We start from the raw sequence: 144,179 nt of genomic DNA on the forward strand, positions 1-144,179 counted from the left end.
TTTATGTCTGTAGGTTTCCTGTCCCTGAAGGGCGGATCCCCTCTCTCGTGGCGACTGAATAAAATCTAACAAATTTCTTAAATATTTAGCGTTTCAGTTTATTAACCTTTTCGATTGAACCGACAGAAGTAGAGTTGTTCAATCATACAACTAATCAACAAACACACAAAATTGCCTAATATTTGTGTACAGTTTGTGTGCGGCAGTTTGTCCTTTCAAATATTCCTCCAGCCCTGACCTAGTTGGTGCTATCATAACTCTATCCTGCAGTCAGTAACGTTACAGACATTACACCACAGATTTCTTGGATTTGGAAGATACCCAAGAAAACTGACTTACAACCCAAACATGAATGAGAATCAAATCCAGCACACAAAATAATTGAGTATTTTACAATTTGAGTTTTATGGATGGTTGTTTCCAAGAGTACCCTAACATTAGTCATTAAAAAATTAACAGCACATGGATGCAACTCTTATGGACACCATGTGCTGTCCCATTTATTTTCCCAGTGGCATTTACACTCGAATAGAACAAAATTGATCTCTCTCCTTTTTCTGTGTGGATCTTTGACATGTGAAAAGACCCATGGGACCAATATTGGTGCTTGTTCAATCCAATAAGAAAAAAAAAAAAAAAATACACAAATAGTACATATATGTAAAATTTGAACTTGTGAATGGAGCTTTGAATATGGAGAAACTAACCAGAAGGGATTTAAAAAATAAAATAACTAAATAAATGCACCACCAACTAAATGGGACCAATCAGTCCTTGCTACACACCATTTTAAATAAACTCACCCCTTTGATACACCACTCCGGTCTGTAATTATTTTTACTTCTTTCACAGCTCCAAATCTAGAAAAGTATTCTTTAATTTCAATTTCATCCATCTACAAATAAAAACAAGTAATAAACCTATAAAGCAAAGGTGTGGAATGTGTTGACAAGCAGCAGCATTATTTTTTATGCATTGTTTATATAGCGCCATCATATCCCCTTTGTGACAGAGCCAATTTGGTACTTAATGACCAAGCCAATTTCTACATTTCTGGCCACTGTCAATTCATGAGGTTATAACTCTGGAAAGCTTTAACAGAGCCCACTGATACGGAGAATGTTTTTTCATGACATATTGTACTTCATGTTTGTGGTAACATTTCTTCAATATAACTTGCGTTCATTTATCAAAAGACAGAAATTTGGCAAAAATTTGGAAAATTTAGCAATTTTCAAACTTAGTTTTTGCACCCGTAAATCAGAGTAGTGTCACAGAAAATGGTTAATAAATAAAATTTCCCACATGTCAACTTTACATAAGCACAATTTTGGTAAACAATTTTTGTTAAGACGTTATAAGGGTTAAAAGTTTACCAGCAATTTCTCACTTGTTCCAACAAAATTTAACAGAAAATACCCAAAAGTGACACCATTCTTTAAAAAACGAACCAAAACAAATTATACCCCTTAATGACCGGAGGTTTTTTCGATTTTTAATTTTCGTTTTTTGCTCCCCTCCTTCCCAGAACCGTAGCTTTTTTATTTTTCCGTCAATATGGCCGTGTGGGGCTTACTTTTTGCGGGATGGGTTGTACTTTTGAACAACACCATTGTTTTTACCATGTAGTGTACTCGAAAACGGGAAAAAAATTACAAATGCGGTAAAATTGCAAAAAAAGTGCAATCCCACACTAGTTTTTTGTTTGGCTAGAATCACTAAATGCTAAAATGACCGGCCATTATGATTCTCCAGGTCATTACGAGTTCATAGACACCAAAACATATCTACCGCATATACTCGTGTATAAGCCGACCCGCGTATAAACTAACCCCCTAATTTTGCCATAAAAAAACTGGGAAAACTTATTGACTCATGTATAAGCAGAGGGTGGTGCTGCACAAGGGTTAATGGTGGTCAAAAAAGATGCTCCATAAATAAATACCCCCCATAAAATGCTGCACATGGGTTAATGATTGCATAGGCAGCCTCAATAGTAAAAAGTTGGTCACACTCGTCAAACACTGTTTGACAAATGTGACCAACCGGTCAATCAGTTCTCCAAGCGATGCTACAGATCACTTGGAAAACGCTAGCATTCTGCAAGCTAATTACGCTTGCAAATCACTGGTTTTTCCGCGGGAAAATCACAAGAATTTAAAATGCAATTTTCCCACGGAATGGAAGTCCGGAATTCTCGCGGTAACTTCCGCTACGTATGAACCCAGCCTAAATGGTGGCCCAAGAAGATGCTCCAAGGATAAATACCCCCCATACATTGCAGCACAAGGGTTAATGATGGCCCAAGAAGATGCTCAAAAGATAAATACCCCCCATATGCTGCTGCACAAGGGTTAATGGAGGCCCAAGAAGATGCTCCATAGATAAATACCCCCCAAAGACACTCACCTCTCCATCGCTGGGAGCCAGGTGCCGGTGTCGCCATTAGCTCAGGACCCTGACACTGGCTATATTTACCGGTCCCCGCTCCATCGCTGTCTCCTGGGTCCTCTGCAGTGACGTTCAGCAGAGGGCGCGCACTGACTAAGTCATCGCGCCCTCTGCTGAACGTCACAGCCAGAGGACCCGGGAGACAGCGATGGAGCGGGGACCGGTAAATATTGCTCTGCTCCCCGTCATACTCACCCCCTCCTGGCACACGCTCTATTCAGCCCCTGCTTCCCCCATGGTCTTGGCGCCCCAGCTGTTCCTGCATTCAGCGGTCACTTGGTACCGCTCATTAAATATGCACATTCATAACTTTAATGAGCGGTACCACATGACCGCTGAATGCAGGAACAGCTTGGGCGCCGAGACCATGGGGGAAGCAGGGGGTGAGTATGGTCTCTGACACCCCCCCCCCCACAGTATATGACTTGCATATAAGCAGAGAGGGGGACTTTCAGCCCCAAAAAATGGTCTGAAAATCACGGCATATACGCGAGTATATACGGTAGGTTCTCTTATCTAAGTGGTGAAAAAAAATTCCAAAATTCGCTTTAAAAAAAAAAAAAAAACTTGTGCCATTTTCTGAGACCCGTATCGTCTCCATTTTTCGTGATCTTGGGTCAGATGAGGGCTTATTTTTTGCGTGTCGAGCTGGCGCTTTTAATGATACCACCTTTGTGCAGATACGTTCTTTTGATCGCCCGTTAATGCATTTTAATGCAATGTCGCAGTGACTAATAAAACTTAATTCTGGCATTTTGATTTTTTTCTCGCTACACCGTTTAGCGATCAGGTTCATTTTTTTTTTTATAGATCGGGCGATTCTGCACGCAGCGATACCTAATGTGGGTGCATGTGTGATTTTTATTTTGAATGAGGCGAAAGGGGGGTGATTTTAACTTTTAGTTTTATTATTTTTTCATGTTTTAAAACTTTTTTTTTTTTTTTTTAAATTTTGGCATGCTTCCAAGCATCCACAACTTGATTGGCTCTGCTACATATAGGCGATGAGCAGATTGCCTATATGTAGCCGAATTACAGCATTGCTAGGAGCGCCAACCACCGTGTGGCGCTCATAGCAATCAGGCATCAACAACCAGAAAAGGTCTCCAGGAGACCTCTGGTTGTTATGCCAACGCATCACTGACCCCCGATCACGTGACGAGGTCGGCGATGCGCTCATTTACTGCCGTGCCAGAAGCTCTAGTTAAATGCCCGCTGTCAGCGTGATTTATCTAGTTAAAGGGAATCTGTCACCCTTTTCCCCCCCCCCCCCCCGAGTATGAGCTGCCACCACTGACATCAGGGGCTTATCTACAGCATTCTGTAATGCTGTAGATAAGCCCCCGATGTAACCTGAAAGATGAGAAAAAGTTCGATTATACTCACCCTGGTGTTCGGTCCGGTCCGATGGGTGTCGCCGTCCGGCACCTCCCATCTTCATACGATGCCATCCTCTTTCCTTCCCGTCGCAGCTACTGCGCACTGCTCTGCTCTGTTGAGGGCAGAGCAGAGTCCTGCAGTGCGCAGGCGCCGGGAGAGGTCCAGAGCCTGCGCACCGCAGTATTCTGCTCTGCCCTCAATAGGGCAGAGCAGTGCGCCTGAGCAACGACAGGAAGGAAAGAAAAGGACGTCACCGTTAGAAGATGGGAGGCACCGGACTGCAACACCCATCGGACCAAGACCGGACCGACCCCGGTGAGTATAATCTAATTTTTTTCTTATCTTTCAGGTTACATCGGGGGCTTATCTACAGCATTACAAAATGCTGTAGATAAGCCCCTGATGTCAGTGGTGGCAGCTCATACTCTGGAAAAAAAGGGTGACAGATTCCCTTTAATAGGCGTGGTTGGACCGCGATTCCGCTTGTGCCTATTGCAGGCACATGTCAGCTGTTTAAAACAGCTGACATGTCGTGGCTTTGAGGTGAGCTCACCGTCGGAGCCCACCTCAAAGCGGGGGCTACTGGCTGCTGAAGTACTATCCCATCAGCGGTCAGAAGGGGTTAAGGTGTGTAAAACCACATTCATGAAGTTTATTTAACCTTCAGGTGCTTCATGAGAACTAAAGCATTGTGGAAGGAAAAAATGAACATTTACTTTTTTCACAAAAAAATTTACTTTGAAACCAAACTATTTTTGCAAAGATATCAGGAGAAAATGGACCACAAAATTTGTTGTGCAATTTCTCCAGAGTACGCCAATACCCCGTGTATGTGGGGGAAAACCACTGTTTGGGCGCATGGCAGGGCTCAGAAGCGAGAGTGCACCGTTTGGCTAACTGAAATATGAATTTAATTACTATTATAGTGCCATTTAATCCATGTCACTTTACATGTGAGGGCTATACATAAAAACAAGTACAGTAATGTTAAACAATACAAGTCACGACCGGTACAGGAGGAGAGAGGACCCTGCCCGAGAGGGGCTTCACAATATACAAGGGATGAGTGAGGATACAGTAGGCGAGGGTAGAGCTGGACATGCAGTGGTTTGGTCGATCGGTGGTTAGTGCAGGTTTGTCGGAAGAGGTAGGTCTTCAGGCTGGTTTTGAAGATTTCCACGGTAGGCGAGAGTCGGATATGTTGTGGTAGAGTTTCAGAGTAGGGGTGATGTGTGGGAGAAATCTTGTATGCGATTGTGGGAAGAGGAGATAAGAGGGGTGTAGAGGAGATCTTGTGAGATCGGAGGTTGCGTGCAGGTAAGTACCGGGAGACGAGGTCACAGAAGTATGGAGGACACCGGTTGTGGATGGCTTTGTTTGCCATGGTTACGGTTTTGAACTGGAGTCTTTGGTTAATGGGGGGGCCAAGTGCAGGGATTGACAGAGGGGAGGCCAGGGAATTGCGGGGGAACAGTTGGATCAGTCCAGCAGCAGAGTTTAGAACAGATTGGAGGGGCGCGAGAGTGTTAGGGTCCCGCTTCACTTAGCGACGCACCAGCGATCCCGACGATACGACTTGGAAAGGATCGCTGGTGAGTTGCTAAATGGTCACAGGCAGATCTCTTCAGCGACGCAGCAACGATCCAGCGATAAATGTAACGACCTCGCCAGTCATTGGTACATTGTCACACAGCAGCTTTTCAAACGATTCCCGCCTGCGTCCCCAAGTTCTGCGTCGCCAACTAGGTCGCTCGTCGGCGTCAAACAGCGATGTGCGCTGGCCAGCGGGATGACAAAAAAATGGCCCAGGACATTTGAGCACGATCAGCGATGTCCAGGGGGGGGGGCGGTCGCCGCTGCGTGTCACATGTAGCAAGATCGCTGTTGTGTCACAAAATCGGTGACGCTTCAGCGATCCCGATATGTGAGAAGGGGGCTTTAGAGAGAAGGCCACAGAGCAGGAGGTTACAGTAGTCAAGGCGAGAGATGAGGGCCTGGACTAGGGTTTCTGCAGATTCTTGGTTGAGGAACGTACGGCAGGAAGTGGAAAGCACTTGGATATGTGGTTTGAAGGAGAGATCAGAGTCAAGGATTACCCTGAGGCAGCGAGCTTGTTGGACTGGGGAGTGTGTGCAGCCATCTACTTTAATGGATAGGTCCGTTGGGGGGGGGGGGGGGGGGTCGAGTGAGATGGAGGAAAGATGATGAATTCTGTTTTGTCCATATTGAGTTTTAGAAATCTAGTGGAGAAGGATGAAATAGCGGACAGACATTGTGGGATTCTGGTAAGTAGGTAGGTGATATCTGGTCCAGAGATGTAGATCTGTGTCTCATCAGCATAGACTTGATACTGAAAGCCGTGAGATTCTGTAAGCTGTTCAAAGCCGAAGGTGTAAATGGAGAAGAGCAGGGGTCCTAGGACTGAACCTTGCGTGACTCCGAGAGATAGGGGGTGAGGTGAGAAGGTGGTCTGCGAGTGGGAGTCGCTGAATGTCCGGTCTGTTAAGTATGACGAAATCCAAGATAGGGCCAAGTCAGTGATGCCAAGAGATGAGAGTCTGTAGTAATAAGGAATGGTCCACTGTGTCAAAGGCAGAGGACAGGCCCAGGAGGAGGAGGACAGAGTAGTGTAGCTTGGTTTTGGCAGTTAATAGGTCTTTGGTGACTTTAGTTAGGGCAATTTCAGTGGAGTGATGCGGCCGGAAGCCAGATTGTAAGCAGTCGAAGAGAGCAAGAAGAGAGGTGGGATGACCGTTCAAGATGGACGTGTTGTTCCAGGAGTTTTGATTCATAAGGGAGAAGTGATATGAGCGATCGCTAGATACAGAGGATGGGTCAAGACAGGGCTTTTTGAAGAATGTGTGATTGAGGCATGTTTAAAGCTTGAGGGGAAGATGCCAGTTGATAGCAGTAGGTTGAAGAGATGGGTTAGGGTTGGAATAAAGACTGTGGCGAGGTTTGAGATGAAGTGGGATGGAATCGGGTCAAGTGCACAGGTGGGCGAGATGTGATCTTGAGAGTTGTGTGGAGAGTCGATCTTCTGTAATGGTGGAGAAGTTGGTTTTAGAAGAGGAGGGCTGAGCAGTTAGGAGGAAGGGCTCTGGGTGTTGTCGACCAAAACTGTCTCTGAGGTTATCAATCTTCTGCTTGAAAAATGAGGCAAAGCCTTCGGCCGAGATGAGTGGAGAGGGAGGAGGTGCTGGGGGACGGAGGAGAGAATTGAAAGTGTTGAATAACTGTTTAGGGTTGTGAGACATGGAGGATATGAGAGATGAGAAATAGGTTTGTTTTGCTGCAGCGAGTGTGGCTTTCAAAGTAGTGAGGGACTGTTTGAATGCGATGAAGTGATTGTTAGAGTGGGATCTTTTCAATCTCCGCTCAGCAACCCTGGTAGCCAGTCTCAGTTCTTTGGTCAAGCTGGTGTGCCAGGGCTGTCTGCTGATTTTGCGAGCTTTGGTATATGTGAGAGGGGCAACAGATTCCAGAGCTACAGTTATTGGGGTTGGTATTTAATAGAGCGGCATCCGCATTAGGAAACTTATGTCTGTACTAGATTTAGGATGATGTAGGTTTAGGATAGTGATGTAGCGTTGACCATGTGTTGTGCAGCACTGTGAGCAGCACACCTTGAGAAGGAGATGTGGTGAACAGCTATCCCGCCTATCTCTTTAGCTGTTCACAAAAACCCAGCCCTGTTAAAAGAGGAAATAACATATCTCAGCAGCAAATATGATGCTGGACCTTGACATCCGGGTTCATATCACCAAATGAAAGAATTTTGATGATACACATCTCCCCTCATACTTAATGTGTGTTACAGTAATATTGAGAATTATGTGTAAATGTATCACACCTATGTTTTTATGTGGATAGGATATTTACATAGTGAGCCTCAAGAGGGACAGTATTACTGATGTATGTAAAGTGCTATTGAAATATTAGTACTCTATAAATAAATAAAAAATTAATTATTACCCAAGTTATGTAGGTATGAGTTAGCTACGTACTTGAATTCTACGTTATGTGTGCCTAAATTTTTTTTGTTTTTGTATTATTTATTTTAATCTATATATACCTATACGTATGTATGTTTCTATGGATTTAAATGTGTTTATGACATATATGTAAAACGAAAAAAGTGGTTTGGTACCGTGTTAGCCAGTAGAAAAAAAATATATAAAGTGCTCTCAGTGAGAAACAAGCTTGATGACGGCACATAAACAGTCCCGAAAGCTTGCTTTGTAACAACATTCACTATTATTTGTTAGCCATTAAAAGGTATCATAGCCACAAGATTCCCATTTTGTTTCTCTCAGAGAGCACTTTATATATTTTTGACATATATGTGAAAGATATAATTAGTGTATGATATATCTATCTGCTTAGAATATATATCTATCTAACATACTAGCTGAAGAGCCCGGCGCTGCCCGGGCATAGTAACTGTGGTTAGTTATAACAAATTATCTTCCATCCCATAGTCCTGTGCCCATATACCCATCATACATATCCACCATCTCATAGGCCCGTGTCCATATACACATCATACATATCCTCCATCCCATAGTCGAGTGCCCATATACCCATCACACATCCTCCATCCCATAGTCCCATGCCCATATACCCATCACACATCCTCCATCCCATAGTCCCATGCCCATATACCCATCATACATATTCACCATCACATAGTCGAGTGCCCATATACCCATCATACATATCCACCATCTCATAGGCCCGTGTCCATATACACATCATACATATCCTCCATCCCATAGTCGAGTGCCCATATACCCATCACACATCCTCCATCCTATAGTCCCATGCCCATATACCCATCACACATCCTCCATCCCATAGTCCCATGCCCATATACCCATCATACATATTCGCCATCCCATAGTCGAGTGCCCATATACCCACACATCCTTCATCTCATAGTCCCATGCCCATATACCCATCATACATATCCTCCATCCCATAGTCCCGTGCCCATATACCCATCATACATATCCACCATCCCATAGTCCAGTGCCCATATACCCATCACACAACCTCCATCCCATAGTCCCGTGCCCATATATCCGTCATACATATCATCCATCCCATAGTTCAGTGCCCATATACCCATCACACATCCTCCATCCCATAGTCAACCATTATGACATCATAATGAGCGGCGGGGCTGGCAACCTATGATGACATCAGCGTCACCATGGCAACCATTATGACATCATAATGAGGGCCGGGGCTTGATACGCACACACTGTTTCCCCATTATGTAGATAGCGGCAAAATTGTTTGGTGAATTGGAACGCGCTGGGTTAAAATTTCGCCTCACAACATAGCCTAGGACGCTCTCGGGGTCCAGACGTGTGACTGTGACAAATTTTGTGGCTGTAGCTGCGACGGTGCGGATGCCAATCCCGGACATACACACTGAGCTTTATATATTAGACTAGCTGAAGAGCCCGGCGCTGCCCGGGCATAGTAACTAACTGTGGTTAGTTATAGCAAATTATAATTATCCTCCATCCCATAGTCCCGTGCCCATATACCCATCATACATATCCATGATCCCATAGTCGAGTGCCCATATACCCATCACACATCCTCCATCCCATAGTCCCGTGCCCATATACCCATCATACATATCCTCCATCCCATAGTCGAGTGCCCATATACCCATCCTCCATCCCATAGTCCCGTGCCCATATACCCATCATACATATCCTCCATCCCATAGTCGAGTGCCCATATACCCATCACACATCCTCCATCCCATATACTCATCATACATATTCTCCATCCCATAGTCCCATGCCCATATGCCCATCATACATATCCACCATCTCATAGTCCAGTGCCCATATACCCATCACACATCCTCCATCCCATAGTCCCGTGCCCATATACATATCCGCCATCCCATAGTCCCGTGCCCATATACCGTCATACATATCCTCCATCCCATAGTCCCATGCCCATATACCCATCATACATATTCGCCATCCCATAGATATCTATCCATTCCAGGACCAAACTTAAATAGTTTAAAGTAAGACATTTTTGTAAACGACATTTCTAGTGAAGATTTTTGGGCTATTAGGTAGCAATTGTCCTTGAAGTGGTGTATCCACCACTTTGACCATAACGTTGCTGCGTTGCTTTACTCGGGAGAATGCAACATACAATTGTCCATGGGCAAATACAGGTTTGGGCAAAAAGAAATGCCAAATCGATCGAGGGTCTGTCCTTGGGATTTGTTAATGGTCATAGCAAAAGCAGGTTTTAGAGGAAACTGTCGACGTTTTTATTTAAAAGGTAACCCAGTTTCTGAAGGACACAAATCGATGCGTGAAATAAATACAATGTCTTCTTCAGCTGAGCCAGTAATCACTTTAGCCTGTATGATGTTGCGGAGTAAGGCAGTGACAATGAGGCTAGTGCCATTGCAAAGACCTTTCTTGGTGTTCAGGTATCTTAATAGCATCACAATGGTGCCAATTTTAAGTTTTAAGAGATGTGATGGCATTCCTAGGAGATGGTGTCAGAGTTTAAAAATTCAACTGGGTAGTTTTCACATTCCTCTGCCTCATCAGCATCGACAGAATCATCGCTTGTATATACAGTATAATCACCACTGATGCGATCCATTACTTTAGAGTTCAGAAAATCTACGTCATTTTTTGGACATAGTATAGCATGTGATGCAGCAGTGTTGAGGCTTTGTCTGTCATTAACATCAATGCAAATATGGTCTCCAAAGATCTCGGTTACTATAGAGCCAGTGGAAAGCATGTCTGGAGGAATTTCAATGACATCCTCTCCAAGGTTATGTTCACTAGACAGCTCACCATTTCGAAGCTTAAGCAACCAAGTGCTGTATTCAGGATCAGTGGAGCGCATGTTGTTGATTAGCGGTAGTCTGGTAAAATGTTGCCAATGTTGGGAATATTTAATGCAGGAATCTACAATGTCTGTTCTTGTTCCATGAGCGATGACGGGAAGACATTGTCTGAAGTCTCCTCCAAGAACAATAACTTTACCTCCAAGCGGTGTTTTACTTTTTTCAGCAACATTTGTTGTCGTGATGTCACGTAGAAGTCTATCTATCGCATTCAATGCATGTTTTTGGACCATAGTGCACTCATCAATAATAAAAAGTTTTGTACTCTGTAAATGTTTTCCTGCATTTGTATCGTTTTTAAACCTGGAAACGGATGTTTCGTTGATCGGAATAGGTATGCCATATAGAGAGTGGATTGTTCGGCCTCCTCGTATCAAGTTAGCTGCTATTCCTGTAGTCGCTGCAGGTGAGACAATTTCTCCTTGTCCTCTTAAATGATGTGTAAGTAGATGGTATAGGTAGGTCATCGAGAAAAAAGCTCTTTGGTGTTAAACTGCTATTTTGAAAAGCTTCAGTAATGACATCGTAGGCAAAAAGTTGCTCCTGATTAAGCGTTTCTTTCATCTCTGCAGCTTTAACATATGGTTTAAGGAGGTGTTTAATATTTTTTGCTGGGCGTGGTAAATTGAAATCAGCTTAAGTTTTTCCATGGACTATGAGGACATCTTGGACATCCTTCACAATCGATACACTCTTCAGTGTCGCCAATGGCGGATCTTAATAGGGGCGGATGGGGCGGTCGCCCCGGGCCCAAGGTTTTTTGGGGGCCCAGGGCAGTGGCGTATCCAGGGGGGGCAGGCAGCAGGGGGGCGCAGTCGAGCCGCCCGGCCGCCTAACGCAGCGGTCCGCAGTATTTCCCCCCCTTCCCTCCCCCCCCCCGGCGGCTGTGTTCTGCTGCTACCAGTCCTGGGAGTCGGCGGTTCTCTGTGTCGGCTGTCAAGCTGACAGCCAACGCAGAGAAGGAGGCCGCGCCGACTCCCAGGCAGCAATTGTACTTGGCGTCTATAGACGCCAGTACAATTGAAGCTCTGACCGCCGGGTCAGAGCGACGTCAGCAGCGTGATCAGGTCATGTGATCACGCTGCTGACGTCACTCCCGGCGCCCAGAGCGAACGCTGGTGGTAAGTGTGCTCCTCTGTGGAGCTGAAGAACCACCGAAGATGGGGGTTAATGAGTGGAGAGGGGGGGTTAATGAGTGGAGAGGGGGGGTTAATGTGGGGGTTAATGAGTGGAGATGGGGGTTAATGAGTGGAGAGGGGGGTTAATGAGTGGAGAGGGGGGTTAATGAGTGGAGAGGGGGATTAATGTGCGGGGGTTAATGAGTGGAGATGGGATTAATGTGGGGATGGGGGTTAATGAGTGGAGATGGGGGTTAATGTGTGGGGGTTAATGAGTGGAGATGGGGGTTAATGAGTGGAGATGGGATTAATGTGGGGATGGGGGTTAATGAGTGGGGGGGGTTAATGAGCGGAGAGGGGGGTTAATGAGTGGAGAGGGGGGTTAATGTGGGGGTGGGGGTTAATGAGTGGAGATGGGGTTAATGAGTGGAGATGGGGGTTAATGTGCGGGGGTTAATGAGTGGAGATTGGGATTAATGTGCGGGGGTTAATGAGTGGAGATGGGATTAATGTGGGGATGGGGGTTAATGAGTGGAGATGGGGGTTAATGTGTGGAGATGGGGGTTAATGTGTGGAGATGGGATTAATGTGGGGGCTTAATGTGGGGATTGGGGTTAATGAGTGGAGATGGGGGTTAATGTGTGGGGGGGATGTGGAGATGGGGGTTAATGTGTGTGGGGGATTTGGAGTGGGGGTACATAATGTGTGGGGGGATTTGGGAGTCGGGACGAGGGGTTATTGAGTGGGGATGGGGGGTACTTAATGTGTGTGGGGGATTGGGGATGGGGGGGATTTGGAGTGGGGATGGTATTTAATGTATGTGGGGAGATTTGAGGACACAAAATGAAGAGTATGTATGAGGGCATGTATGAGGAAACAGTATGGGGGATGGGTGCAGACAGTAAGGGGTGCGAACGGGTGAATGCATGTGGACACAGTATGGGGAGTCGGGGATATGTGTGAGCAGACAGTATAGAGAGTGAGGGGGTAAATATATGAGGAGACAGTATGAGGAGGGAGGGGAATAGTGTGAGGAGACAGTATATTGCAGATATTTGTATTTAGGGGCATTATAATGACACTTCTATCTTTAAGGGGATCGGGTGGAGATTTGCTGCAGAAGACCAGAGAAGATGGAAGTCTGCAGAGACGAGACGTGGATGAGCAAACTCATCATGGGGTCTGGACAAGAAGAAAAGGAGAACGACTCCAGAGATGACGTCATCTATAAGGTACCTGGATGTAAATATTATTTGTGATATTGACTAATTCTCATGTTTTTTATTTATGTCAGGAGCATTACAGGGGTTGTCCAGGTCTGTGCTGAGTCTGCAGACATTCTATGTGACTGCAGACTTCTGAATTCTCACAGTGCTCACTGAACGCTGTCAGGATTCTCTCATGCTGGTAATTTACATACATGCGGTCACATGCTGACTAGACATGTGTGGCCTCACTCAATGAAAATGAACGGAGCGAGGCCGGGCACGTCTAGTTGGAATGTGGCCAGAAGTATACAAATCACATGCTTGTGCTGACATGACTGTACATCGGCAAGGGAGAATCCTAAATGTGTGCAGTGCATTCGTTGTGAGAATTCAGAAGCTGCAATGTCAGGATTCAGCTCTGCAGGTTCCAGTACTCATCACATGGACACCTCACTCATATACGATTTTCATAGTTATGGTCCTGTGACAACGAGCTTCTCTTCCTGCTTTCAGTTTTTTACATTGAGAGCATTAGGGAGAGCAGCTCGTGGGTACATGACTAGCTGTGCAAGTCGCATATGTACTTTTGGGGGGGGGGGGGGGCGAACCAAATTCTTGCCCCGGGTGCCAGAAAGCCTAGATACGCCTCTGGCCCAGGGGCAGGCTGGGCCGGGTGGCAGAGCGGCAAATGCCCCCCGGACCGCTCCCCAAGCACCTGTACAGGGCCGGCCGTGCCCTGTGCTGTGACGCCGCCGGCAGCAGACAGCCGCCCGCGTCACATTCTATGAGGGGCCGGGAGCTGTGCACGGCCGTCACCTTGACGGCTGCTCAGCTCCGGCTGTACTTCCGGGTCAGATGTCGGGCGTGCGCGATGACGTCATCGTGCACGCGCCGACATGTCCCGGAGGATGCTGAAAGCAGAGGCGCTGCTGGGGAGCGAGCCGGCTGTGAGGTATGGGGAACTTTTTTTATTTATAAAATGAATTAAATGGTGGAGGGGGTGACTGGGGCCTGTATATGATGAAGGGGGGGTGACTGGGGCCTGTATATGATGAAGGGGGGTGACTGGGGCCTGTATATGATGAAGGGGGGGTGACTGGGGCCTGTATATGATGAAGGGGGGGTGACTGGGGCCTGTATATGATGAAGGGGGTGAGTGGGGGCTTCACAGGATGAAGGGGGTGAGTGGGGGCTTCACAGGATGAAGGGGGTGAGTGGGGGCTTCACATGATGAAGGGGGGTGAGTGGGGCTGCACATGATGAAGGGGGGGTGAGTGGTGCTGCATATGATGAAGGGGGGGTGAGTGGGGCTGCACATGATGAATTGGGGGTAAGGGAGACTGCACATGATGTGGGGGTAAAATTAACTGCACATGATGATGGGGTAGTGGGGCTGCACATGAAGTTGGGGGGGAAGGGGACTGCACATGATAAAATGGAAGGGGGGATAAGGGGCTGCAAATGATGAAGCGGCACTGCAGATGAAGTGAGTGGGTGATAGGGGACTGCAATGGATGAAGTAAGGGGACTTCAAATTAAAGTGGGGACATTAAAGTGGATCCCCTATGGCCAGGATCACGTTGGGCGATTTTGTGCGTATTGGCCGTAGGCCTACAGCTTATGTGCAACGTCTTTTTAGGCCATGTCCACACGTGGTGGAATGGTGGCGGGTTTTCCGTATGGACCCGCAGCAAACCAAGTGCTGCGGTCCGTACGGCTGTCAATTCCCGCACGGGGACCGCAGCGCTCAGGTGGGAAGGGGGGTACAGGGGCCCAGGTTTTATGAACAGCCCCGGGCCCATAGTCCACTTAATCCGCCACTGAGTGTCGCTGTGGTATGTATGACAGTAGACTTGTAAAAAATGGTCCTTAAATTCATTCCACAATTCAAGTGGATTACTGGGGGGCCAAAAATACAGATATAAGCAAACATGTCTCTAAGTTCGGAAGGTGTTGTGAGTTCATTTTTCCCTTCACCATTGAGGTCTGATGAACTCCCTCCTCTAGTGAAGGAAGGTAGTGAGACTGATTACCAAACACCTGGGCAGCTAGATGATAACTGGGTGGCTGGAATTGAGGACTGGATATAAGGCTGCCAACGCCCTTCTTCCTGGCTGGTGATTTTCCTGCTGGATTCTTGGAGACCAGTCTGATTCCTGCATCTCAAAGCTAAGTTTTTCTGCTCTGCTTTGTACTCTTCAGTTTTGTTTTTGTTTTGCCTTGTTTTTTGGGAGTTCTGCCATCCCCGGCCGGGGGTGAGCTAAATTCCATTTTTGTCTCTGATCTGTTGATATTTTGCTCTGTCTTCAGAAAATACCTGAGTGCTGATATAGTCTTTTGAAGCCTAGCGACTTCAGGGCCTGTTTTTCCTATCAGTCGGTTGGCTCATTTTGATAGGGTTTTTGCGGATGGCAGACAGCAGCTTTCCTATCCTGTCCTATGTAGTTAGCTTGGGCCCCATCATTTGCTCAACCTATCTTTCTATCAGTGTTAGTGTTTTCATCTTGCTTCACCGTCATTATATGTTGGGGGCTGCCTATTGCTTTGGGGTCTGGTCTGGGGCAGTTTAGTTTTTCCCCTTTCTGTCTTTAGGCTATATAGTTCTCCGGCTGTGATCGAGGGGTCTAGGGCACCGTAGGAACCCCCCACGGCTACTGCTAGTTGTTGTGGATAGGTTCAGGGGTCTGCAATCCGATAGCTGCCAACCTCTCTGGTTTTTCTGGACTTAGCTGGTGTTTTGTTTTTTCCTCCTTCTGTGACTCATCATAACAGGAAGGCATGTTAAGAATGCAAGCATCTCTTAACCCTCCGTCAGGAACAATGGATCTGACAGGCGCAGCTCTTCTACTTTCATTTCTCCCTTCTCACCAGATTTTCAGGAAACCCCCTCCCTCTAGATAGTCTCCTGGCTCTAGCTGCTGTGTGAAACCTGATTCCACAGTTGGTCTCCAGAGCTTCAGGAAGGAAGATATAGCTGTGCTGGCTTCTCAGGCTCATTGGTCCCAAACACATCACATTTTATAAGGTTGGTATGTAATGTTTTTAGTCATTACTATTGTTTATTTAGCTTGTTTTATGATTGGATAGAGAAAGGTTTGTGGATATTTCATATAAATAAGGCAGATTTTCTTACAAATGAAAGTGTACTTCTCAGGAGTTTTGAAATTTGTGTATATCCAAGTTATTACTTTTATGTTGAGTAAATGGGATTGTTTTGCACCTGATAATGTGTAGTCTCATTACATCCCTATGAAGGTCTCTGATCACTTTTAGATCACTGAAATTGAGAAAATTAGATAATCTAGGCATTTTTCTAGCCTGCGCTCGACAGGCACATTGTTCCATTAGGAGTTAGTGCGAATATTGTTCCTGACGGAGGGTTAAAGTATGTCTCCAGATGCCATCATCGAATAATAATCCGAGTGCTAACGCAGCATCCTTAAAGGTTTCGTGCATAACTCCATTGTCGGTTTTAATGCTGTCAAAACTGGTAGCAGCTTTTACATGCAGTAACAACAAACGTAAATAGCGTTCTTGGTCTTTCACACTAACAGTATACATTCTTCCAATAACTGAGACCCCCTCGTTTTCTTTGTTCACATGTGCCTTGTTTCCAAACGTAGTGTTCTGGAATTTCGCGGTAGAAATAGTTATGTGCATTGTGGTCGATCCTATTAAGGTTGAAATACGCCATAAGTGTAGAATTGGAAATGAGCTTTTGATGGATGCTGTCTGCAGAGTCATTCTCATGAAAATAGAGTGGTTGAGAGTTAGGTAGATGTACGGCTAGGCGAATGATGGCATGAGATTGTTTATGCATAGGAAAAGCAAAATATCCGCCACACAGCCTCAGGTGCACTAACATATCTGGAATCCCTAAATTGGTGTGTTTCATCATGTTGGATGTTATTTTGGGAAATTTCAAGGTTGGCTTTGTCATGTCCTTTGTAAACGTATTTAAATAAATATTTTACACTTTGAAGGGAAGCACATATTTCTACATTAATATGGCACTTGTATTTGGTGAGTAAAAATGGGTTATATGGAACTACCCATGAATTGTCAATAGTCTTGGAATGGTGTTCATATGTTTTGCCAATGGGTCTGCGGTAAGTGGGATAGCCATCCTTTTCTTTGATGGTATATGGTTGGTATTGTTTAGGGAAACCTTTGCTACACTTTCCAAGATCCATACAGGGAGAATTAGGATTGTGTTCTCCACAGGGACAATGAATCATGTGTTGAAGAACAATGTTATGGAGCTGAGGGTAGATTGTTTCATCAGGTATTTCAGCCCAGACTACATTGTCTATGTCCGCCTCAGTCCGTAATTTAGACAGGCTGTCAAGAATAATTAAAATATGAGCGTGTGGGAGACCACGCTTCTGAAATTCAATGACATGGACCATTGCGGTGACGTTTCCAAATAATCCACTGCTAATGTCTTTTAAGAGGGATTCCAGTTTAATTTTAAAGAGGCGTGCAACCAAGTTTGGTCTGTGTTCAACACGCTGCCACAGTTCTAAATGTGCAGTAATCTCACTCCACTTAGGATTACATTTCATGGTGATAAATAGATCTGGTCGACCATACTTCGTAACAATAGCCATAGCATCCTTGTAGCGCTGCTGCATGTTTCTTGGACTGCCTTCAAAAGAAGATGGTAAAATGACAGTTTTTCCAATAGGGATGCCCTTTTGAATCGATTTTTTGAGTAGATGTTCTTGAAGGAGGCAGTAATCCTCCACTTTTAAATCTTTTTGGTGGTTGCGGATGTAATGTAGGCGATTAGCTTCGATTTTGACATAAGCATCTATTAAATATTGCTGTTAGCTTACCACCAAGGAGTGGATTAAAGTAATTTCTGACAGATAACATATAGCAATAGCATTGGAGTTGTGTGATCCTCCGCTGACTTTTGCCTGGAGTCCATCATGCCATCCTTGGTCTCCACAAGGGAAAAATATTGGATAGGAGGGCATCCAAATTGCTATGGAAAATGCTAATTTGTTTTGTTTTTGGAGCTAAAGGGTTGTGGGGATCAGGTTTTAAATGAATATATATGTCTCTATTGAAAGGTGGCTCACCATTGTCATTTTGAAACACGACTGCTACTTCACTGGGATTACTGCAGCGTCGAGGGTCTTGAGTACGATCTTGTTTAATAGCCATAGTGATGTTTGGCATGACAGTTCCATTTTGTAGAGATTTAATTTTTTCTTTTGCTTCCACATCACGTAACATTTGATAAGCTGCCACAAAAGGATTAATAGTTTGGATTTGAAGGGCAATAATGTTCATCAATGTAGGATGACATTTTTGATTTTCTTTACATCGTAAGCGTTGTTCGTTTGCGGTCGCGGTATCGAGAATGTAAAGTTGGTCATCTGAGGGATGTAGTGTTCCAGTTCTATGATAGATCTGGCAATGTATGCGGAAACAGTATGGGCCATATCCAAGAGGTGGTGAAATATTTGCACCCATGGAGGCAAAAGCAAAGGAACTGTTAATACTTCGAATATTATCCATGAAATTTTTGCTAAATTCACTTTGCCCTTTCAGCAAACGTGTAAAGACATCAGGATACTGTAGTATGGGTACATGGACTTTACCCTTCTGACAGCAGAGCGTAAAGTAAAGCTGTTATCAGAAGGTATCTCTGCTACAAAATGCAAAGCTTGGCAATGCTCACATACATGGGTCATGTCACCACAGCTGTGTTCAGTAATACTATTTTCATCATTAGTGAAAATGTGAGGTTGTAGTAGAAGTGCATGTCCAAACGGGGGGTTGCGCCTGGTTTTGAGACCAACGTATATTTGTCTTGGTTGCACTTTCTGCGGGCTAACTGTTGCAGCTTGTATGTGAAGAAACTGTGCGTCGGTATTGACTAATGGTGGTATTGATAGGGCAGAAACAGATTGCTGATTAGTTATGTCAGTGAACGGCATACAGGATGAAGTGTGGTAGTAACTTGTTCCACATGCTGATGTGGAAGCATCCTGTTGTGAGTCTAATAATAATGATGAGGAAGAAGCAGTCTGTTGTCGGCGGTGACAGCGTGCAGATGCTTCTTCAGCCAATCTAATGGATGTAGAGTTAGGGGATTCGTGTGTGAGACGACGGCATTTATTAGCCTTAATCTGGTCAAGGCGATAGTGTTTTTCCCTCAGGAGTCTCATTAGCACGGCGTTTTTGACATAGTGCTAAAGCTGCTTTCCTTTCACTGGCATTGGCATACTTTTTGGTATGACTCATGTTGGCACAGGGTAAAGGAGTCTATTTGGCAGTTATCTGGCAGTGAAGAAGGCGTCCTGGAGTGTTGTAGTGTAAACGGATACTTATAGTACTTATAGTCTTCTTATAGAAGTGGGGTACAGCAAAACAGGGCATATAAATGGCGTGAGATAAAGGACTAATTAACTGGTGTAATTATGCAGAAGACTTAAACTGGGGTCCTCCTGTAGTTATGCTTAACGTTTGAAGAAACTGGTGTCCTCCTAGTCGAGGCAAAATTGGCCCTGTAATTGCCCAGCAGTAGTTATGAAGTGGTAGAGGCAAATTGGCCCTGTAATTAGACACCGGCAGTGAACAGGCAGAGGAGCAAGGCAACACGTCCGCACAACAAGTCGGCTTGAGGTAAATGACGAAATTCCGCGGGATCCAAGGTGGCGTTGGCGAAATCTCGCGAGATTTCGCCGACGCCATGTTGAGTATCGCGGGATTTCGCCGATTCAAGATGGCGTCGCAGCAACAACATGTGGACTACGTCTGGATCCAGGATGGCGCCGGCGGAAGAAGTCGGGGATCGTGCCGATGCCGACCCTGGAGCAGCGGCGATGATGGCGTGAGTATGAGAGACGAAGTGAGAGAAAGGGTCGTATGTGGAGTGAAAGAGGGGGGGGGACGTGAGTGGAGATGGTGAAAGGTGAGAGGAGTGTGTATTGAGGAGGTGTGTGTGTTGAGGGTTAACATGGCAAGAGGTGTGTGGTGACGGCTGGCATGGTGAGGAAGGTGTGTGTTAGGAAGGTATATGGTGTCGGGGAGTGTGCGGGGGGCAAAGAGGCACAGTGCTACCGCCAAAGGCAGACGTCACCAAGTTACAACCGGACAGAAGCTGCTTAGCGCATTTATTATTAGAGAAGAGGGAGAAGGGATTCAGACAGTGAATGTAGATCGAGGTGAAGATTTCTGTGAGGGCGTGCAAATTTGTGGAGTGGGGATTGTGGACAAGGAGTGGAGAGGGATGAGAATGTAAGTAGTTTGTGGTGAGAAAGAGGTGACAGAGGGAGCGGAGGCAGATGAATATGAGGTCCAGTGTGTGGCCATCTTTGTGAGTGGCTGCAGAAGACCACTGATTGAGGCAGAAGGAGGAAGTGAGATAGAAATTTAGGGGTAGCTGAGAGGGAAGTGTTGGGGATGGGGATGTTGAAGTCGCCCAAGATGACGAGAGGGCGGGACCGGATTCCTTCCTGGTGATTTAAAGTATGCTACAACTACCCGGTTGTCAGAGAATACTTCTGTGGTGTCCCTAAAGATTTTTCAAGAATTCTAAAAGGGCGAACTTTACGGCCAAAATTTGTTTCATGTTTGAGGATACTGATCTTAGGTCCTCTGTCCAGACCCCTTGAGTTATTCTGGTTGTTCAAGTGAGCCCCCCCCCCCCCTCCTGGGGCTTGCGTCTGTGGTTGGAACCTCAGAGATTGAAATCGCCCACAAGGAATGCCCCGGGTTAAGTTGTCTATCCTCATCCACCATTCTATAGAAAGTACTGTTTTTTGATGACAAGGTTAGCAGACCTTCTAAATGCCCTTTTAGAGACTTTTCGGCTGATAAGATTTCCCACTGAAAATTCCTGGTGTGTGTCTGAGCCCACTGAATGGCCGGGACACAGGCAGGCAGTCTTGGAACATAGGAGGAACATTACTTTCCACAAAGTCGTAGAGGGGAGGTCCCTTATCCAAGATATAATCTGCTGAACTCTCTCTGCCGGGAGGCGACACTCCTGTTCTTTTTTAATCCAATGATACCCAAATATATTCGATTTCCCTAGATTCAAAAGCCAGCCTAAGTTCATCAAGGAATACATGACTTTCTCTAGTTGGTTCTAGCAATGCTGGATTGAGATGTCGATCAAAAATCATCCAGGTATGGGACAATTAGGATATCTTGTTCCCTCAAGCATGCCATTACTTCGCCACCATCTTGGTGAAAACCTGTGGAGCCATGACTAGACTGAAAGGGAGGGCCATGAACCGATAGTGCTTTACTACCCTACTAGACCTTTTATCAGGACTGCTACCCTGAGGAATTTCTGATAGTCTCTGTGGATGGGGACAAGATAGTAGGCATCCTTTAGGTCCAGAATATTCATGAAACAGTCCAGAAACAGTATTTTACCAATGTTTTTATTGTCTCCATCTTGAAGGTTTGAACCTTCAATAACTTGTTCAGTTTCTTTAGATTTAGGATTGTCCTGAAAGTTCCATATGGCTTTTTCCTCAGGAACAGAGGGAAGTAGAATCCTTAGTCTTTTTCCCAGTAAGGGACCTCTTGAAGGACTGCTTTCCCTATCAGGCCAAGAACCTCCTGCTCTAAGGCTAGTTGCTCTTCGTTTGAAGATCTCTAGGGTGTCACTACAAAATTTGGTTGGGGAGATGAGTGGAACTGAAATTTTAGATCTGATTTTATTAGATCTAAGATCCAAGAGCTGTTAGATATTTTTTTCCCAGGCCGGGAGAAATAGAGATAACCTTCCCCCCACCTGGGGAAAACCCTCATTGGAATGTCTTCTTGGGGGGGGGTAGTTTGTTGAACAAGAACCCTTTGGTTTTCCCCTTTCTAGCCTCCAACGGATACATTTCCTATAAGTATTGGAGAGGCCAGGGAAGCGTTTATTATTCCCCGCTTTATCCAAAATATCATCAAGCATAGGCCCAAATAAGAATTTGCCCTCACAGGGAATGGAGCATAGTCTTGACTTTGTTTGGAGATCTCCTGGCCAACATTTAAGCCGGAGGGCTTAAATGCATTAGAAAAAAACTGCAGTTCTGGCTACCAGCCAGAGTCTGCTGATGTATCAGTCAAGAAAGCAGCTGCCCCCATCAGCACTGGGATGGAGTCTAGTATAGCGTCCCTAGATGTTTTCTTTCTCAGCTGTGATTCCAGCTGGCCTAGCCAAACCATCAGTGATCTGGCCATACAAGTGGCAGTTATTGCAGGTTTTAGTCCCCCTCCCCGGCGGCCTCCCATGAACCCTTCAGGAAGGTAACCGCTCTTTTGTCCATGGAATCCTTCAGTACTCCATATCCTAAAAGGGAAGGGAAAACTTTTTGGAAGCCTTAGCAATTGCCACGTCTAATTTTGGCGCCTTCTCCAAAAATGAACATGTCGGGTCATCAAACAGATACTTTCTCTTTGGGGATAAAAGGCCCCTTTCTCTGTTTTCTTTTCTCTCTGGGGTGGTGACTCAGAATGCAGAGTCTGCACCACATAGTGCTCCTGCTTTTTCATGACTGGGGGATGGTAAGACTGCCAGAGCTCTATCAGAAGCACTCCTAGTGCTTTCTGGCAGTAAATAAGCCATAGCACTTCCCCCTCCCCCCATCTCCGGGACACCTGCGGCTGATTCAGAATCTTATCACACCTAGACAGCCGCACGCCGTCCATAGGGACGCCCCCGGGGAGGGGTGTACGGAGAGCGGTATCCGGGACACTCACCGCGCCGGCGAGGACGTACGCAAGCGCAGACTGAACTTCCCAGGCATGCCTTGCAGCGCCGCGTGCGCACTGGAACCCCAAAATTTCATTGCACACGTTTTTTCCAGCGATGGTCCAGGCGGTGAGGATCTAATGAGGGAGCATACCAGAGCGCTGATCCATCATCTCTGCTGCCTGTCCTTGCATACCCTAGAGGCCCACTGACCCCAGCGGTGACACATCAGGACACCGCGCCAGCCACCGCTGCCTGAATAGGCCTGGCATTCCACGACGATTCTCTTTTGCCACTCAGGTATGCCTTCCTTTAGAGGTACGCCGACTAAGTCCCCTGTCAAGGACAGGAAACCAACTGATGCAGGAGATAGGTTTCGCCTTTTTATCTGTAGGTTTCCCGTCCTTGAGCGGCAGATCTCCTTTCTCCGTGGTGCAGTCATGGGGCAAGGAGAAAGCGAGTCTCAGCTAGAACAAAAGCTACTGGCACCTTGGAAACAGGGCTTTGGGGTCGGTTAGTCAAACCACCGACTCCTTAATTTCCCAGAGTTCTGACTCCACGACTCTGACTTCACAGCATTGGTCACTACTGAGCAAATACATAAAGTGCAGCACAGATTCATTTCAACTTAAAGCAGAGATCCTTAGATCAGGATTAGAACATACATTTATAGGACATTTCTTTACTTTCTTAAATTCTTCTGAAAAAATATTCAGCACGTGCTGCATCGAATTACTGTACCCAATGTATTATATATTTTACGAGTCGGTCAATTTTACACCAACTCCATCAAAATGGACCAACTCCAAAGCACTGCTTGGGAATGTTAGCAGCATATGGATTATAAAAAATGGTAATCAATGATCTAGCCCTACCGGTGGTGGTGCAGTACCACCCCAACATGCATTATTATTGCAATGCAGGGTGTGTCATGATCAGCACTCTGGCCGAGCATTCAGTCATCAATGGATCAACCTGGTGCGTCGGCTTCTTTGCCAGATCTCCGACGTGTCACATTGTCCAGCTTCTCATCCAAATGATCATATACAGATTAACCCCATTCTGACATTGGGAGTAACAGTACGCCCACGTCGGAATCCCTCCCCTTGATGTGGGCTCTAGTGCGGACTCGTAAAATCTAATATATAATTGCCAATCGGCTCTGTCACAGCTTCCGGCGATTGTGTCGCTATCCCACAATCCACCGCGGCTGGAAGCTGTGACAAAAACGGCACCACCATATTGGAACACCCAAGTTATTGGTATTCAGATATGGCGGCCGGGAATCAAATCCCCGCCGGCTGAGCCAATGAGCGTTGCCACGTGGGATTTAAATACCCCCCACCAAGCCGCACGGCTCCGCTCATCGACTGAGACTTGGCGGGGGATTCAAATCCTGCACGGCACCGCTCATTGGCTCAGCCGGCGAAGGATTACATACTTACCTGACTGGGAGGAACGTTGCCGCGGCGCTTCTCTTCTCACTGGAGACCGGGGCAGGAGTGCAGTGTCGGAATCGTGCATGCGCATGCATAGTGCTATCCGGCGCCATTTTACTGAAGACACATTTGCAGTGTGCCTTCAGCAATATGGCGCCGGACAGAGCGGTATGGGCATGTGCGTACTCCGGCGTCGCACTCCTCCCCCGGGAGAACGTGACAGCGCTGGAGCACAGGAAACAAAGGTGAGTATAAATTTTTTTTTTTCTTCTGAATGTGTGCAATTTAATAGGGGTGAGATGACCATACATAACAGGATAGTGGGGTGAGAGGTAGCATGCATACCAAGATAGGGGGTGAGGGGACAATGCACTGTTTTTTTCTGTATGTGTGCAGTTTAATAGGGGTGAGCGGACCATACATATCAGGATGGGGGGGGGGGGGGAAGGGGTGTGAGGGGTCCATGTATATCAAGATAGGGGGGTGAGAGGGCCATGCATACCAAGATAGGGGGGTGGGAGGACCATGCATACATTCAAATCCCGCGCGGCACCGCTCATTGGCTCAGTCGGCGGGGGATTTAAATCCTGCGACGCTCAGCCATTGAGCAATGCCGCGCGGTTTTGGCGGGGGATTCAAATTCCACATGGCACAGCTCATTGGCTCAGCCGGCAGGGCGGGGGATTCAAATCCCCTGCCAAAGCCGCGCAGTACTGCTCATTGGCTGAGCCGCCCGCCGGCAGATGTTCATTTCACCGACCTCCCGATGCAATAGCGTCGGGCCTATTTCTAGTATATAATAAATTTGGATCAGTAGTACAATGCAGGATGTCCCATAAATGTCTGTTCTTATCCTGATCTAAGGATATAGGATTTTAGCTGAAATGAATCTGTGCTGCACTTTATGAACATCCTCAGTAGTGACCAGTGCTGTGGAGCCCGAGTCATAGAAATTGAGGAGTCTGAGGTTTGGCTTACAAACTCCACAGCCCTGAGAACAGCAAGAGACATGAAAAAAACACAACTGCTCAGGATCAGGACAGGGAATAAGAAATAAACATCAGAAATAAAGTGACCAATCCATTTAATACAGTTTGATAAATAGATCAAAGGTAGAAACTCATCAGCAAAATAGAAACTACAGCACATACCCGAACGTCGATTCCTCCAACAAAAACTGTGTTTGGCATTATTTTACCCTCAGGCAACACATAACCCTGGTTTGCTGCCTGATCCTCTTCAGGGGAACTTTGGCATGCGGATGAAGACTAAAAATAGAAAAAATAAATAAATAAATGTATGCACAAACTATTACTGCAATGATAAATATACCAATGATCACTATCCTATCTAATACATGGGAATTAGATGAGGGTTATTCTCATTCTCATTTAGTGACAGCCCAACTGCGTTTCTTCACCGATTAATTACTCCCTGCACAGAGGTGCCCCCAGCAACCTGTCTGTGCAAGGAACCGCAGAATAGCCCTGTTCCTGCAGGAGAATAGGGCTATGCTGCAGTTTTCTGCACAATCATGTGCATTTACACTAGCCAATCACTGAACAATTTCATAAGAACACTTGGTTTCCAGATATTTGGTCAGTGTAAACAAGCTGCTAATCACCCAATAAAAGAGCAAAATGATTGTTTGCCGGGTGAAAGGATTAAAAAAAGTATTTAGAAAAAAATCATTAAAACAGGATATGTGATGCTGAGAATAATGGCAGTATATGTGCTCAATTTATTACTGATCGTTCAGTGCATATTGAAAACGTGATTGGACTGTATGCAGCAGGGCTGTGGAGTCGGAGTCGTGGAGTCGGAGTTAGTTTTGGTTGGAGTTGGAGTCGGTAGAAATGTACCGACTCCAGCTTTAAAAAAATGTATTAATATTTCATAATTGAACTTTCATATGAATTTTATAAATGTTACTCAAATATATATGTTCTATCAAACTATGAACAACAGTGATAAGCAGTTCTGCTGGAGATAGAGACATTTCTTACTTCTTGTGTGTCACTGTTCTCCACTGCCCTTATCTAATCTTATACTTGGTTAACCTCATGCTGTCCCAGCCCCCCTACTTACAATGTATGAAACTGAAAGTGAAAATGTGTTGCAAATTCTTAGTAGTAAAGCTCCTCCTCTAGACTAGATCATACTAGATGTCTTCCAAGCATCTCACAGCTGCCTGCTACTCAGAAGAGGAAGACTGTAAGAAGTATTATCCTTTCAACAAACTTTACATCAGTTAACTGTGTACATGAGGAATAATAACAGTATTACTGACCACTATATCAGTTGTACGACCTGGCAATAATTTTGTACAATTGTTTTTAGGAAAAACAATTGTCATTTGGATTGTGAATGTAGAATTAAAAACCTGAGAATGTCAAAGAAGCATCACATTAAATCAGCTGTATTTGAACATTTCACCATCACTCAAGATAGAAAACATTATGTCTGTCAGTGTATGACAAATGATCCAGACGAAAACAAATGCTATGAAGCCAAGATGAGTGCATATTCAGGCAAAGATAAAAATGCTCCTACCAGAGCTTCTAATCTAAAGAGACATTTACAGCGCTTTCATCCAGAAGTACTGAAAGCAGTGGATGAGAAAGACTGCATCCAAACCAATGAACCAGTGCCCAGCTCTTCCAGCCAAACAAAGGAGCAGAGAACTTTGCAGCCATCAGTTGCAAGATATTTTGTCAGTGACAAAGTTACTGTGACAATGACAGTAGATACATTTAAAAAACAGATCATAGAGCTTTTGTTGTAAAGGATAGTGTGCCTATTTAATTATTTTCACGACCAGCTTTTGTGTGTCTGAATGGGGAAATGGCCCGCAAGCTTGGTGTTTCTCTGGAGAGAGAGAGTATTAGAAAATTAGTAATCGAAGAAGCTTTTAAACAAAAGGAAGAACTTAAAAAAACTCTCAAGGGACGCTTTCTGTTTCTTAAAATGGATGCCTGCACACGTCACAGAGTGAACTATTTTGCCATCAATGTCCGATTTGTTTGTGACAAAAATGAAATAGTTACCAAGACATTGGCAGTAAAAGACACCAAAGCTCATCACACCAGTGAGTTTCTCCAGGTCTTGGTGGAAAAGGTTCTGCAAGACTATGAACTTAAAGAGCAAGTTCTTTCTGTCGTAACTGACAATGCTTCAAATATGATAAGTACTATTAAGCTAATGAATGAGAGTAATGATGGTGACCAGCAGCTAGAAGAACATTCTGGGTCCACAGACACAGAAATGTTTGAAATAGAGGAACACAGTATTGTAACTGAGGAGCAAACTGAAGTTGCTTCAGATGAACAGCAACATGATAGTTTAGATGATCTTGTTGAAACTGTGTCAATATGTTCTTTCATTCATCACATGCGCTGTGTTGTGCATACGCTAGAGCTGGCTATGAGACAGTTTGCAAGAAGGACATGCTGCTGCACTGATTGGCAAGGTGAGAAAATTGGCTACTGTTGCCAGAACCCCTAAAGTTGACTCAATTTTGAAGAGACGTGCTGGGAAAGGGGCAATTATTGATCAAGCCACACGATGGGGCAGTACTTACTTAATGATTCAGCGCTTGGTTGAACTGAAAACCTTTCTTGTAGACATGGCTAACCCTCAACTGACGCTAAATGAAAGTCAGTGGAATCATGTGACTGAGCTGGAAAAATTGCTAGAGCACCCATTTACAGTGACTAAAAAATTACAAGCAGTGGACTTAACTCCAGGTATTTTCTTAAAGGAGTGGAAGAACCTGATGTTTCACCTGTCCCAAAGAGGAGGGTTAATTGCAAGTGGCATTGCTACATCAATGAAACGGAGAGAGGAGCTACTATTACAAAATAACATTCTTTTGGCAGCTGTTTATGTAGACCCAATGCATCGGATTCTTCTAGATGATCAACAGCTAAGTAAAGGAAAAGAAGCTCTGTTTGAAATAGCAGTAAGGATGAAAGGGTTGCAGAACAGTCAGGAGGAACAAGAAGAATTTGGTCGTCCTGCCATATCTTCACCCTCATCATCAACTGATGAAGAATTTAATTTCGAAAAATATTTGGATCACAAGGACCGTGCAAAGCGTTCCCGCATAGAAGAAGAGTCATCCCCATCAAGGAACACAGCCAGTACATTTCAGCAGAATTTTTCATGTGCACTAAAAGAAATTGAGAAATTTGACCGTTCATCAAAAATAACAGTGCAACAAGCGATTCCTCTGTATCCTGACATTGTCAGAGATGTTGCCCGAGTGGTTACTGCTTTGCCACCAACACAAGTTAGTGTAGAGAGGTTGTTCTCTGCTCTCAAAATAATTAGATCAGATTTGAGGGCATCCATGAAGGAGGATCTGACAGAGGCAATACTTTTTCTGAGGACAAATTTATAGATTTCTTCTTATTAACTGCATAAAAGTGTTTATTGCATATTTACTTACAGTTTAGAAAAGTTTCTAAAAGTTATTTGCTATATTCTAATTGTATTCTAATAAATGTAGTTTTTGCTCTAAGTGGTCTGATTACTTATATGATGGTGAGAAACTGAATAAACACGATGTTTAATATTTTACAACAGTAAATTTGTTGTTATGAATTGGCCATTTATGAAGGAGTCGCAGTCTGATAAAATCCAGGAGTCGGAGTCGCAACTGTGGCTTACCGACACCACAGCCCTGGTATGCAGGCCATTAAATTACACGGAAATGGCAAACATAGTCAATCAGAAATCATTTAATAGCTGCCATCGTACACTGTAAACGAGTGCTCAGAAGGGCACAAAATCACTGAATCAGAGGGATAGCCACAGGACAAAGGATCAGGTCACTACTTATAAATTCCACATTATAGTGATAAGTGGCATGCCATTCCCCTTTCAGCATTGTATAATACAGTGGGGCATGTAAGTTTGGGCACCCCTGGTCAAAATTATCATTATTGTGAACAGCTAGGCAAGTTGAAGATGAAATGATCTTTAAAAGGCATAAAGTTAGAGGACACATTTGCTTTGTATTTTAGGCAAAAGAGAATAAAAATTATATACCGTATATACTCGAGTATAAGCCGACCCGAGTATAAGCCGACCCCCCTAATTTTGCCACAAAAAACTGGGAAAACGTATTGACTCGAGTATAAGCCTAGGGCAGGGGCGTATCCGGGGGGGGGCAGCCGGGGCAGTTGCCCCGGGCGCAGCCAGCAGGGGGGCGCAGTCGGGCCGCCTAATGCAGCGGTCTGCAGTGTCTCCCCCCGGCGGCTGCGTTCTGCCGCCCCCCGTCCTGTGTGTCGGCTGTTCTCTGTGTCGGCTGTCAAGCTGACAGCCGACGCAGAGAAGGAGGCCGCGCCGGCACCCAGGCAGCAATTGTTGTACTTGAAAGCTCTGACCAGAGCGCCGGGTCAGAGCGACGTCAGCAGCGTGATCAGGTCATGTGATCACGCTGCTGACGTCACTCCCCGGCGCCCAGAGCGAACGCTGGTGGTAAGTGTGCTCCTCTGTGGAGCTGAAGAACCACCGAAGATGGGAGTTGTTCATGATTGGAGATGGGGGCTTAATGTGGGGATGAGGGTTAATGAGTGGGGGGATTAATGAGTAGAGGGTTAATGAGTGGGGATGGGGGTTAATGTGGAGATGGGGGTTAATGTGTGAGGGGTTAATAAGGGGAGATAGGGGTTAATGAGTGGAGGTGGGGGTTAATAGATGGGGGTTAATGAGTGGAGATGGGGGTTAATGAGTGGAGATGGGGGTTAATGAGTGGAGATGGGGGTTAATGAGTGGAGATGGGGGTTAATGAGTGGAGATGGGGGTTAATGAGTGGGGGGATTTGGGAGAAGGGACGGGGGTTATTGAGTGGGGATGGTGGATACTTAATGTGTGGGGGTATTTGGAGTGGGGATGGGGGGGTTATTGTGTGTGAGGGATTTGGAGTGGGGATGAGGGATTTAATGTGTGGGGGGATTTGGAGTGGGGATGGGGTACGTAATGTGTGTGGCGGATTGGGGATGGGGGATTTAATGTATGGGGAGATTTGAGGACACAATGAAGAATATGTATGTATGAGGGCATGTATGAGGAAACAGTATGGGGGATGGGTGCAGACAGTAAGGGGTGTGAACGGGTAAATGTATGTGGACACAGTATGAGTAGCGATGGGAAAAATGTATGTGGACACAATATGGGGAGTGAGGGTGATGGGATGTGTGCAGACAAAGTATGGGGAGTCAGGGGAATGTGTGAGCAGGCAGTATAGAGAGTGAGGGGGTAAATATATGAGGAGACAGTATGGTGAACAGGTGGGATGTTAGAGGAGAAAGTATGAGAAGGGAGGGGAACAGTGTGAGGAGACAGTATATCGCAGATATTTTTATTTAGGAGCATTATAATGACACTTCTATCTTTAAGGGGATCGTGTGAAGATTTGCTGCAGAAGACCGGAGAAGATGGAAGTCTGCAGAGACGAGATGGAGGAGAAAACTCATCATGGGGTCTGGACAAGAAGAAAAGAAGGAGGACGACTCCAGAGACGACGTCATCTATAAGGTACCTGGATGTAAATAATATTTGTGACACTGACTTATTCTCTTATTTTTATTTAAGTTAGGAGCATTAAAGGGGTTGTTCAGGTCGGTGATGAGTCTGCTGTCATTCTATGTGACTGCAGACTTCTGAATTCTCACAGTGCTCACTGAACGCTGTTAGGATTCTCTTGTGCCGGTAATATACATACGGTCACATGCTGACTAGACATGCGTGGCGTCACTCAATGAAAATGAACGGAGCGAGGCCGGACACGTCTAGTCAGAATGTGGCCAGAAGTATATAAATCACATACTTGTGCTGTGCTGACTGTACATCGGCAAAGGAGAATCCTAAAAGTGTGCAGTGCATTCGTTGTGAGAATTCAGAAGCTGCAATGTCAGGATTCAGCTCTGCAGGTTCCAGTGTAATCACATGGACACTTCACTCATATGCGATTTTCATACTTATGGTCCTGTGACAACGAGCTTCTCTTCCTGCTTCTCTCAGTTTTTTACTGAACATTGAGAGCATTAGGGAGAGCAGCCCGTGGGTACATGGCCAAGTGTGCAAGTCGCATATGTACTTGGGGGGGGGGGGGGGGGCCGAATCAAATTCTTGCCCCGGGTGCCAGAAAGCCTAGATACACCTCTGGTCTAGGGTGGAAAATGCAGCAGCTACTGGTAAATTTGAAAAATAAAAATAGATACAAGTAAAAGTAAAATTAATTGAGACATCAGGTTAAGGCTAAAGTGCACACGTAGATTTTCCTCCTGCGGATTTTTCTGCGCAGATTTGAAGAAATCCACAGGTCAAATAACCTACATTTTTCCTGCGGATTTCTTCCTTTTTATTGCGGTTTTCCAGTGGCTTTTGTGCGGTTTTCCCACTGCGGATTTGGAGAATGGAGCAGGTGGAAAACCGCACAAAAGTGACATGTTGCATTTTTTGTACAGCACAAAAACTGCGCAGAAAAAACCACAGCGTCTGCACAGCGGTTTTTTTTTCATTGATTTACATTGTACTGTAAATCACTTTGCGGATCTGCAACGTTTCTGCGCGGTAAAATCTGCTACGGATCCGCAGGAAAAATGCATCGTGTGCACATGGCCTAAATGTTTTTGAATATCCATATTGAATCTGGAGCCCCATATAATGCTCCATACAGTTCATGATGGGCCCCATAAGATGCTCCATACAAAATACAGCCCATATAATGCTGCACAAAGGTTAATAAAAACCCCATAAGATGCTCCATAGAATAATATGCCCCATATGCTGCTCCATAAAGGTTATGGCCACATAAGATCTTCCATAGAGTATGCCCCATATAATGTTCCATAGAATAGGCCCCATATGCTGCCCCCATAAGATGCTCCATAGATTATGACCCCATATGCTGCCCCCATAAGATGCTCCTTAGATTACTGCCCCATAAGATGCTCCATAGATTATGCAACAATATGCTGCATTTAAAAATATAAAAATGACACTCACCTCTCCGTCGCTGGGGGCCAGGTGCCGATGTCACTGCTGGCACCTGAGATATTCACCTGTCCCCCGATCCATCGCTGGCCCTCCGCTGTCTGAACATCACTGACAGATGCGGTGCCAGACAGCAGCAAGCAGCGATGGACCCTGGACTGGTGAGTGTCATTATACTTACCAGTCCTGGCGCGGTCTCTGCAGCCCCCAGCTTCTCCGCAATCTCCCTTCCTGCCTTCAGCGGTCACATGGCACCGATAATTAAACTCATGAATATGCGGATATTAATAAGTGTAATGAGCAGTACCATTTGACTGCTGAAGGGAGATCGCGGAGAAGCTGGGGGCTGCAGAGACCGTGCCAGGGCGGGTAAGTATGACCTGACACCCCCGCCCCCCCTTCCGACCCCCTGGTGTATATGACTCGAATATAAGCCGAGGGGGACTTTCAGCCCAAAAAAATGGGCTAAAAATCTCGGCTTATATTCGCGTATATACTGTATTATAAGACACTATACATAATATAAATATCTCATCAAAATTCACAATAGATTACCTCAAAAGGTGCAAGCTGAAGAGATTACAATGGTCCTCACTCTCCCCTAATCTGACCATTGAAAATATGGCTAGACCTCAAAATGGTAGTGCATGCAAGATGACCCAGGAATCTCACAAAATTGGAAGAATTTTTCAAGGAAGAATGGATGAAAAGCCCTCAAACAAGAATTGAAAGACTCTTTGCTGGCTGTGATACTTTCAAAAGGGGGTGCTATCTCTATATATAAAAGTGAATGTATGTATGTATCACCAACCAATCACGAAGCATCTTTCATTTTACCAGAGCTGTTCAAAAGAAGCTGAGCTGTGACTGGTTGCTGTGAGCAAGTTTTCCTTGCAACCAATCACTAAGCATTTCTCATTTCACCAGAGATGGTTAAAAGTAGCTGAGCTGTGATTGAGCAGGTTTTCCCACTTAACACCTCAGCAGACACTGACATGGTGGGAGAAATCTAGCATCTTCAGGAACATAAGCTCTCAGACATTGTCTGCCCCCTTGAAAGGAGCAGAGAGCACATGACAAAAATGAATCCCCCCCTCCCTGCCAATATCCCCATCACACATCCTCTACCCCGTAGGCACATCTTCCCTCTTAAAAGGATCATTGGTATGGAAGTCAGAGCAAATCCATCCAGGGCTTTGGTTTTGACCCCAGGCCTTTCTTAAAGGGATCCCTGGTATGGAAGTTAGGACTGTTCCACTCAGTGGTTGTACTCCCAGTCTCTCTTAAAGGGATCTCCTGTATGGAAGTTAGGGCAAATCCCTCAACGCTCTGATTCTGACCCCAGGGTTCTATTAAAGGGATCATTGGCATGCAAGTCACAGCAATTCCACTCAGTGCTCTAGTTCTGATCCCAGTCTCTCTTAAAGAGATCCCCGGTACGGAAGTGAGGGCAAATCCACTCTGCACTTTGGTACTGACCCCAGGCCTCTCAAAGGGATCTCCGGTATGGAAGTTAGGGTAAATCCTTCAGCGCTCTGATTCTCACCCCAGGCTTCTATTAAAGGGATCATTGGTATGGAAGTCAGGACAAATCCACTCAGCGCTCTGGTTCTGACCCCAGTCTGACGGGATGATGTGGGATATTAGGGGTAGTAGTCCGGTGGCTCTGGCTGATGGGATGATGTGGGATATTAGGGGTAGTAGTTATATATACTAGCTGAAGAGCCCGGCGCTGTCCGGGCATAGTAATCGACTGTGGTTATAGCAAATTATAATTATCCTCCATCCCATAGTCCCGTGCCCATATACCCATCATACATATCCACGATCCCATAGGCCCGTGCCCATATACCCATCATACATATCCTCCATCCCATAGTCCCATGCCCATATACCCATCATACATATTCTCCATCCCACAGTCCCATGCCCATATACCCATCATACATATTCTCCATCCCACAGTCCCATGCCCATATACCCATCATACATATTCGTCATCCCACAGTCCCATGCCCATATACCCATCATACATATTCGTCATCCCATAGTCCCGTGCCCATATACCCATCACACATCCTCCATCCCATAGGCCCGTGCCCATATACCCATCATACATATCCTCCATCCCATAGGCCCGTGCCCATACACCCATCATACATATCCTCCATTGCATAGGCCCGTGCCCATATACCCATCATACATCCCATAGGCCCGTGCCCATATACCCATCATACATATCCTCCATCCCATAGTAGAGTGCCCATATACCCATCACACATCCTCCATCCCATAGTCCCGTGCCCATATACCCATCATACACATCCTCCATCCCATAGTCATGTGCCCATATACCCGTCATACATATCCTCCATCCCATTGTCCAGTGCCCATATACCCATCACACATCCTCCATCCCATAGTCCCGTGCCCATATACCCGTCATACATATCCTCCATTCCATAGTCCAGTGCCCATATACCCATCACACATCCTCCATTCCATAGTTAACCATTATGACATCATGAGGGGCAGGGCTTGATACGCACACACTGTTTCCCCATTATGTAGATAGGGGCATTATGACATCATGAGGGGCGGGGCTTGACGCACACACACTTTTCCCCATTATGCAGATAGGGGCAAAATTGTTTGGTGAATTGGAACGCGCGGGGTTGAAATTTCGCCTCACAACATAGCTTAGGACGCTCTCGGGGTCCAGACGTGTGACTGTGCCAAAATTCTGTGGCTGTAGCTGCGACGGTGCGGATGCCTATCCCGGACATACACACACACACGTACATACACACATTGAGCTTTATATATTAGATATATATACTAGCTGAAGAGCCCGGCGCTGCCCAGGCATTGTAACCAGCTGTGGTTAGTTATAACAAATTATAATTATCCTCCATCCCATAGTCCCGTGCCCATATACCCATCCTCCATCCCATAGGCCCGTGCTCATATACCCATCATAGATATCCTCCATCCCATAGTCGAGTGCCCATATACCCATCATACTTATCCGCCATCCCATAGTCCCGTGCCCATATACCAGTCATACATATCCTCCATGCCATAGTCCCGTGCCCATATACCCGTCATACATATCCTCCATCCCATAGTCCAGTGCCCATATACCCGTCATACATATCCTCCATTCAATAGTCCAGTGCCCATATACCCGTCACACATCCTCCATCCCATAGTCCCGTGCCCATATACCCATCATAGATATCCTCCATCCCATAGTCGAGTGCCCATATACCCATCACACATCCTCCATCCCAGTCCCATATACCCATCATACATATTCACCATCCCATAGTCGAGTGCCCATATACCCATCATACTTATCTGCCACCCCATAGTCCCGTGCCCATATACCGGTCATACATATCCTCCATGCCATAGTCCCGTGCCCATATACCCGTCATACATATCCTCCATCCCATAGTCCAGTGCCCATATACCCGTCATACATATCCTCCATCCCATAGTCCAGTGCCCATATACCCGTCACACATCCTCCATCCCATAGTCCCGTGCCCATATACCCATCATAGATATCCTCCATCCCATAGTCGAATGCCCATATACCCATCACACATCCTCCATCCCAGTCCCATATACCCATCATACATATTCGCCATCCCATAGTCGAGTGCCCATATACCAATCATACTTATCCGCCATCCCATAGTCCCGTGCCCATATACCGGTCATACATATCATCCATCCCATAGTCCCGTGCCCATATACCCGTCATACATATCCTCCCATAGTCAACCATTATGACATCATAATGAGCGGCGGGGCTTGCAACCTATGACGACATCAGCGACGCCATGGCAACCATTGTGACATCATGAGGGGCGGGGTTTGATACGCAGTTTCCCCAGTATGTAGATAGGGGCATTATGACATCATAATGAGGGGCGGGGCTTGACGTGCACACACTTTTTCCCCATTATGTAGATAGGGGCAAAATTGTTTGGTGAACTGGAACGCGTGGGGTTAAAATTTCGCCTCACAACATAGCTTAGGATGCTCTCGGGGTCCAGACGTGTGACTGTGCCAAATTTTGTGGCTGTAGCTGCGATGGTGCGGATGCCTATCCCGGACATACACACACTATAAGCTTTATACACTCACTGGCCACTTTATTAGGTACACCTGTCCAACTGTGTGTTAAGACTTAATTTCTAATCAGCCAATCACATGGCGGCAACTCAGTGCATTTAGGCATGTAGACATGGTCAAGACAATCTCCTGCAGTTCAAACCGAGCATCAGTATGGGGAAGAAAGGTGATTTGAGTGCCTTTGAACGTGGCATGATTGTTGGTGCCAGAAGGGCTGGTCTGAGAATTTCAGAAACTGCTGATCTACTGGGATTTTCACGCACAACCATCTCTAGGGTTTACAGAGAATGGTCCGAAAAAGAAAAAAAATCCAGTGAGCGGCAGTTCTGTGGCCGGAAATGCCATGTTGATGCCACAGGTCAGAGGAGAATGGGCAGACTGGTTCGAGCTGATAGAAAGGCAACAGTGACTCAAATTGCCACCCGTTACAACCAAGGTAGGCAGAAGAGCATCTCTGAATGCACAGTGCGTCGAACTTTGAGGCAGATGGGCTACAGCAGCAGAAGACCACACTGGGTACCACTCCTCTCAGCTAAGAACAGGAAACTGAGGCTACAATTTGCACAAGCTCATCGAAATTGGACAGTAGAAGATTGGAAAAACGTTGCCTGGTCTGATGAGTCTCGATTTCTGCTGCGACATTCGGATGGTAGGGTCAGAATTTGGCGTAAACAACATGAAAGCATGGATCCATCCTGCCTTGTATCAACGGTTCAGGCTGGTGGTGGTGGTGTCATGGTGTGGGGAATTTTTTCTGGGCACTCTTTGGGCCCCTTGGTACCAATTGAGCATCGTTGCAACGCCACAGCCTACCTGAGTATTGTTGCTGACCATGTCCATCCCTTTATGACCACAATGTACCCAACATCTGATGGCTACTTTCAGCAGGATAATGCGCCATGTCATAAAGCTCGAATCATCTCAGATTGGTTTCTTGAACATGACAATGAGTTTACTGTACTCAAATGGCCTCCTCAGTCACCAGATCTCAATCCAATAGAGCATCTTTGGGATGTGGTGGAACGGGAGATTCGCATCAGGGATGTGCAGCCGACAAATCTGCGCCAACTGTGTGATGCCATCATGTCAATATGGTCCAAAATCTCTGAGGAATGCTTCCAGCACCTTGTTGAATCTCTGCCACGAAGAATTGAGGCAGTTCTGAAGGCAAAAGGGGGTCCAACCCCTTACTAGCATGGTGTACCTAATAAAGTGGCCAGTGAGTGTATATTAGATATATACATATTTTTTTTTTTAAAGGGAACCTGTCCCCCCCACCCCCAGGGCGTTTTTAAGTAAAAAAAAGCCACCTTCAGCAGCACTAAGGCTGCACTCTGTGAAGGTGGCTCTTCTGCTTCTGACCCCTAGTAACACCGAAATATTGATTTTTATAACTAGGTCTCCATACCTGTATTGCGTCCCGTAGGTATGGTGTATCCCCCTGTATCAGCCGCCTCCCAGCCGTCCATAATGCCCGTCTTGCGTCTGGGCGCCGCCTCCAAGCCATCCATCATGCCCATCTTGTGTCTGGGCGCCGCCACCCATCCGTCCATCATGCCTGTCTTGCGTATGGGCGCCGCCTCCCATCTGTCCATCATACCCATGCGCCGCCGCCTCCTCCTGTGTTGTATGCCGGCACCTGCGCTGTGACAACAGTTCTCAGGCATGCACAGTGCGCGCTGCCCGGGAACTGACATCAGGCCATCAAGCCTGCGTGTTTTGGAGTCCCCCAATACCCAGCCCCACAGTGTGAATACTTCATAACATACTGTGGGGCTGGATAAGGGGACTCCAAAACACGCAGGCTTGATGGCCTTATGTCAGTTCCCAGGCAGCGCGCACTGCGCATGCCCGAGAACTGCTATCACAGTGCAGGTGCCGGCGGCACACAGGGGCATGATGGATGGATGGGAGGCGGCGCACAGACGCAAGACAAGGGCATGGTGGACGGATTGGAGGCGACGCCCAGACGCAAGACAGGCGCATGATCGACGGCTTGGGAGGCGGCTGATACAGGGGGACACACCATACCTATGGGTCGCAATGCAGGTATGGGGACCTAGTTATAGAAGTCATTACTTCGGCGTTACTAGGGGTCAGAAACAGAAGAGCCACCTTCACAGAGTGCAGCCATAGTGCTCCTAAGGTGGCTTTTACTTAAAAATGCCCGGGGGGGTGACAGGTTCCCTATAAGAGGTGAAAAAAAAAGTGTGGCAATTAGTGAAGAGCGAGTATAGATCAGGCGAGCTCTGAGATTTAGATTTCATCGCCTCAGCTGCATGATTTCTGGCTGCTAGACAGCCTGAATACACATGGGCATTCCCTCACAAACAGGCAACATGTATTCAGCCTGTCCAGCAGCCACAAATCATGCAGCTGCATTGACAGAAACTAAATCTCCGTGCACGCCAAAATGCTCAGAGGTCACCTGAGCAACGAGTATACTCACTCATCACTTAGTGGCAATTTGTAAGACACTTTTTTTTGCCAGTCACCATTTTCCAAGACACGTCACATTTTCATGTTTCAGAAATGGGGCTAGGTGAAAGCTTATTTTTTTTGCATGCTGTGCTAATGCATTTACTGATAACTTTTTGGGTAGATACAATGTTTTGATCGCTTCGTATTGTATTTTCTTGCAATGTTGTGGTAGGCAAAAAATGTAATTGTCAATCGCTTTTGTTTTCTCGTTTACTGATAAAATTAGTTTATTTTATATTTTGATCAGATTTTTCTGAACATAGCAATACCAAATATGTCCCCTTTGAAGCTTCGATCAGACGAGCGCTTATACAGTGAGCTGCTCTGCTATATATACCAAGAATCACAATCTCTTAAGAACGCCAGCCATGGGTCAGCATTCACAAGATCATCATAACGACAGGCACAAGGGTCATCAGCAGATTCCTGTGTGGAACGACGCACACCACTGCCGGCCGTGTGTTAAATGCCGCTTTATGAGATTGACAGTGGCATCTAACAGCTGCAGTCGAAGCTCCAATTCACCGGTGACTGTTAAGGGCATGTCACACTGAGATATCGCTAGCAATATCGCTATAACTTGTGACGTTATAGCGATATTGCTAGTGATATCGCTGTGTGTGATACTTACCTACAACCCGTTCCCCCGCTGCTTATCGCTGATTGCGCGAGAACGTCCTGGACTGTTTCTCGTCGTCAGTTTCCTGCTGTGACGACGAGCGACGTGTGGAGCCGGGAGGGAGGACGCAGGATCGCCTGGTGTGACAGGTAAGTAGCGACCCCTGCGATGTCGCTAGTGAGATCTGCCTGTGTGGCAGCTCACTAGCGATGCACCAGCGATCCTGACTGCGTCATATCGCTGGTGCATCGCTAAGTGTGACAGTACCTTTAGAGGCAAGTGACATCTGATTAAATAAACAGTGTGCAGGCCTGTGTCAAAGGCAGGGACACGACAATGTACAAGTACATCAAAGGTCATGAAGAGGTTAAAGAACTGAACCGCTGCACAGAATAAAATATGGAGTCCTGCCTAATAAATTGTGGGGCATTTTACAACTCACAGATTACTTCCTAATAAATCGTGCGGCATTGCACAACTCCTAGATTACATAATTCACTATGGGTCTGTTTACACAGACTGACAGGCAGCACAGAATGGCTGCGGAATCCAAGTACAGGAGCTCGGTGCATCATGGTGGGGCCAAACATTTATATATGCACCCTCCCACCTGCTTGTTTTCCATCTATCTCCATCCTTCTCTGCCTCCATGAAGCCAGAGCTGTCAAATATAGAGGGTGGACATGGAGGGAAAACAAGCAGGTGGGAAGGCGTATACCAGCGTTTCCCAAACTCCAGTCCTCGCGGACCCCAACAGGTCATCTTTTCAGGATTTCCTTAGTATTTCACAGGTGATGGAAGTATCATCAAGGCATCAGGAATTCTCTCACATGTGTAACACTATGGAAATCCTGAAAACATGAACTGTTGGGGTCTGCGAGGACTGGAGTTTGGAAACCACTGGTGTATACAAATAAGGCCTGTTTCACACTTCCGTTTTTGACCATCAGTCAAAATCCGCCGTTTTTGCAAAAAAACGGATCCACCATTTTTTTTGCGGATCCGTTTTTTTCCCCATTGATTTGCATTACCGGCAGATCTTGACGGATGGCCATCCGTTGGATCCGTTTTTTTGCGATTCCGTCAATTTTTTTGCATCCGCCGAGACGCCTGGACGGACCATGTAACTTTTTTTGTGCTGCATGATCCGCATTTTTCTAGTGCGCATGCCCGGAGGATTGAAGTCAGGCAGAAATTTAACCCTGAAATCATTTCTGGCTAACAGAAAAAAATCTCTCTCCCCCCCCGGGCAGCGGTTCCTTTAAAATTCTTCATTTGACGGATCCGTCAAAAAAACCGGTCCGGTGGCATCCGTTCACATCAGTTAACAGCAGATCCGCTTTCCGCCATTTTGGCGGATTTTAACTGACACAAAAAAACTGATGTGTGAAACACGCCTAAGGCCCCCGCTGTGAAGCACCAAACACCTGTTCTTAGTTTGAGCAGTCATCCTGTGCGGACCCTAAACCTTTACAGATTCAGGCTGAAGGAAACACATTGCTCTGTGGTAAAGCGCTCAGCCTGCAGAGGCTGCCATTGTTCTCAGCAGCACAATGTTTACACAGGGCGAGGTGCTGCCGAGAAGACGCATCTGTTGGCTACATACAGGTTCGTTTTGCTCGTTCATATAACGCCTGTTCCCTTATCAGCCATTCCCCCGGGTATAGCCCCTGTAGCCGAGTTACCACCTGCCTGTGCGAGCAGTGTGCAGACACCGGACCTGACACATCCCCGGCTCACACACAAGGCCGGGGCCTGGCTGCCGCCCATGTAACCGCTCCTGCCACAGCATGGCGCGGCCAGTGTGTGTGTGACGCCCAGCAGAAGTGACAGGAATACGGCAGACATAAGCGTATGGCGGCATTGTACGGGACCCCGAGCGGCCATACTCACCATCCTGTCAACTCACAACACGAACACGTAAAAACAATAAAATCAGGAACTCGCCGCCAACTAGTGAGCGCGGCGTTGGGCGTGTCCTATTTATAGCCTTCCCCGGAGCAGCGCATTCGAGCCATGGGGGGAGGAGGAGGAGGGGCACATAACTACGTGGCAGTTACGCTTGGAAAGCAGGGAGCCGAGGCCTGCGAACGGTTTACTTCATTTGAAACGAAATACAAGGTGAGCAGCGCTGCCATTACTGGTGCGTGAAACCCTTCTCCCCCCCCTATGGGATGCGCCATGTGATAAGATCGCGCAGTTATTTCTGTGTCCCTGCGCCAGAGGTGATTGTTGTAAAATAGTCCATCTGTGAGAAATAGGTATCAAGGCGCGCAGGAAAGTGGCGCGTAGTTAGTTGCAGGGCAGTGTAGGCCGCAGCGTGTCACTGTGTGGGCTCACCTGCACGGTGCAGGCCTCTGTGCACAGCGCGGCTCACCGTGTCACAGGCGGGGAGATACACGTCTGTAGTGAGCACCAGGGAAATAACAGGCCTTATAACCAGGGTCAAAAAGAATGCTGGGAGTCATTTATTGGGGTTCTGGAATAAAAAAAAAAAAAAAAAAAATCTAAAGGAGGAAGTGATTAAAAACATTGGTAAATCCTCTCCCGCTGGGCTGTGTTGCAGCAGAGATGTGACCGCTGCAGCCGATCACTATTTGGTTCTGGTGATGAGTACACCACATGAGCTCAGAGGACAGCGATTGGCTGCAGGGCTGATCTGCACCAACCACTTCTCTCCTGATTTTACCAGCGGGAGTTTGAGCTGCAGCAGATTGCTTCCTATGACCTGGCTAAGGAGCGCTGTGATTTTCAGGGGTCTAGTGTGTGATCTAGAGCTCCCCAGCAGTCTGTAGGCATCTGGAAGGTTCACTCTTTAAAGTTACATTTTTCTGTCTTAGGCTACTTTCACATTTCCGTTTTGAAGCATCAGGCGCGATGCGCCGAAAAATGGAAAAAACGGATCCAGCGCCTGCTGCCACCGGATCCGGCTTTTTTCCCATAGCCTTACATTATCGCCGCATTGCGCCTGATGGCCATGCGGTGTGTCCGGCTTTAGCCGGAAACGGCAAAAAATGCCTGTCCGGCGTCTGCAAAAAAACCTTCCATGGAACGTTTTTTGACAGCGCCGGACCGCTTTTTTGCAGAGCGCATGCGCGAAGACTCTCTTTCCCTCTCCCTCTCCTGCACCGTATCCGGCAAAAACAGATGATCCGGCGGGCTGCAGCTCCTACCGGATCAGGTTTGACAACTTTTCGCCGCAGCCCGCCGGATTTAAAATCCGGAAATGTGAAAGTAGCCTTAGGCTGCAGTGACACATTTGGTTTGCAGCTGACAGTAACTTCAAGTGTAACCAGTGTTTTATTTTATAAAACACGTGACAGGAACTTAGTAATATATCTGAATTGATCAGTCATTATCAAAATTCTCAGTTCTGTGGTAAAATCTGTGTTATTTGATGTGGATTTTGTATGCAGGGCTCTGAGGCTGGAGGGGAGCTCTACAGCCCACTTTTGGTCCCAATCACAGCCAGCTTTGGGCTATGTGCACACGTTGCGGATTTAGATGCGGATTCACAGCGTTTTTGGCCGCACAGATTCGCATCAGATCCGCAGTGTAGTGCACAGCCAATGTTAGTGAATGGGAAATATGTTCTGCACATGCTGTAGAAAAATCCGTGCAGATTTGCAGCGTTTTTTTTCCGCAGGATGTTAATTCTTTTTGCGAATGTGCAGCATTTCTGCACCCATTGACTTCCATTGAGTCAGGCACATCACCAGCAAAATCGCAGATGTAAAAAAGATCTGTAGATAGATAATACCAAGCCTGATGTTTAGTAATGGTACATAAAGAGTTAAGACACACAATCTGTGTTAGGCCGGGGTAACACTTGCGAGAAACTTGCATGAGTATCGCACCTCAGTACCCGGCACTGTTTCCGGCCCTCGGACTGGAGCGTTCAGCTGCATAGAAATACATGCAGCCACACACTCCGGTCCCGAGTGCCGGCGGCAGTGCCAGGTATTGAGACTCGTGCGAGTTTCTCGCAAGTGTGACCTCGGCCTTAAACGCAATGTCTATTTAATTTAAAAAATAATTGAAGAAAAATGGCGTGGTCTCCCGCGCAATTTTCTGCGCCAGAGAAAGTATGCCAGTGACTGGGGGCCGATGTTTATAGCCTAGGAAGGGGTTAATACCCATGGATCTTCCCAGGCTATGAATATCAGCCCACAGCTGTATATTTAGCCTTTACTGGCTATTAAAATAGGAGAACCAAAAAAAAAAAACGACGTGGGGTCCCCCTATAGTTAATAGCTAGAAAAGGCTATGCAGACAGGTGTGGGCTGATATTAATAGCCTAGGAAGGGTCCATGGATATTGGCCCCTCTGGCTACAAACACCAGCTTATAGCCGCCCCAGAAATGGCGCATCTCTAAGATGCGCCAATTCCGGCACTTAGCCTCTCTCTTCCAACTGCCGTGTAGCGGTGGCATATGGGGTAATATTTCTGGGGTTAATGTCACCTTTGTATTGTAAGGTGACATCAAGCCCAGCTTAGTAATGGAGAGGCATCAATAAGATACCTATCCATTACTAATCCTATAGTTGGTAAAGGGTTAAATAAACAGCCAGAATAAAGTATTTAATGAAATAAAACACTGTGTTACGGGCTGGCGGAACGCACCAAATAATAAAGATGGAAAGATGGTATTTAGGTGCGTTCACAGCCCGTGGTCCACCGTGCAGAGGTGTTAACTGCTGCTCGGTAATGGCGGACGTGATATGGCGGTATAATAACAGAACACACGGGGTCAACCTCACCCAATGTGTACAGAGCCGCACAACCGCCAAATAGTAAATGCCGCAGCCTGTTATTGCTCACAGAGCTCGGCAGTGTGAGCGCTAGCGTACAGTTACAGAGCTCAGCCCTTAGACCGCAGGACTGAAGTCCCTCTAGACCGCTAGCGCTCGGCACCGCGACTGCAATTCCAGCAAGTGTTAAATAAATTGAGAGTGCAAGTGTGCACAGTGCCACTCAGGTAGACGCCAGTAATTGCCCTGGGTTGGGCCAGATAAGCGCACAGGTTGTGCAAGGCGTTGCACCGGCGTGGCTGTCACTTGCCCCGGTTCGATAGTGCACTGTAGTGGGCGACACCATCGGACGCTAGTGTGCAGATGGCTGGTATGCACTGTGGCCTACAGACTAGCCACTGACAGGCGCTGACTCGGACTCTAAACCCTACCAACATACGTATCAAAAGGGAAGGGGTTTCAAATGTCAGTCATCAGATACATGCATCCATCATCATACACTCCAAACTATTTGAGTCTATACTAGCGCATGGCCGAGTGGCCATGCGACCCTTTTATAGCAGCGTCCTTCCAGGACTTTCCTGATGGTTCAATCCGAGCTGGAGAAGGACCTGAGCATGTGACCTCCAATCTCCAATGAGAGATCGTCCCACGGGCATGCTCAGTGGACCCAAAGGAGGACTTAGTCCCTGGAGTAGCTCGCTGCTGACCAGCCTGCGTTGCTAATAGTTGGACCAGAGGTGGCGGCAGCAGTAACTAAACCTACAGAACTGGTCTGAGCAGAGCGCCTGGATCGACGAGTCTGCTGAGCAGCCTCCTGTGCGGCCGGAGATGAATGGGAGACTGCCGAATGCAAGGCTCGGGATTCCTGCTGTGCAGCGATCAGAACCCGACACCTAACATTCCGTTTCCCATCTTTATTCTGCTAATCCATGCAACGCCCTCTGTTACAGAACCACTCAGCACCCAGAATATGTTGTGCAGTTATATTTATATATAATAGGTTCCATGTGAGATGCATATCCCTAATGTATCAGCAGTGTCCGCCCCCCCCCCCCACCTTTGTAATTCCCACAGTAAACATCCGCAGGCTCCGGCCACCTGCGGCCTTTGTAATGCATGTCTGGCCTGATGCATGTCTGGCCTGATGCTTGTCTATTGGCCGGCCCTCTGTATCTGTGTGATATATTCTGTGTCCTGTGAGTAAAGTGCTGTCAGACTGGAAATACATGGAGAAGCAGTGATCTTTTATATGCGCCCATGCACTCAGAGGAATTCCAGCCAGCATCATTCATTCAGACTCCAGCCAACGCAGAGCGGACCTCCGAAAACACTGGGTGGTACTGAAAGAGGTACCCCAGCTTGGTAGACCCCGTTACACTGGTGGCAGCGGCGGGATATGATACCCCTTCTACAGGAGGAAAGGAATGAATGGAAAACAACTACCAGAAGTTAGAGGACTACATTAAAAGATCTGGTGGAAGCCCGAGGGTTGATCGCCAGCAACAAAACAAAAGCGGATTTGATAGCAGCCATCATGGAACACGACAGTGCAGCGCCCCCCCCAATGTGAACGTGGAGGAGACCGAATTCCAGAGGGAGGTAAAGAACAGACTGGCGTTCTATGGCCCAAACCCTGCAGTAGAGATCATACGAGAGGTGATGGCTGATGTGCGTACTGATCTGAAGGAAAAGATGGCCGAGCGGACCAGGATAGAACTAGTCAAGATGGAGATGGCAGAGCGGACCAAAGTGGAGCTGGCCAAGATGGAGATGGCAGAGCGGAGAGAGGAGAGTCAGCGAGCAGGGGGAGCTCTGGCCTTCGACCAGGTACCTTCAACAGTAAGCCACAAAAAGATCCAGTACAATGGCCTTCCGACAGTTGGGGGAGGCAGAGGAAGACATTAATGGCTTTCTGCAGGACTTTGAGCAGCAGTGTGCCCTTCATCAAGTAAAGCCGGAGGAACGGGTTCAGATTCTGGCCAGCAAGTTGACAGGCCGGGCAGCGGACGCCTATCGCACGGTACCTGATGAGGACTGTATGGACTATGAGCGGATCAAAGAAGTGATCTTGGCCCGGTATGCGCTGACACCAGAGGCCTACCGCCAAAAGTTCCGCGGACTTATAAAACGCGTAACCGATACCCACGCTGAATGGGCCTGTAAATTACGGCGATCACTTCTACAGTGGGTACAAGGGAGCCAAGTAACCACTAAGGAGGACGTCCTCCAGCTCTTCCTGTTAGAACGATTCTTTAATGGACTAAACCCCGAGACACAGGAATGGCTTCGGGACAGGCGGCCAACAACTGTTGAGGAAGCCGCTCGTCTGGCCGATGAACATCATGATGCTAGGAGGCCGCAGTTCTCCGGATCAAAGGTGGTCACTAGGGGCCCTCCCACACTAGGGGCGCGATGCCACACCTGCCGTCAGCTGGGCCACCTGCAAAGACGATACCCCAACCGGACTCAGCATACCCAGTGGCCAAAGGCGGGAACAGCTACCTTCAGCCGGGCTGCTGTACACTGCTACCAAGGCGAAGCTAACCCGGCATTGGGGGCTACGACTAACCAAGGGGTGGAAGAGATGGAGGAAGTGCTGCATGAAGTAGACCCCGTGCAGGCAGCCCGGGCAGATAATCGACAACGGCATCGACAGGTCGTGTGGGTTAATGGGAAACGTATGCAGGGACTAAGATTCCGGAGCAACTTTGACCCTTGTGAAGCCTCATCTCGTCCGGGACCAAGAGAAGACGGACCGGACAGTGGCAGTCCGTGTAGCAGGGGGAGTCATACATCGACTACCCACTGCCAGGATTCACCTGAACTGGGGAGTCGGGGATGGCCTTGTTGAGGTCGGCTTGATGGAGGATTTGCCTGCAGACGTCTTGCTGGGAAATGACTTGGGGCCAATGTTGTCTGCATTCTCGGTGGCCCCTCTGGCTGAGACCTATCCTGTGACCACCCGGAGACAATCTCGAGCTGTGGAGGCGGAATCACACTCAGAGGAGGCCCAGGTAAGACATCCCAGCCCTGCACATATTCCCATAGCCACACACATTTCTTGGGCCACACCAGATGAATTTAAGAGGGAGTTACTTGAGGATACTTCATTGGTGGGATATCGTGGGAAGGCACAGGAGGGGAGAGGAGTACTAGAAGGGGAACAGTTTGTATGGAAGCAGGGACTCCTCTACCGGATCACAGAGCAGCACCACACAGGGACGAGCCCCACTATAAAACAACAGCTGGTAGTTCCCAAGAAGGATAGGCAGGAGCTACTGCGAATCTCTCATGATAAACCCTTGGCCGGGCACTTCGGCGTCAGTTGCACCAGGCATCGTCTGACACAAAACTTCTTTTGGCCGGGGGTAACCTATGATGTTCGTCAGTACTGCCAGACCTGTGACAGTTGTCAGCGCATTGGCAAGAGGGGGGATCGATGCAAGGCCAAATTACTCCCCCTCCCCATTGTGGAGGAACCATTTAGCCGAGTAGCGGTCGATTTGATAGGGCCGTTAGCCAAACCCAGTCCGTCCGGGAAAAAGTATATATTGACAGTGGTAGATTATGCCACACGGTATCCAGAGGCGGTTGCGTTACCTAACATACTGGCAGAGACGGTGGCGGCCGCCCTGCTCCAGGTTTTCTCACGGGTTGGATTTCCCCAGGAGATTATCTCGGACCAGGGTACCCAGTTTACAGCAGAGGTGACCAACCAACTGTGGAAGCTGTGCGGCGTAAAGTCCATTAGAAGTGCCCCGTACCACCCGCAAACCAATGGGATGTGTGAACGCTTTAACGGGACATTAAAACAGCTCATTGGGACTTTTACCAGGACCTACAGGGACTGGGAGAAATTCTTGCCACACCTCCTGTTTGCCTATCGGGAGGTGCCCCAAGAATCCACGGGGTTCTCCCCGTTCGAGCTGGTATACGGGAGACGGGTAAGGGGACCCCTAGACTTAGTGCTGGAACACTGGGAAGGGGAGGGCCTCATAGAAGGGGTACCTATTGTACCCTATGTGCTGGAATTCCGGGACCGCCTACAGGAGCTGACTCAGGCTGTACGTAAGAACATGCAGGCGACCCAGCGGCGCCAGCACATATGGTACGATCGGAGGGCCAGAGAGCGCACCTTGGAAATAGGACAGAAGGTCCTGGTGTTAGAGCCCACTAAGCAGAATAAGTTTCAAGCTGCATGGCAGGGGCCCTACCAGGTAGTGGGGAAAATAGCCGACACAACCTATAATGTCGCCGATTGTGACGACCCCAGGGTTATCCGCATGTTCCACGTGAATATGCTGAAGCCCTACCGGGAGCGCCCTGAAGAGGTAGTGGCCATCTGTGCACCTGAAGCAGAGGATTTAGCCGGACTTCCCTTGCCGGATGTCTTAGGGGAAAGGACTCGGTCTAAAACATGGGACCAGGTACACTTGGGTGAAGACCTAGGCCCCCGGGAGAGACAGCAGGCGGAGGCGTTGTTGAGGCTGCGACAGAGGATGTTTTCAGAGAGACCGGGGTACACTCGCCTGGCACAACACAAGGTTGAGACCCAGGATCAGACCCCCCCCCCCCCTGCGACAAAACCCCTTCTGCGTCCCTGAGTCTGTACGAGAGGGGATGCGACAAGAGATACAAGAGATGTTGCGTTTAGGGGTCATTGAAGAGTCAGTCCCTGGGCATCCCCCGTAGTGTTAGTGCCCAAGAAAGATGAGTCTACACAAAACCGTGTAGTCCCATCGTAAGCTCAATGAGGAAACAGTGACGGATGCATACCCCATGCCGTGTGTGGATAAGTTGTTAGACCGGCTGGCAGGGCAAAGTATTTGACCACCATCGATCTATGCAAAGGCTACTGGCAGATTCCCCTTAGTCCTGACGCTATTCCCAAGTCGGCATTTGTCACCCCGTTCGGCTTATTCCAGTTTCGAGTTATGCCATTCGGGATGAAGAATGCCTCGGCGACCTTCCAAAGGCTGGCTGACCGGCTTCTGGATGGTCTCCAGGACTATGCTTGTGCCTACCTGGACGACATCGCCATCTACAGTGCGACATGGGAAGAGCATCTAAATCACCTAGAAACAGTATTGGACAGTATCCACCAGGCCGGAATCACCCTGAACCCAAACAAGTGTCACGTGGGCAAAGCAGAGGTTCAGTACTTAGGGCATTGGGTGGGATGTGGGAAACAGCGACCAGAACAAGCCAAGATTGAGGCCATAGCCAAATGGCCCATGCCACGCACTAAAACCCAGGTCATGGCGTTTCTAGGGACAGCAGGTATTACAGGAAATTCGTTCCCAGTTACAGCAGCGTAGCCAAGCCCCTCACTGATTTGACCCGTAAGAACCAACCCCGCCAGGTAACCTGGACCTCAGAGTGTGAGGAAGCCTTCCGCCAACTAAAGGACGCCCTCACCAATACCCCTGTATTGGTCGCACCCGATCCAACTACACGTTTCCTTGTTCATACAAACGCTTCTATGTTTGGATTGGGGGCAGTACTGAGCCAAGTCGGGCCGGACAGCCAATAACACCCGGTAGCTTACCTGAGTCGGAAACTACTGCCCCGTGAAGTAAGCTATGCGGCCATCGAGAAGGAGTGCCTGGCGGTAGTATGGGCACTCAAGAAGTTGCAACCATATTTGTATGGACGACAGTTTTCCCTCCTAATGGACCATAATCCCCTAGTCTGGCTTAATCGGGTCTCTGGAGACAACGCCAGATTGCTGCGGTGGAGTTTAGCCCTACAACCTCTGGACTTCACCATCCACTATAGACCCGGCAAACAAAATGGTAACGCCGATGGACTAAGTCGACAAACGGAACTTGTACCAACCCCATAAACTTCGGTCATCCCCAAACCGATCCGTTGAGGATCAGACTGTGTATGCCGATCGCGTCGTTGAAAAGGGGAGCCGTGTTACAGAACCACTCAGCACCCAGAATATGTTGTGCAGTTATATGTATATATAATAGGTTCCATGTGAGTTGCATGTCCCTAATGTATCAGCAGTGTCCGCCCTCCCCCCCCCCCCCACCTTTGTAATTCCCACAGTAAACATCCGCAGGCTCCGGCCACCTGCGGCTTTTGTAATGCATGTCTGGCCTGACGCTTGTCTATTGGCCGGCCCTCTGTATCTGTGTGATATATTCTGTGTCCTGTGAGTAAAGTGTTGTCAGACTGGAAATACATGGAGAAGCAGTGATCTTTTATATGCGCCCATGCACTCAGAGGAATTCCAGCCAGCATCATTCATTCAGACTCCAGCCAACGCAGAGCGGACCTCCGAAAACACGGGGTGGTACTGAAAGAGGTACCCCAGCTTGGTAGACCCCGTTACACCCTCGATCACCTGTTAAAAAAAATAAAAATAAATAATAATAATAATAATAAACAAACAGTATACTCCCTGTTCCGACGTAATCCATTTAATAACGAGTGTCCCACGATGATCTCCCCTATAGAGCAGTCACATCAGGAGATGTGACCTCTCTACAGGGCCTCCAGTGACACACTGACAGGAGATAATGGCTCTGCAGTGTTATCACTGAGGGTTCACTGGAGTTCATGCTCTCACTTTACGGCACTGCTGCGTGAGAATTTTCTCACACAGCGGTGCCGCAAGTGACAGCCTGAACTCCATTGACCTCTGACGGCAGAGTGATGCACTGCATAAGGATACCTGCCGTCGTATCAACGGAGCCCCTGGAGAGCGGTCACATCTGCCGATGTGACAGCTCTCCACGGGAGATCGTCGTGGGACTCTCGTTATTACATGAATTACGTCGGAACAGGGAGTATACTATTGGTTTATTATTGTATTCTTTTTTTACAGGTGATCAAGGGCGTCGGGGATTAGCTGTATGGGGAGTATGTGACCTGTGTATGTGTTTTTTGTTGGTTGTTTTTTACTCTTGAACACAGTAACCAGATGATGGGACTACTACTGTCCCATCATCGGCTAGCTGTCACTGTAGCAGGCATAGCTGGATGGGACTAGTAGTCCCATCGGATAATGCCTGCCTACATACAGACAGACACCTACACATACACACTGACACCCGCACACAGACATGGACATCTCCGCCCACACATTCTTCCTCCTCCTGATCTGCAGCGTTTCTCGCACGCAACTCTGCAGCAAAACCGCAGATCTTTTTAAATCTGCGGTTTTGCTGTGGATTTGCCTGATTCAGTGGAAGTCAATGGGTGCAGAAACACTGCAGATCCACAAAAATAAATTACATGCTGCGGAAAATAAAACGCTGCAAATCCGCGCATATTTTTCCACAGCATGTGCACAACAAATCTCAATTTCACATTGACTTACATTGGTAGTGCACTACACTGCGGATGTGATGCAATTCCGCACTTCCAAAAACGCTGTGGAAACACATCAAAATCCGCAATGTGTGCACACAGCCTTTGGGTCAGAAATGTCAGCATCTCTTGGCAGGAATGAATCAGCATAAAGTTTTTGTTGCAGATTTCTTTCCCACTCATTAGTATGAAATAATTGACATGATGTAGATTTAAATCCCCACCAAATCTGTAAGTCAAAAATAAGTAACATTGAGCATAAGACTTCATGATTCTCTTTCACTTTCCTGGCATCAGGAAACCCTTCAGGTTTTGTGACAAATTTTCGATGTGTGCACAGGCCCTAAATGCTACTGCACTTCCAATACAAAGCTGCTTCTTACAGCAGCACTGGAGATCGTTTATTTTGGAACCATTGGCACACCAAGACCTCTGTTCCCAAACTGTCAGTCAAGCAGGATGCCAGGAGGCTGAGGAGCAGTACACTACTGAAAAGAGAAGACCACCATGGCTAAGTGGTAAAACAGCTATTCATTACAGGGCCCTTAAATAGGTTTTTCAACTCTAAAGCAGTGTTTAGACAGACGTATTTTACAGTCTGTATATACTTCACAATGTCCATTGTTTTTCTATAAGGCTGCTGAGCTTGGATGAGGAGATCCCCAAGCTTCTTTTTTTCCGTCTGCAGAGTTTACATTCTGGAGAACAGTTTCCCATCTGCTTCTGCCACCAAATCCATACTGCACTTACTCCACCCGGCCATTGTCCTCAGTGATCTCAGAGCCCACCCACTACTCCCAGTCCCTCTATGACCATCTTTAGACTACTGTGCAGCCCTCCTGTTTTTGAACAGCAGGTGTACATGTTTGGAAGAAGTTGTGATTTGCTTCTTGTGCATTGTTCAGTTAGGCTGGTTTCACATTTGCGTTTTTTAGCGCTGGAAAAAAAACGCATATGTGCGCATGCGTTTTTTCCCCTATATTTAACATGGGTGCGCATACCTGCGCGCTTGTAAGCGCATGTATGCGATTTTCATGCGCTGCGTTTTTTTGGGGTGTGCGTTTGTATTTTCCAGACGCAGCATGTTGCATTTTTTGGCCCTGCAAAAAAGCGCATGCGCACATATGCGCACGTTTTGCGCTAAAAATGGCCATTATAGCCTATGGATGCGCATATGTGCGCACTGGCATGCTCATGTATGCGTTTTTTTGCATATGCGTTTTTTTTTTTTTAACCATGGAATTTAGGGGTTTGGGTTAGAGTTAGGGTTAGTTAAGGGGGTTTAGGGTTAGGGTCAGGGTTAGGGTTGGGGTTTGGGTCAGGGTTAGGGTTAAGTATGGTTTGGTTAAGGGTTAGGGTCAGGGTTAGGGTCAGGATTAGGGTTAAGTATGGTTTGGTTAAGGGTTAGGGTCAGGGTTAGGGTCAGGGTTAGGGTTAAGTATGGTTTTGTTAAGGGTTAGGGTCAGGGTTAGGGTCAGGATTAGGGTTAAGTATGGTTTGGTTAAGGGTTAGGGTCAGGGTTAGGGTCAGGGTTAGGGTTAGGGTCAGGGTTAGGGTTAAGTATGGTTTTGTTAAGGGTCAGGGTCAGGATTAGGGTTAGGGTCAGGGTTAGGGTTATGGTCAGGGTTAGGGTTAGGGTCAGGGTTAGGGTTAAGTATGGTTTTGTTAAGGGTTAGGGTCAGGGTTAGGGTCAGGGTTAGGGTTAGTTAGGGTTTGGGTTAGGGTTAAGTATGATTTGGTTAAGGGTTAGGGTCAGGGTCAGGGTTAGGGTTAGGGTTAGTAAAGTCATGGTTTGGGTTAGTGTGAGGGGCCACCTAATGTTGGAAAAAAACGCAAACGCGGTAAAAACGCATACAAACGCATAAAAACGCTGCGTTTTTTTCATGCATGCTCATAAAAATGCTTGAAAAAAACGCAGCAGTTGTATGCTTTTGTATGCGTTTTTTCAATGCGTTTTTTTGCGGGAAAAACGCGCTGCAAAAAAAAGCAAGTGTGAAACTAGCCTTACTTGTGCCCAAAACTCAGCTGATGTGCAGGACCTGGAAATGGACAGTTGCATAGCTCAGGAAGAGCCAGGGAATGAAATTTATTTATTGTGCTTACTTATATTGCACCATCATCAGATCACTGTTGCCCTTACTGGTGTATGGGGGCCCCCCTCTTTTTGCTTCTGCTCACCGGCCCCAGAGGCAAGATTCGGCTGATTCAGAAACTGAACGTTCAATTAAAATCTATTGCCGTACAGAAAACCACCAGTTTCCTGCATCACAATATTTAGCAGCTGCCAGGCAATCAGAGGCTAGCAGCTGATGTCAGCGCGTATGACGGCACAGTTAATCGCCGTTGCGTCTGCGCCTCAACTGGATGAGGGAGAGGATGCCATTCCGTGGCAAGTAAGAGGAAGCTTCTTTTTTGTACCGAAAGCCGCAATATGATGGCAGTAGGGGAGACACATGGAGCAACATGTGGGGCAGGATGGGAGACACATGGGTCAACATATGGCAGGGTGGGAGTGGGAGACACGTGGAGCAACATATGGGACAGGATGAGAGAAACATGAGGAAACATATGACTTTAGACATGTGGGGCAACATGATGACTGAATGGGAGACACGTGGGGCAACATGATGACAGGATGGTAGACCCATGGTTAAACATGTGATGACCGGATGGGAGACACATGGGGCAACATATGATGGCAGGATGGGAGACACATGGGTCAGCGTATGATGGGAGAAACATGGGGCAAAGTATGATAACAGGATGGGAGACACATGGGGCAATATACGATGGCAAGATGGGAGACACATGAGACAACATATGACAGGATGGGAGACGCAAGGGGAAATATATGATAGGATGGGAAGCAAATGGGGCAACATATGATAGCAGGATGGAAGACACATGGGGCAACATATGACTGGATGGGAGACACATGGGACAACATGTGATGAGCGGGTGGGAGGCAACATTTTAGGCAGGATGGGAGACACATGGAGCAACATATGATTTCAAGATGGGAGACACATGGAGCAACATGATGGCAAGATGGGAGACACATGAGGCAACATATGCTGACAGGATGGGAGACACATGGAAACGGGGCATGATGGGAGACACATAGGGCAACATGATGGCAGGATGAGAGACATATGGAGCAACATATTGGGCAAGATAGGAGACACATGGGGAAACTTATGGGGTCAGGATGGCAGGACACATGGAGATCATATGGGGCCAGTAATGAGACATGAGGGGGTCAGAATGGAGAACATTTGGGAAGAGGATGGGGGACGTTATTACAGTGAGAGGCCATGATGTGGGACATTATTACTGTAGGGGCTAATTAAGGGATATTATTACTGCTGTGATTTATTTTTAAGGAAACTGTTTTCAGTGTTGAGGGTCCTGTTAATGTGCAGGGCGGCACTTCGTCACTTTTTTCTTCATCTGGCACAGTGTAAAAGTTGGGGAAAGTGCTTTGGAATCGGTGCCCTAGATACCTGTGTATTGTTTTCTGCAAAGACGAGGCATGGCAATCTGTACTGGATGAAGAATAAAAGCAAAGATGAAGGATTTCAACTAGAGATGTCACTGTTGACTCAGTGTGTTACCTGTACTCTGACACTTAACACTGTATACTATACGCAGAGCACCTGTGTGTAATGTCACTGGTGATCACTGTGTTACCTGTACACTGACACTATATACAGAGCTCCTGTGTATAATGTCACTGGTGATCCCTGTATTACCTGTACACTGACATTATATTCAGAACTTCTGTCTATAATGTCACCGGTGTATTACCTGTACACTTACACTATACACTGTATACTATATACTGAGCTCCTGCGTATAATGTCACTGGTGAGTCCCTGCATTACCTGTACACTGACACTACACAATGTATACTACGTACAAAGTTCCTATGTATAATGATACTTTTGGTAATATTAGTATCATGGTTTTTTTTTTATTAATGATTAGTATTGTATTATTCGGTCACTATGTGGTGATATGTGGTCCGCCCATGGTGTCGTTGAATTTGTCCCCTGAATGTGGTAGTATTCAGTCACTATGTGGTGGTATTATGTGATATGGACATGGTATGACTGTATTTGTCCCTTGTATGTGGTAGTATTCAGTCACTATATCGTGGTAATATATAGTCTGGTCATGGTGTGGCGGTATTTGTTCCCTATGTGTGGTATTATTGATCATTTAGAAAAATGTAAGTGACATTTCCTTAAAGAAAAATATATTAAAATATACCTGAAAAGAGTATTGGGTATTTTAAGAAATGTTTAATAGCTTAGAGTAGAATAGGACCCTGCCAAAAGAGTCTACCTTGTTGTGGTGGCGGCTTAGAACATCTCTTGGCCAAAGCAAAAGCTGCTGGCTATGTGTGTGATATGGTGTTCTATGGGAACTGTTAATGTGTGATTGGTGAGGAATCAGTTTTCCAAGAGTGGGCAGGAGGACTGTAGAGGGTTTGAGGGGTGGAGGCGGAGCTTGTGCGGAGTCTCAAAGGGGCCTGAAAATATTGTCAGTGTGGGACCCTGAAATTCCTTGTGGCAGCCTTGGCCATCATATTCCACAGCGCTTTAGACATCAACATCATCACTGTTTCCATTGGGGCTCACAGTCCAAATTCCCTATCAGTATGTCTTTGTAGTATGGTCGAAAACTGAAGAACCCAGAGGAAATCCATACAAACACGGGGAGAACATACAAACTGCTTGCAGATGTTGTTCTTTGTGGTTTTGAACCCAGGACCCCAGCACTTCAGCACTAGCCACTAAGCTACCATACTGCCCATGCTTTGCAAACGCAACGCATCCACGAGACAGGGCATGCAGAGGTAAGGAATATTTTCAATTAGACCCACTTAGCACTTAGTTTCAGACATCAGCCATCTTGGAAAATAAAATGTTATTTTGGTTCTCACAAAAAAAAGTGCAACATTCTAATGGGACACAGTGCACCCTCCAAATAAGACTGTTTTTCAGCTTAGCACGATAGTTCAGACTCAGAACTTGGACGTGAGAACATTTTTTATGATTCTTTTTATTGCATGTGTACAAAATTAAACATAAAAAACTTGTGATTCCTCGGTATGAAATTGGCTCTGTGCACTTTCTTGGATGTCCTTCCATGACTCTGCACAGACAGCTGGGGAATACAGGGGGCCTACATCTCCATATTGGAAAGTCATAGGTGCTACATTTGCTGTTTTATGTGTTCTCTCTTTATTTTGTGATTATTCTAAATGTCTCAAGGTGATACATGTCATGTAACATTAATACTCAGTATTTAACCCTAAATTAATACTATTAATATAAATGCTACTATGGCACAATCAACGCCTGTGGATATTAGTTGTAAAATGCAGGCCATTAGTGAGGTTAGTAAAAAGTATGGTATTATAATGTCTGTTACTGTCCATGGGGACCTGCTGAATACGGCCATAATAATCCATCAGTTCACCGCGATCGTCCTTTATATACTGCTGCCAGAGATTGACAGTGGCATTTAAATGGTTAAACTGCAGCATGCAGAGCAAGCTTCGGTCACTGCAGTTGCAGGCAGGTTAGGCCAGGTTCATATTGCGTTAAAGCAGCCCGTTCAACGCATAGCGTTGACGGACTGCTTTAACGCTCTAGCATAACGAGATCGCGTTATGCTATACCCGCTAGCGCAGATGATTCACCTGTGCTAGCGGTGACGGAGACTCAGACGCTGCAGCCCGCGTCCAAGGATCCGTCACTGAATGACGGCACATCTCTAGCGCATGCCGATTATGCGCCCGATAATGGGGGTTAATAGCAGCATTAAAGGAGTTGGCCACTATTTATTAACCCCCCATTGTATCCCCCCGGGGCCCCTAATGAATATTGTCATTACCTTGTGCTGCCAATACTGCCTGTGAACGGCGCTATGCAGGCAGCTGAGTCCGGGTCACGTGACCCCCAGTGTCATGCCGTTCTGTTTGTATTTGGTTGTCGGCGTGACAATGCATGTTTTTTGCTTTAACCCCTTACTCCTTTCCCCCTAATTGAGCTGGGATACTGCTGGATTTTACCTGTGTGGAGCCTGCTCAGTTCCCTGCTCTGCTGCGTAGCTGCACATGTGGTGTTAGGTCTTTGCTCTGCTGCATGACCATTCACATGTGCGGACCCTGGTCGCCGCTGTGGAAGCTGTCCGCGGGTTGTGAGGTTATTTGCAGCTGGTGCATGACATTCCACGTGGGTCTAGGCTTGCAGACGATGCCAGGTGCTCTAAGCTGCAGTTCCTGCACTGATTGTGCTGCGATGGTTTCTGTGTGTGCTTAGGGCGTGCGCAGCCACACCTCCCCTGCTTTTATCAGGGATAGTGTGTGTACTTGAAATGCTGTCCTCGGCCAATTGCTGAGGGGCAGCTCCTTTATAAACTGACTCTGCCCTATGGGCGGGGTCAGAGCTACTCACAAAGCTCCTGGACTTTGCCATGTGTGTCTCGTGTCTGTGGACCTAGTCTGTCTCGGTTATGGTACCAAATTCCCTGCCTTGTCCTGTTCCCTCGCCCTGCCCCGGAGGCGGTATAGCCAGGCCTGAATCCCTGATCCTGTACCTGTCCCGTACCTGACCCCGTCTAAATTCGCCCTGGCCTAGAGGCGGTGTATCCAGGCTTGAATCCTTGATCCTGTACCTATCCTGTACCTGACCATGTCTGAACTGTCTGCTATGTTGTGTTTCTGGAATCCCTCTGTGTTTTGAGCCCTGCACCCAGTGACTCTGAGACTCTTGTAACCAGTGTTCCTGCAGAGCATCTAATATGCTGTGCTCTGACTACCATGTGGTGCTAGCTCCATGCAGGCCCAGCAATCCTGCGGTGTTAGCACCATCACGCTTGAGTTCCTTCCTAGGTCCGATGCCCGGAGCCTGACGACCGCAGTCTGGAACCTGATGACCGCTGCCTAGAGCTTGGTGACTGCAATGGTGCCTGTAGGTCGTGTTGGATGCTTGGAACTAAATGACTCTTGTCTGATGTCCTGTGGGTGACTCTGATGTCCTGTGGGTGACCCTGATATCCTGATGACCTCGTGTACCCTGATATCCTGATGACCTCGTGTGTCCTGATGACCTCGTGTGTCCTGATGACCTCGTTTGTCCTGATGACCTCATGTCCAGATCCTATGCTTACCTGCCCACGGTCCGGAACCTGATGACTGTGACTGTGGCCAAAAGTATTGACACCCCTGCAATTTTGTCAGATAACACTCAGTTTCTTCCTGAAAATTATTGCAAACACAAATTCTTTGTTATTATTATCTTCATTTAATTTGTCTTAAATGAAAAAACACAAAAAGAATTGTCCTAAAGCCAAATTGGATATAATTCCATACCAAACATAAAAAAGAGGGTGGACAAAAGTATTGGCACTGTTCGAAAAATCATGTGATGCGTCTCTAATTTGTGTAATTAACAGCACCTGTAACTTACCTGTGGCACCTAACAGGTGTTGGCAATAACTAAATCACACTTGCAGCCAGTTGACATGGATTAAAGTTGACTCAACCTCTGTCCTGTGTACTTATGTGTACCACATTGAGCATGGAGAAAAGAAAGAAGACCAAAGAACTGTCTGAGGACTTGAGAAACCAAATTGTGAGGAAGCATGAGCAATCTCAAGGCTGCAAGTCCATCTCCAAAGACCTGAATGTTCCTGTGTCTACCGTGCGCAGTGTCATCAAGAAGTTTAAAGCCCATGGCACTGTGGCTAACCTCCCTAGATGTGGACGGAAAAGAAAAATTGACAAGAGATTTCAACGCAAGATTGTGCGGATTGTTGTGAGTTCATTTTGACCTTCACCGTCGATGTCTGATGAACTCCCTCTTCTGGTGAAGGTAGGTAGTGAGGCTGATTACCAAACACTTCTGATCTGGTAGATGATGACTGGGTAACAGGAAATTCTGACTGGATATAAGGCAGCCGACGCCCTTCTGAGTCGCTGGTGATTTCTCTGCTGGATTCTTGGAGACCAGTCTGATTCATGCTTCCCAAAGATAAGTTTTTGCTCTGCTATTGAACTTATTAGTTTTGTTTACCTTGTTTTTGGGAGTTCAGCCATCCCCGGTCGGGGGTGTGCTGAGTTCCAGTTTTGTCTCTGATCAGTTTGTCTCTTTGCTCTGTCTTCAGAATTTACCTGAGTGCTGATATAGTCTTAGCGACTTCAGGGCCTGTTTTTCCTATCAGACGGTTGGGTCATTTTTTGGTAGGGTTTTTTTACGGATTGCAGACAGCAGCTTTTCTATCCTGTCCTATTTAGTTAGCTTGGGCCCCATCATTTGCTCAACCTATCTTTCTATCTGTGTTAGTGTTTTCATCTTGCTTCACCGTCATTATATGTTGGGGGCTGCCTATTGCTTTGGGGTCTGCTCTGGGGCAGTTTAGATTTCCCCTTTCTTTCTTTAGGCCTATTTAGTTCTCCGGCTGTGATCGAGGGGTCTAGGGCATCTTAGGAACCCCCCACGGCTACTGTTAGTTGTTGTGGATAGGATCAGGGGTCTGCAATCCGATAGTTACCAACCTCTCCGGTTTTCTGGACTTAGCTTATATTTTTGTTTTTTCCTCCTTTGGTGACTCATTCATAACAGCGGATGTTGGATAAAGAACCTTGACTAACATCCAAACAAGTTCAAGCTGCCCTGCAGTCCTAGGGTACAACAGTGTCAACCCGTACTATCCGTCGGCATCTGAATGAAAAGGGACTGTATGGTAGGAGACCCAGGAAGACCCCACTTCTTACCCCGAGACATAAAAAAGCCAGGCTGGAATTTGCCAAAACATACCTGAAAAAGCCTAAAACATTTTGGAAGAATGTTCTCTGGTCAGATGAGACAAAAGTAGAGCTTTTTGGGCAAAGGCATCAACATAGAGTTTACAGGAGAAAAAAAGAGGCATTCAAAGAAAAAAACACGGTCCCTACAGTCAAACATGGCGGAGGTTCTCTGATGTTTTGGGGTTGCTTTGCTGCCTCTGGCACTGGACTGCTTGACCGTGTGCATGGCATTATGAAGTCTGAAGACTACCAGCAAATTTTGCAGCATAATGTAGGGCCCAGTGTGAGAAAGCTGGGTCTCCCTCAGAGGTCATGGGTCTTCCAGCAGGACAATGACCCAAAACACACTTCAAAAAGCACTAGAAAATGGTTTGAGAGAAAGCACTGGAGACTTCTAAGGTGGCCAGCAATGAGTCCAGACCTGAATCCCATAGAACACCTGTGGAGAGATCTAAAAATGGCAGTGTGAAGAAGGCACCCTTCTAATATCAGGGACCTGGAGCAGTTTGCCAAAGAAGAATGGTCTAAAATTCCAGCAGAGCATTGTAAGAAACTCATTGATGGTAACCGGAAGCGGTTGGTCGCAGTTATTTTGGCTAAAGGTTGTGCAACCAAGTATTAGGCTGAGGGTGCCAATACTTTTGTCTGGCCCATTTTTGGAGTTTTGTGTGAAATGATCAATGTTTTGCTTTTTGCTTCATTCTCTTTTGTGTTTTTTCATTTAAGACAAATTAATTGAAGATAATAATACCAAAGAATTTATGATTGCAATCATTTTCAGGAAGAAACTGAGTATTATCTGACAAAATTGCAGGGGTGTCAATACTTTTTGCCTCAACTGTATATAACTTACAGAACATACAACATAAGCATACAGAACATACAACACATAACATAGAGTACGTACTCACCGCACACACCTAATTCCCCGAAGCCATCAATCACCTGTAATAAAAAAAAAATAATAAAGCAACCTATACTTACCTTTCCGCCATAGTCCAATTAATAACGAGGGTCCCACGATGATCTCCCCTGGAGAACAGCCGCATCAGCTGATGTGACCGCTCTCCAGGGGCTCCAACGATGAAATGACAGGCAAAGGATTAGCTGTGTATCCCTCTGCCGCTGTGAAAGAGGTCCCGTAACCCTAACACTAGCCCTAACCGTAATTCTCATGCAGTATTGCTGTAAAGTGAGACTTTGAACTGAGGTAACCTCAGTGATGGACTGCAGGAGGCATTGTCTCCTGTCAGTTCATCACTGGGAGGCCCTATCGAGCAGTGACATCACCTGATGTCACTGTTCGATAGGGGAGATCGTCGTGGGACACTCGTTATTAATTGGACTGTGTCAGACAGGGAGTATACAGTTGGTTTATTATTTTTCGTTTTTTTTCTAGGAGATCGAGGGCGTCGCTTGGATCTGAGAGTTAAATAAAAAGATGAAAACCTTGTTGTGTTTTATTTCATTAAAAGACTTTATTCTTATGTGTGTGTTTTTTTTTTTTTTTAACCGTTTATTATTATAAGATTAATAATGGATAGGCGTCTTATTGACGCCTCTCCATATTAACTGCGTTTAATGGCACCTTCCAATAGCAAGGTGACATTAACCCCTTATATTACCCCACATCCCACCGCTACACGGGAGTGGGAAGAGAGAGGCTCAGCGCTGGAATTGGCGCATCTTATAGATGCGCCATTTCTGGGGCGGCTGTGGGCTGGTATTTGTAGCCGGGGGGGGAATATCCATAGTCCCTTCCTAGGCTATGAATATCAGCCCGCAGCTGTCTGTGTAGCCTTTCTAGCTATAAAATATAGGGGGACCCCACGTCATCATTTTTTTTTTTTTTTTTGGGGGGGGGGGGGGGGGGGTCCCCCTATTTTAATAGCCAGTAAAGGCTATGCAGACCGCTGCGGGCTGGTATTCATAGGCGTATAGGTAGGCGTATCAATAGGTAAATCTACAATAAAGAGAAGACTGCATGAAAGTAAATACAGAGGGTTCACTGCACGGTGCAAGCCACTCATAAGCATCAAGAATCAAAAGGCTAGACTGGACTTTGCTAAAAAAAAAAATCTAAAAAAGCCAGCACAGTTCTGAAAGAACATTCTTTGGACAGATGAAACCAATATCAACCTCTACCAGAATGATGGAAAGAGAAAAGTATGGCGAAGGCATGGTACAGCTCATGATCCAAAGCATACCACATCATCTATAAAACACGGCGGAGGCAGTGTGATGTCTTGGGCATGCATGGCTGCCAGTGGCACTGGGTCACTAGTGTTTATTGATGATGTGACACAGGACATAAGCAGCCGAATGAATTCTGAGGTATTCAGAGCCATACTGTGTGCTCAGATCCAGCCAAATGCAGCCAAACTGATTGGTCGACGTTTCATACTACAGATGGACAATGACCCAAAACATAAAGCCAAAGCAACCCAGGAGTTTATTAAAGTAAAGAAGTGGAATATTCTTGAATGGCCAATTCAGTCACCTGATCTCAACCCAACTGAGCATGCATGTCACTTGTTAAAGACTAAACTTCAGACAGAAAGGCCCACAAACAAACAGCAACTGAAAACCACCGCAGTGAAGGCCTGGCAGAGCATCAAAAAGGAGGAAACACAGCGTCTGGTGATGTCCATGAGTTCAAGACTTCAGGCAGTCATTGCCAACAAAGGGTTTTCAACCAAGTACTAGAAATTAACATTTTATTTACAATTATTTAATCTGTCCAATTACTTTTGGTCCCTTTAAAAACAGGGTGGCACATGTGAAGTAGCTGAAACTCCTAAACCCTTCATCCAATTTTAATGTGGATACCCTCAAATGAAAGCTGAAAGTCTGAACTTCAACTGCATTTGAATTGTTTTGTTTAAAAATCATTGTGGTAATGTCTAGAACCAAAATTAGAAAAATGTCTGTCCAAATATATATGGACCTAACTGTATATCCATAGATATTTCCATGGTAGATATATCCATAGATATTTCCAAAGGTATTTATATCCATAGCTATTTCCATAGATAAATCCATTGATATATTCATAGATATATCCATAGATATATCTATCGATATATCCATAGATATTTATGGAAATATCGATAGATAGATGGATAGATAGATATATCTATCCCATATTTATCTATCTATTGTAGGGATTTGCTCTGGTAGGCAATGGCAGGGATGCAGTAATGAGGCAACGCACGGACTTATAGTCCAACTTCAGTGGTTTAATGTCACTTTGAAACAGCAGGTTAACAGAAAGCAACAGAAAAACACAAATAGACTCCAGCTTGGAGAACCACTGATCCCAGACCCACCCTTGCAAGGGACGGGCTTAATAAGCATCTGCCAGGTCAGCAGCATCCGCCAGGTGCCATTCCCAGGGTTGTTTGGAGTCTTGCTGCTTTTGCTCTGCAGTACGGGTAATCCTGCTAACAAATTCACCATGTGCTAAATACCAACCTCCATTACATAGCCCATAAACCCTCCTACAGGTGAGGTAGACATCACATGGGCTGATCACGTGACCATGACATCATCGCAGGTCCTGTCTTTAGGGAAAAACCCGGCCAAACATTAACCTGCTGGGAGAAATGTATCTCCCATCCAGTAAAACACCCTTTGTTGTACCACTTTATCTATCCCATATCTATCTATCTACCGTATTTTTCGGACTAAAAGACGCACCGGACCATAAGACGCACCCCAAATTTTCAGAAGGAAAATAGGGAAAAAAAATAATGTGTCAAATGGGGGTCCGTCTTACAGTCCAAATTCAGCTTACCAGGGAAGGGATCCGGCACAGGTGGAGTGGTCACAGGGGTCATTCAGTGGTCCAGGCTGGTGCGGTGGTGGCGGCTCTGTGCTGGGCCACTGTGCTGGGGCAGGTGGGCTGTGCTGGGGCAGCTGGGCCACTGTGCTGGGGCAGGTGGGTTCTGTGGTGTGGTGGTGGTGGCGGCGGCGGGCTGTGCTCCGGTGCAGGAGCATCGGCATTTCCTCAAAGCCCCCCGCACATCCGTTGCTGGCTGCTGCCATGTTGCGGTGGCCTCTCGGGAACATGGACGCCGGGAAGATGGCCGCCGGTCTGGGGCGGCGCATACTCAGGTTCAGATCTCGTCCCGAGATCTCGGGAGACAAGATTTAAATCTCGGCAACGAGATCTGAACCTGAGCATGCACCGTCCCCGGACCGGCGTCCATCTTCCCAGCGTCCATGTTCCCGGAGGCCACCGCAACATGGTAGCAGCCAGCAACGGATCTCCGGGCTTTGACGAAATGCCGGGGAAGCCCCCCCATGGAGAAGAGTTACAGCTGCTCTCTTTCTTTGGATGTCGGTTAAGTCCCAAGAAGGGGGAGAATGAAGCAGCTGATGATTGGCTGCAGGGCACACGCCGGAGTAACAACATAATGGGAGACTTGGCGCCAACATCATTAAAACAAATGTATGCTTTTATGATTTTATACAGGGGAAAATAGCCATTGAGAAGGTGTTGTACGAGTACTGGACAGCCCCTTTAAGGATACAAACAATTTTCGTTTTTGCGCTTTTAATGTTTGTTTGTTTTTTTAAAAGACAAAACTTTTATTATTTTTGCACTGATGTAGACTTATGAGGACTTTTTTTGTGGGAATGTTGTAGTTTTGAATAGATGTCAGCACATTTTATACCTTTTAATGTGGTCTTTTATCATTCACTCATGAAATAAACTGGATCTGGAGAGAATGTTGAGAGTTATAGTAAAGTCAGAACGATGACAGCAGGTGGGGGCTTTTGGGACTATTACTCCCATCAACCTACACCTGCTGCTGCTAAGAACAGTGACAGCAGGAGCGGATGATCAGGGTTTTCCTCACCCGCCGCCTGCACTATAACTAAATAAATGAATGAAAAAGCTGGCATGGATTGCCCCCTATTTTCTATAACCAGCCTGGCAAAACTCACAACTGGGGGTCATCTTCAGCAAGGTTGGTTATCAAGAATAGAGGGGTCCCCACGCTGTTTTTTTAAATTTTAAATAATCATTAAAAAAAACGGCATGGGGTGCCCCCACGTTTTTGACAACCAGCCTTACTAAAACAGACAGCTGGGGGCTGGTATTCTCAGGCTGCTAAGGGGCCATTGATATAGGCCCCCCCAGCCTAAAAATAGCAGCCCACAGCTGCCTAGAAGAGGCACAAGTATTAGATGCACCAATTCTGGTGCTTTGCCCGGCTCTTCCCACTTGCTCTGTAGAGGTGGCAAGTGGGGTTCATATTTGTGGGGTTGTTGTCACCTTTGTATTGTCAGGTGACATCAAGCCCATGGATTAGTAATGGAGAGGTGTCTATAAGACACCTCTCCATTACTAATCCTATAGTTACATTGTAAATAAAGACACAGCCAGAAGAGTCTTTTATTAGAAATAAAACAAAACACAGTTTTCCTTTTATTTAAAAATAACAGACACAGTTATATTATTATAAATCTTGCCAAATCAGACAAGGTGATTTTCTGGATTTGTTCTTCTCAGTCGCATGACTCAGGAGCCGAGTGTCATGCGACTTTGCTCCGACCCTCTCGCACAGAGAGGATCGGTGCATAGCTGCGGAGGAAGCAGAGAAACTAATTTCTCTATCTCCTCCATTGCTGGTGTCAGCGTATAGCGCACAGCACTCGAATGATATCCAAGTGATGTGCGCTGTGTCACTCGCACCCATATGCTTATGGCCAAGTGTCGGTGCAAATCGCAGCATGGCTGCGTAGTCAGAGTCGTGGAGGCGGTGCTCATTTTGGTGGAATCGGTATAAAATGGACCGACTCCTAAAATATATAATAAATTGGCTACAGTAGTTCAATGCAGAATGTGCTGAATATTTTTTCATAGGAATTGGGGAAAGTTATGAAATGCCCTATAAATGGCTGTTCTATTCCTGATCTAAGGCTACATTCACACACAGCGTTTTTCCGGCGTTTTTTGAGGATACGTTTTTCAGCTGATAAAGCAGATCAGCTTTTTAAAAAACCGCATCACCTGAAAGGTTTTTGAGCTCATAGATAATGTTTTCAATAGCAAAAGCAGATTAGAAAAACGCCACACAAACTGACATGCTCATTCAGCCCAAAAACGGATCCTCACAAAACAATGTGTCTGAATGTCATATCTTGAAACCCATTGACTTTGCTGGGATGCCCAGAGTCACTGCATTTTACTGCAAAAAACGGATCCGCAAAAACGCTGTGTGTGAATCATGGCCGTAGCCAGCGAGGGGCAGGGGGGGGCAGCTGCCCCCCCCCAGAAGCAGGGGCACGCACCTATCAAAACTCACTTGTATGCTGCAGTGCTCCCATCCTGCACCGTCTCCAGACTGCAGGGGGGCAATCTCCTCTCCTCTGTCCTGTCTTCTGCCGTCTTCACCAGAGAGAGGAGGGGGGGAGGGGTGCCTGCCCTGCACAGGATCCGATTCCTGGGCCCCGAGCTGGAGAAAGTTGTGCACACACTGCAGCTGGCAATAAGAGATAGTCTGCAAGAGGGACATGCTGGAAATCTGATTGGAAAAGTGAGGAAATTGGTTATTGCCGCCAGAACCCCTAAAATTGATTCCATCTTGAAGAGACGTGCTGGGAAATGGGTAATTGTCGATCAAGCCACTAGGTGGGGCAGCACTTATTTAATGATTGAGCGATTGCTTGAACTAAAACCGTTTCTTATAGATATGGCGAACCCTCAGGTAACCCTAAATGAAGGTCAATGGACACAGGTGGCTGAATTGAAGGAATTGCTTAATCACCCATTTACCGTGACTAAAAAATTACAAGCTGAGGATTTAACTCCTGGCATTTTCATAAGGGAGTGGAAGAACTTGCTATTTGAGGCAGGGCCCTCATTCCTCTTGGTATCTGCTATGATCTATGTGATTATTGTTATGCTGTAATGTCTATCGTCTGTACAAGTCCCCTCTGAAATGTAAAGTGCTGCGGAATATGTCGGAGCTATAGAAATAAAATGTATTATTATTTTGCCTGTCGCAAAGAGGTTTAATCGCAGATGGCATTTCTGCTTCAATGAAACGGAGAGAGACACAGCTATTGGAAAATAAACATTTTCTGGCAGATGTTTATGTGGACCCAAGTCATCGTATATTGCTGGATGATCAACAGCTTACTAAAGGAAAAGAAGCTCTGACTGAGGTAGCTGTTAGGATGAGTGGCCTACAGGAGGACTGCCAGGCGCAAGAGAACTTGGGTCCTGACAGTGCTACTGCTGCCATATCTTCATCCTCATCAGATGAGGAGTTTGACTTTGACAAGTATGACATGGAGCAGGAAAAGCATTGCCGCAAGGAAAAAGATTTCACTCCATCTCCTATAGCAAGCAGATTGACCATATTTCAGCAAAATGTTTCACTTACTCTCAAAGAAATAGAAAAATTCAACCGTTCATCAAAACTGACTGCATGAGGCAATTCCTTTATACCCGGAAATTGTTAGAGATGTTGCCCATGTGGTTACAGCTTTGCCTCCAACCCAAGTTAGTGCAGAGAGGTTGTTCTCTAGCCTTAAAATTATTAGGTCAGATTTGAGGTCATCTATGAAGGAGGATCTGATGGAGGCAATTCTATTTCTTAGAACAAATTCAGAGACTGCACAAATGTTATGTAGTATGTTTTTGTTGAAAACTGTTTTTTTGCCACTTACACAGTTTATTACATAGTGTTATGTTCTATCTAAATATCTTGATTATTGTATCATAAAAATGATTAAATGTCTGATGTTCACATTGTACTACAATACATTTTTCACTTAAATATAAGCAATATATGTGGGAGACGGAGTCTTGGAGTCGGTGGAAGGGAAATTGAGGAGTCGGAGTCGCAGGTTGGGCTTACCGACTCCACAGCCCTGCTGAAAACAGCCGAGAAAAATAACATTTATGGGAGTTGCCCCATAGATGAATACTGGACCGAGTGCTATGCGATATTTTAGCGCATAGCACTCGCCTGTATTTATCACAAGTGTGACACCATCCTGACTCTCATAGTTGTGGTCTACCTATGTTGTCAGTTACAGACCTCTCTCATCTTTTTAAGTGGGAGAACTTGCTTAATTGGTGGTTGACTAAATACTTTTTTTGCCCACTGTACCTCTTGTGGTCGGGCATTCCACATTCTGACTGCTCTAACTGTAAAGAACCCTTTCCTACTTGGCTGCCGGAATTAACTTTTCTCCATGTGTAACAAATGTTCGATTAAATTTTTAAGGTTCTGGAAAGTGATAAGTCATGTGCCAGTACTATGCATTGACCACATATGTAGTTATACAGTTGTGCTCAAAAGTTTACTACCCCAGCAGAATATTTGCTTTCTTGGCCTTTTTTCAGAGAATGTGAATCATAACACCAAAACTTTATCTCCACTCATGGTTGGTGGTTGGGTGAAACCATTTATTGTCAAACTACTGTGTTTTCTCTTTTTAGATCTTAATGACAACCCAAAACATCCAAATGACCTGATAACTTCTGTGCATGTTAACACAAATGGGTTTGAATGACTAAATAACATCTTCACCTGTGACCTGTGACAAATGCCAGGAAAATTGTTAGGGTTGCAAAGAAAAACCCACAAATAGCATCAGCTGAAATACAGGACTCTCTGAAAACTAGCGATGTGGCTGTTTCAAGATGCCCAATAAGGAGGCACTTGAAGAAAAATGGGTTGCATGTTCTGGTCACGTCACCAGAATAAAGCCAAATAACCCTGATCAAAAGTTTGTCACAGGTGAGGATGTTACCTTTAGTAGCCATTCAAACCCATTTGTGTCAAATTCTGTGTATGTAATCGGGCCAAAATCACCAGGATATGTATACTTTTGACCAGGGTCATTTGGATGTTTTGGCTTGTCATTATGATTTAAAAAAGAGAAAACACAGTAGTTTGACAATAAATGGCTTCACCCAACCACTAACCATGAGTGGAGAAAAAAGGCCAAGAATACAAAAATTCTGCCGGGGTATGTAGCACAACTGTACATATAAATGAGATTTGTAATAATCTAGTTTCCACCTTTGAATTGACTCTAAATTCCAAATATCTTTTTTTAAAATGTGGAGCCCTGATTGGATCCCATATCCAAGATGTGGACTTACAAGGGATTTATAGCGGGGTAATAATACATTTAGATCACAGAATGGATAACCAAGGAACGGCGCTGTCTTTGCCAACGAGGGAAATCTTTATTCAAACTAATATAAAACAAACTAAAATTATATACAAAACACATTTTGACTGTTTGCAGCCTTCTTTGAGTCTTTTTCTCCATTAGGGACGTTATCACTGTTTACATATGGATCACAGGATTTTATCTCTTTTTTTTTTTATACACCCTAAAATCTTGTTTGCTTTTGCAGCTGCTTCCTGACATGGAGTACTGCTGCTCATCTTAAGGCCCCATCTCCCATAACGAGATCGTTAGCGAGATCGCTGAAAAGTCACCGATTTTGTGACGCAACAGCGACCTCGCCAGCGATCTCGCTAGGTGTGACACATAGCGGCGACCGCCCCCCCTGCTGGATATCGCTGATCGTGTTCGAATGTCATGGGCCATTTTTTGATCATCGGCGTCCCGCTGGCCAGCATGCATCGCTGTGTTTGACTCCGACGAGCGACCTCATTGGCGACGCAGAACTCAGGGACGCAGGTATGAGTCGTCAGATAAGCTGCTGTGTGACAAGGTACCAACGATTGCCGAGGTCGTTATACGGACCGCCGGATCGTTGCTGCGTCGTTGAAGAGATCTGCCTGTTTGGCAGCTTACTAGCGACCATGTAGCGACGCACCAGTGATCCCTACCAGGTCATATAGTTGTCGGGATCGCTGGTGCGTCGCTATGTGAAAAACGGGACCCTTACTTATAACCAGAATACACAAGTCCTTCTCCTGTTCTGTAATCTCTAATATATTTACATTTATTCTATATACAGCGGTATGATTACTACCATTGCGGTGCATTACTCTACATTAAAATTCATCTGCCATATGGTTACTCTTGCAGGAATAATTCCCAGATCCTTTTGTAACATTATAATGTCAAAGGTTAATAATCAACATATGCAGTTTGGAGGGTGCCTTGATCCATTGGAAAAGGTAGGGATATCCAGCCGTTTTTTGGATAACAAATTTAAAAAAAAAAATATTACTAGAATTGAATAAAAACAAAACATTTTGGAAATGGTCTCACTTTTTCTATTGTACTGGGTATGTTCTGTTTTTATTGAATTCTACTAAAATAGTTTTGAAAATTTTAATTTAAAAAATGGATAGATATCCCTATCGTTTCCAATTGCTACCACCAAGCAGGAGTGGTTTTTCATCCAAGCTGAGGATTAGGTCATTAACGTGGGTGGGCTGGATCACCCTCTCTTATTTATTGCCTTGATCCATTACTTTTAGATTCAGAACAACTGAGGAGTTAAAATAATTTTTACTTAAAGGGAATCTGTCAGCAGTTTTTTACTATTTCATCTGAGAGCAGCCCGATCTAGGAAAAGAGACCCTGAATCCTAATATTTATTGCTTAGTTTACTGGGTGCAGCCATTCTGACACAATCAGAGCTATTAGATTTAGCAATGCAGCAGAGCTGAGAAAGCTAACCCCACCCACTCCACAGCTAACCTCGCCCACACCAGGATCTCCAGGATTAGGAGGGATTTGCGGTGTAACATAATAAATGATGAGTAAAACATCAAAGCAAACAGAAAAAGGGTCTGTGACCCACACTGGTAGCTGAGACTGGCTAGCCCCATATTATACGAGGTCACAACCAGGTTCTGCCTGAGGAAGGCAGCACTAATTAGTCCTCAGAAGCACATAACCCTGAAATATGCAGGGATTCTACACTACCCATTATAGAACTGTCGTATGTGCTACTTACTACCAGGTTTTAGCTAAGATACAAGACATATGTGTAAGGATAGAAGAAAAAGCTAATGGGGGGGCGTGGCTATGCCGTGAACGGGACAGGGCGCTGGTACAGAGAGCTCCTCCTCATCCTGTCAGATCCTGATCGTTGGACCCCTTCCTGACAACGCACTTACAGCTGGCTGGACCCCATTGGACACCTGGGCGGAGGAGATAGAAGCGGGCGGCTGGTTTCCCCACGAGGTGGCGGCCATCTTGGGAGCGCAGCTCAGCTGCTGAGAGCTGCAGCGCCGACTTCCATTGCTGCACCGCCGCCGGGCAGTGAAGAAATCTGTCTTGCAATCTGAGGGGACACGCGGTGAGTGCCCTGGAAAACGGGCCCCGCATGATATCCCTCTTCATCTATTGGCTCACTGTGCTGGTTGGCGCCAATATTAGGGGAGGCTCTGTGCGCCCTCCCCCACTGCAGCTGCCTCTGCGGGGGTTCCTCCTCCCTCCTCGGGTCATTAAGATCTGGACAGTACCTGGCTATCGTCCATATAATCCCTCGGGCGTCCCTCAGTGGCCTAATCCATAATTAACTGTTGCCAGCCCCGCTGCGATTCCCATCTAGTGGGCAATACCCGGATTACACGTTTTAATTGTCCCGCTAAACCTCACTGCAGACAATCATGAGCCGACTTAAAGGGTCGGGAGCGGCGGAAAAACTGAAGGAATTTGCCAGAGCTGACCCCGCTGAAAGTGCGCTACATAATAGGAGCACATCCTCTCAAGCTCAGCGCAAAAATCGCCATTCTGGGGGTGAGGAGGAGACGGAACAGGAGAAATTGACCCTTAAACAAGCATCGGAGCAGTTGATGCAGGCTATCTCGTTGACCAGGACATCCCTGACAGAGAGAATTGAGGATGTCTATACGGAGGTGGGGAGACTCCGTCAGGATATGCAGGCTATGAGGGGACGCATTACGGAGGTGGAGACAAGGGTGTCCAAGGTGGAAGATACCATTACACCCATGGAGGCTAAATTAACGAAGGTGGCGGGATCCATGAATGCTTGGAAGCAGAAGGGGGATGATTTGGAAAATAGAATGCACCGGAATAATATCCGTATTGTTGGACTGCCTGAGCACTCGGAAGGTCAGCATCCTGAGCAGTTCCTGGAGGATTGGCTTAAGACCTCCTTGGGGGATGAATTCTCCTCAATGTTCGCTGTTGAAAGAGCTCACAGGGTCCCCACAAGACCCCTGCCTCTGGGGGCCCCACCTCGGCCATTCCTGGCACGCCTGCTCAATTGCAAGGACAGAGATACCATTCTACGTCTCGCACGCCTGAAAAGTCCTATCAAGTTCAACAATGCTGTCGTTTCCATCTTTCCGTATTTCTCCATGGAACTGCAGAAGCAACGGGCACAATTCTTCAAGGTCAAGAAGCGGTTCAGGGACAGGAACATTGTATATTCGATGATATATCCGGCCCGGCTCCAGATTGTCCATGAAGGCTCCTCCGTATTTTTTACAGATCCGGCGGAGGCGACTGAGTGGCTACGGTCCCATAGGGGATCCCCTGCGAAAGATTCCTATTGTGGCGGCTGTTACCTTGAATCCTCTCAATCTAATTGGAGCTCTCTCGGCGAGTTCCCAGATGCCAGCTACACCGTACACTGTATACAGTGATGGTATCCCCTTGTTTATGTTTTGATGGGGGCGTAAGACTGTACGCCTATATAATTTAGGTTCCTGTTTTGCTTTTTCTTTCTCAAAAGTTTTTTACTTTTTATAATTGTTTAGATAGAGGCCGCAGCCGACGCCAAATTCTGCTATCTGTGTGGGTTCTCTGCACCTGGTTCAGGCATCATCATGCATTATATCCAGATAGACGGGAATGGGTTCTGAGCTGATTTGTATGACCTGGAATATAAGAGGCATAAAAACCCCTCGGAAAAAAATTAAAGTGTTCTCACAAATTAGACATTACCGTCCTCACGTGTGGCTCTGATGGAGACTCATTTGACCAAAGATACGGTTCGATGGGTACAGAAACCATGGGTGCAATGGTTTATACATGCTTTTCACACCAGCTACTCAAGGGGAGTTTCACTGTTGGTTCATAAGGATGTTCGATGGGAGGTTAGGGAGGCCCGGAAAGACCTCGAGGGACGATTTGTGTTTGTGCATGCACTGATTAATTCTCAGGAATATGTCATCCTTTGTATTTATAATCCCCCTCTGGCCAATATATCAATTATTCGGAAGGCATTGAGCTTTGCTTTGAATTACCCAGACGCACATGTCATCTGTATGGGAGATTTCAATTTAGTCATGAACAGCCATTTGGATAAATTGAGACTGGGTGATGGAATACAGGGTGGGGTTCCCCCCCCCGGGCACATCCCAACTGTCACAATTCATGGCGGGTAGCGGGTGGCTTGATCTATGGAGGGTGCGCCATCCAGAGACAAGAGAGTATACTTGTCATTCCTCCACTAAGCGCTCTCTGTCTCGTATAGACTACATTTTTGGGTCTAGCGGTCTGGTGGCGTGGGTGGATGATATCAAACATGGAAGTAGGGGGATTTCGGATCATAGTCCAGTTATTCTCAAGCTTAAATTTGGGCCATTGACTAATAGGATAACATGGAAGTTGAACCCTTTTTGGCTGAAGTTGATAACATCCCCTGATAGAACGATAGATCAATTACATTGCTTCGTCTCATCCCACCCCGAACCCCAAAATATTAATGTATTCTGGGATGCTCTTAAAGCTTCTTTACGGGGTTGTTTATCCTCTACAATTTCTCATATTAAGCGAGTGACATCGAAGGAGGATGGTGAGATGGAGCGACGTCTGAAAGATTCGGAGGCAGCCTATATATTGTATCAAACTAACAGGGTAGAATGGCTGACCGCTCAAAGGTTATATGCTCAATACACTGACACTAAAATGAAACGTAAATTATTCTTTGCCCGGCAGTCTTATTTTGAAATGTGGAATCAGGCGATTACATTTCTGGCATATTTAGTACGACAGCATAATGCTAGTAACACAATTCTACAGATTCGTGACTCAGATGGTACTTTGGTTTCCTCAACTGAAGAGATACTAAAATGTTTTTCTGACTATTATGGTTCATTGTACAATTCTAAGACTGATGTGGATGGCCCGGAGTGTTTAAATTATTTGTTAGATATAGAATTTCCTAAGCTAAGTCCTTCCCAACGGGCCTTTATGGATGCAGAGTTTACTCTGGAGGAGGTAGAGGATGCCATAAAAGACATGTCCTCTGGGAAGGCCCCTGGGCCGGATGGATTTCCTGTGGAGCTATATAGGAAATATCAGGATATACTGGCACCCCTTTTGTTGACAGTGTTTCGTTGGATTTGGGAGGGGGGATGCATGCCTGAGTCCTTTTATGAGGCCAATATAGTAGTTCTTAAAAAGGAGGGGAAGGACCCTTTAGATTGAGGATCTTATAGGCCTATATCACTAGTAAATGTGGATTATAACATTTTTACAAAAATTTTAGCCAAAAGAGTAAATTCAGTCATTAGATCTTGTACACCCTGATCAGACGGGTTTTATGCCGGGTAAGAGTACTTCCATAAATATCAGACGAGTCCAGTCAGTGGTCCAATACAGCTCTCTGGTACCAGATAATGAATGGGCATTGGCATCGCTGGATGCGGCCAAGGCCTTTGACTCGCTTGAATGGCCTTTTCTCCGTGCATGCTTTCAGAGGTATGGATTTGGTGAAAGATTCTAAAAATGAGTTAATGTTATATACATGAAGCCCAAGGCCCGGTTATTGTAAATAACTCCATATCTGAATCATTTTCACTGCATAGAGGAACTCCTCAGGGGTGTCCCCTTTCCCCGGCCCTTTTTGCTCTTGCTATTGAGGCGCTGGCAATACATATAAGATCCTCCCCTAATATTGCTGGTATAGAAATAGCAGATCAGATAGATATCATAGGCCTATATGCTGACGATATGGTGATATTTATGGACAAAACTGTAGAGACCCTGGCAAGAATGATCACTACCATAAATAATTTCAGTAAATATTCTGGTCTGTACATAAATTGGGAGAAATCTGCTTTGATGCCTCCTTCCCACACTCCAATGCCACGAATTGACTCTCTCCTTACTGCCCGTTGTAACTAGTTTTAAATATTTGGGTGTTCAATCATATCTCTCAAGGTAGTAAATTTGATCTGCAACTCAATATGCAACCATTGCTGGAGATGGTCAGGGGTAAATTCACGATCTGCGGTAAACTTCCACTGTCTGTAGCCGGACGTATTAATTTAATTAAAATGATATTACTCCCCAAGCTTAGCTACTTTCTTCAACATAGTGCGGTGGTGGTACCCAAATCCTTTTTTGCTAATTTAAATTCCCAAACCACATCCTTTATTTGGGGGAAAGCCAGGCCTAAAATTAAACTGACCACTCTGCAGAGGCCCAAGAGGGGAGGAGGGGCAGCGTTACCCGATTTCTTTTTATATTATCTAGCTGGACAGGCCAAGGCCATAAGTACATGGATGCCTGGAGGTCATTTTCCGAATTCTGAGAGTCATCTACTTCATGCTGCAGGGATTAGTTGCCCACTGGGTTTTTTGGAAATGAGGAAAATAAATGTCTCGAGACTGCTACCTCTGCTTCGTCTGGCACGATCGATATGGAGACAGATCAAGGGGGTGGTTAGATTTGGGATGTTATAGCTGAAATGCCCCTATGGAATAATGACTACTTCCCGGTGCTACTTAAACATCCGTCTGCTGAGTTTTGGGCTCAATATAGTGTCTCTACGATAGGTGATCTATATGATCATGGAGCATTGGTATCCTTTGAGCAATTACAAGTTAATCGTGGAGTCCCGAGATCCCAGTTTTTTCGTTATCTACAGCTAAGATCAGCTTTTCAATCGCACATGAGATGTATGGGTATAGATAATGCCATTTCGTCTCTACCTCTCATAGGGATTCTTAAATCACAGTGCCCTCAAGGTCTCATCTCTCTATATACATATATGCTGTCAGTGGGGACAGAAAATGCCTTAGATTCCGTTAAGAAGAAATGGGAGAGACTCATCCCGGATACACAGGGTGAGGAATGGGAAGAAATCCTGGAGTCACCAATCTGGGTGTCTCCGTCTGCCAACAACAGGATGATATAACTGTATATTATTAATCAATCATATTTGACTCCAATTCGACTCTTTAGGATGGGTCGATACCCGTCATCGGAATGTTTAAGATGTCATTCAATACATTCAATAGATGCAGACTTTATTCATATGGTCTGGTGCTGTGCTGTTGTTGCACAATACTGGAGGGGGGGTGACGTCTTTATTAACATCCTTGGTACAAACCCCTGTTCCCCTTGAGCCACTGATTTGTCTGTTTGGAGTGTGGGATGAGGAGGCCTGGGGTCATTATGTGGGGATTTTTCTACGGGAAACACTGTTCATGGCACGGAAGATACTAGCATTACGGTGGATGGGGAATTCACCCCCTTCTCTTGGGTCCTGGATCACTCTGGTAAACTCGATTATCCCATATGAACGTACACTGTATCAAAATAGAGGATGCCCGGGTAAATTCAAAAAGATTTGGGAGAGGTGGAACTCCTCTCACCTCACTTTGCAGGGCGGGGATGTCGCACAGTAAGGGTACCGTTACACCTAGCGACTCACCAGCGATCCCGACCAGCGATATGACGCGGTCAGGATCGCTGGTGCATCGCTAGGTAGTTGCTAGTGAGCTGCCATACAGGCAGATCTCACTAGCGACATCGCTGGGGACGGAGATCGCTACTTAGGCCTCTTTCACACTTCAGTTTTTTTGCATCAGTTCAAATCCGCCAAAAAGTCAGAGAAGCGGATCCATTCTCAACTGATGTGAACGGATGGCACAGGATCCGTTTTTGGACGGATCCTGAAAATGAGGAAATAAAGGAATTGCTGGCCGAGAGAGAGAGATTCTTGTTTTGTCCGGCACCCAGAAAGAAATTCGGGTTAAATTAGTGTCTGGAGGATCCGCCAGAGAAAAAAACGTTGCAAGCTTCGTTTTGAATTCTTTGAGAATGGTGACGGAGAGCAACTTTTGGCGGATCCTCAAATAAAACGGATGCAACGGACAGCAATCCGTCACAATCCGCCATTAATGCAAGTCAATGGGGAAAAAAAACGGATCCTCAAAAGAAAATTGAGGATCCGTTTTTTTCAAAACCTGGCGGATTGTGACTGATTGTAAAAAACGGAAGTGTGAAAGAGGCCTTACCTGTCAGACGCGGCGATCCTGCGTCCTCCCGCCCGGCTCCACGCGTCGCTCATCGTCACAGCAGGAAGCGCCGCAGGAAGTGACCGACGAGGAATGGTCCAGGAGCTTCTCGTGCGATCAGCGATAAGCAGCAGGGGAGCCGGTCGTAGGTAAGTATCACATGCAGCGATATCGCTAGCAATATTGCTGCAACGTCACAAAATCGGTGACTTTACAGCGATATTGCTAGCGATATCGCAGTGTGTAACGGGGGCTTAAACCGTTTATTGTATAGAAGTAGGCTGCGGAACTGTTTACGTTTTGGTAGATGTAGGTAGGTTTAGAAGCTAGGCAGGTTTTTATTACTGGTACAATAACACAATACTACTGTGATTCACTTGATATTATATCTGCTTTATTCACACACAATTGATGCACATATTATGCTTCACGTCTTCATGTTACCTGAGCATATATATACTATGTATCACGCTTAACATTTTGTACTAAATGTGTGTATTATATAGCTGCTAATGGTTTAATAAACGAATTTAAAAAAAAAAAAAGCTAATGGGGGATAACATAAATGTACTGAAGAGCGCTACATAACATAAAATATAAGCAAAAAAGAATGGGAAGAATGACTGCACTTCTATACTTAAATGTATTGTGACCATTATTTTAGAAAAGATGGCGTCTAAAGACCCCTAGAATGAGCTCATCGAGTCCAAACAGTGAGGGTATAAGACCAGACAAAGTAAGAATCCCTACAGTAAGGCTCTGTTCACTTGTCTAGTATCATCAGTTAGAGCAGATCCAGCAGCCATCAATTGACAAAAAAGTGTTGCAGACACAACTGTTTTGACCAGCTTGAAAAAAACTGGTTTCAACTGAATCTTTTTTTTTTTCTTTTTTTTTTAACAATGAAGTCTATGGAAAACTAATTAAACAGTCCGGCCCCTGTGCACTGAAATGTGATTAGCAGAAAACTTCCCATGGTGACTACAGAGGAACATCAATGTGGATTCCCTCACCAAAGATATCAATGTGATCAGTATTACCGCGCCATTACAGCCATCGCTTTACTTGCTGACAGGTTCTATTTAAGGTGCATTCACCCCGGTTGACCACAGCCGTTAAAGGGGGTTTTCACCCAGAAGGAAACTCAGCAAGCAGTACAGCGTGCAGAATAACTGACAGTGAGCAGTATATACAAAGTCAGGGTTCGGCTCTGCTTGTTGGGGTCGCGTCACTGCAGGAATGTGATTTGGGCTGCATGGTGGTCATGTTCTGATCAGATTGTCATCTGCTTTACTCAACAGAACATTGAGAGAAGATATTGAGGATCTATTCAGCACGAAACTGCAACTGTGGAAATCACATTCCAGCAGTTACATGACAAAACGGTGGATGCTGTTTTAATGGCTGCATTCTGCCGGTGTACATGGACCTTTCTCCTGTCCAAGATAATTGTTGAATTCAGCATCTAGTAGAGATAGCAGCCTATAGTCTGGTGTGTGTACTGGTAATGATACGGCGTGGGTATGTGCACACCATAAGTACAGGCTGCAGACATTTCTGCACCAAAAACGTGTCACTTGGCAGGAAAATCGCCTTCATATTGCTGCTTTTTTTTAATGAGATTTTTTCCCATTCTTTAGAATGGTTGAAAAATGCTGAAAGAATAGACGCTGCGGTAGTAGCGTAGCTACCAGGGGGGCAGAGGCCCCGCGCTCTCAGGGGGCCCACCCGGAGCTACGCTACAGTTACATTGTGCGGCAGAGCAGGGAGAATCAATCTTCCTGTTCTGCCACTCGGCCGCTATGGGGCCCCTGAGCAGGCGGGGGGACCCAGTGTCAGCAATGGGCCCCCCGCCCGTCATCGTAGGTTCAGCTGTATCGGCTTCATGCCGATACAGCTGACCGCATTGATGAGAGAAGGAGCGAGCGCTCTTTCGCTCATCATCCCCCTGTCAGCGTCTGACTTCACCGACGCCGACACTGACAGTGGGCTTGATGACGTCAGTACTCGGCACCTGCAGTCGGAGATGAGTTGGAGCAGCACAGGAACCAGGAGGGAGAGAGGTGAGTATTTAGTTTATGGGAGAGGGGTGCATTATACTACAGAGGGTGGATATGGGGGCTCATTATACTACAGAGGGTGGCTATGGGGCTACATTATATACTATAGAGGGTGGCTATGGGGCTGCATTACACTATAGAGGGTGGCTATGGGAGTGCATTATACTACAGAGGGTGGCTATGGGGCTACATTATACTACAGAGGGTGGCTATGGGGCTACATTACACTATAGAGGGTGGCTATGGGGCTACATTATACTACAGAGGGTGGCTATGGGGTTCATTATACTACAGAGGGTGGCTATGTGGGTGCATTATACTACAGAGGGTGGCTATGGGGCTACATTATACTACAGAGGGTGGCTATGGGGTTCATTATACTACAGAGGGTGGCTATGGGGGTGCATTATACTACAGAGGGTGGTTAAGGGGGTGCAGTATACTAATCTGGGTGGCTATGGGGCTATAATACACTACAAGGGGGTGGCTATGGGGTGCTTTATACTACAGAGGGTGGCTATGGGGCTGCATTATACTACAGAGGGTGGCTATGGGAGTGCATTATACTACAGAGGGTGGCTATGGGGTTCATTATACTACAGAGGGTGGCTATGGGGCTGCATTATACTACAGAGGGTGGATATAGGGGTTCATTATACTACAGAGGGTGGCTATGGGAGTGCATTATACTACAGAGGGTGGCTATGGGAGTGCATTATACTACAGAGAGTGCATTATACTACAGAGAGTGGCTATGGGACTGGATTATACTACAGAGGGTGGCTATGGGGTGCATTATACTACAGAGGGTGGCAGTGGGAGTGCATTATACTACAGAGGGTGGCTATGGGGTGTATTATACTACAGAGGGTGGCTATGGGAGTACATTATACTACAGAGCGTGGCTATGGGAGTGCATTATACTACAGAGGGTGGCTATGGGAGTGCATTATATTACAGATGGTGGCTATGAGGCTGCATTATACTACAGAGGGTGGCTATAGGGGTTCATTATACTACAGAGGGTGGCTATGTGGGTGCATTATACTACAGAGGGTGGCTATGTGGGTGCATTATACTACAGAGGGTGGCTATGAGGTGCATTATACTACAGAGGGTGGCTATAGGGGTGCATTATACTACAGAGGGTGGCTATGGGGATGCATTACATTATAGAGGCTGCCTATGGGGGTGCATTACACTACAGAGGCTGCCTATGGGGGTGCATTACACTGCAGAAGCTGCCTATAGGGGTGCAAGATGCTATAGAGTCTGCCTATGGGGAGGTCATTATACAATATAGAGTCTGCCTATGGAGAGTGCATTATACTATATGGAGACCTATGGGGAGTACATTATACTATATGGAGGACTATGGGGAGTGCATTATACTATTTGGAGATGGACCTATGGGGAATGCATTATACAATATGGAAACCTATGGGGAGTGCAGTATACTATGTGGAAGCCTATGGGGAGTACATTATACTATATGGAGACCTATCTAGTGGCCCATCATACAGTGTGGTGATTATAGTGACAGGGCTATCATAGTGTTGGAGCCATTAAATAGTTTGGGGGATATTAAGGGGTCAGTATATATACAGTGAGGGTGCATTATACTGTGTATAAGATAGTATCATACTGTGTATAGAGGAGCTGTACAGGAGGGAGACTCTGGACATTATTAAATGTAAAGTGGGCACTTATTGTTATAGGGGAACTTACAGTAGGTTACTGTGACTGTCAAATGGGCACACAGAGGGCATTATTACATTCTAGGGGACAAAATGTGGGCACTTTTCTAGGGCACTTGCACCCGGCCTTAGTATTTTCTAGAGGGTTGCTTTAAAATTTAGAGGTCACACAGGGCCACACAGCAGGTGCACTGATAGGGTCACATATGGCAGCAGCAGATCAGCATTGGGGCATCAGTAGGATGAGGAGTTTGTGCAGGTTGGGAATAGTCCCGTTTTGGACAGTGCTGAAAATGTGAGCAGTGAAACATGTCTTTGTTGTATTCTCTGTAGCCGAGTCCTGGCTGGAGGAGTTGTCATGTCAGTCTGGGCCAGATGGAAAAGGCGTGAAAAGTTAATGATTCCTTCAGAAAGAACGTCAGTGGTAAGTCATTATCTGTAGCTGTGCTGTGATCTCTTATACAGTATGTTCTGTAGGACGGGTATCTACCACTGACCATATGGCGGTAATATCAATGTTGGTCTTTATATAGCGATTATTTTCAGTAACAGCGCGGTCATCTGCTGAGGTTCTCCTCCACTATTAGGGTGCGTCACCCAGTTATAATCAAGGTTACCTGGTTAGGGGCCCACTCAGAAGTTTCGCCCCCCCCGAACCAAAACCCTAGCTACACCTCTGCGCTGCGGACATAAAACTGCTTCAAATCTGCAAGGAAAACATAAGCGGCTTTTCCATGAGATTTCAGACATCTCATTCACTTTTCTATTACTATCAAACAGCGTTTTTGGGATCATGGAGCTCTTTACTACAAACATGTCTGTCCCTCCAGTTGAAAGAAATTAACATTTTCCTGGAGGGAAATTTATACTCCACATTATGTCAATTCAGTTTTGTCTGTTGACGATAAAGTGCAGTTTGCAGCCATTTTTATTTGAAAAATGTGAAATATACCCAAATCAGTCATAACCCACAAGTACTCAAAAATATTTCACATTCACCACACATCGGGTGGGCCTGCGTGATCTCAATTGCCGGGGCTGATTTCAGTTCCAGTCCAACCCTTCTGTCTACAGTGATTACTGTGCCGCAACCCCAGGCCTACATTCTGCAGCAATGTCTCATTATACAGGGAGTGTTGGGTGGGCTTCCAATCTTCTCAGGTACGATTCTGAGCTCCCTCATCTGAGCCGGCCCTTACATATGCCTTAACCCATTTCTTATATATAGTTTCTAACCTGATCCAACCTCTAATTTTCCTATCGAATTGACCCCCTACCAATAGTGTTCACCTTCCCAATTTCAGTTGGAGCCAAGTAGTCTGCAGCTTAAGCAACATTTTCCCCCGTCAGAACCATCTTCAGAAACTATTAACTATCCCTCAACTATGACCCACTAGCCGCCTGTATTATGCCTCCCTGTCCCTTGTATGGCTTCTGGGGTTGATTTCTCCCCTCACCACTAATGGCTTCAGTACAGAGTGCATATGCCGTGTCTGACCTTCTGCCCAACTGCTACCTAGTTCTTTTAAATACTGGGTCACATTTATTATGATGCAGCATTGACTGTCTAGATTTACTTGGATTTCCATAGTAACTCGCTATCTTTTTACATTTTACCTTTATCTATGATGAAGGGAAATAAAGTCCTATTACAAAAATGGACACAAAACTAGTCAGCAAACTTTAAGGTATATTTTTTTTATTACCCAGAACACACCATTAAATGTTCTAGTTTGATAATGCAGACCTACCTATGCACTTTCTAGACACTAATCAAAATGTAATCAATCAAAATATGGTCCTGATATAAGGTAAAAACTATTATTTTTCCATTAATGCAAACTACTGTCTATGTAAAAATGTTTGAAGTTGTTGCAATGAAGCATTTCATCAGCAGAGGGCAGTGTCTTCCTGCTGTGATATTTATACTGCTCAGAACTGAAGCTACAAATGTGCATTCATTATTTGCAGATGGACTAAATGCACATTCTGAACTACTTTTTTTTTGTCAATGTATTTTAAAATTTGCATTATGTCTTAGAACTGAGCAATTTAATATTTTCTTTAAAAGGGGTTGCCCACTTTCTGCATTTTTGCTGCAAAAGATTAAATATATTGGTGGCCCGACTCTAACGCATCGGGCATTCTAGAATATGGCCAGCGGGAGACCGACGTTCAAAAGATGGTCCAAGACAATCCACCACGATCGGCGATCTCACAGTGGGGGCCTGGTCGCTGCTGCGTGTCACACTAAGGCTAAGTACCCACTTTGCAGAAATGCTACAAAAATTTCCACAGCATTTCCGCAACTCCCGCCGCAGGAAAAACTCATGTGAATTCGCATGCGTTTTCCCCGGGATTTTCGCGTGCGGAATTCAAGCGCATTCCAAGAGATTTGAAGCATCGCTTGGAATGTGATTGACAGGTTGGTCATACTTGTCAAGCATAGTGTTTGACAATTGTGATCAACTTTTTACTATTGATGCTGCCTATACAGCATCAGTAGTAAAAGATAAAATGTAAAAAATAATAAAAAATTTTTTAAAAAAAGGTTATTCTCACCTTTGACGCCCCCCGATCTCCTCTCCACGCTCCTGGCATCTTCCGGTCCCAGTAATGCTTGGCGCGAAGGACCGGAGATTACGTCACTCTCGCGAGAGCGCAGCGTCATCAGCGGTCTGGTGAGAGGAGGGAAAGAGTCCGGGGGCCGTCGGAAGGTAAGTATATCACTATTTTTTATTTTAATTCTATTGTTTACAGGTTTATGGTACCCAGGGCCTGAAGGAGAGTCTCCGCTCCTCCGGACCCTGGGTACCGGCTAGCACCAGTCATCTCCCGGCTGCGTCGCCGCTGACCTCCGTGCGGCAGGAGATGACCCACAGCAACCTTTGGGAGATCAGCGGCTAGCACCGCAGATCTCCCGACGGTAGCGGTGGCGTGCGTCGTTCAAATTCCGCACCAATTCGCGGTCGGACTGCGCCTGTCGCTGATTGCGCCCTGCCGGCCGTCCGCGACAATCAGCGATGCGGGATTTCCGTTACAGACAGACAGAATTAGACGATTATATAGTAGGATATATACACCGTATTTTCAGGCGTGTAAGATGACTTTTCAACCCCTGAAAATCTTCTCAAAAGTTCGGGGGTTGTCTTATACGCCGGGTGTCGTCTTATACAGCAGGTGCGGAGCTCTGGGGTCGCCACATATTGAGCCGTCAGCGCCATTACTGGTGAGGATGGACAGTACAATTGCTAACTAGATACGAACGTCAGGGTAGGAATCAATGTTTGTCACAGTTGCTGGCCGGAAGACTCCAGACTGCACCCTACTAACGAAGCTTCCTTGCCCTCCAGTTCCCAAACATGATGGAGTGAGGCTGATAGTCACCTTGGCGATGGACACTTCCCTGGAAGAGTTCAGCGATCACTGAAGGGCAGAGCTCCACGGAGAAATTACATCCGCCGATGTTCTGCACCCCGCCCTGAGCCCGAATCACCCAGAGAGGAAGATGTGGCCTGGAGATGTCTCCCCGGGTCACTGCTTCCGGAGGTGAACGAAGTGGCGAACTGATACCTGGACCAGCCGAGCGTCTACTGCAGGAGAAGCCTGCGGGTGCACAGCAACCAGGCTGCCGTCACCACACTCTGCACCCAGCCTGGTGGAGCAGCTCCTCAGCGAGGCGTGTTTCTCTAGATCCAGCGCCGCACTCTCTTTTCTCCATACCCCGGGCGTCACAGATGCCTGCAGCTTGACTCACACCTTCACAGAGCTCCACATCCGCCATATAAGACGACACCGGGCGTATAAGTTGACCCCCGACTTATACTGCAAGTATATCCCAAACTCTATATTTTATATGGAAAAGTTGGGGGTCATCTTGTATGCCAGAAAATACGGTAATATTTGGTATTGGCATGGTCACATCGAACCGCAGAATAAAGATATTATGCCAATTATACTGAATGTTGTTTGGTTAAGAAAAAATAGAATTGTTGGTTTTGTTTTGCTCTTTTTGCCTCTCAAGAAAAAAAAAGAAATCAAAGTCACATGTACAACAAAATGCCACCAATGAAAATTACAGCTTGTCCCACAAAAACCAAGATGTTCTACAACTGTGCTGATGGAAACCTGTGAGACTTATGGCTCGCAGAATATGGAGACCCTGAAACAAATGAATACTTTTCAAAGAGCGTAATATTTAGACAAAAGTAGAAGAAAAATATATGAAACTATGTACATTTGGTATTGCCCTATTCGTTCTGACTCACAGAATAAAGGTAACACTTTATGTATGCAGCATGGCGAATAGCGCAAAATTGTTAACGCAAAAACAAAAAATCAGTTGCAGAAGTACTGTTTTGTTTATAAAGAGTTAATAAAAGTTTGTTAATAAGTCCTATGAATCCCAAAATGATTCCACTGAGAAATGTAATTCGTCGAAAAAAAAACATGCTCCTGGGTGTACATAAGATTCTTTATTTTTCATGCCATTTTTTGGAGGCAAGACAAGCAATTCTGCAAGGATTTTCAAATATTTTTGTATGACTTAAACCATGTGGGTGAAATAAAATGTTGTACCGTTATGTGGAAACCTATTATGTGAATTTCACATTCTTTTCCACTTTTTTTAGTCCCACTAAGGGACTTGAACCTATTGGGCTAAGTTCCCATGGTGTTTTTTTAATGCTGTGGATTTCTGGCAGCAGTTCGATACCAATTAGCCAATTTAGGTTGCTATCATTTTTATTGCTCTTGACCTGGGAAGGGTATGTTATCTAATCCAAAAAGACCTAAAGGGCGCAAAACCCCATTAGAAATTACCCCTCTCTAGCAAGTCAATAAAAATAAGCTTTTATTTTATTCCATTAATATAGATATTTTATGGGGTAATTTGTTAAAATGACAATCCTAAATTGCCATAAATAGACTAGATTAAGTTGGCCTGTGACTTTGTTCAAGTTTTTAATTTTGGGGCTGTGTGTATTTGAGTTTGACAGTCCTGAATCTACACCAAATTGGGAAGGAGCTCAGTGCCGAACCACCACACTTGTTGTTCCCCTCTGCTACCCTGTTATTTCCAGCTTACTCTTCCTACAGTTGTTGAAGGGTGTGACATTGCTGCTACCGTGTTTCCCCGAAAGTAAGACCCTGTCTTACATTAATTTTACCCCAAAAAGTCCCACCCTGTCTTACTTTCGGGGGAGGTCTTACCATTAGCCGAAAAAAAATGACAATTTCTTTTTAACCAATAAATTAACATTTATTAACATGCTGTTATACCCCATAACAGTGCCGTATCCTACTGCACACAGCCCCACACCCCATAACAGTGCCGTATCCCACTGCACACAGCCCCACACCCCATAACAGTGCCGTATCCCACTGCACACAGCCCCACACCCCATAACAGTGCCGTATCCTACTGCACACAGCCCCACACCCCATAACAGTGCCGTATCCCACTGCACACAGCCCCACACCCCATAACAATGCCGTATCCCACTGCACACAGCCCCACACCCCATAACAGTGCCGTATCCCACTGCACACAGCCCCTTACCCTATACAGTACATGTTTCCCTACTTGGTTTTTAAATGCTGGACGTTTTCCTCTGCGGTGCGGCTGTGGGTGCGGAAGGCCTGTGCTGCAGGGAACGCTGTGCCAATCAGCAGGGAAACAGCGGTGACGTGGGGCTGGGGCGGCCAATTACAGCCCGAGCTGCTGGACCAATCAGTGCTCGAGCCGGGGGCCGGCGGTGACGTGGGGAACAGGGGCGGCCAATGAGCTGTTGAGCTGGGCGGATTGCGGGGTTAACACGGCGAGTTAACCCCATGAGCGCTGGACCCGCCCAGCTGCACCTGAGGACACCTCTGGAGCCTGGGGACCCAATGGGGGACAGCGGCGGCCCAAAGGTAAGGGCCTTACATTTCACAGCGGCCCCCAACCCTGCCTTACATTCGGGGGAGGCCTTACATTGAAGGACCCCCGTAACCCCCACCCTGTCTTACTTTCGGGGGGGTCCTACTTTCGGGGAAACACGGTATAACGTGGGAACCAAAGCAATGAGGATAAAGATATGTATTGCCGGATTAAGTGAGTATAATCCTCAAGGAAGGTTCCCCCTACAGTTTCTGTACATTGCTATGCACACCCCATAGGTGCAGTTATTGTGGTTCCTGAATTGCCCCTTTTTGCTAACAGCATAGCCTATTCCAACACAGGCAACCACATTACTTCCTTCCAAAAGGTGATGGGGCAACAAACATGGTTCTGAAGAAAACTGCTATAGTCTCTTCAATAGGCTGAGTAATTTTGGTATGTGATTTACCCTTTATTACTGTCAGCATAACCGAACCAAGCAGTAAGGTTGGTCAGCAGTAGAGGGTTTTCATCAGAACACTAGCAGCAAGCTTAGTGAGCCATCATCAGAACACAAATCCTCAGCCACTTTACTCTAGAGTCTTTATGATTATGATAATCTCTCCCTCCACTCTGGGTCTTAGGAGTGGCCCATGCCCACGATTACCATTTAAATTTTTAGTTAACGTTGGGTGTGCCACACAAATTAGGTGCATCTGTGATTATATATATTTTTTTTGTTTGTTTTTACTTTCATCTTTGAGGAAATCCAGCTCTCACGTGGCTGACAGTTTTGGTTACCATTGACTTTGACACATCATTTTGTTTTAATTGAATAACAATTTATATTAAATATTTTCAACTTTAATCTTTTTTTCCATCGAATTTTGATGTGTGATTAAAGTTATACTTTAATTTTTTGGAGCAATGTATTTATGGCGCTTTCCTTTTCTGACTATTTGTTTTTATTACATTTATTCCATGGCGCTTTACATGTGAGGAGGGGTATACATAATAAAAACAAGTACAGTAATCTTAAACAATACAAGTCTCGACTGGTACAGGAGGACAGAGGATCCTGCCCGCGAGGGCTCACAATCTACAAGGGATGGGTGAGGATACAGTAGGCAAGGGTAGAGCTGGTCGTGCAGCGGTTTGATGGATCGGTGGTTACTGCAGGTTGTAGGCTTGTCGGAAGAGGTAGGTCTTCAGGTTCTTTTTGAAGGTTTCCATGGTAGGCGAGAATCTGATATGCTATGGCAGACAGTTCTTTGGGTAGTGGGGAGTCAGTGCACGGATTCACAGAGGGGAGGGGCCGGGGAATAGCGGGGGGACAGGTGGATTAGTCAGGCAGCATAGTTTAGAATAGATTGGAGGGGTGCAAGAGTGTTAGGGGGGAGGCCACAGAGCAGGAGGTGGTAGTAGACCAGGCAGGGGAAGATGAGGGCATGGACTAAGGCTTTTCATATTCTTTGTTGAGGAATGTACGGATCCGTGAAATATTTTTGAGTTGAAGTCGGCAGGAAGTGGAAAGGGCTTGGATATTTGGATATGTGGTTTGAAGGATAGATCAGTGTCAAGGATTACCCCGAGGCTGCGAGCTTGTGGGACTGGGGAAAGCGAGCAGCCATTTACTTTAATGGATAGGTCTGTTGGGGGTCGAGTGAGATGGGGGAAAGATGATGAATTCTGTTTTGTCCATATTAAGTTTTTCAAGTCTAGCGGAGAAGGATAAAATAGCAGACAGACATAGTGGGATTCTGGTTAGTAGGGAGATGATATCTGGTCCAGAGATGTAGCTCTGTGTGTCATCAGCATAGATGTGATACTGGAAGCCATGAGATTCTATTGATTATGTACAAACTGATTAGCAGAGTGCCACTTCCTACTGGCAGCACCTACACTTATTGGGGTCTCTATGTCCCCCAATGATCAAGACAACAAATGGATTTTACTATAAGTTAAAAAAAAATCCAATTTTTGTTATAAGGGTCCGCTTCGTTTGGTGAAAACAGGGCTTCCTTCTGCTGGTACTCCTCATGATCAACTGTGATTTGTTTGAAAAAAGAAATGAAATATTGCATAGTACAAATGGACTGTCCATTCAAGTTACATGCCGGGACTAGTGATGAGCAAACGTTCTCTAATAACTTCTTATTCGAGCATCTGGGAGTGCTTGTATATTATGTGTGAGTCCCTGCGGCTGTTAGACAGACACAACACATGCTGAGATTGCCTGTTTGTTAGGGAATCCCCACGTGTGCAGGCTGTCTGACAGTTGCAAATCATGCAGCTGCAGGGGACTTGAACATAATATACAAGCACTCCTACATGCTTGGATAACACCTGAACATTCTTGGATAAGACATTATCTGAGCACATTTGCTCATTCTAGTCTGGACCTTCTTTGTAGTTATGTTATCTGAGAGCATTAGAGTGTAGGAGCACAGTCTCTGGTTACAGATATGTGTCACTTACTAGGCTGTGTTTTGTCATTTCAATACAATCAAGTTTTTTATCAACAGGAGATTATCAGTACAGGACAACTGGCCTTTGCAGGGTAGCCCAACCATGCCCTCACCACTGATTAGCGGTTCTCTGCCACTATACAATGCACACAGAAAGCTGTGGTGTTGCCGGGGTTATACACAACTCAACAACTGAGCTCTGCTAGATCCGCAGCAGAGAAAACTTTTTATATCAACTGCTGCAACCAGTAAGTGATACATTATTGTAGTCAGGGGTTCTACCTCATGCTGCTGTCAGATTAAGTAGCAAAATCCTGCCAACAGATCTCTTTAGCTTAAAATTATCCATTAAGGCCAGTTTCACATTTGCGGTTGAGTCCGCAGCGTTTGATGCGCATACATCCGTATGCGTCCTGCGTACCTATCTTTAATATGGGGTACGCAGGGACATGCATTTGTATGCGTTTGCGTCGTTTCACGGTATGTGGCAGGGCGTGGCAAACGCATCGTGTTGCATTTTTTTGCAGCGTCAAATATCCGCAGCCATCCGCACTATAGTAATGCCAGCGTACGCAATAATTTACATAAGACAAACCCATTGGGCGTGGCTTGTGTAAATTCAAAATTTGCCGGGAAATAGCATTTGCCTATCGTCCGCAAACACATGCATGCGTTTGCAAGTATTTTTGCATGCGGTTGCGGACGATACACTGCTGACTTAACTGAATATGTGAACCTAGCCTTGTTTAGCCAGAACATGCTGTTTATCTTAAAAAATCACATTTGCCTGCAGTTATCCCACTCTGCCCTATGCCAAACACAAAGGAATTCACGAAGCTGAGATCTGGGGAAGCTTTTGTTCCCCACTTTGCCTGCCTGAAATACAGAGAGATTATTGTGGTCATGGGTAATTTACTTTCCCTCAACCATTTTTTGTTAATTTATGTATTTGTTTGCTAATAGTATAATGCACCGTTACCAAAACGTTCCCCATGTCCTACTGCCAATCATTTTCCTATAATCAATAAACCCCTTTTCTCTTTGCACTTTTAAATACCCCTCAGTTTTCTTGAATATAATTCAGTAAAAAGTACAGAATCCATTAATGTTTGAGACTTTAGTGGAGCAATAGACAAGGCAGCCTAGACTTTTCACAAGTAGTTCAAAGGTTCACTGTATCCTGTAATTTGCATTGCTGCTCTACTATTATGCATCTCCACAATGCCTGCCCAAAATTAGCCTACCAGTAATTACATTTTCTGATCCTAATTTCAGCCCCTCCTCCAGTTACGCATTCGAGCTTTAACCCTTTCATGCCAGAACCTGTTTTCACCTTCATGACCAGACCATTTTTTTCAATTCTGACCAGTGTCACTTTATGAGGTAATAATTCTGAAACGCTTCAATGGATCCCACTGGTTCTGAGAATGTTTTCTCAGCATAGAGTGCAGGATAAATGTGAGCCGAGTCTAAGGACTCCTTCACACATCCTGGTGATTCCTGTATTGGTGAGATCCATGGTCTGTGTGTCATCTGCATGTACGTATGTGACATCCTTGTATCCATTTACTATTCGTGTGGCACCCGTGTGCCGTCTGTATGTCCATGTGACACTGGCACCTGAGAAAAGCAATAATTAGCTGTTCCCAGGAGCCGTGTGTTGAAGACAGCTCTCTTCATTGTTGCCCAGTCTCCCTGAGATTAGCGCGTCCAGGCAATAATGATAGGACTTGTATTCAGCACCCGCTGTGTACATCTGTTGTAAAATTAAGAATTAAATTTTAAAAAAAAATGGCGTGGGCTTCCACATAATTTTCATAACCAGTAGAGGGAAAGCCCATGTTTGGGAGCCTAATGTTAATTATCTGGGAAAGAGGACTATATCCCAAATGTTTACAAGGCTATTAATAACAGCTCACAGCTGTTTGCTTAGCCTTTTCTGGTGAAAAAGATGTAGTGTCTCCCTTGGAGCACACCTTCAGTGACCTGCGGTGACGTCATAGAGGTTACCGAAGCTCAATGAAGCTGCGGTTCCCACTCTGTTTGCTGGGAGCGGCACGATTAACTGCAGTGGCCTCAATGAGATCACCGCTAGTGCTAGCGGTGGTGACTTAATGACGGTTACCACAGTTCATCGGGTGGCTCATAGTGAACTGAGCCTGGGAACTGCAGCATCAGTGACCAGTGGTAACCTCTATCACATTACCGCTCGTCTCTGAAGCTGCACCCCAAGCTCAGCTCAGTGTCTCCTGGATGTCAGGGTGAACGGTCGCATCATGTCACCGTTCATCAAGACATCCAGATGCAGCAGAGATGGATTACGGTGTGGGTCAAATAGATTATCTTCTCGTCGGACAGGTGAGGAAAATGGTGTTTTATTATTTTTGGTTTTTTTACAGGTGACATTGGCATCAATGGATTATCTTCTCGTCAGACAGGTGAAGAATATATAAATTACCTCAGTTGCCATTACCAGAGAGCAAGTGAGAAGAGCGAAGCTAAGCGCCAGATTTGGCGCATCTTCTGGATGCGCCATTTCTGGGGCGGCTGAGCGATAATGTTGGTAGCTGGGGAGGCAATATCTCTGGCTCCTTCCCAGGCTATTAATATTAACCCACAGCTGTCTGTTTAGTCTTGCTGGTTTTAATTTATAGGAGTCATTTTTTGGGGGGTCCCCTGTAAACTCACCAGTAAAGGTTAAGCAAACAGCTGTGAGCTGTTATTAATAGCCTGAGAACCTTTTGGGATATTGTTCCTTTTCCCAAATTATTAACCCATTTCCGATATTGGGCGTACATTTACGTTTATATCAGACTCCCTCCCTTTGATGTGGGCTCCGGCGGTGGGCCCACATCTTTCTCGGGACTTGGCAGCTGTTTTGAACAGCTGACATGTGCCCGGAATAGCCCCGGGTGGAATCGCGATGCCCCCGCGGCTATTATCTCGTTAAATGCCGCTGTCAAACGCTGACAGTGGCATTTAAGCGCTTCCGGCAATCGCGCTGGAAATCCGCCCACTGGTGACCCACATCACGTGATCACGGGTCACGAGTGGGTTGGCATGACAACCGGAGGTCTCCTGGAGACCTCTATGGTTGTCACTGCTGGTTTGCTGTGAGCGCCACCCAGTGGTCGGCGCTCATAGCAAGTGAGAATCATAGAATCATAGAATCGTCGAATTGGAAGGGACCTCCTGGGCCATCTGGTCCAACCCCCTGCTCAAAGCAGGATTCGCTAAATCATCCCAGTCAGATGTCTGTCCAGCCTCTGTTTGAAGACTTCCATTGAAGGAGAACTCACCACTTCTCGTGGCAGCCTGTTCCACTCATTGATCACTCTGTCAAAAAGTTTTTCTAATATCTAATCTGTGTCTCTTCCCATTCAGTTTCATCCCATTGCTTCTAGTCTTTCCTTGTGCAAATGAGAATAAAGTTGATCCTTCTACAATGTGACAGCCCTTTAGATATTTGTAGACAGCTATTAAGCCTCCTCTCAGTCTTCTCTTTTGCAAACTAAACATTCCCAAATCCTGCAACCTTTCCTCATAAGACAGGGTTTGCAGACCGGTCACCATTCTGGTCGCTCTTTTCTGAACTTGCTCCAGTTTGTTGATGTCTTTTTTAAAATGTGGTGCCCAAAACTGGACACAATATTCCAGATGAGGTCTGACCAAAGAGGAGTAGAGGGAAATAATGACTTCACGTGATCTAGACTGTATGCTTCTGTTAATACATCCTAGAATTGCATTTGCCTTTTTTGCTGCTGCATCACACTGTTGACTCATATTCAGTCTGTGATCTATTAGTATACCCAAGTCTTTTTCACATGTGCTGTCACTTAGCCCTATTCCTCCCATTCTATATATGCTTTTTTCATTTTTATTGCCCAGATGTAGTACTTTGCATTTCTCCCTGTTAAAAACCATTCTGTTAGTTGCTGCCCACTTCTCCAGTTTATTTAAATCTTTTTGAATCCTCTCTCTCTCTTCTCTAGTATTAGCTATCCCTCCTAGCTTTGTGTCATCAGCAAATTTAATCAGTTTACCCTCAATTCCTTCATCTAAATCGTTGATAAAGATGTTGAACAATACAGGGCCCAGGACAGAGCCCTGTGGTACCCCACTTGAGACATTCTTCCAACTGGATGTGCAGCCATTTACGACCACTCTTTGGGTCCGATCACTAAGCCAGTTATGAATCCACCTAACAGTTGCCTTGTCCATTCCATACTTAGTCATTTTTTCAATAAGGATTGTATGAGAGACTTTGTCAAATGCTTTGCTGAAGTCAAGATATACTATATCTACAGCATTTCCTTGATCCACCCAATCAGTGATACCGTCATAGAAGGAAATTAAGTTAGTCTGACATGACTTATTAGTTAGAAACCCATGCTGACTCTGTTTAATCACTTCATTCTTATCCAGGTATTGACATACATGTTGTTTAATAATTTGTTCAAAGATCTTTCCTGGTATAGAAGTCAGACTCACCGGCCTATAGTTGCCTGGGTCCACCTTCTTCCCCTTTTTGAAGATAGGAACAACATTTGCTCTTCTCCAGTCTTCTGGCACTTCTCCTGTTCTCCAAGAATTTTCAAAGATTATGGAGAGGGGTTCAAAAATTTCTTCTGCTATCTCCTTCAGTACTCTGGGGTGTAATTCATCTGGACCTGGAGACTTGAATTCATTTAGGTTAGCTAAGTGTTTCCTCACTATCTTTCTGTTTATAGATATCCTGGATTCTTCTATTCCCTTAATAGGACAGTGAATAACAGTTGATGTTGCATTTCCTTTCTGAGAGAAAACAGATGCAAAATAGGAATTTAAAAGTTCAGCCTTCTCAACATCCTGTCTTACCATTTCATCATTTTCATCCTGTAAAAATCCTATAGCATCTTTGACTTTTCTTTTACTTTTGACATATCCCCAAAATCCTTTATTATTGCTTTTGACATCTCTTGCAAGCCTCAGTTCATTTTCAGCTTTAGCTAATCTGATTTGTGCCCTGCAGGTTCTGCAGACAGCATTATATTCTTCTTTAGATATGCCTCCCTCTTTCCATTTTATAAACATTTTTTTCTTCCTTTTTAGCATGTGCTTAAGTTCTGTGTTCATCCATCCTGGTTTCCTTAAATGCTTCCTATTCCCTCTTTTCGGAATTGTTAACAACTGTGCTTTGAGAATTTCATTTTTCAAGATTTCCCATCCTTCCTGGACATTTTTGTCTTTAAGGATATCCAGCCATTGGATCCCTCCAATTCTCTTTCTGAATCCCTTAAAATCTGCCTTTCTGAAATCTAACCTTGACGTCTGAGTCTTCACAGGTCTTCCACCTCTAGTAATCCAAAATTCTAAAATAGCATGGTCGCTACCTCCTAGGGTCCCAGCCACTTTTACCTCCTCAACCATTTCCTCCCTGTTTATAAGGATTAGATCCAAGGTAGCAGTTCCCCTTGTTTTCTCCCTTACCTTTTGGAAGATAAAGTTGTCAGCAAGAGAGGATAAGAATTTCCTTGACCTGTTAGTTTTGCCTGAGAGAGATTCCCAACAAATGTCTGGATAGTTGAAATCTCCCATGACAACTATGTCATATTTTTTGGAGAACTTGGCCATCTGATGCATAAAGAGTTCATCTATATCTTCGGCTTGCACAGGCGGCCTGTAGTAAATGCCTACAATGGTGTCCTTTCCATTGTTCTGTCCTTGTATTCTTACCCAAACAGTTTCCACAGAACTCCCAGTCTCTGAAGCTTCAATCTCTGTGCAGATATACGCGTTTCGAACATACAATGCGACACCCCCTCCTCGTTTATCAAGTCTGTTTCTTGCAAATACGTTGTATCCTTCTAGTCTTGTATTCCAATCATGTGTATTGTCCCACCAAGTTTCAGTGATTCCAATTACATCATATTTCTGTTCCTGTGTTAGTAGTTCCAATTCTCCTTGTTTGTTGCCCATGCTTTGTGCATTAGTATAGAAACATTTTAGTTTGTGATTGGTTTCTCTTTCTCCAATATTTTTATTAATTAGATTCTTTCGTCTTTGTTCTTCCTTTCCACTTCTAATAGCAGAGTTCTCAATAGCATTTGTCAGGTGTATGGCTTTTTCTGGTCTTTTGCTTCCCTTCCCATGTGGTTCTAGTTTAAAGCTCTCCTTACAAGTGTAGCAAGGCGACTTCCAAATACATGCTTTCCAGTCTTCGTAAGGTGCACCCCATCTCTAGCAAGTAGTCCATCGTATAAGTAGTTCACTCCGTGATCCAGAAATCCAAATCGTTGCTGACGGCACCATCGACGTAGCCAGTTGTTCACCTGCAGAATCTTATTCCACCTCCTTGTTCCATGGCCATCCACTGGGAGGATGGAAGAGAAGACCACCTGCGCTCCCAGTTCTTTCACTTTCTTGCCTAAGTCTTCAAAGTCTCTGCAGATGATTTCCAGGTCGTTTCTTGCGGTGTCATTTGTCCCCACATGTAGTAGCAGGAATGGGTAGTCATCTGTAGGTCTGAAGAGTCCTGATATCCTGTCAGACACATCTTTAATTTGAGTAATTCTAATAGAGGCAAACTGATCATCGCCTCTATGTAGCAGAGCCAATTGGGTTTTGGGAGCTTTTAGTCTCCCATGTTGACTATGAAAGCATGCCAAAAGTAAAAAAAATAGTTTTTAAAAATATAAAAAAATATAAAAGTTCAAATCACCCCCTTTGCCCCATTCAAAATAAAACAATAAAAAAATCAAACATACACGTATTTGGTAACACCGCATTCAGAATCGCCCAATCTATCAATAGTAAAAAAAGATTAACCTGATCGCTAAACTACGTAGCAAGAAAAAAGTAAAAACGCCAGAATTGAGTTTTTTTGGTCGCTGCGACATTGCATTAAAATGCAATAATGGGCGATCAAAAGAACGTATCTGCACCAAAATAGTATCATTAGAAACGTCAGATCGGCATGCAAAAAAATAAGCCCTCACCCAACCCAAGATCACGAAAAATGGAGATGCTACGTGTATCGGAAAATGGTGCAATTTTTTTCGTCTAAAAAAGTTTGGAATTTTTTTTCATCACTTAGATAAAAAAGAACCTAGACCACGTATCTCTATGGGGCAACTAGGGGGGTTGGAGGAGGGAGCGAGGAATGGTTAAAAAGGGCTATAATTCCTAATTTCACTGACCAAGAGCTGGAGTTTCTCAATGCCAAGATTACAGAGGATGAGGTTAAATCGGCTATCAAGGACTTTGGTAATGGAAAGGCTCCGGGACCAGATGGTTTTGGGGGTGAATTATATATATATATATATATATATATATATATATATATATGTGTGTATTTCGGGTCCTTCATTGACCTCATTGTAGTTATAAGTTGGTTTAGCATTGGTACTCATGTGTGTCATTAACAATTGGCATTAAAAAGCAGTATCTGTTGCAGCAGTTTTTTGAACTCAGTCTGCATGCTTAGAAGCCACTTCCATTTTATACAAGTGGTTAATGATGGGGTTATAACTTCTTTTGGGCAATATCATGCAGTATTTTTTGTGACATTTGAAATGTGGCATTGTCGGTCTTTTTGTTGCTATTGGAAAGAGTGTGAACATACACTGCATGCTTAGAAAACACTGATTTAACCAACATTAGGTTTTTCCTACAGTGAGCACATCTGAGTTGGCTCTAATAGTTTTCTGAGCACCATTTTTTCATCTTTACCAACTATTAGTTGGCGGTGTAAGCAGTATCTAATTTCTGTAGCAACTTTTGAAATTTAGTCTGCATGTTAAGAGACTATAGTCTATTTTGGCAAATCAAGGGCCCAAACCCCTGGAGTATTATTATCCTTTGACCACGTTGTGAAATTATGTCAATCGTCACCAACTGCCTATTGTGTTCTTTTTGTTTTTAATTGGGGTCTAGGGTCCTCTTAGATATAGGATCGTCTATGTCTATTGATAGGGGTTCCTTTAGGACATCGGGTAGAAGGGTTCCCCTAGCGGCTGTAGGGTGATACAGGGCTCCCAGGGTCAGCCATTGTGGAGCGGGGGCGCCACAACGTTCCCCCCTAGGGTGCCAACCTCCACAGCCAGGAAGGTGACAGCGTAGTTGACGTAAGAGGGACTTCTAGCTTACCCATTTTATTGGTAATTTTGGAACACGTTTGTTTTTGTTTGTGCACGTTTTTTTTTGGTGTGAACCATTGTATATGGTTTTTTAATCAATAAAGATAATTTTTAGGGATATATATGATTTAACAGACTAATTAAATAGAAAAAGGAATAACATAATTTTTGTGAACATGTATTCCCATTAAAATTAGATTTTAATGATGAATTTAAAAACACCTATTCCCGTGAGCAAATGATAAAGAAGACAAATAATTGTATACAAAAAAGCCCTATTAAAGGCTACAATGGACTATCTGTACCCTTCCTTGCCGTGGAGGTTGGCACCCTAAGGCTGGAGTCACACATAACCATTAAAAAAACGGTCCCATTTTAACGGTCCGAAATTGCACAAAGGTATCTTAACCATTGATCCATTTTTGATGCGATTTTTCTTCATTGATGCGATTTAAATCGCATGTAAGGATCCGTTTGACATCCGTCTGGCGAGATTTTCTCGCAGGGTAGCTAAATGGACATATAATGGAGCCCAATGACAGGTTTCCCCACACAAAGAATGAATAGATCTAGACACTGTGATAAAACACTCCGGGATCGCCTTTGCTGGGGTCAAAGGTCACGTGCGTTCAGCATGAAACTCAGGCGCAGAGCTGGGATTCGGGTGTAACTGACCCTGAGTCAGGTTTATTAACGGTGAAAGCAATGCAAAAAGGAAATAAAACACAAAACAAATCCTTGCCTGTCCAGCACTAACTAAACAATGGACAACCTAACTACCAACTGGTGGGCTTCTCCCGTCCAGCCAAACCACAGTTGCAGTGGGCACTGCTTCCACTCACGTGTGTCTCTCACACAGACAGGCTCTCTGTGTTCCCAGGCTGAGACACTCACACAACCACCTGGCATCCTTTTATATCCACCTCCCATTATTCATTAGCAAGCAGGTGCGATACTGACCAGACTAGGCCACATAGGAAAGGAATCTGGGCGAGATATACCTGCCCTCATCCACTATTCCCACATGATTCTCACAACACATATATATATATATATATATATATATATATATATATATATATATATATATATATATATTTTATACATGTCATAGAGACTCATTAATATATATTACAAATTCATACAGTTCATCATAGCAGAATAGCCGCAGAAACATTTGCCGGCTTTTGTATAATTATTCTCCTGCCCGACATGAAATGACACATGGTTTACATATAGTTAACCATTTCATTTCATGTTTTTTTTGTTATGTCTATCACTATTAATTACATGAGGGTTTGTGGGTAAAATTTTGGACTTGTAGCGGTTAATTTAAGGGGTTAATTCGTTGTATGAAATTACGGGGACTCCCTGCAGCCTCAGTGACGTCAGCGGGAGTCCCAGCAATTTCATACAACGAATTAACCCCTTAAATTAACCCCTACAAGTCCAAAATTTTACCCACAAACCCTCATCTAATTAATAGTGATAGACATAACAAAAAAAACATGAAATGAAATGGTTAACTATATATAAACCATGTGTCATTTCATGTTAGGCAGGAGAATAATTATACAAAAGCCGGCAAATGTTTCTGCGCCTATTCTGCTATGATGAACTGTATGAATTTGTAATATATATATTAATGAGTCTCTATGACATATATATATATATATATATATATATATATATATATATATATATATATATATATGTATGTGTGTGTCTAGATCTATTCATTCTTTATTTAACCGGTCTCTGTGATTTTACTGTATTGGAAGAATTGCCGGCTTTTGCTAAAGGACACCGGGTGCGATTGTATCGCAAGTCACACATCTAGTCCGTTTTTAGTCCCATTTTTTCTCGCCCCATAGACTCGTATTGTCGAATCCGATCCGAAAATCGGTGACAATCGCAGCATGCTGCGATTGTCTCGGTCCGAGGATCGGATCTGATCAAAATCGCATGATGGGAGCTGCCCCATAGAATAACATTGGGATGAATGCAATGTGATTTTTTTTTTTATTGCATTGCATTCGTCCGATTTAATCGCCAGTGTTACCCCAGCCTAATAGATACCATTGTTTGGCGCCCCCACTCAACATCGACTGACCCTGTCTCCCCTATCTCACCCTAGTAACACAGGTGGGAAAACAATGTCAAATAGAAAAGAAATGAAGGAAGGGAATAAAAAGGAAAACCTTTCTAAAATAGAAAAAATAGCCACAATAAAAAGGTATGCCCAAACCTAGATTATAATAGGGCTGACCACTGACATTTAACCTCACAAACATGGAAATGTCAAAAACAATTAATTATTGCCTACTATAGAACAATGGGCCAAAAAACCACCATACATTGCTCAGAGCATGTTTCACAGAATATACATGCACCAAGGACATAAATAGTCCGACAAATAGAATATAGCAGTATATGGCGGATAGTCGCCTCTGATAATTAGAATAACCACAGGTGGTGCAATAGAATAGACATGATATTAAATTGTCCCATAACAGACACATAGATGAAAACATAAATCAAACACCACCTAGTGGTTTTACTTATCATTTAAAGTCGCCCCGACGCGTTTCCCCGGTGTAACGGTTCATCAGGAGGCCGCAGACTTTAGTACCACTGATACTGGATATACTCCATGATGCCCCAGATAACAAGATGTAAAAAGGCATGGCGGCGGTCTCAAGAGATAGGGTTAAATACCCCCGCTATCATGTACCAATAAAGCCAATTGGGAGCACGGTCACACAGGATACAGATCATTCATTTAACCTAGCCAATCGCTACGTGTTTTACATTTCCTCACCCTGCTGCGTTCCAAAACAAAGCCAGCGTGCGTGTCAAGTGAAGTGCGCATGACCGGAAATGATGTACCGGAAATGATGTACTCAGAAAAAATCAAAGCACGTTACCTCGCAACCAGCAGTAACATCCGGGCGAGTACAAAGATCAGGAAGTGCCAGCATATATAAAAACAATATCCAGACTATACCGCACTATCGCACAGACCCACAAACATCCGGACTTTATTACATAACCGGAAGTATCAGCATATATAGATAGAATAGATAGGAACAATGTCCAGGTTCTACCGCAATATCGCGCAGACGCATAATCATCCGGGCAAAAACCCGGAAGTGTCAGCATATATAATAAAATAAGTAGAAACGATGTCCAGGTCAAAACGCACTATCGCGCAAGCGCACATAAAAATGGCACATATATCAATTTCAATTTGAACAACTATATCCATAGCTGAGCTATTAAAATTAAATGTAAGCGTCTCCAACAACAGGGATGTATTAATGCAATAACACTAGGAAAAATGAATTTATAATAATATGCTTAAATAATGATAAATAAAAACATCATATTTATTTATAATAAACAAACTCATAATGGAGTTAGTGTGAAAATTACGCACTACTTACAAAAGGACTAGCTACACATTTTCAAAATAATGAAAAATTTATAAGGGCCAAAGCAATCATGACTCTTAGAGGAAACATGTGAATGACAGGCACTCATTCAGACCTTTTGGGGAAAGGGATTGGAGTCTAAATATCCATTCTGCCTCTCTTTGTATAATTTTATCAAGGTCTCCCCCCCCGGGGTTTGGGTCTGACCAACTCAATCATACAAAAAGTTATATCCTTCAGGGATTCACCATGAACCTCATTCATATGTCGGGCAATAGATGTATCTATTTTATTTCTGATGTCATTCAGATGCTCACCTGCTCTTATCCTAATAGTTTTGCCAACATAATCCAGAGGGCAGGTGCATGTTGTTTTATTGACCATACCAGAAGATCTGCAATTACCAAAATCCCTAATATGGTATATCTTCCCATCTACCGAACTACAGAATGTTTTACATTGTAACATAACACCACACCTCGAGCAGTTCCCACATTTGAAAAAACCTTGTGGTTTCCGATCAAGCCAAGTACCTTCTTTTTTTGGTCTCTGATAAAAACTATGCACCAAACGGTCCCCAAGGGACCTACCCTTCCTGTAGGTAATACTAGGCTTCGGCGTAATAATGCCCTTCAAATCAGGGTCTGCCAAAAGAATACCCCAGTGCTTTCTAAAGATGTGGTATACCCTTTCCGCTTGGCCATCAAAAGTGCCTATCATCCTAACCGTCTTCCCATCATTCCTCTTTTCTTTAACCCCCAAAAGTGAGGATCTATCAGCCGATAGCACCTCATAATATGATTTTCTCAGAATATGTTCTGGATAGCCTCTCGTTTGAAACCTATGATGCAAATCATCAGCCTGGTTTCTAAAGGTAACCAAATCAGAGCAGTTCCTCCTGATACGGAGGAACTGTCCCTTTGGTATACCTCTTTTTAAAGGGGTTGGATGATGACTTGTCCATTTAAGGAGATTATTTATAGATGTCGGTTTCCGATATGTAAGAGTCTCAATGTTGCCATCCTGTTTTTTAATAATAGTCAAATCCAAAAAATTGATACTATTGTTGTGACACTCAGACGTAAAACGTAACCCTATATTATTGATGTTAATAGCTTCCATAAACCGGTGGAACTCACTTTCGGGGCCAGACCAAAATATCAGGATGTCATCTATATATCTGGCCCATAATGTAATATAGGAGTTCCACCACATGTCCTCACCACTAAAGATGAGTGTTTCGTCCCACCAGCCCAAGAATACATTAGCATAAGTGGGGGAACAAGGGCTCCCCATTGCTGTACCCCTGAGCTGGTGGAAGTACTTACCATCAAAAAGAAAGTAGTTATGTGTAAGGGTAAATAAAAGAAGCTCCTCTATCAATAAATTATGATCTCCACATTCAACCGCTCTGGATTGAAGGAAATGATTCACCGCTTTCATTCCACAATCATGTGGAATGCTGCTGTAGAGTGCCTCTACATCAATAGAGGCTAGGATTGTATTCTCATCAATAGAAATTCCTTCCAGCAAATTTAACAAATGCGATGTATCTCGAATGAAAGATGGGAGAGATGTTGCAAATTGTCTTATCAAGTTAAATACCAACATTCTGTGTTAACGATTCTATGCCTGCCACAATTGGTCTACCTTTTAAAGGTGCAAGACCCTTATGTATCTTTGGCAGAGCATAGAATGTTGGTATTACTGGTTGAACAGGTAACATAAACTTGAATTCATTCAAAGAAATAAGTCCCATCCCTCTTGTATTTGTCAAAATCTCAGTTAAAGCAGAATGATACTTTTTTGTGGGATCCCCACATAGCACCTCGTAGGTGCCATGCTCATACAGCACAGAATGACACATGTGAAGGTATTTTTTATGATCAAGGATGACCAAATTCCCACCCTTATCTGAAGATTTTATAACTATCTCATTATTTTTTTCTTGTGCCACAAGGGATTCCCTTTCACCCTCAGGGAGATTATAGGTATTTTTGATGCGATCATTCTTGATTTTACACAAATCAGAGTCCACCATCCTCATAAAGATATCAACACTAGTGCTACTCGTCATAGGTGGCATACGAGTACTCCTATTCCTTAAATCAGTGAAAGGGCCCTTGCCACGTGATTGATTGTTTTCTTCTAGAAGAGATGTCAAAATTTGGACACTATCATAATCCTCCTCAGATATACCCAACCTTTTGCATTCATCTCTGTTATGTTGCTGAAGGAAAAGCTTCCATTTCAAATTACATCTGAACAAATTCAAATCCTTTACCCACCTAAAACAATCAAAAGAAAAGGTAGGCACAAAATTGAAACTCTTCTGCAACAATAGATAATCATTACCAGATAGCTCACAAGATGATAGATTGATAATCTGTCTCTGATTTATACTTGTCTTCTCCTCAGATCGTAGCCCATTATGGGGCCTCTGTCTAAAAAAAGACTGTGGTACTGATGAGGAAGATGCAGGTGATGCACCAGGAGAGTTTTTCAAATCCCTCACATTTCCCCGTTGCCTGTACTGACCTCTTGGCATGCGCCATTTGCCCCGATTTTGTTTACCTCTCCCCCGATGACTATAATAATCAGAACGCTCTGTGTCTGAAGTATCCAAATCAGATGAAGATACCTCCGCAACAGTTTTAACTTGATATTCGTAGGCTTTATCTTTAAATTCAGCAAAATCACGCACAAACTGTGCGTGTTTTCTGTCTTTTAATCTAGTTTGGAACTTTTCCACTGAGGTCTGTATTAAAGGCTACAATGGACTATCTGTACCCTTCCTTGCCGTGGAGGTTGGCACCCTAATAGATACGATTGTTTGGTGCCCCCACTCAACGTCAACTGACCCCAAATGTGGGAACTGCTCGAGGTGTGGTGTTATGTTACAATCTAATACATTCTGTAGTTCGGTAGATGGGAAGATATACCATATTAGGGATTTTGGTAATTGCAGATCTTCTGGTATGGTCTATAAAGCAATATGCACCTGCCCTCTGGATTATGTTGGCAAAACTATTAGGGAGCTTAGGATAAGAGCAGGTGAGCATCTGAATGACATTAGAAATAAAAGAGATACATCTATTGCCCGACATATGAATGAGGTTCATGGTGGATCCCTGAAGGATTTAACTTTTTGTATGATTGAGTTGGTCAGACCCAAACCCCGGGGGGGAGACCTTGATAAAATTATACAAAGAAGAGAGGCAGAATGGATATTTAGACTCCAATCCCTTTCCCCAAAAGGTCTGAATGAGTGCCTGTCATTCACATGTTTCCTCTAAGAGTCATGATTGCTTTGGCCCTTATAAATTTTTCATTATTTTGAAAATGTGTAGCTAGTCCTTTTGTAAGTAGTGCGTAATTTTCGCACTAACTCTATTATGAGTTTGTTTATTATAAATAAATATGATATGTTTTTATTTATTATTATTTAAGCATATTATTATAAATTCATTTTTCCTAGTGTTATTGCATTAATACATCCCTGTTGTTGGAGACGCTTACATTTAATTTTAATAGCTCAGCTATGGATATATTATAGTTGTTCAAATTGAAATTGATATATGTGCCATTTTTATGTGCGCTTGCGCGATAGTGCGTTTTGACCTAGACATCGTTTCTACTTATTTTATTATATATGCTGACACTTCCTGATCTTTTTACTCGCCCGGATGTTACTGCTGGTTGCGAGGTAACGTGCTTTGATTTTTTTCTGAGTACATCATTTCCGGTACATCATTTCCGGTCATGCGCACTTCACTTGACACGCACGCTGGCTTTGTTTTGGAACGCAGCAGGGTGAGGAAATGTAAAACACGTAGCGATTGGCTAGGTTAAATGAATGATTTGTATCCTGTGTGACCGTGCGCCCAATTGGCTTTATTGGTACATGATAGCGGGGGTATTTAACCCTATCTCTTGAGACCGCCGCCATGCCTTTTTACATCTTGTTATCTGGGGCATCATGGAGTATATCCAGTATCAGTGGTACTAAAGTCTGCGGCCTCCTGATGAACCGTTACACCGGGGAAACGCGTCGGGCGACTTTAAATGATAAGTAAAACCACTAGGTGGTGTTTGATTTATGTTTTCATCTATGTGTCTGTTATGGGACAATTTAATATCATGTCTATTCTATTGCACCACCTGTGGTTATTCTAATTATCAGAGGCGACTATCCGCCATATACTGCTATATTCTATTTGTCGGACTATTTATGTCCTTGGTGCATGTATATTCTGTGAAACATGCTCTGAGCAATGTATGGTGGTTTTTTGGCCCATTGTTCTATAGTAGGCAATAATTAATTGTTTTTGACATTTCCATGTTTGTGAGGTTAAATGTCAGTGGTCAGCCCTATTATAATCTAGGTTTGGGCATACCTTTTTATTGTGGCTATTTTTTCTATTTTAGAAAGGTTTTCCTTTTTATTCCCTTCCTTCATTTCTTTTCTATTTGACATTGTTTTCCCACCTGTGTTACTAGGGTGAGATAGGGGAGACAGGGTCAGTCGATGTTGAGTGGGGGCGCCAAACAATCGTATCTATTAGGGTGCCAACCTCCACGGCAAGGAAGGGTACAGATAGTCCATTGTAGCCTTTAATAGGGCTTTTTTGTATACAATTTGTCTTCTTTATCATCTGCTCACGGGAATAGGTGTTTTTAAATTTATCATTAAAATCTAATTTTAATGGGAATACATGTTCACAAAAAATATATATGATTTAACAGTTGATACCTTTTTGGATCAATTTTTGATAGTGAATTTTGTAAAGTCTTAAAAGATCAGGTCTCACGGACGCTAACTGATATGTTTAACATTTGGATAGGGGGAGGGGAAATACCCAGCCATGCTAATACGGTTTATATAAAACTACTGCCTAAGGGTTATAAGAATTTGGGGGACCCTTCCCATTACCGGCCAATTTCATTTATCCACCAGGATTTCAAGCTGATTTCTAAAATTTTGGCAGATCGACTGGTAGCGATTTCGCCTAGAACTATCATGTCACACCAATCAGGTCTTACAGTTGTGGCCAAAAGTATTGACACCCCTGCAATTCTTTCAGATAATACTCAGTTTCTTCCTGAAAATGATTGCAAACACAAATTCTTTGGTATTATTATCTTCATTGAATTTGTCTTAAATGAAAAAACACAAAAAGAATTGTCCTAAAGCCAAATTGGATATAATTCCACACCAAACATAAAAAACAGGGTGGACAAAAGTATTGGCACTGTTTGAAAAATCATGTGTTGCTTCTCTAATTTGTGTAATTAACAGCACCTGTAACTTACCTGTGGCACCTAACAGGTGTTGGCAATAACTAAATCACACTTGCAGCCAGTTGACATGGATTAAAGTTGACTCAACCTCTGTCCTGTGTCCTTGTGTGTACCACATTGAGCATGGAGAAAAGAAAGAAGACCAAAGAACTGTCTGAGGACTTGAGAAACCAAATTGTGAGGAAGCATGAGCAATCTCAAGGCTACAAGTCCATCTCCAAAGACCTGAATGGGTTTATTCGGTGGAATGAGAAGATATATACAGACACTCTACTCGAACCACCAGTGTATACACCTGGATTTTTATGAGCTGTATTTCCATTATAAAAGGGCACACACCCAGGGCTGCCCATTGTCGCCCTTAGTGTTTAATATGGCCATCGAATCCCTGTTGAGGGTCCTTAATAGCGGAGAAAGCCACGAGGGGATGAAAATAGGGAATGAGATGTTCCGATCTGCTTTGTTTACTGTTTGCATAGTGTTATATATGTTTGATCCATACAAAGATCTTATGCGAAGGTTGAAGCTCATAGAGAAGTTTGGGGAATTCTCAGGTTTTAAAGTTAACAAAAACAAATGTGAGTTATTATTTTTGCGAGGGGATGGGACAAGAAACGTTAGTGAACTCACCGACAACGGGGGGATCAGGGTAGCAAAATCCTCGGTCAAATACCTGGGTGTTCACTTGGGCCGCACGGCGGATTCAGTCTATGCCCTAAATTATCCGTTGTTTTTGAAAATATAAGCACAGCTGAGAGGTTGGAGGGGTCTGCCTTTGTCACTTTTGGCCAGAGGACACCTGATTAAAATGATGAGCTTTCTGAGACTGATGTACCCTCTTCAGACGATTCCCCTGTTACTTAAACGAGGAGATATATCTAGATTGAATGGAGCGTTCACAAGGTTTCTTTGGGGAGGGAAGAGGCCTAGAATAGGTTTGAGTACTCTTTTATGTCCCCTGTGGAGGAAGGAGGGATTGAAATCCCCAATATTAGGGGGTATAATCTGGCATGTTTGGCTAGGCACGTGATTGATTGGTTGCACAGAACGAGTTGTCATTCGGATGTGTATTTGGAGAATGAGTTTTGTAAGCCTTGGGACTTGGCCTCAGTTCTACACTCCCCCCCCGTCCTGTCTTGGTTCGACAGTGAGGACCTCGATGATATGTAGGGACATAATAGTATCCTGGAAGGCGGTAAGAAAAAAATTGGGAATACCGTGGAAGTTATCCAAATATCTCAATCCATGGGCCCATCCAAATTTTCAATTAGGAAGGGAGAACAGATTATTTAAAGAATGGCGAGAGAAGGGTGAACTGAGAATGAAAGATTTGATGCATGTAGATGAAAGGAGATGGATGACTGAAGCAGAGGTGACTGAGAAGTTTGCACTTAACAAGTATCATGGTATGCAATATTCACAAATACATCACTTTGTTTTGCGTGATCTGCGTGATGTTTCTAAAGAATTACTTAAAAACGAATTTGATATCCTGATTGAGTGTGATCTCCCCAGTTATCAAGAATATACGGGGTCCTGAGGGATTGGTTAACTCGGGGAAACAGACTTGCGCAAATGCGTGGATAAAGCAGTTGGGAGACATGGACATTATGGACAAGATTACTCAGGGGTTGTGTATATTAAGGAAAAATATCACTAAGGCTAATTTCACATTAGCGTTTTTTTCCGCAGTGCATCGTGCGCAATAGAAACTCATGCAAAAAACGCATCATGCGTTTATGCATGCATTTGCATTTTTATGTGCATTCGTTCTCTAGGGGTAAAAACCAGTATCTACACATTTTTATGCCAAAAATGCATGCGCGCGAAAATGCAGACGAACGCATACCCATGCGCACGCCTGTGGTCCCATAGACTGTAATGCATTATTTTGTCGCATTCTGCGCGCAAGCATGCGCATGCATTTTTTTGATGCCTTTTGGCGGACCCAAAAATGCAACAGGTTGCGTCTGGCGCACCTAGGCGAACACCTTGAAAAATGCATGTGCATGAAAACGCATACAAACGCGTGCAAACGCAAGACCATGCGCACGCCATATTAAACATAGGTACGCATACACATGGACGCACACGATGTGTTGCGCAAAAAACGCTAATGTGAAACGAGCCTAATGAAAATTGGGGTGACACCTTGTTCAGAATTATTCATGGGGCCATATATGGTTTTAGTATCCCAATGCAATCAGATGTTATTCAGATGCGGGTCAGAACGCACGGATATGTATCACGGTTTGTGGGGATGTATAGTGATACAAAAGTTCTGTTCATGAGTTCCGGAGTTTAGCAAGGGGATGGGGGGAAAGACTGGGATCTCAATCCAATATGTTATGATTGGGTCACCAAGGAGGAAAGCAAAGACCAAGCTAAGCCACAGAAAACCAGAGAGGTTGGTAACTAAGCGGATTGCAGACCCCTAATCCTATCCACACAACTAACAGTAGCCGTGGAGCGTACCTACGATGATTCTAGACGCCTCAACACAGCCGGAGAACTAAATAAGCCTTAAGCAAGAAAGGGGAAATCTAAACTGCCCCAGAGCAGACCCCAAAGGAATAGATAGCCCCCAAACATATATTGTCAGTGAGACAAGATAAAAACACAAACGCAGATAGGAAAATAGGCTGAGCAAACGATGGGGCCCAAACTAACTAGACAGGACAGGAAAGGAAAGACGCTGTCTGCAATCACTCAAAAAACCCTGCAAAAAAATGCCCAACACGTATGATAGAAAAAATACTGAAGTCACTAGACTTTGCCCACTATATCAGCACTCTGGTATATTCTGAAAACAGAACAAAGAGAGGCCAATCTAATAAGGGACAAAAACAAACTGGCACAAACAGTAACATAGATGGAAATTCAGCACAGCCCCAGCCGGGGCTGGCTGACCACAAAAAACTGAAATAGACAAAACCAAATCAAATGTGAACATTAGCAAAAGAACACTTAGCTTGAACAAGCAGGGACTGAGCTGGAAACTAAGACCTCATGAGGCAGGAAAAAATTTAGATAGAGGGAGTCGGCTGTCTTAAATCCAGTCAGAAACTCCCAATGTCCAATCGTCCTCATTATCAGGTGGCAGGCCTCTGTTAATTAGATCAGCTCCATTACCTCCTGTAACCACCAGCGGGAGCCCGGAAAGAGAACTCGTGACCCCTCTGTCAATACAACCATCTCCACTACCTTCACCAGCAACCAGAGGTAGGCCAGAAAGTGAATTCACAACAGTACCCCCCCTTGAGGAGGGGTCACCAAACCCTCATCCACGCCACCAGGCCGATCAGGATGGGCCCGGTGAAAAGCACAAACCAATCTATCGGCATGAATGTCAGAAGCAGAGACCCAAGAATTATCCTCCTGGCCATAACCCTTCCATTTGACCAAGTACTGGAGTCTCCGTCTAGCCAAATGAGAATCCAATATTTTCTCTACCTCATATTCCACATTGCCTTTAACCAATACAGGGTCAGGAGGTGCTGCCATAGGAACTACTGGCTCCACAAACCTCTTCAACAGAGATTTATGAAACACGTTATGGATCTTAAACGTAACTGGAAGAGCCAATCGAAAAGAAACAGGATTAAGAATCTCCAAAATCTTATAAGGTCCAATGAATCTTGGCTTGAACTTTGGAGACGCAACCTTAATGGGAATATTCTTTGACGACAACCAAACCATATCACCCACTTTAAACCGGGGACCAATGGTCCTATGCCGGTTGGAAAACCGTTGGGCTTTTTCCTGAGAGAGGGACAACATATCCACCACTTGGTCCCAAATCTGCTGCATTCTCTCTACCACAGTGTCCAGACTTGGGCAGGTCGAAGATTCCACTTGCCCTGAAGATAATCGAGGATGAAACCCAAAGTTACAGAAAAAGGGCGACATCAAAGTGGCAGAACTAGCTCTATTGTTTAGCGTAAATTCGGCCAAGGGCAAAAATGAGACCCAGTCATCCTGGTCAGCAGATATAAAACATCTCAAATAGGACTCCAAAGTCTGGTTTGTTCTCTGTCTGCCCATTGGTCTGAGGATGAAACGCAGAGGAGAAAGATAACTGAACTCCCAGATTGGAACAAAAAGTTCTCCAAAATCTGGAAACAAACTGGACCCCTCTGTCCGACACAATGTTCTCAGGAATCCCATGCAACCGAACCACCTGTTGTAAAAACAAGGGCACCAACTCTGAAGAAGATGACAACTTTGGGAGTGGTACAAGATGGATCATCTTAGAAAATCTATCACAAATCACCCAGATAAGTCATTCTCTGAGAGACAGGAAGATCAGAAATAAAATCCATTGAGATATGGGTCCATGGCATCTTGGGCACCGGCAGGGGCATCAACAACCCACTAGAACGAGAACAGGGTTTAGACCGAGAACAAGCCCCACAGGACTGCACAAAATTCCTGACATCACGAGATAAGGCAGGCGAGCAAAAAGACCGACTCACCAAATCTCTGGTACCAAAAATACCTGGATGACCAGCCAACACGGAGCAATGAATTTCAGACATTACTCTCTTCCTCCACTAGACATGAACATACAATTTTCCCATAGGGCAATGCTCAGGTTTATCCTCCTGAAATTCCTCCAAGGCACATCTTAAATCGGGCGAGATGGCGGAAAGAACTACCCCCTCACCTAGAATGGCAGTAGGCTCGGTCAGAATAAGAGAATCCGCAAAGAATCTCCTAGAAAGGGCATCCGCCTTAACATTCTTAGTGCCCGGAAGAAAAGAGACCACAAAATTAAAACGCGTGAAAAACAAGGCCCTCCTAGCCTGTCTAGGATTCAAGCGTTTGGCTGATTCAAGATAAATCAAATTCTTTTGGTCGGTGAGGACCACAACTTGATGTCTAGCTCCCTCCAACCAATGTCTCCACTCTTCAAATGCCCATTTCATGGCCAACAATTCCCGATTCCCCACATCATAATTACGTTCAGATGGGGAGAATTTTCTAGAAAAGAAGGCACAGGGATTCATTTTAGAAGTCACCGGATCTTTTTGGGACAAAACAGCTCCTGCACCAATCTCAGAAGCATCTACCTGAAATGGAAGTGAGACATCAGGTTGCCGTAAAACCGGAGCAGAAGTGAATCTCCGCTTAAGCTCCTGAAATGCCGAGACTGCCTCTGGAGACCAATTCACCACATCAACACCCTTTTTGGTCAGATCAGTCAGTGGTTTGACAATACCAGAAAAATTACCTATAAATTTACTATAGAAATTAACAAAACCCAAAAACTTCTGGAGAGCCTTCAAAGAAGTGGGCTGAACCCAATCATAAATGGCCTGTACCTTGGCCGGGTCCATTTCAATAGCCGACGGAGACAAAATAAATCCCAAAAATGAAATCCTCTGTACACCAAAGAGGCATTTCGATCCCTTAACATACAGGTAATTTTCCCTCAAAATCCGGAACACAGTCCGGACATGTTCCACATGAGAATCCCAATCACTGGAAAAGATCAAAATATCATCGAGATAAATGATCAAAAACGTATCCACAAAGTCCCGGAAAATATCGTTCATAAAAGATTGGAAGACAGAAGGGGCATTAGTGAGCCCAAAAGGCATTACCAAGTACTCAAAATGTCCCTCCGTATTAAACGCCGTCTTTCATTCATCCCCGTGCTTGATGCGAATAAGATTATACGCCCCCTGAGGTCAAGCTTGGTAAACCAGCAGGCACTTTTAACTCTGGAAAATAAATCAGAAATCAGGGGTAACGGGTACTGATATTTAGCAGTGATTTTGTTAAGGGAACGACAGTTAATACAAGGCCTTAATGAACCATCTTTCTTGGTCACAAAAAACCCCAGCACCTAAGGGTGAAGAGGATGGTCTAATATGACCCTTCTCCAACGACTCCTTGATATAAGATCGCATAGCATCATGTTCAGGTACCAATAAGTTGAAAAGCCGACCCTTGGGAAATTTACACCCTGACATCAGCTCAATTGCACAGTCAGAACTTCTATGAGGAGGCAAAGATGCAGACTTACTCTCACTGAATACATCAGAAAAATCAGCCAAATAATCAGGAATATCATGAGACTGGGGAGAAGTGGAGAAAACAGGAGTGTCACTAAGACCACACTGACAACCCCAACTCACCACAGACAGATTTCCAATCCAAAACAGGATTATGAGTTGCAGCCAGGGAAAACCCAGAACAATAGTATCATGCAAATTGTGCAGCACCAAAAATTTACAATTTTCTTGTTGGTCTGGGGCAACCGCATTATCACCTGGGTCCAAAACTGGGGTTTATTCTCCACCAAAGGAGTAGCATCAATACCCTCAAAGGGATAGGAGTCCGCAGGGGTATCATGGGAAAACCACAACGTTTAGCAAAGTCCAAATCCATCAGATTAAAAGCTGCTCCTGAATCCACAAAAGCCTTAGAGGAAAATGTAGATAAGGAGCAGATCAGAGTAATTGCCAAAAGGAACTTAGGTTGTACACTGCCCACAGCAAATGTGTGCGCAAAACGTTTCTTTAGTTTAGGGCAGACAGAAATAGTATGAGAGGCGTCTCCACAGAAAAAACACAGCTTATTACGCCTTCTAAACTCCTGACATTGCGCCCTAGACAAAACCCTATCACATTGCATGGGTTCAGACGTTTGTTCAAAAGGCGGCAACGCCTCTCGTGTAGTTTTACGTTCATGTAGACGCCGATCAATTTGAATGGCTAATGACATACTGGAGAATCATCAAGACCAGAGGGAACAGGAAATCCCACCATAACATCTTTTACGGTTTCTGATAAACCCTTCCGAAAGAGAGCTGCTAAGGCACCGTCATTCCATATAGTAAGGGCCACCCACTTTCGGAATTTGTGACAGTATAGCTCTGCAGAATCCTGACCCTGGTTCAATGCCAATAGGGTTTTCTCAGCTTGATCAATAGCATTAGGTTCATCATACAACAACCCCAAGGCTTGAAAAAATGCATCCACATTAGTCAGAATAGGATTTCCAGGTGTCAGAGAAAAGCCCAATCCTGGGGATCGCCGCGCAGCAAGGAGATGACAATTATAACCTGCTGCACAGAGCTCCCCGATGAGTTAGGCTTCAAGGCAAGAAATAGTTTACAATTATTCTTAAAATTCAAAAATTTAGACCGATCCCCAGAAAACACATCCGGAGTAGGGATCTTTGGTTCAACAGCAGGTGATTGAGCGAGATAGGCGGAAATTCCCCGCACTTCAGCAGCGAGCTGCTCAACACGATCAGACAAATGCTTAATCTCCATCAAAGAAAAAATCCTATGGCCCAAGAGAAAAAGTGGAAAAAATATATATTAAAAAAACAATTTCTGACACTTTTTTTACAATTCTCTCCTGCTTTTTAGTACCCTAGAATCTGCGGTTTAGGCTGGTGATTCTGTTATGATTGGGTCACCGAGGAGGAAAGCAAGACCAAGCTAAGCCATAGAAAACCAGAGAGGTTGGTAACTAAGCGGATTGCAGACCCCTAATCCTATCCACACAACTAGCAGTAGCCGTGGAGCGTACCTATTATGATTCTAGATGCCTCGACACAGCCGGAGAACTAAATAAGCCTAAAGCAAGAAAGGTGAAATCTAAACTGCCCCAGAGCAGACCCCAAAGGAATAGATAGCCTGTTAAATATTAATAATCCGTTAATTTCTTATAAGACTCAGTTCTGTACATTGCTTTAGCTTACACAACATAGGCTATTTTTAAGCTTGGCTCATGGTAGAAAGACAGCTCCATATATGTAGAGACCACGTGCTTTAGGAGACGTATATAATTCATGGCTAACTGTAGAGGTCGCTCTTCTTCCCTCACCATCATGAGACACAGACGCAAGATGACACAACTCAACAGCTGGTATGTTACTTGACTACGAAGAAGCCGAACTGAGAGACAGACGCCATTTGCCATGTGAGATCCCGGAGAGAAAGTAGAATACACGTTGCTTTGGTATGAACTGATGGACAATATCTCACCTATTTTTATTCACCTGTTTTTTTGTAATAACCTTTCTTTGATGGAAGAATCCAAATAAACCACTATATTTTTATCTGGTAATTAGTCCTGAGTATTTTACAGGATAAGCATTATTTTACATTGGAGAGCCAGCCAGATCTGAATTTTTGTACTTTTTTTGCGGATTTCCCTCAACTTGCACACACGGGGGATTGGACTTTGCTAACGTCAAATCATATGTGCAAGTTATCGGGAATTCCACTACTTACAAGAATCACACAGAACCTAGAAGTAAGAATTGCCAGATAGATTGAGAAGTACTACAAGTGCCAAAGTGCCAGACGTGCTGAAACCAAGACAAGAGCCCAGCGTTGTCTATCAAAGGAACAAGCTGAGAAATTTCAAGGTAAGAGAAATGGATGTCATTAATTGTCTTGCTAAGCAGAGTAAATTGAAATTTAAGTCTGTAGACAATTCTAATTCAGAAGTTCTATGGTTAAGTTTATATGCCGAGTGTGAACTCGAGAATCAAAGGTTAGATTCTAAGTTTTTCAATAGAGAAAGAGAGAGATTAAAAAATATTCTACAGATGGTAGATATATTTCATAGATCTGTGTCAGAGAAATCCAAAAATGATTGTTGTGATGTTCCCGAGATTCACTGTAATGTGGAGAAACAGTTACAAGTAGCAGCTATTGAAGGTGACCTTGCAGACGTGGAACAAGATGGAGAAGTAGGAGGAGACTTCAGAACTGACGTAGAGGATGTACAAGGGAAAGACGTACCACTAAAAATAGACGACTCACAGGCCCAAATCCGAAGGAAAACTTTGATAAAGATATGCCAAATAATTCCTGCTTATGACAACAAAATAGATGTTTGTAGAAACTCTGAGATTTTTGAAAGTTGTGCTGATACATTTGATTTATCTAACGAGGAGAAGAATCAGTTGTTCAAAATGTGGATCCCTGTAAATTTTGGTAGGAGATTGTCTTTAAAGTTATCTGGTGAAACACATGAGAATTTAACTGATAAGGACAGATTAAAAATTCTCATTTTTTGTTCATCAAATGAAAATCATCCAGATATTGATATTCTTCAAAAATTAAGGATTGGTCGGAAGGAATGTATTTTTACGTTTATGTCCATATATGAACGCTTGTATAGAACGGTCATGGAGAATGTCAAAACACCGTCCCTCATAAGGAGTTTTGTAAGCAAATTTTGGTTTTTAAATCCTGCATCTCGTGTTATTGCGTCACAAAAAGATTCTTTGTTTGAATGTGCGCAATCCCTTGATTTTGCCAGAAAACACGAGAATCGTGAAAGGAAAGTAAATTGTGCTAATTTTGGGAAGACAGGCAGAGTAAAATCTTATCAGAAGCTTGTATTAGCAAAACCTTCTAAAATGAGTTTTCTTCAAAATCAACAAATATATGAGGAACAAAGGAAATCACATGTTTGTTACAAGCCCTATGGAATGATGCAAAAGATCACCGAAAAGACACAAATTGAGTTAAGAAAAATGATGAGTTCTGATCTTCTTCCTGTAACAAAGATGGCCGAATTTAACAGACAGAAACAGGTGGTGAGTGACATCATGGCCTGTAAACTGAATACTCTGCTCCAAGAATCTATCAGCCTTAAAATGGCAAGAACCTTTCAGGATATTTTTTGCAGAGAAATAAGTATGGGTTTAGGAATTGGCTAGAAAAAGTAATTATATATATATATATTTTGTGTAACAGTGTTATACAATTAGTGAGTTATATGTAATTATTTTATAGAGTATAATCCTGTAGTTCTATAGTTTGTATATACATATTCATACAGTATATATAGAGTGTTTGTAGAAGTAGAAATAGTAGAACTGTATTTTTTAATGAAAATTAAAATCTACATCAGTAATAATATATAGAATTATGAATATGATATTAACCTTATTTTTTATGTTTCCTTAGAATTTTCATTTCAAAGCAGGACTTAATCGAGAAAAATTCTCTTCCAAGGATTTATGCCTTTATTTACACAGGAAGTTGCAATAATTGCATGATTTTATATATCTAACCCTTAAAAGGAAATAACTAATTGCTTTTAAAATGTTCTGGGTGTGTGCTTTACTGCATGGTTTGAATGACAACCACAGCGGGGGAATTTGAACCTTGTTCTAATAATACAAGTAGACCAGTATACTATGTCCCTGTTGCTTAGGGAAAGAATTTTTAAGGGGGTCTCAACTTTTGCAAACCAATGGAATTTTTTTTCCAGGCCTAAATGTCAAGTATAGCTATACATATACATATATTTATGTCATGTGGGGAATATTCAAAGAAATATTAAGAGACTAAATTGAAATAGTTTACAATGCATTGATAATTAGGATAATTTGGGTTAAAATATGTGTATTCATCACACCTTCGTATGTGAGGTATTTGGTTTAAAGTTAATATGTGACACAGTCTGAGTGACAGTGACTGAGTGTATGAGCAGCTGCTGAGCGAGTAATGTGATATGTTTGTGAGACCTCAGGATCCTGAATGCATGAGAGAAAGGAAAAAAAAAAACCCCAAAGCTTTTATCTTTAGGAAATTATTAGAATATTAAGATACATAATGAAATATTATCTATACAAACATATGTTTCTATATTTCTATAGTAATTATTATTTCTTGATTTAGTTAATTGTGGATAAGTGCAAAGTGCAATCGCACATCAAAATGGTTTATGCAAATTAATTTTTCCAAAGGATAATTTTATGATATTCAAATTAATTTTGATGGTTACACATCTTCAGACAAATAATGGTATAAGCAAGTATAAATTCACATAATTTATACATTAATTATTTTTAATTTTGGTTTTGATAAATGAATTATTTCATAGAACAATATTTTTTGGTATTAAGGGGGAAATATGTTTTTGATCCTGACTACATCATCACATTTGATTAATACCTCTTCTTCACACATTTTAATAGGAAAGAATATTAATAAGGTACAATGGTATAAGTATTGGGTATAATAACAAGTATTATAAAGAGTCATTTCTTTACACTAAGAGGAATTACATGCAAAGTTGCATAATTTGAATATTTTGGTAACACAAGTTTATGACAATTATGAAATAATCCAGATCATGGAAATATTAAGGGTATATGTTACTGAAGACATAACTACTCTGCATCAACATAAAGGCCTTATTCTTATTTTTATTTTTATTCTTATTTTTCATTATTTTTAATTCTTTCACCAATATTTAGTAAAGTAATATCTACTGAGAATATTGCTTCATTAAATATAGCAATTATATGGTTCTATTACTAAGGAAAATGTTTCACTTCTGAGTTATATGCAACAATTCTTTTATTCATTCATTCGCTCACTCATATATTCTTATTTTGGTTCATGGCTTTACATTCCTACATATTATTAGTATAATAAATATATTCCTTATTAATAAAGATGATAACACTGGTTACATAAAACACAGTGACACCTATGGGTTGAAAAAGGTAATTACACCTATGACATAAAAAATGTTCTATCACATGAAAAAAAATGGATAATAATGTATTATCACTTATTATTGGTTTATTATTTCAAATATTGAAATCCATATACGGTACAAATTCTGATAATAATTATATGGATATTACTGATTGCTATGGTACGCTGTGATATTATAGGATAGGAAATTACCAGATTTGGTATAGGATAGGGAATGAAGACTTCAAGCAAGATACTGATATTATGTTAATAAAGACTTTTCACATTTCTAAACTTCATTGATTCTTATCAGTTGCAAGAAGAAGAATGCCGCGATCCAGAAGTCCCAGAAGGTAACAAAGCTATGATTACTGAGTAATGAACTGTGTTAATTACAAATGCAGTATCCACCACTGACAGTCACAAGTGCAGTATCCACCACTGACAGTCACAAGTGCAGTATCCACCACCGACAGTCACAATTAAAGTGTCTAACCTGACAACCAGAGGACGATGATCCTATGATGCTGAGATGAACGGTGTTATCACGTTCTTATCAAGTTCCAGAGGTTTTCAATCACCTGAAAAGCTTCGATGAAAGCTGGTGAACAATGAAGGTAATTATCAGGAAGCTACAACCCTGACATATGTCCTGTGCATTAGGACAAAGACTGGTTATGGTGCTATGTTTAGCAAGGAAGAGTCATTTTAACCCTTGCTTTGCTGACCAAAGACGTCACACCTGTTCAAAGACCAGTACCGATGGAGGATTCCAGAATATCCAAGGCGAGCCAATATAAGCCCAGGTTTTTAAAGATGACACTGCACAGATATTAAAGCTGCATAGACTTTGTTTTCGTATTAACATTTGAAATTATGGACTTTGATTTGATACACAACACAATTTCTATATGCTATAGAAAAACTGTATTTTTAAAAGAACCAAGAAGAGGACAGAAGACATCAAAATGAAGACCAGATGACATCAGATGATGACTGGACCTGAGATGCTTCAATTTAGACTTAGGGAAGTATAATTATACATATTTTATATAAATATTGTTCACGACTTACCATAACATGAATTCACATCAATTATGTCATTGAGTACTTATAACGGTAATCTGATATTATTATTATTATTATTATTATTATTATTGATATTAAATTATTTTGTCAAAGAAGAAGAAAAGAAGAAAAAAGATCATTATATTTGAGGGTTCCAGTTAATGTCTGTCTCCCTCAAAAGGGGGAATTGTTAAATATTAATAATCCGTTAATTTCTTATAAGACTCAGTTCTGTACATTGCTTTAGCTTACACAACATAGGCTATTTTTAAGCTTGGCTCATGGTAGAAAGACAGCTCCATATATGTAGAGACCACGTGCTTTAGGAGACGTATATAATTCATGGCTAACTGTAGAGGTCGCTCTTCTTCCCTCACCATCATGAGACACAGACGCAAGATGACACAACTCAACAGCTGGTATGTTACTTGACTACGAAGAAGCCGAACTGAGAGACAGACGCCATTTGCCATGTGAGATCCCGGAGAGAAAGTAGAATACACGTTGCTTTGGTATGAACTAATGGACAATATCTCACCTATTTTTATTCACCTTTTTTTTGTAATAACCTTTCTTTGATGGAAGAATCCAAATAAACCACTATATTTTTATCTGGTAATTAGTCCTGAGTATTTTACAGGATAAGCATTATTTTACATAGCCCCCAAACATATTGTCGGTGAGACAAGATGAAAACACAAAAATGGTGGGGGGAACAAGAGGCGCAATAGTGCCCTATCACTAGTGACACTAGAAGTATGAGCGGTATAATACAGTTCCACTCACCTATTCCAGTTGTGTAACCCACAACTGGCTTGAGAGCATATCACAGAATCAGCTGCTGCAGGACCTCCACCAACCACTCGCACGTGGAAAAACCTTCAGAAAGTTGTGGGAAGCAAGGTGTGTTGCAGTCCGCGCTGCCGAGATTCACAAATCACCTGGGATGCAAGATGTTGTAGCAGTGTACTCCTTTATTTCCTCCTACGCGTTTCGGCGCCCTTCCTGGCACCTTCCTCAGGGATATTACATCAGCCATAGGAGCAGGGAATTTATAGCCCCTTACATTAGCAATTATGGGTGTGTTCTGTTTACATGTGATGTCATAATGGTCATCACTGGGGGAGGGGCCAACATTTTTGGCGGAATTTCACATAAATAGCATGATAAAACAAGAAAATGGTCCAAAACACTTGCTAAAATGTACATAAAAATCTTACAAACAGAATGATGTAAAAATTTCCATGAAAAATGCAGCAGAAACATTGCTAAAATATCCAGACTATCACTGCAGAAAAAATGCTTTATAAACCCATTGTCACCCGACTTTCAGGGTAGTAGAACCCATGTATTTGCTGGTTTCAGTGTTTTCTCTTGTGACTAATGTTGAGCGCCACCGTCTCACTGGTATCAGTGCCTGTGGATCGAAGGTTCTATAAACTGCTTTTTCATGACACTATCCTGTTAAATATATGGTCCTATGGTTGTTATAAAAGAATTGTTATGAAAAATTATCAAAGAAATATGTCAAAAATATTATTATTATGGTAACAAACAATCTTCTTTATTTTTGTTTTAGGAGGGGAGCAAAGAGTGGTACTGCTTTTAAAATAAACTTCATAAAATATAAACCAGATTATTCCTAAGATCAACTGCTTCTTAAAAGTTTTTATTTTTATTTTATTTTAATTATTTATTGTCAATAAAAAATTATCTAAAAAATTGTATTAAAACTATTAAAAATGGCTTAAAAACTGTGTTTCTCATCTTCCGTGTGTTTATGGTCACTATTTTATATATTGGCTGTGGTGGTATCACCCATAGATCGTGTGTCTATTGGTACAGCAAACCTAGGTTCTAATACCCAGGAAGATCACAGGTCTCCATACAGGCGCAAACAATATAGCACAAGCAATATAGCATAAAGGACAATGAGGAGAAAATACACGCCATCAGAAAAACCAGAAAGTTCACATAGCTATTCATTAGATCTTGTGTTGGTATTCATATACTATCTTCAATAACCAGAAAAAAACAAGACAAATTCATATAGCTGTTCATTAGATCTTGTGTTAGTATTCTAAAGCACCAGTAGATGGCAACACATACATTCATACCAAGCAGTGTGGATGCTGTTACTATGTAGAAATAGATATATTAAACCATCAGTTTATTGTTGTGAATTCGTGTATCTTGTGTTCGAGTGAACATTATTCTAACAAATACTAGTGAATTGTGATTTCTATATACCAGTGGGGGAAAAAAAATAAATAAATAAAAGTAAATACAAAACTGTGGGTGAAACAGATTTGAAAATAACAGATTTTAGAAAGGGATTGGGAGTGATCTCAGTGTGTATGTGTTTATACTGATAGCATCTATTACCTGTGATTGTGTCACCCACTTAGATAAATGTCAGGAAGTGAGCGTGGTGTGGGAATTCATATCAATTCAGAAATTATATTCAAGCCTTTTGGTTTTAATGTGTCCAGCTTAAACATCCAATATTTCTCACGTTTTTTTAGGTGTTCGAACCTATTTGGTACATTGTCTGCTATGTGATCAATGTATGTATGTAGTGCCATCTACTGGTGCTTTAGAATACTAACACAAGATCTAATGAACAGCTATATGAATTTGTCTTGTTTTTTTCTGGTTATTGAAGATAGTATATGAATACCAACACAAGATCTAATGAATAGCTATGTGAACTTTCTGGTTTTTCTGATGGCGTGTATTTTCTCCTCATTGTCCTTTATGCTATATTGCTTGTGCTATATTGTTTGCGCCTGTATGGAGACCTGTGATCTTCCTGGGTATTAGAACCTAGGTTTGCTGTACCAATAGACACACGATCTATGGGTGATACCACCACAGCCAATATATAAAATAGTGACCATAAACACACGGAAGATGAGAAACACAGTTTTTAAGCCATTTTTAATAGTTTTAATACAATTTTTTAGATAATTTTTTATTGACAATAAATAATTAAAATAAAATAAAAATAAAAACTTTTAAGAAGCAGTTGATCTTAGGAATAATCTGGTTTATATTTTATGAAGTTTATTTTAAAAGCAGTACCACTCTTTGCTCCCCTCCTAAAACAAAAATAAAGAAGATTGTTTGTTACCATAATAATAATATTTTTGACATATTTCTTTGATAATTTTTCATAACAATTCTTTTATAACAACCATAGGACCATATATTTAACAGGATAGTGTCATGAAAAAGCAGTTTATAGAACCTTCGATCCACAGGCACTGATACCAGTGAGACGGTGGCGCTCAACATTAGTCACAAGAGAAAACACTGAAACCAGCAAATACATGGGTTCTACTACCCTGAAAGTCGGGTGACAATGGGTTTATAAAGCATTTTTTCTGCAGTGATAGTCTGGATATTTTAGCAATGTTTCTGCTGCATTTTTCATGGAAATTTTTACATCATTCTGTTTGTAAGATTTTTATGTACATTTTAGCAAGTGTTTTGGACCATTTTCTTGTTTTATCATGCTATTTATGTGAAATTCCGCCAAAAATGTTGGCCCCTCCCCCAGTGATGACCATTATGACATCACATGTAAACAGAACACACCCATAATTGCTAATGTAAGGGGCTATAAATTCCCTGCTCCTATGGCTGATGTAATATCCCTGAGGAAGGTGCCAGGAAGGGCGCCGAAACGCGTAGGAGGAAATAAAGGAGTACACTGCTACAACATCTTGCATCCCAGGTGATTTGTGAATCTCGGCAGCGCGGACTGCAACACACCTTGCTTCCCACAACTTTCTGAAGATGAAAACACAAACGCAGATAGGAAAATAGGCTGAGCAAACAATGGGGCCCAAACTAACTAGACAGGACAGGAAAGGAAAGACGCTGTCTGCAATCACGCAAAAAACTCTGCAAAAAAATGCCCAACACGTCTGATAGAAAAATTACTGAAGTCACTAGACTTCGCCCACTATATCAGCACTCTGTTATATTCTGAAAACAGAGCAAAGAGAGGCCAATCTAATAAGGGACTAAAACAAACTGGCACAAACAGTAACATAGATGGAAATTCAGCACAGCCCCAGCCGGGATAGAGGGAGTCGGCCGTCTTAAATCCAGTCAGAAACACCCAATGTCCAATCGTCTTCCTCATTATCAGGTGGCAGGCCTCTGTTAATTAGATCAGCTCCATTACCTCCTGTAACCACAAGAGGGAGCCCGGAAAGAGAACTCGCGACCCCTCTGTCAATACAACCATCTCCACTACCTTCACCAGCAACCAGAGGTAGGCCTGAAAGTGAATTCACAACACCGATGCTTTGGATTTTCCATTATGACTTGGACATGTAAATGGGAGGGGGGAGGAAGTCGGTATTGCATGATCTAGCAAAGAAATGCATCCTGAGGTGATGGCTTATGAGCGAGAGCCCAACTTTATTCTTTGGGTCGGTGCAATTACAGCGATACCAGATTTATGTTGAATCTGTTTTATTGAAAACAATTAGACATAACATAACATATAAGACAGCAACAAGAATTGTACACCAAACCGCACTAGGTTACAGTATAATCAGTCCCCTGTAAAGGTAAGATGTCTTCCGGCTCATATATTCGTATGCCTCGAACGAGCGGAGGTTGGCGCATATTCCTCAAAATTATCTTATGTAAGAGAATAAACAAGAATTTGTCTTCATATCTTAATAAACTCAACTGTATGAACATTCTTCATACCATAGCTACTCGTATATAATAAAACAAAATGTAAAAAGCGTCATTATGCTCTGTGTGTCCTCCAGTACATTATCAGCATCCCTAATCAAATATAAGGAGATAATAATTGCGAGCATACATAACGGCATCTTTACTTGTAACCAATGGGAGTGCACTTCTAAGACAAAGAGAGAAAGAAATTAAGAAGGGGAAAAGAAAACTCACAGGAGAGGAAGTGGGGAAAGAGGAAAGAAAGAGAGAGGGGAAGGGGAGGGGGTGAGGAAAAGCGGGCCTCGGATTTCCGAACCGACCATTAAGGAGCTTCCTCGAGTAATCGAGGGAGTTCAGAAGTTTCCTTGAATAAGATCCAAGGCTGCCACGCTTGGACCAACCGAGTGTTATCACCTTCCATTTCAGCCAATAATTCCTCCATACGGAAAATGTCTGCAAATTCCGCCAACCATTCTGCCATAGTTGGTGGTGTTGTCGTGTGCCAGTGGCGTGGGATTACCATCCGCGCCGCGGTAATGCAAAACCAAAGAAGGCTCTTCTTCTGAGTGGATATAGAACCCGGAAGAATTGATAGGATGGCAATCTGTGGGGATGGGGGGAACATATTTCCCGGTAATCTTTTGATAAGCCCGAAACACCTTTTCCCAGAAGGATCGTACAGCAGGGCACTGCCACCAAATATGGAGAAGTGTACCCCTTTCGGTCCCACAACGCCAGCAGACATCGTCTACTGACGGGAAAATAGATTTTAGTCTGACGGGGGACAGATACCACCTGGTCAGTATCTTAAAGTTTTTCTCTCGTGCGCCCCCAGCCAGAGACATTTTGTGCGTGAAGAGGTATGCTTTGTCAAGGTCTTCACCTGAAAATTTACATCCTATCTCATCCTCCCACGCTCGTATATAGCTCAGAGCCCTGTCCGAGTCTCCTGTGTGGAATTCCGGAGAGATCCCCATCGGGAAACTTCTCTCGTAAGGCATCCCAGGATGGAACACTCCCCCCCCACTAGAACCCGTCCTAGTCTTAAGTCAGAACTACTATGCCAACCCAGAAATTGGTCTCTGTGACATCCTGGGGGAAAATCCGGATTACCAAATATTGGTGTCAGTGGATTTAGGGTGCTAATACATTTATTTTTATTTTTAAAACGATTCCATATCTGTAGGACTTCTCGAGTCAAGAAGCCAGTGGATTCCTCAGATTCGTTTGCACCCAAATCATAATGTTGGATCCATGGAAGATGGCGTAATGGGATACTAAAAGATGTTTGCTCCAATTGAACCCATTGTTTAGAGCGGTAGTTGAATTGCCAGTCAAATAAACGTGCAAGTAAGGAGGCCCTATGGTAAAGTTCCAGGTCAGGGAGACCCGCACCACCTCTGGATTTTGGAGCAGTTAAGATAGAATATTTTAAACGGGGTCTAGAAGCCTGCCAGATAAAGTGGATTATCGCAGATCTGATGGTCTGGAAGAATGTCTTCGGCGGTACAACCGGAACCGCCTGGAACAGGTATAAAAACCTGGGAAGAATGTCCATCTTAAATGAATTCATCCTACCAAACCATGACATAGATTTCCGTCCGTATTCCCTCAGACGTTTCAGACTCGATTCTAAGAGGGGCACGTAGTTTAATTTGTATAGGTCAGTCATGTCAGTAGGAATTTGAACACCCAAATATTGAATGGCCCCAGTTTTCCATCGAAAGGGGAAGTTTCCCATTATGCTTGTAAGTTCTGCCTGTCCTAAGGAAATGTTGAGGGCTTCAGTTTTCTGAAAATTGATTTTAAAGTTACTGACTGCTCCATATTTTCGAAACTCCTCCATTAGTGATGGGAGAGTGATGTGTGGTTGGGATATATACAGTAAGAGATCATCTGCATAAAGAGGGGCCTTATAATGAACGCGGTCCACCCAGAGACCGTGCACACTGGAGTTCTTCCTAATCGCCACCGCCAAATGTTCCATAACTATCGCGTATAAGAGGGGCGACAGGGGGCAACCTTGTCGGGTTCCGTTCCCAATGGAAATAGGGTCTGATAAAGCCCCGTTAATCCTAACCCTCGCTGAAGGGTCAGAGTATAGGGCTGCGATTCTGTGTAGGAAACGATTTCCCAGGCCCAGCTGTTTTAGGGCCGAGAACATAAAGCCCCAGTGTACACGGTCAAAGGCCTTCTCCGCGTCAATCGATAACAAAGCCAGTGGCTTACATTTTAATTTAGCATGTGCAGTCAATATGAGAGTTTTACCTATGCCGTCTCTCGCTTCTCTCCATCGCACAAATCCCACCTGGTCCGAATGTACTACTAAAGGTAAAAGAGGAGCCAGTCGATTTGCCAAGATTTTAGCGTATAATTTTACATCGATATTGATGAGAGATATTGGGCGGTAATTAGTTACTACTTTAGGATCTTTCCCTGGTTTCGGTATGACTTTGATAAAAGCCTCTAAGGATTGTGGGACAAACGGGGTGTCGATTGCAATGGTATTGAACACCGACGTCATGATGGGGCTAAGTTGTTCATGAAACATCTTATAAAAATGAGGGGAAAAACCGTCCGGTCCTGGACTTTTACCAGTTGGGGTATTTCGAATGACGTCGTCAATCTCCTCTGGCGTAAAATCAGTGTCTAATGGCATTGTTAGGTCTGTGGCCAATGTCGGAAGGGCCGTGTCCCGTATATAAGACTCTATATGTGATTGGGAGTCCAAAGGCGATTGAGGGGGGTAATCTCCATTAATATTATACAATGTATGGTAATACCGCCGCATTATATCCAAAATTTCTGGCGGGTTCGATGTCGTCTGACCTCTATGTCGTTGGAGAGATGGAATGTATGTGGTTTGATTGCGTGGGTGTAGAAATCTAGCTAACAAACGCCCACATTTATTTGCCTGACCGTATAATATACTCTTAAAACGATTTCTATGGTGTCGGTATTTCTCATTTAGTAGTGACTTCAAATCGTCTCTACATTTAATCAGGTCAGTCATTGTCTCCGCCTCCTTAGTCATCTTATGTTTCATCTCCAACATCAAAATTTTTTCCATCAGGTCTATAATTTCCCTACTTTTTATTTGTTTTAAGCGAGATCCATGTTTGATAAATACCCCTCTGAGTACGCATTTGAGGGCTTCCCATTTGATAGGCATAGCAGTAGTGTCGTGTGCATGGTCTTGTAGGAATTCTGCTATGGTAGTCTTAATATCAGCCACGCAAGTAGCGTCCTTTAAAAGGTTATCGTTCAATCTCCACGTCCACTGTCGTACCCCTGAATCGGGAGGACTAATGTCTAGAAAGACTGGAGCATGATCCGACCATAAAAAACTGCCGATGGACGGTTTCGGATCCCAGGCCAGTGCGCAATGACTGAGGAGGAAGAAATCTATTCTGCCATAGGAGTTATGTGGTGTGGAGAAGAACGTATAATCTTTCCCGTTAGGGTTAAGTAGTCTCCAGACATCAGCAAGACGTAAATTGTGTAGGTCTTTTTTCAAAGAGGACAGTTGACGAAGAGATAGATAAGATTTTGCGGTTGTGGAGTCCAACGTGGGGTTAAGAGTCAAATTAAAGTCACCGCCTAGTATAACAACCCCTTCTGCAAAGTCAGCCATTGTCTTCAAGAAGGATCTAGCTGTCCGTATTTGGTCTCGGCTGGGGGCGTACCATCCTGCTATAGTGTATATTGTTGAAAAAATCTGAATTTTCAAAATTACGTATCTGCCCTCCGTTTTATGGAGCGCTATAGATACACCTCGGGATCGGGAGCTCAGGTTGGTACTATGAAACCAGGTTGTGTAATAACGATCGTGTATATTAGGAACATGCCCAGTTTTAAAATGTGTCTCTTGTAAAAGCAACACATTTACTCTTTTCTTATGCATGCCATATAAGATATGTGACCGTTTCTGCGGAATGTTAAAGCCTCTAGTATTTAAGGAGCCCGATATGATCTTCTGCGTGGCAGTCTTACCCGGCATTGTGGATGTAGTCCGGGGTCAAGGATGTAAATTTCACCTGCAGGGATGAGTCGGCTTCGGGGTCCAATGCCCGCTACTGAGAAGGGAGAGAAAGGCTAGGAAGAGGGGGGTGGATGCAGCAAAAGGAAAAGTAAATAAAGTTAACACAGGACAAAGAATAGAAGAAATTAACAATACGAGTGCGGATAGTCACACTCCAATAGAAAATTTAACCAAGTGGAGGAAAACGTTAATGGCTGCGTGCCTCAATGGCAAAGCAGCGTCTCCAGGGGGCACGTGTACGACAAAAGAGGAGTCGGAGATACCACCTCCCTCGATACCCGACCCCGTAATGATATAACAGTCATGTTCCTTGCAAATCAAAAATGTAACGGGTAAAGACCATATGCATCCTATCATAACTATAACACGTATGATACTCGTAACGACTCGTGATTAGCTTCAATATCATTGAGATGAACAGTATATAAAGATACCCCATCCTGTAACTCTGAACTAGTGTAAGTTTTAGAATCCACTTCTTTTTTCAAAAACAGGACATCCTAGACTAATAATCCAATGAAGGACAAAGGACATTGCTAATTTAAGAAATATGAGCTATTTAAGAATATGAGGGGGAAACAAGGGAAGGGAGGGGAGGGAGAAAGGAAAAAAAAGGGGGGGAGGGAAAGGAAAAAATAGAAGAGGAGAGTCGGTTAATAGCATGAACATACATGAACATTAATTCGGTATTACTTATAGAAGTAACCCCTAAGATTTATCCTCTTCAAAAAAAGGGGAAAGGGAGAAAAAGGCCCGAAAAATACAGGATAATCAGTTAGCTTCTCCTTCTTCCGAGTGTATGCGGCCCTGTCCATTAGGCCATCTTCCGTGACGGCGCTGTTGTTGAGGATCCAGGCCTCTGCGGGGGTCCTCCATTCGATAAAATGATGGTAAGGATGGCCAATCAGGAATGTCCACCTCGGGTATGTCGAGGGCAGCTGAAAAAGCTGGGATACCACTAGGGTGACTCAATCGATGCACTCTGCCTCTCTTCTGAACTCGAAGACAAAATGGAAATCCCCAGGTATAAAGGTCACGCTGCCGCAGTTCATTCAAAAGGGGGCGAAGAGCTCTACGTCTCTGTAAGGTCCATCTGGACAGATCTGGAAAAAGCTGTATGCGAGAATCAAAATGGTGTATGGGCTTTGCTCTTCTGGCTGCTCCCATGACCGCATCTTTAAGTTGGTACTTGTGCACCCGGCATATCACATCTCTCGGTGGGTCTTGTTCTCCGGGACGTGGGCCTAGAGCCCTATGTGCACTGTCTATTTCCAATGGGGTGTCTTGAGGCCTATCTAATACCGTGTTGAAAATGCCTCTCAGAGTGGTATTCAGCTCCTGGGGAGGTATAGATTCAGGTAACCCCCGTATTCTTATATTATTCCTGCGTCCCCTGTTCTCGGAGTCATCCAGCATTTCTGCTATGGTCTGTAGTTAAGTACAAATATATCCCAAATACTGGAAAAAAATCTTCAAAAGCTCAACTCACTGAAAATACAATAGCAAAAAAATCTCATAAATGAGCTATTAAGCATCACAAGAGATCAAAATTGGAGTTTTTCAAGCTAAATAATTTATTTAGAATAATTAACAGAGCATAAATGCTAAGTGCAAGTTACAGCAGACATAAACACAATATAATTAGACCAGCACCTTGACAGTTAATAAAGTTTTTATCTGTATAAAACATGTAGTTTCTTTGCTTTCCTTTCACAAATAGAATGCATGATAAACAGAAAACTCCCCATTTACATAATATGTATGCCCAGATAAGGTTTTGCATACAATAAGTGCCCAGAGTAAAATGCTGAATATAAAGTGCATAAGTGCCTTGTATCAATAAGCCTTTTAGGCGTTAAGTGTACACAGAGTAAAGACTGTCTATACAAATTCCAGAGTGGGATACAAGGGCTGCATTAGAAAGTAACACTTACATGTGCTGTGTATGTCGCTGTTAGACCTGCCGCCCCACGCGCGTTACGCCGCAGCTTCCTCAGGAGGCGTGGTTTACATGTGCCCCGGATCTAGTTTATATAGTGCGGTCAGCCAATGAACCGCTTTCCCTAATAAAGCTTGTAAAATTTAGGACCTGCGCTGTAGCATCCACGGTGACGTCAATAGTATCCAGTTCTAAACGTCCACAGCATCACCAGCGCATGCGCTGTTGAGTCCCCACTATAAACAGGGAGTCTATCATCAGCGCTCATCATCAGCATGAAAGTGGCTCGAGCTGCGAAGCAGCCAGAGACAGCCACATACCAGACTGAGCACGTCAGAAGGCTCCTAGGGAGGACAGAACTGGGCATGCGCTCATGTGAGTACATGAAAATAAAATAATTATGAAGAATAATAATCACTATTTTAAGTGATAACAAGTGTTGAAAGTGAGGGGATAAAACATAATGATGCTGAAATAATTATAGCGGTGTGTATGAACCATAAAAGTGAATATGCCTGACATAGGCACACTATGCAAGCAAAACAAAAAATCCAGTCCAGTCCTGTCACACATACAATATAGTTGCACTAAAAAGCTTAATCTGGTCCGATTTTTTGGCTAGTAGTCCGCAGTCTTTTATGCCAAGGGCTCAATCACATTTGCTTATTTTAGATTCGTTTTCATTTTTTTTAAATTTGGCAGTAGATGTTCATGATTTAATTTACATGTCACTTGCAAAAAGAGAAGAAAAAGTGACCTGTAAATATATATTTTACTTTTTCTTTATTTTATTTTTTTTCTAAAATGCCCAGCATGTGGCAACAGCTCGGTATTGGTACCATTTTTACCACATAGACGTTTATTTAAGAAAAAAAACAAAAAAAAGATTTTTAATTAGTTTAAGCATGCATTTTTTTTTGTTTTTTTTTCATTTGCTTTTCTGCAAAATTGGTTAATGCTTTAACCAAAAACAAAACTACTAGATAAAAAATGGACAACGCTGAGCAAAAGGGTTACAATATGGGGAGAAATGTGGGGGGGGGGGAAATACTGCATTCGACAACACATGCCTGATCCATATTGTCAAGTGTGAGAGTAAAGCCTCAAGACATAGACAGTAGTCCCTTTGGGTGCGTCTTGCTTAGCCATTGTGCTGCCATATGGTGCTCTATAAATGGAATCCAAAAAAAATATGGATGCCATGAAAAAATCCTCCATATGAGACCTAGAGGTGCAGAATTGGCTCTAGTTTGGCTATGATTATACAACGCTTTGCTTGTATGGAGCCATAATACAGTTGTGTGCACAACACCGTACTATCTAATATATAAAGCTCAATGTGGGAGTGTATGTACTGTATGTATGTATGTCCGGGATTGGCATCCGCACCGTCGCAGCTACAGCCATAAAATTTGGCACATTCAAGCAAAAAAGGAAGCACACTGTAGCGCCAAACCATGCAAACATGAAAAATGAATAATGAATTGCATTACTGCATTAGAAATATGAAAAATTAATAAAGTTTAGTGCATAAAATGGCCAAGTTTATGCGCTAAACTTTCTCAATTTTAACCCCACGTGTTCCAATTCACCAAACAATTTTACCCCTATCTACAAAATGGGGAAAAAGTGTATGTATGTATTGGCATCTGCACCGTCGTAGCTACAGCCATAAAATTTAGCACAGTCACACGCCTGGGCACAGAGAGCGTCATAGGCTATGTTGTGAGGCAAAATTTTAACTCCGCACATTCCAATTCACCAAACAATTTTGCCCCTATCTACATAATGGGGAAATAGTGAAAGGAAAAGTGTTGGAGGCAAATTGACAGCTGCCAGATGTGAACAAGGGGGACTTAAAGAATGAAAGCGATGGCGCCAAACAGTATATACCGTACAGTTGCTAAGGAGGGGCCCTGACATGGGATACTCACCACACACCGGGATATGAACACACACACAAAATGCGCCACACACTACCACGTGCTTCAACACATATACCACCCTCAGCACACATTTCACCACACATAAACCAACCTCGCCACATAAAAGTCCAAACACAAAAGTCGAGAGAGCAGCCAGAAAGACAGCGGGGGACGAGAGAGCAGCCAAAGAGAGAGCGGGGGACGAGAGAGCAGCCAAAGAGAGGTATGGAGCGTATGGAGAGAGAGAAGGGGAGGGGGAGAGAGAGAGATGCGTGCCGGGCACTTGTGGGGTTAAAACTCACAGTGCCCGGGCATGCGCTGTTGAAAAAGCCGGTCCGGCGCTGCAAAAAAAGTCGCAGCCTTACGGCGCATGTTTGCCGTATCCGGCAAAACCCGGAGGCCGCCGCATGTCTATCCGGCACGATGCGGCGATCATTACATTCTATGTGAAAAAATCGGATCCAATTCCGGATCCGGTTTTCACAATTTTTGGCGCATCGTGCCGGATTTAAAAAAACGGATGTGTGAAAGTAGCCTAAGCAATACTTTATTCCCACATCAGACTTGGGGGCACAACAGCAACATGGATAGTGAGCCGGGACTAGGAAGCAAGAAGTTCCCGAAGCAGGCTACAGCTGTCTGCCGTACAAGGAAAGTTCATAATAACATCGGACAGGAGGAACTCCAGTGTAACTCAGTACTGGGAGTACTTCATTTATAGGCGTTATAAGAGGAGACGTTCAGAAAGGCACATGTTGGCGGAGTGTTGGAAAGCAGTATTCCACCTGGCCTGGAGGTTGACTGAGTCCCTGACCTGGAGGACACGGCACGGAGGCAGGCACCTCTTTGCACAACAGACTGTAAGTAAAGCTTTGGAACTACATGCCCTGGTGTCCTCCACTTATTCCGGCGCCAACACACCCGACACTGCTACATCTTGGTGCCCAACACCGCCTGACCTACATCTCCCCTTGACCTCCACATCTACACTGCCCTGGGACTACAGCTTCAACTGTGGGGAGCTTTTATATCTTTGCTACACTATACCATCAGTCCCAGAGGATCTGCATGCAACGTCGGCTTAACACCTCCCTTGCCGAACACCGCAGGTGGTGTCACGAACTATTCATTTAATCAACTACAATCCACCATTCAATCTCCTTTTTACTTGGGCGCGCAGGGCCATGGACCGGGTCACCGCTGCTGTGACACCTTTCCCCCTGAGTGACCGGCTTGGTACCGAGTACCCCACAGCCCTGGGAGGGCGACCCAACTTGGCATCACGAACAGGATGACGAGACCCGATGCCATCGGGTTCTGTGTGCCTAAGACTCAAAGTTTTTGAAAATGTGCAGAAGACCCAATTTAATAGACTGTAAAATGAACGCTGAAAATGGCCGCTGGCGCGGTGAAGAAGGGTGTGACAACATGGGAGGTCCTAAGAAAAGACCGGGAACTGTCCTGGGTCTCCCCTGCCTGAATTACTATGCGACAGCGACATGGCCCACCCCCCGAGGGGTTCGTATACTGGCCTGGTATGGAGGAGTTGGAAGAAGACGCCGCCCCCAGAAGGAGGAGCGGAAGCCAGTGGCGGAAAAAGAGCCCAGACAGGAAGAAGAACGCCAGAACGCCATATTGGAAGGAGAGGGGAGGAGACGGGAGGAGGCCTGCGGATTTCGAGGAGTTTAAGCTGAATCTCCTCGGCGCCATGGCTGAAGGCTCCAAGCCAGTTTCCGAGATGAACCGCCAGCAGCTGGAGGACGAAATAGCCCAGCTGACGCGCCATCTGCAACTGAGGCAGGAGGCGCTATGGACTTTGAACCTGCAGCGCGCCCAGGAGGGGGTCTACACCTGCGGTACCCGCTACACCGGTACCCATCGCTGCTGCACCGGATCTCATCCAGGCAGACTCTGGAGCCTGCGACCGCTGCCATACCACCAGCAGCCTCCATTGTCCCCTCTCTGCCGTCACCACGGGAGGAGTTGTACGAGGCCTTGGGAGCCGAAGCGGAGGAAGAAGAGCTCCCGCCTGGACCTGACGCGGCCGCGCAGGTCCCGCCGGAGCCCCCCGTGGATCGGGAGTCGCCATCTGGTACCACTACTGCCACCGGGAGCCGCACTATGCCTGTACCGGACCCGAGACTACACCACCAGGATGTACCAGGTATATATCCCGGCCCTCCTAACGGGTTAGCCCCTGAATTCACATTGTCAGAGGCTGGCTTGCTGGAGCTCGAAATGGGGATGTTGGATGAGTCATCCGGGGGCACTAGGCTGTCGGAGATGGGGAGGTGGAAGAGGTCCCTACTGAGGAGGGTACGGCTGGAACAGGCACGCATGATTCGGCGCCTTGAGGGCTGGGACGAGTCTAGGTCACTTTGGGATAGTGAAAGGCGCCATGAGATCCCTTGGCTACTGAATCCCCGTGTAGCCGCCTACCAACGCCAACAGGCCGCAGCCTCCCCAGATGTCAGGCCATGCACCAGAGCAGCAGGACCACCCGCTAATGAGGAACAGCATCAATTGGTACCAGTTGCTACTCCTGCTGAATCACTGGTAGCCGAAATATCACCAGCAACCACTGCTATACCACCCCTGCTGTACCTCAGGCAGCAGCCATGCCAGATGAATACTGGCAATTCACCAACCTGTCAGGACACCCAGAGTATCTCCCCTGGAAGCAGCCCAAGCAACCAGCTTCCAGAACCCAGGAGGGGATAACTAGCTCTAATGTTGATTCAAACTAACTCTCGCTACCCAGGAGGGTATTAACCAAGTTTTCTATTTTTTTTCTATTGTTCAATTTTTCTATTTTGATTATGTTTACCCAGTTGTTGCCTAGTTCCATTGGCAGCCTTTACACTTGAACTGTGGAGATCATGGACGCTGAGTGATCCAGAACTGTTATGTAAATAGTTTGCACCTCTTTAGGTGCTCTCTCTTGGTTTTACATAGGAACCTCTCTTTGAAAAAAAAGGGAACTACCTCATTATAGGGACATTTCAAGACATGATGGCCGGACCAGTGTCTACAATTGCACTTATTGAAAACCAGCTGAATAGCCCGGTGTTGCCTGGGCATATTAACCAACTGTGGTTAGTTATAACAAATTATAATGATTATATTGCACATAAAAAACGTGCATCTAATCCTATACTGTGTGATACTGACTGCTGAGCCGTGTATCTAATCCTATTCTGTGTGATACTGTCTGCTGAGCCGTGTATCTAATCCTATCCTGTGATACTGACTGCTGAGCTGTGTATCTAATCCTTTCCTGTGTGATACTGCCTGCTGAGCCATGTGTCTAATCCTCTCCTGTGTGATACTGACTGCTGAACTGTGTATCTAATCCTATCCTGTTTGATACTGACTGCTGAGCCGTGTATCAAATCCTATCCTGTGTGATACTGACTGCTGAGCAGTGTATCTAATCCTATCCTGTGTGATACTGACTGCTGAGCCGTGTATCTAATCCTATCCTGTGTGATACTGGGCTCCCCCTGCAGTCTGTGTCAGAGGGTGGTTTGTGTTGGCACGGTAATAAATTGTGTTATTTCCAGCTTTTCAGAAGGACGATAACACCATAGAAATGATAAGAATAACACAGGTCTGCAAAAAAAATTTTTTCAAGAGCTGTTTTGATTATTCCACGTAATTTTTATGTTTTTGAGTGCGCTGAATCCGATAATGACCTCCGTTTTGTCATAGGGCATCACGTTTTCTGACAATTTAAGTAACTATGTTAAATAAGACAATACCTCAAAATAAATGAAAATAGACTCATAAAATTAATTTTTTATTACAAGAGTTTCATGAAAATCATTTTTTTAACTGCAATGAGCTCACTAACACACACTTCTTCCCTGTGAGGCTTCTCTTGGTACATTTACACTTGTGAGTAGCATCTGTAATGTCTCTCTGAAGCGTCCAACAGTAGTCTGCCATCATTGTAATGCTCCATCTTCCCTGGTATCTTCTTTCCATCTTTTTAAAGTCCTGGTGGAATCGTTCACCTTGCTCTAAACTCACAGCTCCCAAATTTTCAGGAAAGTTGTCAAGGTGGGAATGGAGGAAATGCACTTTCAAACTCATCAGGCAACCTAAAGCTTGAAATGCTTTCAGCATTCGTCTGATGATTTTTTTGTAGACAGAGTCTATGCTACTGCCTAAAAATTTCTCTACGACCTCTTTAAATGCAATCCACCCTTCTTTTTGATGATGCGTCATGGTATTGATAAACTCTTGATCAGCTATAAGCCTTCTAATGTCTGGTCCGACGAACACACCTTCCTTCAATTTTGCCTCCGAGAGGCTTGGAAACTTGGTGACCAAGTATTTCAAGCATTCTCCATCTTTTGGAAGTGATTTTCCGAATTGCTTCATCAATCCCAATTTGATGTGAAGAGGTGGTAGAAGAGCTTTATGGGGAGGAACCAAAGTTTCTCGGAGGACATTTTTTTCACCAACTGTGAGCACCATCGGCTGCCAATTCTTCTTGGTCCAGTGGTTTTGTCAGTCTCGACTGCCCCATAGACACAGAAAACAAGGGTATTTAGTATACCCAGCTTGTTGCCCGAGCAGCATGCACAAGACTTTCAAATCCCCGCACACTTGCCAACCGTGGTCTTCATAGTTAAGTTTACGAAGAACCAATTCTCGTAGGTTTCCTTGAGTTGTACGGAATGACCTACAGGGATGGAAGCATAAAAAACCGCCGTTGTGGAGTAAAACTGCTTTGAGACTTCTTTTTGAAGAATCTATAAAAAGACGCCATTGCGCTGAATCATATTGGATTTTGAATTGACCCATCAAACCTTCGACATCAATGCAATAAACCAACTTATCTTCCTGGGCAAAGTAAGGAATGAACTCGTCTTCACGATGTCTGAACCATGAGAAAGACACTCCTGGCAACAATAAATTCTTGCTTTTGAGCCTCGATCTGAGTAACTTAGTGGCATCTTTGGGAAGATTCAAGTCTCTTACCAAATCATTCATCTCCTCCTGGGAAAACAATTTTGTTCTTGTATCATCTTCAAAGTCAGAACTTGATTCATCATCTGGTTCAGGTATGACTCCACCTTCATCGGAGCTAGTTATCTCTTCCAAGGTAGCAGGGGCCTTGGGTACTGGTATATCTGTGCCATGGGGGATGGGATGAATTGCTGAGTGAATATTGGGGTATGAAATGGAATGCTTCCATTTTGAATTATACCCTTTCACATCGCATGAACAAAAGTAGCAATCGTCACTATGGTTCTTTTGCTCTCGCCATACCATAGGAATCCCATAACGGAAAGCTTTTTTCTTAGGCCTGTTTCACACTTCCGTTTGTGACCATCAGTCAAGATCCGCCGATTTGGAAAAAAAACATATCCGCCATTTATCTTGGCAGATCCTTTTTTCCTCATAGACGTGCATTATCGGTGGATCTTGACGAATGGTCGTCCGTTTGATCCATTTTTGTACGGATCCGCCAAGATTTTGGCATCCGCTCAGCGGCCCGAATGGAGCATGTAACTTTTTTTTGTGTCCGGATCCGCTATTTGCCGATTTAACCCACGTTTCTGTCTGGCTGCTGGAGAAAATTCTCTCTCTCTCCTTTTCCCCAGGCGCGGTTCCTTTAAATTTTTACCTTCGGCGGATCCGTTCATCCGCCGATCCGCTGACCCCCGTTTCAGTCAGTCCGCCTGCGGATCCGTTTTCCGCTATTTTGGCAGATTTTAGCTGACAGAAAAAACTGAAGATGCCCAAGCTTTATCTTGATCTCCAAGCTTTAGTCCGAAATATGCGAAGTATATTTTTTTCACAAAGTCTGTAATATTCAGCTGTTGCTTCAACACTGTATATTCACCACAAATGTAACAGAAACTGTCAGGCGAATTAATACACTTCCGCTGAGTCATAATGCTAATTTTGGGAAACACGGTTGAATGTGACGAGCTAACACGAACTGAGATTAAAAAGTGTGAACAGGCGAGAAGCAAGATAAAACAATTGAAACAAGCCGGGGCATGTCAGAGCCCGCTCGTTCAGCTTGCAACATGTTGATGCTGGTTTCATTAGCTCACTCTGCAAGTTCTTTTCTTTGAAAGTTATATTTTTTTGGCATTGTATATCTTCAATGCATTGATGTGAATTAATTAATAGTAATTTTGACTTTCAAAACCCTAAGATAAAAAAAAAACAAAAATTGAGAAAAATTTACTAAATTTGAAGAGAATTTAGCATTTTGTGGCAATCCTGACGTCCAGGATTTTTTTCAATATTTCTTTTGTTTTCAGCACACCAAAATACATGGAAATTAGATGAAAATAATCAAACAGCTTTTTAGTCGCAGACCTGTGTAATAGGTCTCAGTTACCACAACTGTCTACAAAGAAAACTGTTGCTGATAGCAACCAATCACAGCTCACATTTCATCTTTTAAACAGCTCTGGGACAGCGTGGCGAGTTTTGAGTGGCGACTTTTGTGTTTGGACTTTTATATGGTGAGATTGGTGTATGTGTGGTGAAATGTGTGCTGAGGGTGGTATATGTGTTGGAGCACGTGGTAGTGTGTGGCGCATTTTGTGTGTGTGTTTATATCCCCGTGTGTGGTGAGTATACCATGTCAGGGCCCCACCTTAGCAACTGTACGGTATATACTCTTTGGCGCCATCGCTCTCATTCTTTAAGTCCCCCTTGTTCACATCTGGCAGCTGTCAATTTGCCTCCAACACTTTTCCTTTCACTTTTTCCCCATTATGTAGATAGGGGCAAAATTGTTTGGTGAATTGGAACACGCAAGGTTAAAATTTCACCCCACAACATAGCCTATGACGCTCTCGGGGTCCAGATGTGTGACTGTGCAAAATTTTGTGGCTGTAGCTACGACGGTGCAGATGCCAATACATACACTTTTTCCCCATTATGTAGATAGGGGCAAAATTGTTTGGTGAATTGGAACGCGCAGGGTTAAAATTTTGCCTCACAACATAGCCTATGACGCTCTCGGGGTTCAGATGTGTGACTGTGACAAATTTTGTGGCTGTAGCTGCGATGGTGTGGATGCCAATCCTGGACATACACACATACACACATACATACATACATACACGCCCACATTGAGCTTTATATATTAGATGTTTGATATTTTTGAACAAAAAGCTATAAAGTGATAGTGTGTAGTGAAAGTACTAATGACAGATTTTATAAGGTTTAATTGAGGAAGAAATACAGTGAATGTTTTACAAAGTTTGAATAAAGATGTGAGAATGGAATAAAAATGTGGAGAAGATGAACCAGGCAATAGCATTTGTCACTCAGTAAAGAAGAAAGTAGCAAATGTGAGAGATGGCAGAAAAAGAAATGTGTTGCTAGCAAATGTGATACTCAAGTTAATAGTGAATTTGTTGCCATAGCACTTTGAATTAGGTAGCATAACTTTAAATATAGATAGGCAGTTAAATTGTTTGTAACATTCAAGAAACTGTGCCTCCCACATTGGGAAGTTTAGTATAAGAAATGTTCATTATGCAATATAAAATTTTTGTATGTTCCTGTATTGTCAACTTTGTTTAACTTGCAGCCTGCGGACGTGCTGTGTTTAACGGGGGGGTATGTGGCGCCCCTGAAGCTCGGTCGCCACAGAGGTACTGCACCTCCTCCTGAGGTGTGGTGCCCCACCATCCAGGTAAGGTGGGAAGCTCCTGACCACACTCCAACACCTGCACCCAACACCACAAAGTAGTGTAGCAAAGCACCTTCGGCGGCTCCCTGCTTGGAGTATAGCAAAGCACCCATTGGTGGCTCCCTGCTTGGAACACGAAACGTGCTGGGAGGTGGAGTTGAGTTTACATTAAAAGAGCGGGAAGAGTTTAGGATTCAGCAGTTACTAGTCAGTCATTCAGTCATAGTCATTCAGTCAGTCACTGAGAGTGAGTGAGGATGCAGAAGGACAGAGAGTAAGACAGAGAGGATCCCCGGGAGAGGGATGGATGAAGTAAGTGCTGCAGCAGGCCACAGTGACCTGGGTCTGCTAGCACAAGAAAGAGACATAGAAAGGACACCTGATAGTTCCATAGAAAAAAAGGATTAGTGCGGAACGTGAGGAGTAAAAGAGAGAACATGATGTGGGTTAGAGAAGAACCCTGCCTAGGATTTCTAAGCGCAAGGCCGGGGCCCGGTCCCCGAGGTTGTATGGATACTAATGATCCTGCAGCAGACACCGGAGGAATAGAAGTTAGCAATACTTTATTCCCACGTCAGACTAGGGGGCACAACAGCAACATTGATAGTGAGCCGGTACTAAGAAGCAAGAAGTCCCGAAGCAGGCTACAACTATCTGCCGTACATGGAAAGTTCATAAGAATATCGGACAGGAGGAACTCCAGTGTAACTCAGTACTGGGAGTACTTCATTTATCGGCGCTATAAGAGGAGACGTTCAGAAAGGCACATGTTGGCGGAGTGTTGGAAAGCAGTATTCCACCTGGCCTGGAGGTTGACTGAGTCCCTGACCCGGAGGACACGGCATGGAGGCAGGCACCTGTTTGCACAACAGACTGTGAGTAAAGCTTTGGAACTACATGCCCTGGTGTCCTCCACTTATTCCAGCGCCAACACACCCGGCACTGCTACATCTTGGTGCCCAACACCGCCTGACCTACATCTCCCCTTGACCTCCACATCTACACTGCCCTGGGACTACAGCTTCACGTGTGGGGATCTTTTACATCTTTGCTGCACCATACCATCAGTCCCAGAGGATCTGCATGCAGTGTCGGCTTAACACCTCCCTTGCCAAACAACACAGGTGGCATCACGATCTATTAATTTAATCAACTACAATCCACCATTCAATCTTCCTTTTACTTGGGCGCTCAGGGCCAAGGACCGGGTCACCGCTGCTGTGACACCTTTCCCCCTGAGTGACCGGCTTGGTACCGAGTACCCCACAGCCCTGGGAGGGCGACCCAGATACACGGCTCAGCAGTCAGTATCACACAGGATAGGATTAGATACATGGCTCAGCAGTCAGTATCACACAGGATAGGATTAGATGCACGGTTTTTATGTGCAATATAATCATTATAATTTGTTATAACTAACCACAGTTGGTTACTATGCCCAGGCAACACCGGGCTCTTCAGCTAGTATAATATAAACGCCAGCAAATCTAATAAATGGATAATTAGATACTCGTGTCCATGGGATTAGCTCAGTATTGTAGCTTCATTGATGTAAAATGGGATAAGCTGCAATAAAAAGTGCCGTCCTATGAACAATGTCTCGGTTTCTTCACACCGATTGCTGTTTTGCACATCGGCAGCAAATAAAATGTTCTTACCACCGACATTTGGTTTAAGTCCGGGATCACACATGCGAGAAACTCGGACGAATCTCGCATGTTAATACCCGGCATTGCCGCCTGCACTCGGGAGCGGAGCGTGCGGCTGCATAGCAATGTGTGATCCTGGCCTAATTTGAAAACTCCCACATCAGGTGTCTGACAGGTTCACTGTCAAGAGGGTTTCTGGGGATTCAAATCAGCAATAATTTCTTTAATGGGAAAAATAGGTATGCATTTATTTTTTGTATTTCTGAATACTCCATTTATTATCAACATTGTGAAGGTTTCTTTGTTTTTTTTTTTGGTTGTTTGTGAAGTTGCCTTTTTCATATTTTACTTTATAAATAAAAATGACAGACCACAAGGCTGAAACAGTATAACATCATATATTACATGTGGGTGCAGATGAAAAGAAAACCAACACAATCAGCCCATGGAAAATCAGTGTAGGACACACTGTAATCAATAAGAAGCCGCAATAGGAAATCAGTGCATAGATGTCCAAGGTATGATAAAATCACAAATCTTTATTAGATAACACAGGTAGAAAAGCACAAACAATGACAAACAAAGGGTGACACAAACAGAAGCAGAGCAAAAGGGTATACAGTGTCAAAAACCTCACTCTGACCCTTATTGTGAGTAAACACCTGGTGGTAAAGATAAATAAGTATCCAAGTATAAACACCCAATATATAGCAGGCAGACCAATGAAAAGCAGTAAGGGGTAAAATCCCCAGCTGGAGCCCTAGAAAAACGTTTTCCGATGTTTGTGTTAATGGAGCCATCTACTATATAATAATTCTGTCTGTCTGTTTGCAACGGAAATCCCGCGACAGGCGCAGTCCGGCCACAAATTGGCGCAGAATTCGAACGACGCATGCTACCGCTACCATCGGGAGATCTGCGGCTCCTGCCGCACGGATTTGCCGCAATCAGCGATATTGGCGTGGAATTTAAAGGGGATCTGTCACCCCATTTTTGGCCTATCAGCTGCAGCCACTGCCATCAGGGGCTTATCTACAGCATTCTGTAATGCTGTAGATAAGCCCCCGATGAAACCTGAAAGATAAGAAAAAAGAGTTAGCTTATACTCACCCCGGCGTTTGGTCCGGTCCGATGGGTGTTGCTGTCCCATCTGACACCTCCCATCTTCATATGATGATGCCCTCCTCCTTGCTTCTCCCTCAGTTCCTGCGCACGCATACTTTATTGGCCCTGTTGAGGGCAGTGCAGAGTACTGCAGTACGCAGGCGCCTGACCTCTCTGATCTTTCCCGGCGCCTGTGCACTGCAGTACTTTACTCTGTCCTCAACAAGGCAGATAAAGTACATGTGCGCAGGAGCCGAGGGAGAAGCAAGGAGGAGGACATCATTGTATGAAGATGGGAGGCACCGGACAGCGACGAACCACCGCCCCCGCCCCCGGTGAGTATAATCTAACGTGATTTTCTTATTTTTCAGGCTTCATCGGGGGCTTATCTACAGTATTACAGAATACTGTAGATAAGCCCCTGATTGCGGTGGCCCCTGCTTATGGGGTGACAGATTCCCTTTAAATAAACTACATACATATTCTAGAATACCCGATGCGTTAGAATCGGGCCACCATCTTGTTGATTATAATGATGTAGATGGAGTCATTGTGTGCTCTATAGGTCATAATTTTTGGCCTCATATGCCTTTTTGAGGCAGACACCAAGATGGCGTCTTGGTGCCTGCCTCAAATAGGCATATAATAATGCTAACATAGAACACTGACTCTGCCTGCATCATTATATTCAATGTTCCTGTTGGTGCGAACATCTGAATCCCATTCTATGGGGCTTCAGACACAAATACCGACAGGGCCACTGATCATAGTCCAACGTGAACAGTCTGAGAGGCACGGCACCGTATAGGGAATGTGTGTCTGACTGCAGAGCCCCCATAGATAGGTTAAGCTATAAAGGAACTTTGGGCAGTGCTTCCCCCCTCCCACTACTTCTCAGGTGATGCCATATATTAGAACGCCCACTGACCAACGGGAGAAAGGGGAAGGGGCGTCCGGCCACACCCTCAGGGGTTAAATTCTTGTGCTGGGCCGGATAATTCCTCTTCCTCCCCTGGCTGACCATTCGAAGTTTTGTCCCACCCTCCCTCCCTTATAAATTCGCAATTGTGCTGTGCGGCTATTGTATATAATGTTTATTTAAAAAAAAAAAAAAATTTTGGACTATGTTTTCATTACTTACATGATTTTGTTGTATCCAATGTCACAGCGGTAGTATGGGGGGGCAAAGGTTCGTAACCTCTCATCAGCTTCCTTACCCACTGTCAGTTATGGGGGGTTTTCGGCTCTGAGTCTGTTGAGAATTTGCATTTGCCTCTCTCGGTTTAGAATTCAATAAACTGTGACCGACCTGTTCAACCCATCCAGGCCTTTTTGTTGTTTCGTTATTATGGGATTGGTGGGAGGCGGGGAGGCACCGTTTACGTCATACGGGTCTCTGCAGTCTAAGCAGGACTGTCTTAGGATGCCCAAGTCCTACTAGTTAATGAATGTCTCTAGAACCTTTTATAAGGGAATAATTGTCATGGCTAGATGATGACCAGGTCACAACATCTCCCACATCGGCAAGTATATAGTCAGTAAAGGGAAACCTGTCACCTCGTTTTTCAGCTATAAGCTGCGGCCACTGCCTTTCTACTGCATTCTAGAATGCTGTCGATAAGCCCTGAAAGGCAGTGGCCGCAGCTTATAGCTGAAAAACGAGGTAACAGGTTGCCTTTATCAATGTAAGCCTATGGAGCATCAGAACAAGGCCCCATAGGCTAGTATAATAGAAGAGACTTCTCGCTCACACCGAGAGCATAGAGTGAGCCGAAGAGTCTGGAGAGCGATGAAAGGCGATTCCGACAGCTAAATAGGAAAGGGTTATTATTTACAGTTAGAGCAGTCACACTGTGGAATGCCGACCACAAGAACTAGTAATAGCAGACACTACAACAGCTTTTAAAAAGGGCTGGATGATTTCTTCAATACACATAACATTGTGGGTTATATTTAATTTAGTGACAAAATGGACAATTGGTGGAGAAAGGTTAAACTTGATGGACCTAAGTCTTTTTTCAACCTTTGTATGTAACTATGTATCTATGACATCACATAAAAGTGGAGCTGGACAGAGCTTGATCTCAGAGAAGACAGCAGTTGGGAAGTATATTAC

At 44.4% G+C, this 144,179-nt stretch overlaps 1 long non-coding RNA gene across 1 annotated transcript; it reads right to left on the minus strand.

The window, feature by feature from the left end:
- Nucleotides 1–819: 819 nt before the first annotated feature.
- LOC141083432 (uncharacterized) lies at nucleotides 820–41,531 on the minus strand. Its single transcript, XR_012230715.1, has 3 exons — nucleotides 41,362–41,531; nucleotides 25,370–25,486; nucleotides 820–895 (listed from the first exon to the last, which is right to left on the minus strand). It is a non-coding gene; the product is annotated as an uncharacterized lncRNA (long non-coding RNA).
- Nucleotides 41,532–144,179: the final 102,648 nt, after the last annotated feature.

Source organism: Dendrobates tinctorius, unplaced genomic scaffold (assembly GCF_039654945.1).
Source record: "Dendrobates tinctorius isolate UK_male_01 unplaced genomic scaffold, ASM3965494v1 ptg000005l, whole genome shotgun sequence".
Classification (NCBI taxonomy): domain Eukaryota; kingdom Metazoa; phylum Chordata; class Amphibia; order Anura; family Dendrobatidae; genus Dendrobates; species Dendrobates tinctorius.